This window comes from Diadema setosum, chromosome 4 (assembly GCF_964275005.1).
Source record: "Diadema setosum chromosome 4, eeDiaSeto1, whole genome shotgun sequence".
Classification (NCBI taxonomy): Eukaryota; Metazoa; Echinodermata; class Echinoidea; order Diadematoida; family Diadematidae; genus Diadema; species Diadema setosum.
In genome coordinates, this window is record NC_092688.1 from 19993323 (window position 1) to 20137501 (window position 144179).

The window sequence follows — 144179 nt, forward strand, 5'->3', positions numbered from 1 at the left end:
CAGAGTTATGTACATAAAGCATAGACCCGATATTAAAGGGGCTGCAGATCGTTTTCTAATGTTTTTTTTTTTTTTTTTTTTTTGGGGGGGGGGAGGGAAGGAGGGGGCTGCGGACCGTTGACGGGAGTGTTCAAGGGTCAGTGATCTCCCCCTCCCCTTACCATTAGAAAACGTTCTAAGCCCCTTTTATAAAGTAACTGAACTGGGAATGGGACCTACACCACAATGTGACAACTCAACAGCATTTTCTCTTCATAAATCGGTAATTAATTCACAACTTCCATGTTTCAAATGCTTTGTTGATCATGGAATTCAAGATAGGGTTCATGTTTTCCAGTTCCATGAAAATGAAAAAAGTACCACAAATGTGAACCTCGTTTTCGTTACTTTACTCTCTCAGATACATAAAAACGGTGTTATTTCCCTGACATGAAATGTTCGTGACTTGGAGCCGACGACCTTTTTTCGCAGCATGAAACTTCCGCAAATTGCCACTGTCATCAAATGCATTGTTTAGAATCGCACGCATTTTGATGTTGCGATATTAGCTCCTCTCGAAATTTACGAAAGTTTCATTCCCGCGAAATTTTCTGCAAAATGAAATTCAGCATTTATACCATGAAAATAAAAATTTTACAGAGGGCTCCTACTCAAATATCAATGAGTAGGTCCTGAGGGGTCATCTCTCCAAATTTGGTGCTTTTATCCGCCGTGTAACGGTAATTTCACTAAGCGACCTGACTATATGCCATTCTCCTGATGTTGCTGCCAGTGATTGACAGCAGTTGCGCCTGGCGCGGCCCCCTTAATTTCCAAAGCGAAAAAGTATAGCGACAAACGGCAGTTTTTAGACTGTAGAATGTCAAAATTTTCAAGCTCGCTCGCATTTAATCGCTATCAAATAGCGGCCATTCTCCTGATGTTGCTGCCAGTGATTGACAGCAGTTGCACCCGGTGTGCCCCCTTAATTTCCAAAGCGAAAATATAGCTACAAACGGCAGTTTTTGGACTGTAAAATGTCAAAATTTTCAATACAAAAAGATTTATACCCCCCCCCCCCCGTTTGCTTCGCTCCCTCACATAACCGCTCCTCCTATAGGTCAAATCCTGTCTACGCCGGTGATAGGCCCCATGTGGTAGGCCTTCACAGTGATGTCGCACAGGCGGAGCAAGAGCTGAAATACCACGATTTAGTCTTTCAATAATGTATTGTGAATATTTCATTTTCTTATTTTTCTTTTAAGAAAAGAAAAGAAAATTTTCACCAAAAGTGTGCACCAGATCGCTGAATTTCAGGTCTGAAAATGCAAAATCTTCCTCGTGTGATGGGAGAGGGATACCCCCCCCCCCCTACACACCCTCCCCCCGTTCGGTCGCTCCGCTCCCTCTCACAGATATTTAAAAAACAAAAAAATGTCTTCATACTTTTAAGGTCTGATTTTCCGCCGAAAGTCATCTGACAAGCAAAAAAAAAAGCAACAAGAACAAAAAGTCTTCATATTTTTGCTGCCACTTCATGCAAAAGAGTGGGACATCCGGTCCCTGTAAAGTGTGTGTGTGTGTGTGGGGGGGGGGGGGGGCACCAAGCTTCTACCCCCCCCCCCCCGGTCCGGTATTATGGGCTTGTAATCGTGGTGATGGTGACCATCCCCCCCCCCACTCCTCAATACGGATTTACGCCGTTGATAAAAACAAAACAAAACAAAACAAAACAAAAACAAAACTTTATGAAAATGTCGTATAAGGCCTAATGAAAAATGATATGCAATCCTGACATCAGGGAAGGGGAAGAGAAGACTGTAAAAAGTGGTGAAGAACTACGCGTTGGTGATGAAGAAGGGGTGTGACAGTAGAACGGAGTGAGGGGGGGGGGGGGGGGGGAATGGAGTTCCGGGGAGGGGAGGTTTCCATTTTGTTGCAGCTTGCTGCTCAATGCCATATGGAAGGAAGTTTACGCGTACGCTGTACCATACCGTGGTAGCGCGCGCCGACAGCTAGCCAGGCCTCAGATCTCGTCTCAAATGAACGAAGAGATGAGTCGGTCAGAAATGCTGCTGTATATTACACAGTGTATCAGAGAGCTAAATCAAGATGAATTTCGGGACTTGTGCCGTCCTTTCTGGCTCGTCTTGTAGATTGTCAAGGTGCATTCATCCGAGATTTAAGAGTTCTGCAGCACGTTCCGTGGTGCATGATGCACCTGACAGAAAAACGCGAGATCGAGAGCGAGCGGAAGAAACAGTAATTCTCCACCGTCGCGGTCGGGGCGCTGACGGCCAATCACACCCTACGTTCCGCAGGGCTCAGCGTGGCAGTTTCTTTCAGAGTAAACCCCAAATAGGAAACGTCTTTTCACAGGACTTGCCACTTCGATCATATCTGCGACGTCTACTTCCAGCTGAGGTATTTCACATTTGATTTTCAATGTTATTTATGTAATATATTTTCAAAGAAAGCAAAGCTGTTTGTAATTTATTTGAGTTATATGACATACAACCACGACAACACGTCAAATTCTTGTAAAATTTCAAACCACCAAGTGCTAACTAGGTAGGAAACAGTAGGTAGCCTCTAGACTCTAGTCTATGCTATAGTATAATATGATTAGTAGGTCCAGCGAGAACTCGATATTTGTATGAGATATTATTTAGCAAGGCATTTGTTGTTGTTTTTTTGTACATGTGCCATTATAAAACATACAAATGAATGGACCAAGCAACCATCATCCATCATCATGTAAAATATTGTCCTCCTTTTACATATAAGCCCAGAGAACTTGCTTTCAGGATGTATATCCATGCTATGTATTTTTTATTAATAAATGGGGAAGCAACTAGATACAAAATGGATTGATTGGAATCGAGTCTACTCTTTTGTCTTAATGTTTATTGCTATATGAAAAATAGCAAAATATGGCTGTTTTCATCAAAGATTCTATTTTGAAGAACGATATGTTTTGAGGCTGGCAAGTTCTTAGATTAAGCCCTATAATGTCAGAAGCTGCATACTCACTGATAACAACACAACAAAGCAACAGAGAAACAAAAAAGCCAGTGACAAGGTGAATTATTACACAAAGCAAGACTTGATAAACATAAAATGATTAAAAACAAGGCAGTTGTAACCTAGAATATGACATATGAAACTAAATGACTCTCTCCCTTCACAGGTTCTTGATGCTATAACACCAGATCTCCATAGGTTCGGCCAGCGTGTTGCGGATGAAATCACTGATCTAGCTCGCCAGTGTGAGGAGAACCCACCACATGTCAAACACTTTGATGCCTGGGGCAATCGAGTGGATGACCTGGTCACCAGCGATGCTTGGAAAAAGCAAAAAGTTTTGTCTGCGGAAGAAGGAATGGTGGCCATCCCTTATGAGAATAAATTTCATGAATGGAGGTACAATATGCAATGATTTACTTGGTTGAAAGTGCTGAGTAAAATTGTTTCTGTTCTTTTTTTTTTTCCAGTGGCTCATTCTTCAGTCGCTGCATTCCAATGTAAGACTTAAATAATGAGGCTGATTTGATAGACCACCATATTTAAACCATGTGAATAGTGAGAAAAGAAATAATCATAGCAAAATAGAGCATGGAAAGTATTGTTTTGAGCATGGTACATCAGTTCAGATAGCTTCTCCTCTGTCATAAGTAAATTATGCTGTGCAGTGGATTGTGAGCTTTGAAAACCACAGGATTTCCTATCTCAAGTTGTTATACATGTTCTTTTCATTTGCATTGTTTTATCCATAATGAATGATTGAACTCTCATGAAACAGAAAGTCAATACTTGGCAGTCTAATGTAATGAATTCTCAGACACCCAAAACAGTTAAAGGTACTAGCCCACATTTGCAAACCCACGAAAATCAAAACTGCATAAAACAGGTCCAATATGACTTCAAGTACAAGTTATAACAGTAACATACCTCACCTGTCGCTCTTTGTCTATACCATTCGATAAAAGAGAGAAAATCATCATTTTAAAATCAATTTTCAAACCGGGTCAACCCGACCCAAAATTGAATTACGAGCGCGGGCTATAGCTACGTACATTGTACATGTAACATGTACGTGGACCGGAGCTAGCGAGCGTTATACGCATGCATACGGATTACGGTGCATTTTCATTTATTTTTATGAAAGTAATGGACTAATTGGAACGAAATTTTGCACAGGTGTTACCAATACTGCAATCATACCCAATCTCCATGCTAACTATGAGACCAATTGCTGCAGGTTTACAAATGTGGGCTAATACCTTTAAGAAAATTCCTGTTGGTGCAATGATATGCACCTTGGCAAATTATTCATGTTTTTTATTACAACACCTGGAGTGATGATGTCCTCCAGTGATAAGCTACAGAGGTTGGTCAAGAATAAATGCAACCCTTGGAACATGGGTAATGATAAAAGGTCAATGTGATTATGCAATACCAAAACATGAGCAGATAACGAATATTCATGGTATTCATACGAAAGTTGGATAACGAGACTCATACCATGAGAAATTGATTTTGTCACCTAAAGTTGAAATAAGAGGAGCTGCTTTGACAAAAATTCTCTCTATCTCTTTGATGTACCTTGTCCATTGAATTTGTAGCTTTAGTTTCAACCACTTATTCAGAAATGGTACTGAATTTTTACTTTAATCCAGTCGACTGTACCAGGCGGCCAAGCTGTTGATGTACTACCCATCCTCAGGCCTCTACTACTGTCCACTAGCCATGACTGATGGAGCTGCTAAACTTCTTATGGTCAGTGTGACGTTATGTATGCTACGAAGCAACCTCTGCAGATCGGCACACGAAAAAACAAGTCCTCAGTCCATAGTTTGAAACGGTGGTTAATGTGCTGTGGTGTGCACGTGTTATTCTCTGTCCTTGCTTGTACAGTTACATCTCAGAATGTACACCTTGCAAATCTTCACTGTGTCGGTACCCTTTAGCTACTCCTTGGTTACATTGTACTCGACCAGTTGCACCTTACAGTTGCACTTTGCACTTGCACCTTACACGTTCAATCTGCAAAATCAAATTAGATATAACAAAAAAAAAATAATAAGCATTTGCACTCCGTCACATATATCATGGATTTGCATGAATGTATGAACAAGTGCTACAGCTGTATAGCACTGTACACCTACCCTGACACTTTGGGTTCATAATCACATCTTACTCCTTACTCTTTGCTTTATAATGATCTCAAATCATTATCAAATTCACCTGACTTTACAACTCTTTCCCTATTTCAGACCTAAATCAACTTCACACTGCCCTGAATTAAAACAATATAAACTATTATCTGACCTATCCTATGCTGTATCAGCATCACAACCAATTAATGCCCTAGGCTTACATCGTGCCTTTCAACTGCACTCAATAGTGTTCTTACACCATATAATCCTGTTAACTTTACAGCCTCACGGTAACGATTCTATACACCAAACTTGTTTAATCAATCAATTTCACTTATTATAATTCCGATACACCCTGTTGTATCTTACATACACTACAATACTAACATTATTCTTCCCTTTACTTTCATTTGCCATATAACAAAACCTTCATTTTCATACTTTGTACGCAATGAACGCAACCTATTGTACACTGTATATTCACACGCTACGTATTGACTGGCACGTAACTAACATACATGCTATAACGTACATATACATGTAAATCGTTCACACTTTTCTACCCAAATTTTCACATTATGCAATTATACTTTTTATCATCTTTACATTCATACATCATTTCAACATTCCTCAACGGAAATCTTGACTTTGTAATACTCACAACATTGGACTTAAGCCGATTAGCGTGAATTTACTTGCAGAAATCACTGTCCACAAACACCCTGGTCTGTGATTTTTGAGGCTGGCAACCAACGCCCCCTATCGACCGAATAAGTCAATCCAGGCAAATCACCGCTTCTGACGTCACTAAAACCAACACATACTTAGAACTTACAGTCAGATTGCATGTTTGTTTTAAATGGTTAACAAGTCACTTATAATACATTCAAGATATTTTTTCTTTTAATTCAGAGCTACACAACCAGCAGCTTCAGTGTACTGATAAAATAACAAGTTGGGTCACAGGTATTATCCCCTTATAATCCTTCCCCTCCTCCTCTTCCTCTTCCTCCTCCTCCTCTTCAATTTATCCATCTCCTCCATCCTTACCCATTCTCCTCTTCCAGAACGAAGCATGGTGTCTTTCAGACTGTTCCAAAGTGTAGATAATTCCTGGAAACCATCTTGACAATGTCCATTATTATTGTAGGATACTAGTACTTGTAAAACATTCATTGTAAAATGTGTTTCGTGAACATATCGTCGCTGGGGTGACAAGACCTCGTATCTCAAAAATGTCAAAAAATCTTTTTTTAGCTTAATGGTCAAATAATGGGTCAAGTGATGTCTTGGCCAAATCCTAACTGTCTTACTCCAAAAATGAAGCCACCATGACATGTCAAAGAGAAGGCTTTCCCATTCACTATAGGGCTTTGGCCGCCATGTTTTTTCGCTCTCCTGAACATTTGATGATTTTGAGATAGGGGGTTTTGTCACCCCAGCGACGATATGTCTTTTTGCTAGTGTCACAATATGACATTATTTGAGCCAGACATTTCAGTTTTAACTGAACTTTTCAGAATTGATTCTTACCCTTCACAGGAAAGGACCGACTCTGAACTCCTCTCTCATGCCTACAGTAATCTGACATCTCGTGATCCTGCCAAGTTTTGGACCTCTGGCCAGTGGATGACAGAGATGAAAGGTGGCTCAGATGTAGGTAAGTGTGTATGCACATCTGATAGATTTGAGACCGCTTGATAAAGGGCTTGATCGATAGATGTATTAGAGAAAGGGGTGGAAGAATAAAAAGAAAATCCATTAAAAAAGAAATATATGTGGGATGACAGAAGATGTCTTTTAACATACAGTTGAACCTCTCGTATCCGGACAAATCGGGACCGGGGCTCATCCGGATAAGGGATTTGGCCGGATACGGGAGACTCAATGCTTTACATATACATACACATGTACTGATGTAGCCCATTATAGTACCACATGTAGTAATGTGTATACTGCAACCTTTTCATTTTTACATTTGGGGATGTTTGGAGATGTTAAAATGTCTGAGGGTAAGCAATATGGAAGGAAATTTGATGTAATGTATGTTGATCATGTTGGAAGTAATATGTAATTCATGTGTGTTTGTGTAGGAGTTTTCAAGGAGTTGGGAATCCCCCTTTCCTCCCGTAATTAAAAAAAAAAAAAAAAAAAAAAAAAAAAAAAAAAAAAATCACGGCGAGATTGCGTCCGTATAATAGAGAGATCCGGATAAAGGGAGGCCGGATGATAGAGGTTCAACTGTATTTGGGTTGTAGGTCAGCTAGGTATATACCCTATATCATAAGATATGATGTTTATGTTCATGCATGCGAGTATGTACAAAAGGGATATGTTTTCAGAGGAATATACTTTATGAACATGTAGACGATTTTTTGTTGGTTGGTTTGTTTGTTTAGCCTGCAGATATGAAAAGTACTTGGAGTCATCTTTTATTGTGGGCTTGCTGTGGGAAGGTAGTCATTACATAGACGGATCTCCCAACCATTCTGAATTTTAAGAAAAGAATCTGAATTTTGACCATTCTCAGCTCTTGTTTCAGTAAGAGTTTCATAGTTTTCTTGATAATTTTACTACACACACCTATGGAAACTACTCTTTCTTTCTTCCTTTTGAGCCAAATCGACCCTACATATCAGTCAGAAAGGTGGGAAGGTCTGCAAAGACTACACTGTCAGAGACATTCTTGGTCTGAACTCCTCTGCCTGAGCAACTAGATGTATATTGTGAAGGTTGATCACATGTTTTGTATACCCCTAATGACATGCCAGCTGGAGGCACTGAGACGCTGGCATATCCACAGCTTGATGGCTCATATCGTCTCCATGGTTACAAGTGGTTCTCCTCAGCTACTGACAGTGACATGGCGATCGCCCTGGCAAGAGTGGTAGATGAGCAAGGCTCCATTACTGAGGTAATTTGCCATGATTGGAAAAGGATTCTTGAACTTTCATAACATGCCATCATTTCTTGTGTAGCTCTACTTTACATTTAATAAGGCACACACAAGCACACACACACAAAAAAAAAACAACAACAAAAAACCTATTTCCTTTGTACATGCATTGATGTGACAGAAAGATGTGTAGGAATCTATGATATGTCATCTTATTTCTTTTCATGCTGTTCCTTTCCAACCTATCTTTCTGACAGGGAACAAAAGGAGTATCGTTATTCTATCTGGAGACCAAGAATGCCAATGGTAAGCTAAATGGAATTGAGATTCAGCAGCTGAAGAACAAACTGGGCACCAGACAACTCCCCACAGCAGAATTACTTCTGGATGGGACCAAAGCATATCGTGTAAATATTTCCCACCATAGTTGTGATATATAATGTGCAGTATGGGTATAACCTTGTACTGCAGGAGTATGACTATAATACAAGTTTCTGTCATATGATCCGAGGTATGTGTATAAAGTCACAAAGGTATACGAAATTGTAGTAGTCTCCTGCCTGTGAAATCACTGCCCCCCCCCCCCTTCTGATTCCAACTTGCAACAACTGACTGTTTTCCTATTACCTGGTACCCCATTATGTTTTCACCCTTTTCTGGTATTTCAGATGAGATCTTGCCAAATTGCCTTTTAATGTGTGTTTGTCCTGTAAGACTCATATCTTGCAGCATTGAACTCTACATTTATCTAACAAATCAATCACCAAACCTCCATGTTGCTTTTATGTGTTACAGACATGATACTGCATGAAAGAAACATTTAAATTGCTGGTTTCAAATAAAAATTTTTAAAAATGTCGTTTCTTTCCTTTGTAAGTAATTTTCAAAAGAGGAACATCATAAGCTCATTGTAAAGTGTAGATAATAACAGGTGGATTTCTCTCATTGTTTGTTGTTGGTGGTGTTGTCTCAGCTCTCAGAGGAAGGACAAGGTATCAAATCCATCGTACCCATGCTGACACTCTCACGCTACCACACAGGGGCCTTTGCTGCCAGCTTGATGAGGAGGTATTTATAGCTGGCCTGTGATTTCATCATGGTGCAGTGTTCATACCCATCCTTGTCAAAAACGTCAATGTCTTTTAGCAGCAAGATAGCTTACAATGGTGATGTATTTGTTTCTAGAAAACCTGTAAAGGGTACCCAGGGCTGCACATTATCCCATTTTTTCTTCTGGTCCAACTCATCTGTCGGACCAGTAGGCACCCAGTATTTCCATTTTGTACTGGTCCATTTCTAAAAATGTTACTGGTCTGACAGTGATTTTTACTGGTCAGGGATTGTCGGACCAGTGCCAGTGTGCAGCGCTGCACACAAATAGCAGAAACTGATGTTGGTGAGAATAGATGAAAGAGGCTGCTACACTTATGCATGCCCTTGAAGAATAGATATGCTTGCCTGATGCCTCCAGAAAAATGAAGATGCTGAAAACAGTCTCAAGAAACAAAAGAAATGGCAAGAGATAGCTCTTTGTCACATTCACAGCTTGGGAGAGAATTCTCTGCCACAAATGTGAATGAAACAGAATCTCTTTATAGGGCCAAGAGGGGTTGCAAAATAGATCCTTTAGCCGTTACATAACCACTGCACTTTATAGTGCACTTTTTATGTGACAGAGAGAAATAGTTTGGATATGGTAGCTTATTAGTGCTATTTGGGTTCATGTGATTCTCATTTAGGATAGTGCACTATGCCAGGGACTATTCCCAGAGAAGAAGGGCCTTTGGAAGGCTGATAGTGGACTGGCCACTTCACATGCAGACTTTGAGCCGGATGGAGGTAGGCGTGGTCTTTGATGAGTGCTCTCAAGTCTCTCCTCTTTTCAATCCTCCTCCTCCTCTCTCTCTCACTTTTGCTCTTTTCCGTGCTTATTTGACGAAAAGTTTTCTGTCAAGCAATTTTGGAAGTCTTATATATTACAGTGTTGTTCTACCTTCTTAAAAAAAAGCAACATTTGCAGTAGCTTAGTTATTTTTGTCTTTTTTTTAATCTTTATTGTGTTTTCAAGTCAAGTAGATCATGTTCTGTAATTGAGCCCTACAAGCCAAGCAATAGCCTATAAAGTTTTTTTTATGCCTCCGCCACGAAGTGGTGCCGGAGGCTTTATGTTTTCGGGTTGTCAGTCCGTCCGTACGTCCGTACGTCCGTATGTACGTCCGTCCGCTTTCGTTTACGCGATAACTTGAGTAATATTTACTGGAATTTTACCAAACTTGGTCCAAGTATGAAGTATGATGGGGCAATTATTTGATTAGATTTTGGGTGAAATCGGCTGAAGGTCAAAGGTCAAAGGTCAAGGTCAAATCATGAAATTGTATCCGTTTACGCGATAACTCAAGACTGGATGGAGCAAATTTCACCAAACTTTGTTGGAGGATGATGTATGATGGGACAATTAGTTGAGTAGATTTTAGTGACATTGGCAAGAGGTCAAAGGTCAAAAGGTCAAGGTCAAATGCTACAAATGTTGCAATTTCCCCCATATCTATGCAATGCCCGAAGGTATTTTCTTGTGGACATGTACTACTGCGTAAAGATTCTCCAGAGAGAGTTTCATGTCATAAGGTCAAAGGTCAAAATGTCAAAGGTTAGGTGAAAATGTTGCAATATTACTTTTCTCTCAAATGCTTCAATGTATCTTCGTGGAACTTGGTACATATGCATGTACTGTCTGGCAGGGATTATCTAGGGAATTTAGGGGTCATGGGTCAATAGTCAGGGGTCAAAGGTCAAGGTCAACTCCTCAAAATTTTACTATTTCCCTCATATACTAGTATATGCAATGCTTGCATTATTAGTTTCAAAACTTAATACATGCATTACCTAATGGAGATTCTCCGGGAAATGTCCAGCCAGAAGGTCAAAGGTTAAGGGGGTCAAAGGCCAGGTTTCAATGCCCCACCCCCCCCCCCCAAAAATAAAAAAAAATCTATTTTGTACCGTCATCACACTCTTTCTTCGTACCTTGGAAATTACTCATTGCATAAACTTTCCCAAAATTCCCCAAATATGTGTACCTGCACTCTTAGAAAATTATAGCAAACCCAGTTCAAGACATTTCTGACAAACCTGTCATTTCAATATTTTGCCAGTTATGTGAAACTGGTATGGATCACACATTGTGAAGACATTGTACTATACGCCTATTGGGAGAATCATGCATTATGGCGGAGGCATCAGTCGCCATAGCGACATTTCTAGTTTTGTTTTTTTTCATCTTGCTATGGTTATTATGTGGGACATTCAGCACTCGTTACATAGCGACAAAGCAAAACCAAAGACATATCCCATTTTTTTATTGTTTGTGATTAGATTGCAAATTTTAAGTTTGTCCAAAATTAGACTGCAATTAGAAAGAGTCTAACTTGATCTCCTTCAAAGGTTGAGTCAAGAGGAGCCCTGGCACTTCTCATGGAGTCTGCTCGCCTCTTGGGAAGGCAGGAGAATGGCCTTGCAACGGAAGAGGATACCAACCTGCTCAGGCTTGCCACACCCATCTTCAAACTGTACACAGGGAAACAGGTGAGGGGGTATGATGCTTTCCTATCTGTTGCCATTGGTGAATTCTGGATGGATGTTGATCTTACAGTGGAAGGCAGAGGTTGCTGTCTGCTAGTCTCTGCCAAGATGCTTACAAAGATCCATTTATTGCCTAGCAACATAAATACTACCTCCAAAGTTTTTGTATGTTTGTGAATAAACAAATTAACATTACCTACCTCCACAAAGATCAATCTTATTTTAAAAGATGTCCCAGATAAAAAAAAAAAAAAAAACAGGTTTGAACATCTTTTATGTTAGATATGGACTAACCTAAGCCTTAATAGATATATGCAAAATTCCACACTTCTCTGGGTATTTGTAGTTCAGACAAGTGAGCTGGGTGTGAAATCACAGAATTTGCAGAAAATCATTGGTACTACGAATTTGTAGACAAATATGTTGATGGGTCTGTTGTCTTAGCTTTGGTCATCATGTGTAAAAATCTTGGAAGTCATTTTTTTTTTTCTACCAGTATTTTTCTTTACTTTAAATAGGTAAATGTAATGTCTCAACTTTATGCTCTACCTAGTTGTCTTCAATAGATTTTCAGAAACTCTATTTTGGCTGATAGATGGGTCCAGTCAACCATTGGGTATATTTTAACTGTATCATAAACTTTGGAATGCTGTTCTCCTTCCATGTCCAATCCGCACTCAAGGCTGTTAGTGTGTGTTCTGAAGGACTAGAGAGCTTTGGGGGCCAGGGCTACATCGAGGATACAGGCTTGCCTGTCTTCCTCCGAGATGCTCAGGTAAGTTGGATACCATTTTATAGTTATCTTCAAACTTCTCCCTATGGTTTTAGATGTATGATATCTGCTCTCATACAGCTGTACTTTGAATCAAATGGGAATATCAAATTGCATTATAAATATGGATCTTGATAAAGTAATCAGATACAGATCAACAGATCAGTGATGGTTAGTAGCAAAGAAAATATGAGAACTATGAAACTTAACAGTTTAACATGTTTTCTGCCTCACATGCATGTCATAATTAAATTTGAAAACAAAGCAGGGTTTTTCTTTAAACTTTCAAGAAACAATGAGAAGTTCCCAAGTAATCATGTTGAACCTTTCTACTGCTTTGAAGCTGAAATACTGGAAATGCCAGAGAGATAGTTTTTATGAATAACTATAATTTGCTGGTGTGAGTTGCTGTTTGTGGCTGCAAGTACCATGAAGTTTCTTCTCTCTGTACATACTGTCATTTAGGTGCTACCAATCTGGGAAGGAACCACAAATATCCTATCCCTGGATGTCTTGAGGTCAATTCTCAAGAGCAAAGGTCAAACCATGGAGACATTTGTCAGTCAGGTCCAGACACGCATCGCCCCATATATGGATGCTGCCAATCAGGACCTCCGTGCAACGGTTGATGCCATTGGACAAGCCTGTCATGCCCTCCAGGGATTTTTGTCAGAATCGGCCACTCAGGATGAAGCTTACATGAATGTTGCTGCCAGAGACTTTGCCTTCAGTATCAGCAGAATTTACATTGGTCTGTTACTGCTGGAGCAAGCTGGATGGGAACATGCCACAGAAGAGGATGTTGCTGTCGCAAGGAGGTAAATTTGGCTTATCAGCAGCAATGCATCATGGCACACCAATGGCAGCCAATATGGCCATTTCTGTCTCTATCAAAGTATCCTGTAACAATGTATATCAATGCACAGTTATTGTAATTGTTAACCTCATTTTTGCATTACCTTGTTGCACCCAGTCATAAATCAAAGTAGAAGCTTGGTAAGAGTACTCTGCTATTCGTTACTTTTTTATCTTTGGTTTTTGTTATTGCATGGGTATAAGCAATGATGGTAGTGTTGATAATTTCAGTGTTACAGTCAGTGGAGGTATGAATGAATATACCTGGTATTTTTTTAAAGCAAAAGTCCGATGGTTGGGCACCTAGTGTTACCTAGAGACTGATCGCTGTAGTGTTTTACTGAATTCACTGAATGAAAGGTTTCAGCGTTCTTCACACTGAACTCCAAGGCCTATCGGAGAGGTCTGTATGGTTGAAATTAAGGACTGTCAAATAGCTTTTTTAATGTTTGCTCTTTCATGGAGTGGAAATGGTTCCTAACCTTTCGAGATCGTGTTGTCCGTAAGGTCTCATTTTCCACCCCAGCACCCTCACCCCTCCAGAAAACACTCCTTGCCATTTCCCATGTTTTGTACCCCTAGTACTTTTTTTTTTTCCAGAGATTCTAAACTAATGTAAGCAGCATTGTGGTATTCTGAGGACAGAAAAGGCATACACTTGGTGAAAGAGCCCCCAGTATTTTCATCTTTCCTACAATAGATATGTGTTGTAATATCATCTAGGAAAAAGCAGTATTGGAGTATTTTCAACGAAACCTGCACAGTGCAGTCCTTTTTTAAGAAAACAAACAAACAAACAAAATATTACCAGAGATTTTACTGCTAAGAAGTAACAGTTGGCATATCTGTCTTTTGCAATACTAATTTTCTTGTTCATTACCAATGAGATGATTTATTCTGAGTAACCCACAACACCCTCAACAAACCCAGGAAGAAGTTGCCCAGAACCTTCTTTGATGGAACTGATGTGATTGTTATTCTCTTTTTGTATCCACAGGTGGTGTCTCCAGGACCTGTGTCCAGTGTCCACTCATCATGAGAGAGGAATCTACTCCAGGGACTCCTGTCTCCTGGACTACAGGACTGTCATGGCGGGATTCCCTGAACAGTGAAATTTCCTGGACAGTGAAGAGTATGATACTCTACGCAGAGATGCCAACCTCTCAGACCTCAAATCAGTAATGCTAAAGCTAAAAAGCAGTAATTTGAAGTCAAAATCAGTAATGCTGTGCACAATGCCATTTACAAAAATGACAAGCATCTCTCACACACATGCGCAGTAGCAAAGTTAACAATTGCATTACCTTTGTTCATTACTGTGCCATGAAAAAGTTTTCTTCATGTTAATTGTAATGGAAGTATTTTTGCATACATTCCATCAGATTTATGAGCATATTCAAATATATTTACATAGAAATGTTATTCCAATGCTAAAGGGAACATTCTCAGTACACTTTAACGCTTCTGCTGTAGCAGGCCCAAATATGGTCCACCGGGTAGTAACACGCTGAGACGACAAGCACATATATGGCCCACAAAACAAACATATATCGTAAAGCCGTGAAAAAAAGGTAGTGTTTTCATCTTCAAATTATGTGCCTCGATTTTTCACAAATCTCTTCCATATTACATCAAATGACAGATGAAATATTACTGTGTATGTATTGTGTTAAAACATTTTCATGATTTTCACAATGAAAAAAAAAAATGAAATCATTACCAACACTGGATCACTTCAAACAAAACTTGAAGACCTACTTATTTTGATGTCCCTATATGAGCACTGGACTTGCACTGTCGCTGCCTTGTAATTTGTATATTTTATCTCCTATGGTGACCAGGGATGACACCTCATAGCGCTTTGTATCCAGTGAAAAAGGCTCTAAAAATGTCTATTATTATTATTATTAGTAGTAGTAGTAGTAGTATTAAGAGAGATACAAAACCTTTAAAGGTAAGTGAGAGTAGTTAGAGTGAAAATTCCTGTGTCATTAAAATGAGTTGTATGTACCTTGATTTGTTCATCAATTGTATTGAACGAGATTGCAGTCTGAATTTGCACCATAGCATGTTATTTAGCGTAGTTATATAGCAAAAATAAAAACAAAGAAATACATAGGAGGAAACTGTCATTACTAATGACACTTTCCTCAAAATCGCCAATAAACTCCAATACCTTGAATTTTCAAGCCAACTCACTCTTACTAGGTCACTCAGGTGATCAGATGCAGCCATTGGAATATTGTGTTCGATAAGAAAATTAGCCATTAGAGTCTCGGCTCTAATTACAGAGTAATCAGTTCTGTGTTGAAAATACTGCCCAATGTCACGGCTACTCCCAGTACGTTCGGCCATTTCAACGTTTTTCTTTCTATGGGCTTGGATATCGTATGCTCCCCTGTGGGAAATGCTGAAGTCGCATGAACACACTTGACACCTCGCGGTAAAATCATCCTTTCGTGATCGAATGATGCATTGCCATTTCGCAGAGTATTCTGAACGGAAATGTTGCCTTATTTTGGCAGATTTTCCACTCGAAGTCGATGCCATTTACTTTTCAACGATGTCCTTTCCAACATTGAAGTCTTTGTATCCGTGGTACTGCAGATCGAAATGGTCCTGAAATGATGGATGTGCTGTTATGTTGCACACATGTACACTACCTAGGAGCTGCCGCATAAAAACACAACGTCACATACACATTACACATTGGTCGGGTATCACAGTGGCAGCATGGAGCTGCAAGAGCACTGTGCTATGAAGGACAGTATGCACATCGTGCGAGCCTACTGTACTGGGCCATGCTGTTGTTCGTGCCCGCACATTTGGTCACATGACTGTGTGGGTCGCATTGCTGGGTACAAAATGATATCCACTGTTTTATTTCGGATCCTAAGTCGAGAGGTGGCTTAACAACAATCGATGATTGTTATGCACGATAGTACATAATGCACACCAAACACACACAACATGTTGTAAGCTACACACACTATGGAAAAAAAAAACAAACCCCATAATAATTACGGAAAAATTGTAATGGTTGGCATCTCTGTCTACGTAAATCCAATCTCACAGTTGCTCATCTTTGTACTGGTCTTAATTGCAACCAAGGAGCTGTGTTTGAATCTCCTTGTTGCAACAAGTGCTCGTGTGTAATCACTGATGACTGTACGCTCTGGGAACAATGAAATCAGGTATTCCGTATACAATGTATGACGTCAGGAGATCTGCAGCAGAGTACTCCAGTAGCTGATTAACAATGTTGAGAAGATTTAACAAAATTCTTGTTTTTCTGTCTTTTGCGGAAGAGAAGAATAACTCATCTGGCTGCACTGTGTTTGTCGATACAATTAGATGAAAAAATGAAATGTTGAAATTTAATGAACGTTTCATAAGTGAGGGAGGTTAGAGAAATGCTTAAGCAAAAAAAAAAAAAAAAAAGTTTCATTCTAATTGACTTTGATATTACTTTAGTTATCCATGGATTCCTTGCCCCTTTCTGCTTTACAAAACATTTGAAAATAGGAGCATGCTCATTACTAGTGGTTCCAAAACTTTGTAGAAAGGTATCATGAACATTATTTACATTGGTTCCGTTTTCAATATTGTGCCAGTCTTGAGCAGAAAGCTCCTCACAAAAGGTGACTTTATTACAATATCTATAATTTCTTTTAAATATCTTCTGTTTGTAACTTTGCTTTTTCCATTCATCCTCAAATATAGCATAGATTGGAAAGTGATCTGAAATATCAGTATCTATTTTACCAGAATGAACACATTTTGAACAAAAGTTTGTGTATACATGAGCAATCAAAGAACTTGATAAGTCACTAGCCCTTGTCGGAGCCTCAATAAGTTGTTAAAATTGCATACACTGTAAAGCTGTAATAAAATCATCTTTACTGCAGCAGGGACCCCTGCGTAAGTGCAACAAAACTTGATAAAACAATTTTTCCCTGTGTTGTTTCCACCGCTTGATCGGAACCATAAGCCACTTTATCGGGACAAATTCTGGCTGAAACAACAGGAGGTTGCTGATTCAGTGATCTGTCGGGGCTCGATTCTAAGAGGTCTTGGCTTTTCCCACTTGCTAACTAGGGTTTGTAATCACTGAGTACAGTGAAGCTTTGCGCACCTTGAACATACATGTCAATGTGTTCACATGCTCATACGACGTCAGGGTTTCTCTTTCTGTTTGGCTTTACCAAGTCTCCAAACTCCTAAGAGTCTGGCTTGCATAAGCCACAGCCCTGGTATTCTGGGCAAGAATGGCACCCAGACTGACTGGGCTAGTATCAGTCAAGATTTCAGTTGCATACTTCATCGATGGATCTTCCAAGCACCATTCGAGGCTTTCCTGTCTTCTTTAATACCAGTTTCTTGCACGGTACAGAGTGGGCCACTTGCTCATAGAAATTCTTAACCAAGTCAACAGTTTCTTGTGACACATGCTTTCTTCCTGTCTTTTTCTTTGAGCCTTTGGTTATGGCTTTCCTATATATACCCAATTGCTTGCTTGCATAACGTTGCAGGCGTGTCTTCTTCAAGTCTTCTAAAGCTGCTGTCATGAATTTCTTTCTTCCTTTTATTTTAGCTTCTTTGGTGACAATGTTTGTGATTTCCATTTCCATATACTGCTGCTTCCCGTCATTGATCACACCGGCATTCTTTAGAGCAACTTGTTTCCGTGGGGATGTCTTAGAAATCATGTCCACAACAACTTCTGCGTACTTTGTACTATCTGATGGCAAAAGCTGCTTCACTCGAGATAGACGTTTCCTTCTTGCTGAAGAATGCAATTTGGTCAACTCCAAATTCACACTTTCTCCCGTTAACTGTGAGTCTTGGAGTCAAGTTACTACACTTATTGCACATTCTCCTGGTGGTAAAACACATAACAGACTGACGGGCCTTTCCTCCAGGACCCCTTTCTCTTACGATAGCACGAGAAGATGGATTTGGGGGGGGGGGGGGATTTCGACCCCCACCTCTTTGGTTAGTGTGCACATCTTCGTTGATCATCACATCTTCGGCCTCCTCTCCCTCTCCACCCACGGGAAGGCTGGTAATCTGCAGGTTCTCCCTCCGCATGTGTTGGTTGAGGCCATCCTGCTTGTACTGATTTTTAAGGAGAGTTGGAGTTAACTCTCCTCACATCGCCTGAATGAAGGCATCCTTGATGGCTGCCACTATGGATGATATGGCAGCTTTCACAGTAGCCTCCACGGCCCCAGCGATGGCCTGTGATATATCACTGCTGTTCTCTCCCTCATGCACACCAAAATTCTAAAGGTTGATGAAAAATTCCACTTAGGAGGGTTTGGATATGACTCGCCCATCCATGCTGTTCTTTTATTACCTTGTCAACCTCTGCATTTCTCGCTCGCTGTTGCTTCGAGTTTGCCAAGAATTTACCAGGTGATGATGCCTTCCTCTTTTTAAGCATTGTGCAAGTGTGTAGAAAAGCACTGACAAGAAATAATTTCTGAAATCCAGAACTGGATTAAGTTTGGACAATCATAAGTTATGAAAATTAGCTCACCGGTCAGCACCTCATGGATTGAAGTAAATGGGACAACACATTCACCATTTCCCCTGACTCCTGAAGGTAAGGTTTTTCTGTGCGAAAATATAAAAAATGTTTTCTCCTGGAATCCAAAATGAAGCTGGGTCAGTGATAAAGTGAGGCATCTCAACAATTACAAAAATCCAAAATAGTGACACAAAGCTCACTGATCGAAGTAGATTTTTGTAGATGTTGCCCTGCTGTGGACGCATTAATTGTCATTTTCTCCAGTGACCATCACATCGTCCATGATCGCATAAACACCGTCCAATCCAGCCAGCACTTGCCTGATGAAATGCTGCCATATTGCATGACTGGATGAAATCCAAATGGAAGTCTGGTGTAGGTGAAAAAAAACCCAACACAATGTGTATTGATGGTGACCCGACATCATGACTTGTCATTCAGCAAGATCTGCTGATAGGCACACTTCAGGTCTATCTTGGAAAATTTCTTCCCTCCTACCAGCTTGCTGAACATTTCCGTTGGCATTGGAATTGGATACTGATCACAATGAATGTTTTTGTTCACAGTCATTTTGTAATCTCCACACAGTCTTGACTCGTCCATCAGCCTCATGACTGCACACAGGTGGGGTTGCCCATTTACTGAAATCAACTGGAACAATCCCTCCTAAACATTGCATGCGATCCAATTTCTTCTCCTCAGCAGGGCGTAGTGTGTAAGGCACATTGTGGGCCTTGTGGAACACTGGCACCCCCCCCCCCCCTTGACATATGTACTCCAAGGGTTTGCAAAGGGCACAAGGGAAACCTGATTCTATGTCCCATTAGTCAATCTGCTCCTCGATAGCTTGCTTATTTTGTCTGTAGCAGCATGCCATGGAATTCTCCTTTTTACCACTTGTGTTATTGGGGTCGCCAGAGGCATTATGTTTTTGGGTTACCCATCCGTCTGTCCTTCCGTCCGTAATCAATTTTGTGGAGAGCGTAACTAAAAAAAAACTGATTGAGGTATCCCAATGAAACTTGGCATGTATGAGTGGGTGAAGTATCAGGGGACTGCTCAAGGTCAAAAGGTCAAGGTCAAATGCTGAAAATTTCACTATTTCCCCCATATCTATGCAATGCCTTGAGGTATTTTCTTGAAACTTAGTGTATACATATGTACTACCAAATAAACATTCTCCAGAGAGAGTTTCGGGTCATGAAGTCAAAGGTTGAAGGTCAAGTGAAAATGTTAACATTTCATTTTTTTTTCTCAATATCGCGAAAATGGTTCAGGGTATCTTTATGGAACTTAGTATGTATGCATGTACAGACTGGCAATGATTATCTAGGGAATTTGGGGTCAAAGGTCAAGCTTAACTCCTCAAAATTTTACTTTTTGCGTGATACTTATGCAATGCCTGCTGGATTTTTCTTGAAATTTAGTGTATACCTATATTACACAATAGAGATTCTCTGGGAAGTCTTTTGTCAAAAAGGTCAAAGATCAAGTGGTCAAAGGTCAAGCTAAATGCTAAATCTCATTTCTTAGACATTCATCCAATTCAACCTGCATTGTAGTTCAAGGAAAGTGAACAGTCACTACATTTGTGACAAACATATGTCATCATAATATTTCTTCCAATTATGTGAAACTGTTGTCACACATTGTCCCCCATTCTCCATTTGTGGTGCCACATAATTATATCCTCAGACCAAACTCTTGCTTCCATCCATAGCAGTGCCTGATAACAGTGACTGTATGGGCAACACAGAAAAGTTGTTCCTGCCAGGACTTGGGGATAACTGCTGAGATATCTTTGTCACCTCTCCTAATGGCGGGCTTATTTCTTTCTTTTTTTCTTTGCCACTGTCAGAACACTACTTCTGAAGATTGGTATTTGCCAAATTAACGGGAGATGATCTCTTTTTTGCGTTGACTTTGTACAGGAAGTCTGCCAACTTGTCCTGCTGTTCAGCAACCGCCACTGTATGCTAAACACAAACAAACAAGCAAACAAACAAACGATCGTGTAGTATGAATGATGTACATTGCTTCTCACAAGCAAAACAATCATTCTACCATGACACCTTACAGTGATCCTTACCATCAAAGCAAATGTACTGACTACTTCAGGATGGAAAGTCAACAACATTGTGACTACATTGAATGATCCTCCCAGCTTTGGTCCATACATCTTGCAATTTGTACTGAGAAAAACCGTGATTCCACTCTCTCTAGGGGCAATTGACAGTGACTTTGCAGTACGTATCTTCTGTTGCACACGGATAGACGCTCTGTAGAACTTCCTTTTTCTCCTCTGGTTTTGTGAGCCCATTCCGATGGTGTTCTCTGAAGATGATCATTGACAGGTCTCCTCTCACCTAAGCCTTATATTATCGACATTTCTCGTTCTGTGTTCTTAGACTTCAGACTTCCCAAGTCCTTTAAGGCTGTCAACGAGGTCATTCCACTACTTCTTTCCTCCAATCCACTCAGATATTCTTGAATTCAAGCTATCCGAGTCATTGGTAGTGAATTGGCGCAGAGGATCATTTAACACTGTCTGTTGCCATACTTGCTTCACAATAAGCATGCACTCTTTCACCTCTTTTGACTTGTACTGCTTGAATCAACTGGCAAGTTGAGGTTGTTTGCCTGTTCTTTATCTCTCTAGGCAGCTCCACTTTGTAGAACAATTCAGCTTTCTCATCCTATTCATTGCTCTCACAATCCACAAGTCCCTCATAGCTTGTTCATTGACTTGCTCCCCATAGATTGATTTTGGTAGTTTTGTAGTGTCTTTGCACACTCCTAGCTTCATTAGCTTGCTCCCAACTAACTGTGACCAGCCCGAACGCGAGTCTACACAAGGAGCGCTCCGGGGTTAGCTCCCAATATACATATGAGGAAAAAAGAAGTGCTAAATTTCACTTCTTCCTCCATATCTCAAAAGTGACTCGAGGTATTATCATCATGAAACTTAAGTACATATCTATGCATGTTCTAACTGACAGTGATTCTCTTTGGAATCTTAGGGTCAAAGGCCAGGTTAAAATGCTAAAATTTTACAGTTTAATACTAAAATTACACTTTTTCTCTTTACCATGAAGAATACTCGATGCATAAACTTATTAAATGGTCAAAAGTCAGGTAACAATCCTCAAATCCCCAAATATCTGCACTCTGAGACAATAGATGTATAGCCATTCATCTGATTAAACATAGTCCAGGGAAAGTAAACATTCGACACATTTCTGACAAACCTGTCATTTTAGTATTTTCCCAGTTATGTGAAACTGTTATCACACATTGTCAAGACAGTGTACTATAGACCTATTAGGAGAACCATGCATTATGGCGGAGCCATACCAGTCGCAATAGCGACATTTCTAGTTGTTGTTGTTGTTTTTTTTCTCATTTAATCGCACAAGAATAGCAGGTTATGTACTCATCTGTTTTGTAAGTTTCAGCTTGGCAGTCTCTTCCAGAATGTTTTCTTCTAATTGATGAGTCAGCATGTACGTGACCGATTGTGCGACATTGTCATCAACAGCCTCACGAACCTCACTTGGGTGTGCAAATTTTGCTGCAAGAGAGGGCACACTTGCATCAGGATCCATCTCATGTTCCCCTGTGGGGATAGACATAGTACTACCCTCTTCATCTTACTGATCATCATAGTCACTGTCATGCTCTCTTTCAGTCATAAGCACCTCCTTGATAGGCAGAGCAGTGGGCATCATGGCCCACAGAGGCTGACTGACGTGGGCTTGAAGCCAATCTGCTGCTAGGCGAGGGAGTAGACGGGTGATGGTCAATCACTTTTGCTAGCAAACCTTCCAAGTTCTGAAGTCTTTTCTCCATACTAGGAATGTCCGAAGAAGCTGCTGTAGCTGTAGAGACGCTCTTCCCTTTGCCAAATTTCTCTTTCCCCTTACTTCCACCAGCTTTTGCTGTGGGCACTAACGAGTGCGTCGCACTCGATTTGCTCTTTGTGCTGTCCACGCCCACACCTGGCTTTGCCGGCGTCTGGGCCAAAGTTCCGGGCGTAGAGCATGGCTGTGCCGGCCTCACCTCTGCTGCTGCATTCCCTTCCATGCAAGCTGAAAAGTCCGAACAAACTGTCGAAAATTTTCCTCTATACGGCAGGAAAATATTCAAAATCAGCCTTGCACATAAACTACTAGCATCCAAACAAAACCGCAGAAGCTTTAAAAAGCGTCGATGTCAAGGGAATACAGCGATTGATCATGATTTTGAAAACTAGTTGGCGAGAGACATATCAATACTGCGCCATATTGTGAGCGAATTGTTGGCGCATGTGCGAGCGGGATCTCATTATATGCCGTATGGAGAATTATGAATTAAAATAGCAGGTTATGTACTCATCTGTTTTGTAAGTTTCAGTTGTGGTTTCATGTACAGTGTATAAATCAAATACATCTAAGATTCATAATATTTCATGTGATTCAATGTCTTGACTCGGGGATAAGATGTGGAATACCACAATATTGACAAAGCATGAAAACATGTAATAAATTCTGATTATTTAAAGATATGAGAAATACTGTGATAAAGTGATAATTTGATTTGAGTGCATGCAGAGAGTGTAAATGGGCAAGGTCAGAGTAGAGAGAGAGAAAAATAGAAAATTTCTTTTCATCACAGCTTTGCATATTTCAGTCAAAAGTGAACAATTGATGCTGTTAGTGTATACCATGTGAAAACAATCACTTAATGAACTTCGAGTTACAAAAGTTGAAAGAGGTAGAGTTCGAGTGAGAGGGAAGAAGAGAGGGAGAGAGAGAGAAAAAAAAAATGGTGTGTGTTGTTCTATTAGTTTTGATAATTCAAGGCATGCATTCCAAGCTCTATGAAACATCAATCCAATATAAAACAGTAGATAATTATGATTGTTTTGAAACTTTTGAATAGAATTGATATGTACGAGCTAGAACCTAAATTTTGAGCAACTCTGTTCAACATGTGTACACTGTACCTCTATGTGCTTAATTTACTCACACTTCAAAACATGTACTCACTTATCTCTACAATCATGTGTTACTGGCATTTCTATAAAATGGATAATGATTATGTAAGCCTTAGTGTTCTCTTTGATATGGAAAAAAAAAAAAAATGAAATGAAATTTGATTTCAAAGAGGACATCAAGGTTTACATCCTGATATAACCATTCCACAGAAATCCCAGTTTGTTTTGTTTCTGTTTTTGTTGTTTTATTTCCTGAATGAATAAGAATGTAGTAACAATGTCTAGTAGTCAGCACTCATAGCTGCGTATGTACTGTGCAAGTCATACTCATGAGAAATGATTACAGGGATGGTACAGTTTTAGTTGAGATGGGGTTCAGGTTTCCAACGTTATTTGGTGGTGATTTTTTTTTTGGTAATCAATGAGAAACCTCTTATGAAATATGAAAGAACATATAATTCTAAGAGGAATTAAAAGTTTATGTGATGAGAGTTGGATTTGAAATAACTGAGATATCCAAAATGAAGCAATCCTGATAAAAGGTGGCATCCACCTTTTAATAGGATTGCTTTGTTTTACTTTGTTTTTGGATATCTCAGCAAGTTCAAACCGATTTTCATCAAATAAACTTTAAAATCCTCTCAGAACTGCATGCTCTTTAACATTTCATAAAGTGATTTCCAAGTACAGTGAACTCTCGTTTTAAAGAAATGCTCGGTACCGGCGGTACTCTTTCGTTATAACGAAATTTCGTTATAACCGAACAAATACAATATATAACGAAAACAAGGAAACCACGTATATATATCATATTCTGTTTGCTGAATACTCATCATACACTGGAAAGCTTTGTGAAATGTGATGGGATAACTGTATTACAATAATAAACGCAAGTTCCCCTCAGAAACAGTGCGTGACACAAGGAGCGAACACACAGTGTTGTGAAGCGTTCACCTATGCAGAGACGCTATAAAATGCTTGTTCCGCTACGTATTTTCGAAAGCAATTCGCGTTTCGTTATAACGGAGCACATTTCTTTTGTTTTTCTTTGTCTGTGGCGCTCGGAAAAGACTTCGTTATAACGGAAATTTCGCTATAACCGTGTTCGTTATAAGCGAATTTTGCACCATAGACTTTAATGGTGATAATTTTGGGACCACAAGATTTACTTCGTTATAACGAAATTTCGTTATAACCTTGTTCGTTGTAACGGGAGTGCACTGTATCTTGCAAAAGTTAAAGAATGAATCCTCACCTCAAACAATACTATACCATCCCTTTGAATAATTATTCAACATACACATATGCACAAAATACTCAGCAACTTCAAGTGTCATAATTCTTCTAGCATAACACCTCTTTTATTTACAGAATACACACATTGACATTTTAATGGCACATGTCTACACACCTTGGCATGATAGCATTGTCACATAATCTGCAAAATAATGCATCAAGTTGAGCAGGGTTCAGCACCAAAATCTACCGGCTTTCTTTCAAGCCCCGAACACTAAGGCCTCCTCTCAGCAGAGATATGCCCAATGCATAGTTGCATCCAAACACTAAACTCTCAGTCCCTCTCAGTCTATGAGAAATCCATGGCAAGTGGAATGCAAGTCTTAAGATGCCTCTACTCCTTCAAAAGAAAAACAAAATAAATTAATTAAATAAAAAAAAACCCAACAAAGCAGAAAAAATTAAGGAAATGAAATGAGATATATTTATTTTCTTTTTAAGATCAACACTTGATAATGATATCACCTTCTGTATTACATTAATGCACATCTATCCCTCTTTTGAATAATACTAAGGAGTTTTGAATGGTTGATCCTGTGAGCACTACACTTGTCTATCCAACTTTCTTCCAGCACTTCTGCTAACTTCAAGATTACCATTCCCCAATCCCTTGGACAAAAGTTGAGCCACGCTTTCAAGAGATGTCACTATCTTGGGGGCTGCTACCATGACATCACTGCATAGATTTACAGACTGCACTTAAGTAGGATATTTGGCCAATTTTATGCCATAAGGGACAGTTTTAAATGTTGACATTTTATACAGCATAGAGTCACTTATGGCATAATATTGGTGACGTATGGACAAAAAAAAGAAATAAAGTCCGAGGCATAGACTGCACAGCAGCTACAGGAGATGACAAAATATGAATATAGTATACCAACACAAAAACTATCATATTACATTATCAAAAGAATTGTGAAGTCTGCCCTGCGTTTGGTCAGAGGTAGGTAATATTTAACTCTCTATGCACCACATTAACTTCTTGTCCATAGGTATGTGTGTGAAATTTGTGCAAAGTTAACTCACTAGCACTGAAAGGGCTAAACATCAGCATAGCTATACATGTTACTCATCCTCCATGCATATTAGAGCAAATCTTATGACCATTAGAGGGATGTGGAGAGAGATATATTTCTTTATTCCTAGCTCAGCCTCACATGTAGTATTGATAGCATTGATTCATTAGGAAGTGAAATGCAACCTGTCTGTCAACTGGAAAAAAAAATAAAAAAAAAACCCTTCTTTTTCCTCCTATAACTCTTGGGACTGGAAGCATAACTTGATGACATGAAGACTGAGATGACATCAAAAGAGAAATTTGCCTAGGACCCGACCTTGGTTCTTTATATGAATATCGCACAAGATTTGTCTTTAACTCTTTATGTGCCATGGTGGAAACGCCCTGTGTGCCACGTTATTCTGAGACAGCAGAGTAGTCATGTGTTGGGAAAACATTCTGTTTTCAAATCTATGTTCTTTAATAGATTTTTGATACAATGGATAGGTAATGAACAATGTTGTTAAGAAAATGCGAAGCTTTGTTTTGATGTAATTTTGTATGACAAATCTCTGATTGTTTTTTCTTTCAAATGACCAGCAACTACATTATTGTAGAGGCATAACTTTTGCACATAAAACAGTGACAGAAACTTACAAATTGCTGGAAAATCCAGAAGGGAACACCGTTTAAAAGTCAATCACCACATAAAATGCAAGCTACAAGTGGCAAGAATTGACTCGCAAAAAACGCTTTCATTGTACTGTGGCATTTGGCGATTTATCGACCGGTTTGGCCAGGTTTGTGTGTTTGAGCAGAATATGCGAACTTGGCATGCTGTCGACTGACTCGGGTGTGCTAACGTGGCACATAAAGAGTTGAGGGGACAACAAGAAAGGTGCAAGGTCACAAGCCTGATGCAGACATGGTTCATATTACATAACAGACTGAGGTAAATTAATCACGGCAGCAACTACCATAGCATTACAGTTCACAAGATTTCTGCTTCAACGATATGTTGACATTGTCGGTTTATATCATAACAAGTTTATCATACTGCAGTACTCATGGAATTTCCCTGTTTAGAATGCCAATTATAACCTTGTGAGGAACATACAGCCAGTTCATATCTAACACAACTGTTTAATATACTCTATAAAGATTTGCTGCTTGTTCATGCAGAAGAATATGGCTATGCTGATATCTTTGACTTTTGACAATTAAAAAGCATCAATGATGTAGGTAGTTTTGATCTCAAATTTCACTTTATGATTACAAAATTTACCCCAGATGACACTTCATTCTTCCGGACCTAATATTCCAAAAATCTTAACATGCCATCCAGGCACAATTCAATCATTACACCGCAGACAAATTTTATTTTTTTATTTTTTTATTTTTTTTTGCTGCAACGTGTTGTTGTTATAAGCAGTTGATGGTAAGCCAGATAATGCCTGGGGGTTCCAATTGCTATTGTTTACAGAGCTTGGAATCCAATTCGAAAAGCTTGTATTGTGTGATACAAAGGTACACAGATATTTTGTAAAATTCAATGTTACTTCATGATTGTAACTATTGCAGTACTGCCTGGAGAGATTAATGTCTCCTGCACACAGGAAGTATACCATGTGTAGCACAGAATGGATTACATAAATTGTGATACACAGTTGTACAACATCATGGGGCAAAGTATTCTGAACATAACTGTAAAGTTTAAACGAGTCTTGGTCTTACATTATCAAATATTTCCCACAGTACGCCTACATTAAAGATATGTATAGCGTAGGGATTCTTGGGTGGCCCTGATTCATTCATAGCCCACCAGGGTACATTTGAAAACCACAAGTAACACCGGTTGGTGAATATGTGCATCGAAGCATACACTCATCGGTAACAGTCGACTCCAGTTGAGATTCTTTGACTGGGTGCATATGCTGTACTTGCACACATACTGGCCTATCATTGATAAAGCTGAACACAATTTGTTGCGGGGGTTCCCTAATATTTCCAAGCCAGGCCAGCCTTCCCACTACATGGTATCCCCACTCTACCAGGGCTCCGTTTCAAGAAAGTCTAATGCAAGACTTTTCGCTCATAAGACACACGTAAGAGAGACTTAGTGAAATAGATTTGAAAGTCTCATATACCTACACAATTTTATTATGAGCGACTTTGGCCACTCTGAGATTTATGTAAAGACTTTTACGTCCTGACTTCATGAGTGGACTCCTGGGGCCTGTTTTATAAAGAGTTGCAATTGATCTTGCACTCAAAGCATAACTTGGTGAATCAAACGTAAGTTCAAAATTGAGCATAAGTCCTGTCTCATAAAGACACTTACTCTTGATTCCAAGAAAAATCAAGCATAACTTTCAATAGATTGAGCTTAACTTGTGCTCAATCGCAGAGTTGTTTATGAAAAGTAATTTGCGATTGATCGCAACTCACGCTCAATCTTTATGAAACAGGCCCCTGGTCTTTAAGGGTCTGTCGGCTCCGGGACTTGAAGAGAGTGGTCATTTGCCCTTCTTCCTGCCCCTCCTGGATGGCCGGCCCTCTGGGGACGGGGAGGCTCCAATGGTGATCTGCCCCTCCTGAATCTCTTGTCTCGTCCTCTCGGGAGTCTTGTTCAGTGTCTCCTGGGCCTCTATGAAGAACATGACGTCACGCAGCTGGTCTTTCAGATCACTGATCTCCTGCAGGGCACACCACACACACAGACAGGTTGACAGACAGACAGACCGACAGACATAGGTAGGAAGGCAGATACAGTGTATATAGGCAGCCAGACAGACAGGCAGACACAGAGGCAGACAGGCAGACAGACATAGGCAGGAAAGTAGATATACATGCAGACAGACAGACATGCAGACAGGCACACACATAGACATATGACAGAGACAGAAAAAAGACAAGCCAAACAAACAGACAGAAACAGAGTTATGCGTAATGACTGCAAAAGCTATACACACAAACATGTGACAGACCTAATGTTGCTGGAGACTGCTATTGAGGGCAAACTGCTTGGGTGCCTCAATAGCACTTGCTCCTGTACTGCATCCAAAATATTAAATTTTGTATAACTTACAATAAAGTACACGATACCTTACAATAAGCTCTCTCCTGGCAATACTGAGCACATTTACACAGTACAAAATGTGTGTAAACTCTGATGATGATGCCCCCCCTTTTTTTTACATTCATGGATCTGTTTGATATTCTTATCCTTGATACATAATGATCGCCATTCCCATCCCTGACAGACACATAATGTTTACAGCATTTACACTACTACAGAACATATTCCACAAAAAAGACTCGAGTAGCAATGAAGTCCATTGAATCAATGGTACAAAGTGTTATGCTATACTAGTAGTATAAAGAACACACAATATTTGTTGATATGCTTTACTTGGGTTCAAGCCAAAGATGGCTGATGCAGAAAAAAACACACACACTCTTAACCCTAACTAGGCCGGGCTATTTAGGTAGATCATAGAGGGGGGGGGGCCTCCCAGGCCCCCCTCCAGATCTCGGCCATCGACCGCACGATTGCGACGAAAATTGGCACACACATTGCCTATGACGTAATCTAAAGTACCACGAAGTTAAATTTAAAAAAAATGATCATTTATGCAAAATTATGCTAATTTATGCATAATGATGCATGGAATCAGACAATTTGGTATAAATCACTAAATAAAGCTCAAAATGGGCACATTTTTTGTGTTAACATTCTTTTTAGTGTCCTGAGCAAATATAAGAGAAAAAAATTGTGCCATCACAAAAAATTTCTCAAGTATTTTATTGTTTTTTGAATTTTTTATGTATTTCATTGTTTTTTTTCTTTATGTTTTTCATTGTTTTTTCGATGAAACTTGTCCGCGACATTGTTCCGAACAAGAAAATATGTTATCAATTGATTTTAATCAATAAAACCCCAAAATAATTATGCTTTTATGAAATTTGCCTGTGAGCACAGTTTGCATTGAAATTGTACACGAATTCACGTTTTTGAGCAATTTTGGTCTGACAGGCATGTACATATTTATGCGCAACTTCAGAACCGCGCGCCCGGGCATCGCAAATCGCAAAAGAAAAAAGTCATATAACGTCGCGGCGATAGCTTTTCGCGTTAGCGATACATCGTGCGGAACGTCGAGGGGGGGGGCCTCGGAGGCCCCCCCCCCCCGGCCTAGTTAGGGTTAAATGCATAATATCTTATTTTCGTACACGATAGTGCCATCCCGCTATTTACTATCGGGCAATGCCATAATAAACACCAAAGTTTCCAGCAGTATATTTTCTAAGTTTGTCCCAGCCATTGAGAAAAAAAGGTCTTTGTGATACTTACCGCTGACTTCTGCTTGCTCTCTTCCTCCAGCTTTGTTTCTAGGCTCATCACTTTCTCCTGCCAAACCGACTGGTTGGCTCGCAGACACTTGTTCATCTATTCAAACACACAGTGGGATAGACAATAAAAATCATTACAATAGTGTTTTCTAACATTCAAATGGCAGCAAGAAAGTAGAGCTTCAAACTTGGTTTGTACAGAAGACTGGCAGTGTATTTTTGCACATATGGATGGGGGTTCTGGACACAACTAGCATCATTTGAGTTGAAAATGAAGGTCTGTTATGTTAACATGCACATATGGCGAATTGATGGTGATTACATAACATCTTCATTACTGGTAACTTCTTTCCACTTGAGGTGGTAAATACTGATTCAATACAGACAAAATCCTGGTGTAAAAGGCCTATGATTGCATCACATAACCAGTGCCACATAAGAGAGTCTGGCCAACTCGGTGCAATTGGTCCATAGCTGGTCTCGTGACCTATGTGGAGCCATGTCGTTGGCGAAGAGAGCACATACTCATCAGTGCCCATTCTGAACGAAGCTCTACTTTATTAGCTCACTTTGATTATGACGTCTGAGCATACACACTAACCCTCTAATGCGTAATACCCCAAGCAACAACATGGCATCCAATTCAGCAGTTGGCTAGAGTCTCTTTACATGATATGACAAAGCACATAACATCAACACACTGGCCTGGCCGCAACTTACCTCCAGCTCTTCAGACAGCTGCCCCAGCACCTTGCCAAGCTTTTCCGACAGGAAGGCCGCCTTCTTCTCGGCCACTTGCTTCTCCTTGTTTGTCTTCTGGAGCTCTCTCTCCATCCGGTCTCTCTCTTCCATCATCTTCCTAGACCGCACCTCCACGTCGGATACCTATGGGCAGAGAGTGCCACAAGTCATTGGGTTGCATCATGGATGTTCATGATAAGATCCCAGAGTGATAGTCATACACCTATCTATCAGTACTTCTGCATTGCAAAACAGATTTACACATTATGGTGCCAATCAAACAGGCACTGGGCAGAGATGCCAACATTGTAAAAAGCAGTGTATTTTTAGTGGAAAAACAGTATTTTCACCTTTCATGCAAAAGATGTGTATAGTACATGTACTATTTTGGAAAATGTCACCAGGGTATTTCCAATGAACACTACAGTATTTTAGGCAAAAAAAATAAAAAATAAAAAATACTGGAAAAAAATTGCAGGTTGAGAATGACAGTGTGGGGCCACCAGAGGGACAAGGGCATTATAAATTATAAAAACTGTTGTAAACTTGACAGACAGCATGGAAGAGAGGGCATGATCACTGTATAGTATGCTGGCATCTGGTCTTGGGGTCAAGGTAATGAAGAATTACAAAGTAAGTTGTGAGGGGAGGCTATCAATTACCAGAGGAGTCCTCTGAGGGTATGTGAAGTACCACATGATGTCATAAAGTTTCAATGTTCCTTCAAAACTCTGCAGCTTAACAAGGCCAGATATGCAAGAGCACAAACAAACTGCGGTCTCAAGAGTGTGGTTACAGTCCTATTCAGTTGCACTGTGCAATATACTCGTCTATTACAAACTTACAAATTTTTTAGCACTGCATGATGTGAATATAGCAAGCACTATGCCTTGGGTAAGATTTTACCTGAGCAAGTGCATCGGTCTCTATCCTGGTCATCTTCTCCTCATAATACAATCTCTGCGACTCCAGCTGACTGTTCAGGAGGTATGTGTACTGGACAGAAAGAAGGAACAACAGTGAAGGAAATGGTTGTTCATGATATCCACTTGTACAGATATCTCTTCGCAGGGTTTCAATTCGGCTTTGACAGAAGTATGTGAATGAAGTTCTTTCTTTATAGTGAAATCTATATGTATCAAATATCATACAACAAATGTTTTTAGATGTGATTTTATCAAGTGTGCATCTCAGCCATGTGTATGGAACAAAATAGTTATTTTTTATATATCAAAATCATCAGCATTTTCTTATTACATAAATCGAAGCTATTACGACAATTTAAGTGGCTCAGAAATATTCACCAATAATGCTAGAAATTAGGATGAATTAGTATTTTAATCACCTGGACAAGGCTATTCTACGCCAAGAGATAGGCCTGTTCATATAGACATGGCGGGATCTCATGTTACGATGTTATTCTAATGGACCAAATCAGAGTGGGAAAAGAATGACTGAACATTCTTCTGGATAATATTCAATTAGTGGATAAATCATATCACACTCAGATTTGAAGTTAGTTCCCATGTTATTTTTGCGACCATGGATTCCTCCATTCTAGTAAAAGCTGATTACCAGGTGGTACCTCTCCCATTTTCAAATCAAATGAGCACATTGCTAAAGGATGATTTTGATGCCTCAAAAAACAATCCCCCCCCCAAAAAAAAAAAAAAAAAAAAATGACAATGCCTTTGATTCTAGTAAAAGCTGATTACCAGGTGGTACCTCTCCCATTTTCAAATCAAATGAGCACATTGCTAAAGGATGATTTTGATGCCTCAAAAAACAATCCCCCCCCCCTCAAAAAAAAAGAAAAGAAAAAGACAATGCCTTTGATATTGTATTGAGTGAGAAGATTCCAATTTTGAATTTGTAATCTTATTGAACTGCTTTCTAGTTTTGCAAGTTCAATGGGAGTGTTGAAATGTCGCCCTGTGGAGGAAAAGGTGCTAAGAACATGAACAAGAATCCAGGGTCACTAACATTTTGACCCCCCCCCCCCTTTTTTTTTATAAATTCATATACACTTTTTTTTTTTGATGTCCTCGTTCCTTTTGTTGGAATATTTGTTTTATGATGAATAGTGCTTTATCATGCATATATAATGGTTCAAATGATAGCTATTGATATATGCTTTACACACTGAAGACTACTGCTAAGTGAAGCATGTATCTGTGGGGGTAAATGGAATTTTCATACTTAATCAAAGTTTGTAATTGTATTTTGTACTGCTGATAATTTCAGATTATTTTTGCAGTCATTATCTTGTTAGTTGAAGTCTTTGGGCAAAAATCATTCAAAAATACACAATGTATTTGCTTTTCCATTCTTTGCATTCTTTTTTAGTTGCGTTTTTTTTTTTTTGTCCATTTTGCAACAGGTTCTATTACACCATGTACTTATGTATTGATTCCTAATACATTTCATAAAACAAGACATTTAACATTCATTCCAAATGGATGAACAAATTAACAGAATGTTCATAACTTCACACTGTACCATTATGTGCATTTCCTTTAAAACAGTACAACTAAATTTCTGCTAACTGTTCAATTCTGGGACAAGCAGGCAGTGCAAAAAGTTTAGAAGTGCATTTCATATTAAAAAACAAAACTTTCTTATTCCTAGATATGGTATCGCTATGACTTAAAATATGAGAGGATTGTTTGCTTGATTGTTTGTTTGTTTGTTTGATTTAGGTTACTTTCACATTAGATAATGTTGTGTCTTGGAGTTTGCATTTTAATTAGTATTTTGGGCTTTTATGATCTATCATTAAAATCTGTATATCTGTGCTTCATTCTATTTTTCATTTTTCTGAATTTTGCAGAATGACTCAAGTTGCAATATTTTGTTTGCTTTTGTTTCTAGTGGAAATAACGGAAATGATGGTAAAATTCAAACTCTGTCCCATAATTAAACAATCTACCATGTCTCCACAACATTTTGGCATAGGACCTTACCTCCAGGGTAAGAGCATCAAACTTTTCTTCACACACTTCGTCTCCGTTGGCTCGCTCCCACTCCACTGGTTTGCCATCACTTTTGCTCTGCACCAACCTGTGCACGTAGTTGTCTGCAATCCAACAACATTACGACAGCATTAAAGCTCTTTATAGTCAATTCATACCAGGTCATATCAATTGAACCTGACAAAATGATTGAAGATCGACAGCTGAGAAAGAGAAGATTGTTAACTCCAATAGCTTCTTAACTGGTAGTGCCTAATAGGTGACTTGTGCATTACCTTTTGATGTCACGTTTGCACAGAAAGAAAAAGAAAACAAGTTTTTGTGGATAGACATCAAAGTCATTTACAGCACTAGCCGAGGTTTAGATTCACAAACTGGTTAAGATTCTACAGACGAATTTGATTCAAAATATTTACACGAACACCACTATCACAATATTCACTGTGAAGAATAGCAAGTTTACAGGAAAATGAAGGAAATCAGGTGCAAGTTTCTTCACTTTGTCTCCCTCTACAAATTAAATTTGTGAAGATCGCAACTGCTGATCTGTAAATTAACAAACATGTCGGAAAAAAGGAACCAGTGGGAATATCTTTCTTTCAAATGAAGGAAATCTTGCCATGATGAAGAACCGTATCAGGGCAATTACCCCCGCGGACAATTACCTCATGGCTAAATACTGGTTAGTGATGCCCCATGAAGAAACTCACCTCCAGCATAATCCCACACTCTCTGTTTGCCCAGCTGCATGGCGTAAGTATGCTGGGTATCTTCAAAGTGGCGATAGGCATGTGCCTCTACGTACCGACCACACCCTATGTGACCACACACTAGACATATCCATAGACTCTAAAAAGTGAATACAAAACAGGGGCCAAAATTTTAATGACACAAACTGGAAAATGATTATTCATTCATTCATTCATTCATTTTATTGTCCATAAAATGGAAAATCTTCATGAATTACGTGGCAAACATAATTACACATAAAAACAGCACACATGCCAAACTGAGACACAAAAGATAACAAAACAACACATATAACATTAATTCATTGTATAAATAACACAGACATCTTTACAGGGCAAGTCCAAGATAATGTCCCCTCAGATGCTCAAAATTCATCTTGATTTTATCAAAAAGTTATTGATATCATCTTGTAGCCAAAGAGTTAAATCATATGTTTCCAGCAAAGAAAATATTGAATTATGCAAATTTATGCAAGAAATATGGCCTTGATTTGCATAAATCAAAAACAAACCTTACGTATGGGACAAATTATAAATATTCATCTAAAATCAGTTGAATTTGTCCTTGACCTAGTTCCTTTATGGACATGACCCCTGTATGAGTTAGTATAATCTGCAATTGGTAAGACAAGGTCAGCACATTAATTATGCAAATTATGCACTTTCCCAGAACATAGTGTCCCATACGTAAGGATTTGAGTATGTTTTTTTAAGTTTTTTCTGAAGATTTGTAACATTGACCAATCATACTTTAGGAAGTTCTAATTTATTCATTTCAACTCCAGATTAGCAAAACTAAATGAGGAAATTTAATTAGTCCTTCATCTTATAACTAATTAAAGTTTGCTTACGTATGGGACAAATGCCTTACGTATGGGACATTACATGCAAAGTGAATGGGAAAACCGCCTTTTGACATGGATGCTATATGTCCTTACATTTGTTTGGTTAATGGTTATCTTTGCACCTACTCTGAAGAATATGTCTATATATCTGCCTCTCCTACTCAGATGACCTCAGGGAGAGTGTAAGAACAGCATTATTGAGTCATTCTATGATTAAGAAAGGAAAATAAAGAATATTCATTTATACTTGTAATTTCTTATTTTCATTACAGGCTGTGCAGCTGGTCTTGAATTAACATTCCCCGTTAACATTTTGATATTGGACATTTTCTTAATTCAGTTATCATTTTCAACTTTACCTCTCTACAAAATGACTTTGTCCAAGAATGGGATTCTCTGAGTGTCATTTTAGGTGCAGTACACTGTTCAGCATGTACCACAGGTTGTACAGCCTCAAAAGCGAAATCAAAACAATTGTGCTTATGGCGCGCATCAATGACAACATTATAGGTCTTACTGAAAAGAAAAATCACTTAAGGTGTGAGCAGGTAACTTTGTCATTACTTGAGTTGATAGCAAAGGAAAAACCCTATGAGAGTACACTTGTACTTTTTATTTTGATATGATTGTTAATATTTCAACTGTTCACCCTCAGAATATGTCATGACTTATCAAGGTCATGAACATGATTTCTGAAAATCCTGTAAAATGAAGACTATAGTTTACATTTGCTATAAACCACAATATCAATACTGGTTCTGTGGTTGGAGTGCTAAAAACACAAATTACACAAACAAATAGGAAATTCAATTTTCTTTTCTATTTTGTGTTTGAAGAGACAGATGTGCTCTGAGACACCTTCATCAACTCATACTTACTTTGTACCCCACATCTACACAATTATCAACATACACTGCAATCTGGTAGTGTATGATCAAATGAGGTTATTAGAATTTATTCAAAATTGTAATTTGCAGATCAGTGAGTTACTTAAGTGTTTCAAATCTAGATTTGAATGTGCAAATGATAATCTTTCCTGTATCACTACACAAGCATGTATGTATGTACAAAGTAGCACAAATTTTGTCGTCTTTGGTTTCATAGACACGAAGCCAAGCAATTTGAAAAAAAAAAACAGAAACAGCATTGGTACATACATTCTTCTATCTCCTTAAAATCTAAAACTTTCATTAAAATTTGATTGATATTGCAGTTCAGCTAAAATTCACATGGCAAAACATGATGATTACAGAGCAAAATGAAGTACTCTTGTTGTTGTGTTTTGTGCTGCATTTCAAACAATTATAAAGCTTTATAAAAACTTAGACAACTTGCAAGGTAAGCCTAGAGCTACTGAAAGTACCCACTTCAAACTGTATCTGCAAATACATTGTACATGACATTTGATTCTAAAGTTGAAATTATCAAGACTACAAATTAGTTATTGTACATGTACATGTATGCTATATCAAGGTCACAAGCTAGAATTTGCTCATTTTTTTTTTCATTTGATGAAAAAATATTGACTAGAGTAATTACAAATGGGCTAGAAATAGAGTGTCAGTATACTATATCTGCATGTGTAGACATCATGAGGACAGTGTTAATGCATGACGGAATCCAAACTAAGACATTTAATTGTAAATTGATAATTACTTTTATTTGTTTTATTTTAGCTTTTGCTGGGTACCTGAACCGGGAAAGTACCCACTTAGAAGTCTATTTCATTTGTTACATGTTGTAGCATGATTTGTGGAACTAAATATGACACTATGGGGAAATTTAAAGTCATTCCCATGAATGCATTTGTGCACTAAAGACAAATGTCCCATACGTAAGTTGAGCCATGTCCCATACGTAAGGTGTACTTTCGTTAATTAAACCAACTTCATGAAAATATGCTTTATTCTTTTGCAGTGAAACTTTGCTGAAAGATACTTCAGTATTGTACCTTTCTTCACTTCCAAACAGAACTTGATCAGTAAGGTACTTTCAGAGAATTTTCAGTTCAAACTTTATTTTGAAAAATCCAGTTTTTCTCTGGTCCCATACGTAAGTTGGCATATTTTTCTTAATAAAATAATCAACCCAAGGTCAAATGACACCAAACTTAAACACAATATTCTTCTCAAGGATACCAGTCCTCCTGATGATAAACAATAAAATCCAAGTGCTCCTTCATTACTTTTCAGAGGTTTGAAATCTCTGAATGTCCCATACGTAAGGTGCGCGATATCTTGGACTTGCCCTACACCAGAATAATATCTCTTCACAGTCATAATTTGCAACAAAAAATGCCAAGAATTTGCTACAACACAAAAGGTAAATAACAAATACACACACAAAACATAAAAAATGAAACAATGAATTATAAGATATCAATAACATCAATATGTAGATGGTAAAAAATACCAAACTTGGGACACAGTCAGAATATGTGTAAAATAGGATTGTCTCTGATTTTTTTCTTTTCTTTTTGGGGTGGGGTGGGCTATTGACAGGATATGTGTGAAATAGGATTGTCTCTGATTCTTTTTTTTTTTTGGGGGGGGGGGGATGGGGTGAGCTAATGACAGGATATGTGTGACATAAGAATAAGCTAATGACAGGAAGGGTTGGTGTAGGACAAGACTAGGTTGTATGCTTGCTTTATCTCACTAACCTCTTGGGCACCACACTGAAAACACTTGTTGTCAACTGAAGGCTCTGGGGTTTGGTTATATCTACAGACTGGGCAGCTGCAACAAAGAAAGTCCAGGAATTGAGATGCAAATAGGAAGAGAAATAAAAACAAATTGACTAATAGACATTCATATGAATTTGGACAATGAAGCAGTCACAGGAGTGTGACATCGAAGTAATGACAACTACAAAATGTAAATTTGCATATATAACGACATGCAAAAAGATACATCGACACATGTACCAAACTGCCTGCTTAAAGTACCATCACATTATAGAATAAAAACATACAAACTTTAACTTTGTTTTTTCTCATGGGCATGTTCTAGCCTCTTTTCTATTTCTTTGTTTCAGAAATGTTGTTGGGCCACACATACACTTTCACACATCTTGCTCAGGAATTGTGACTTTTTTTTTGTTTTTGTATTATTTGTCTATTTTCTGTTTTGTTGTGGTTGTTGCTGTTATTGTTATTGTTGTTGGATTTTGTTTTTGCTTTGTTTTGTTCAATCCTGACCCAGCCCTCCAATGTTAGCCCACTATCATGTTGTGTAGTCTTCCCATGACACCCATCCCTCACCTTGTGTCTCCCCATTTGGTCAGGCAGCTGCCATGGAAAGTATGATTGCACAGAATGGTCAGGATGCCCTCCACAGAGTCCTCCATGCGCTCCAGACAGATATTACACGTTGGCAGCTCGGTGAGGCCTGGTGTGGCAAGACTAGCACCCTGTAGTGTGGGGAGCAAAACGCCACACACAATCGATCCTTCTGGTTAGTACCAGTGATGCACAAATTAATAAAAATGACACTAATATCTTACTTTCACATTGTTGCCTTATCGATGTAACTAAATTTTTCTTTTTTCAATTTTCATCTTTTTACATTTTCAAAGTGACTAGTTCTATACAATAGTCAATAGGACATGTAAATCTCATATACACTGCCTGAATTACAATATTTACATAAAGACTGTTCAAAAAGATATACAGTTTGCTATGATTTTGGCAGTTAATCACCATCAAAACTACACACAAATAGTTCAACCATTTTCCCTTCAGTTTGAATGCCCTATTTTTTCAAGGGTAGCTAGGAATTTACATTTTGCATGTGCATAGAAACAGGCAAGCATTCTCGTTTGTGCACAATGGCCTGAATTCTCAAAGGTGGAATAACTTTATTACACTGCTTATTCCGCCGATTTAACCCTATTAAGCCCAAGCTATTTTGACCCCTCGCAGGCCCAAGGGGGGGCACATTGTGCCCCCCCCCCATATAACTTTTTTATTATTTGATGTATCATCGTCATATTTGGCACGTGGATAGAGTAACTCATACTCTACATGATCGTACATTTGAATTTTCACAAGGTCACCCATGGAGGGTGCTATTTACAAAAACAAGTAGGAAATATGCTAAAAACATGATTTTTCGGTATAATTTCTTTATCCCCATTATATATGTCTTATCATAGACCAATTATTTTCATATTTGTCACAAATGATAAGCACGTGGAATTTTGTTATTTGTTATGTTTGAAATTTCCCAAGGTCACCACATGGGGGCGCTATTCATATCAACATAGTGATACATTATGAGACCTGAGATGAAATGTTTGGGATGGGTACATGTATAGTTATGACATTTCATATTTGCATAATAGTGGAATTTTGAGATTGCAAATTGAAATATGATAAACTAATGATATTAGAGGCATAACTTGGGTGAAGGAATCAAAATAAATCCAAATATAAGGGCAATCTGTAGAAAATAGTATTGTTTTCAATTATCTCTAGATTATATATATTGTTTTATGCATTTATCACATAAAAACAAAGGAAATAATAAGAAAAACTTTCCAGGACCATGATTACTTCAAATTTTGCTTCTTCAACAAATTTCAGCCAAGAAACACCCATTTCATACACTGTAATGCTGTTAAATGAAATGGGAACAGAAAAAATATGCAAAATCTGACTGACATGGTTGTCAGTTTATGGTTGCCATGGCAACCAGCAACATCAAATACACCTAAATTATATATCAAAATGTTCGCAATAAGATTTTAGGAAAAGTCACCAAATTTGGTTGAAATCGGATTAAGGACAAAGGAGTGGCAAATGAAAATCTGGTAGGGGGGCACAATGTGCCCCCCTTGGGCTTTATAGGGTTAATACGCCTCTTATGCAAATCAGGCCCTAGTGACGTAAAATGACGCGATTCATTCCCCGGAATCTATTCTCAAAGGTGGAATAACTTATTCCGCGGAATAGTTATTCCAGCTTTGAGAATTCGGGCCAATGAGTGCACTGGGATTCATACAAATGACAGAGTTCAGAGAAAGGGGTAGAAGCAGTACTCACTTCACATGACTTCATGCATTCTACTCTAGAGACATACACCAAGTAGCAGATGAAGTCATCAAATGAGTTGTAAGGTTTGCCATTGTATTCCTTGTAGAATTCATCTGCATGGCTCTGGAAATGAAAAGAAAATATATTGATCATGCATTACACATACAATGTAAATTAATTTTGTATTTCAGTTTGTGTTTATTTTTCCCCGGTTAGTGCTTATAAGTACTTAAAAGACAAAATCATTTTAAGGACATCAAATACTCTACATCTTTTCAGTTCTTTTTCAATTCATTTTCATTTCTCTTAAAGGACAAGTTCACCTTCATAAACATAAGGATTGAGAGAATGTAGCAATATTAGCAGAACACATCATTGAAAGTTTGAGGAAAATCGGACAATCCGTTCAAAAGTTATGAATTTTTGAAGTTTTAATGCAGTAACCACTGGATGAGAAGACTACTGCATTGTATGAATAACTTAGATGTCACATGCGTACAACAATATAAGGAAAATACAAAGAGAATTTCACAAAATTTCATCTTTTGAAAAAAAGTACACATTCCCTTGACTCGTTACCGACATATGTTAGGGGTAATATCATTCCCCCTGCCTTTAGAAAGAGGCAAGTCAAGTGCTCTTTTATTATGCGAAAAAAGTGAAAATATGTTGGATTTTCTTTACATTTTCTTTATACTGTTGTACGCATATGACTCACAAGCTGTAGTAGTCTCCTCATCCAGCGGTTCCAACACAAAAATTTTAAAAATTCATAACTTTTGCATCGATTGTCCAATTTTCCTCAAACTTTCACTGATGTGTTCTACTAATATTGCTGCATTCTCTCAATCCTTATGTTTATGAAGGTGAACTTGTCCTTTAAAGTAAACAATACTGTAAAAGAGGATATTTTTGTATGACTAATTTTTCGTGATCAGCTGGGTAAGAAGGGTTTCGCATGTTTTCAATTCCGCGGAATAAAGACATCATCTACTGGAACATCATGGCAAGCAAAAGTATTCGCCTGCTTTTATTTTCGCGCTAGTTTCTGGTTGCGCAGAATACGCGAAAATTTCAACATCGCGAAAATGTCCACTTTTACAGTATAATAATCGTATGGCAACACAATCTACATAAGGGTATTTAATAGTGAGTGGTACGGTACAATCACTGCTTACAAAAGAAAGTCTCATAATTTGCTTTATGATTTGCCTCGAGAATCCCCTAAACGGAACAGAAACTCACTTGATTTCTGAACTTGATGAGGGTCATGTACTGGTTTGGGTTGGAGTCCCGAATGATGCGGACATGCTCAATGCCCTCGGCCAGGGGAGCAAAGAACTGAAGAAGGTCATGGCAGATGAGGGACGCGGGGACAGCCAGAGCACAGATCATGTCACTCCGATGGATGCCCTCATCCAGAGAGGTCATTTGACTGCAAATAAAGACTTTTAGTGATAATCATCCACATACACCTACATAGTTTACCGCGCATAATGCAAGCAGTTTGTGCTTAAAGGGATGATATAGTATTGGTTCAGATGAGGATTGAGCTTTTGACTTTTTGCAAGATACTTATATGAAATGTTACGGAGCATACAATTCTAAGAGGAATTCATAATTTTTGAGGAAAATCAGTTTTGAAATTGCCGAGATATATATATAAAAAAAAGTAAAACAAAGCAATCCTAATAAAAGATGGGTCCCACTGTTTATTAGGATCCCTGATAGTTGTTTTGGATATCTCAGCCATTTCAAAACCGATTTTCATCAAATAAACTTTGAATTACTCTTAGAATTACATGCTTCTTCATATTTCAAAAGAGGTTTCTCATTTTCTCTCTCAAAAAAGTTGGATACCTGAAGCCCCATCTCAACCACAACTATACTATCCCTTTAACAAGAGTATATAGTAGCAGAGTAAAAAAAAAATAAATAAATAAAAAATCTTCTGTGAAGTGAACACAGAAGTACAAAAATCATATCACATCAAGTGCAAAAATTGCATTGTACTCAATGAATCAATTCATTGGCACAATGAAATATCAGATGCTTGTGGCCCCTGCCCTGCAATGAGCTCATTTTACCTGCTTATTTTCGTACAATGCACATTGCATATTACAAAGATATTATCATATTAGGCAAGTCTCATAAAAACAGCAGACAATTTTGGTAATTTCCTTGATAATACTTTTCAGGAACAAAAAGCATGGAAGTACAATGTGTTATTTCTGGTAAATACTGAACTGATAAAAAACAACACTTCACGTCAAAATCCTGGAAGTTTCCATTTGAAATGAGTTGCGTGTCTAACATCCACATGTAAACATTTCCATAAACATCACTTTGCTGCAAAGTATTCATATACACTTTTGATTAAAGGACAAGTTCATCTTCATAAACATAAGGATTGAGAGAATGCAGCAATATTAGTAGAACACATCAGTGAAAGTTTGAGGAAAATTGGACAATCGATGCAAAAGTTATGAATTTTAAAAATTTTTATGTTGGAACTGCTGGATGAGGAGACTACTACAGCTTGTGATATCATATGCATACAACAGTACAAAGAGAATGTAAAGAAAATTCAACTATTTTCACTTTTTTCGAATAATAAAAGAGCACTTGACTTGCCTTTCTAAAGGCATGAGCAGGGGAATAATATTACCCATAACATATGTCGGTAACGAGTCAAGGGAATGTGTATTTTTTTCAAAAGATGAAATTTTGTGAAATTCTCTTTATACACTGTATTTTCCTATATTGTTGTATGCATGTCACATCATGCACTGCAGTACATAGTCTTCTCATCCAGCGGTCACAGCACAAAAACTTCAAAAATTCATAACTTTTGAACGGATTGTCCGATTTTCCTCAAACTTTCAATGATGTGTTCTACTAATATTGCTACATTCTCTCAATCCTTATGTTTATGAAGGTGAACCTGTCCTTTAATTGGAAGTGACTCCTGTAATTGATGATGAAATCTTGCCTATATCTGTTTTTGTGCAACAAAAATTTAACCAAGACGTATGTTTGGTACATTATCAAGCTACATAGTTAACTATGACATACACAAGCATGTATAGGTTTTATCCCACTATTTGTTTAAAAAACTAACAATAACTAAAAGCACTTTCAAAGTACACTATCTTCACTTGTGGGTGTACAGATCATGAAGTGTTACATTAAACAAATTATCATTTAGCATTACAGTGAACAAATATCATTCACCATTACAGTGAATGAATAATCGTGTTAACAAAAAAAAAAAAAAAAAATCACGCTGAGTGAACAGATCATATTTTCTGGTGGGAAAATGTCTGAAATGGCACAAACGTTGCAAAAGAGTCAACATGAAACAAACTATTTTCCTCCAAAAGTACTCACTTTTCCTTGAAGAGATGTACGATGCCTTTTGTGATATCCACCACAGGATTTCCAGAAAAGAATGGGATTCTTCTCCTAAATGAAGCAAGCGGACTCTTACTTGACCTGCCTCCCTCGCTTGTATCCGATGACACTGTAGGAGGACTAGCACCAGAGGAGCCCCGCCTCTCTCTGCCCACACTCGAAGACGCCAAACTCCTCTGCTCCTTCAGGGAAGAGCTGCGCCTCACTTCAGCTTTCTTCCCCTTGTGGAATTTGCCCTCCGCCTGCTCGCCCCTGCTCTTGTCCGAGGTCAACGAATCTTCGTCCGTCAAGTCCGGGGAGGTGATTTCGCTGATGGAGTCACTATTTGTGTCCTTACTGACGTCCCCTGCAGGGGGCGTAACGCTCACCCCAGCAGACTGGTGGCTGGACTTCTCAGATCCCGTGGGTCTGTCCTTCGGCTTGGTGTTCGAGACAACACTGGCATAGTTGGCTTTCGCCTCTGTGCTCTGACTTGTAACCTCATCCTCATACCGCTCTGGGGGGAAAAAAAGGCCACAGGAAGATAACTTTTCTGCAGAAAGTGTGAAAGGTGAGTTTGTCCAACACTGCGTAGTAATGATTAATTGAGACAAATCTTCTTTTCCAGGAAGTTATATGTTATTGATTTTTGTAACCTTGATTTGAACATAATTTGTTCCTTTCTCAAAGTTTGACTGGGTTTCACATAAATTAACCATACCTGTAAGGTTTTGTATCACTTTACCCGGAGAATTTTTCCCAGGTGCATAACTTTTCTCTTTAACAGCCTTGACTGTAAAATACAGAAAAGATAATGGTTGCAATGTCATCACAATCAATGGCCCTATTTTCTAGCAATCCATCCAGATTAACAATTGGACAGCTTAATGAATTATTTAAGCTATTTTCTAACTTTGAATCATTACAACTTGAAAAGAGCTAGCGGCATCTTTAGAAAAAATACAATGTGGTACCCTACTAAGTTAAAGAAAACAATAAACAAAACTGACACAAGATATTTACTATATCTTCATTTGAAGATATTAATTGGGAGATTTGAATACAAGTGAATTATCTTTCATAGGTATTTACCTTCCACAGAATATGTCTCTATCCTGATGCCCTTTTCTTCCCTATTTCCAACACACTTCTCCACTACCGTCTCCAAGCTATCCTCTCTGGCTCCAACTGGGTGGCTGCGCCCGTCCTCCACCCGTTCCCAGGCAACCTGCGGCATGTGCTTGAGGGCATCCTGGCGTGGCTTGGCCATCAGGGCCGGAGGGGGACTGGATGTTAGGAGTGGGGGGCTCTCTGCCATGTTGGGTGATCTGGCTGCAGTGGGGCACAAATTATAAGCAAATTTTCATGGATGTTGTATAATGCACAAAGACTATCACTTCTGACATTATCAATACAATTGCATTTAGTCACAGCTAAACTTTGTGTAGTACAATGTAAAATGACATACGACATGTAGAAGACATTTATATCACAAGTATGACACAACATCAACATTTTCAAAGCAAAAAACAAAAAACAAGAACTCTCACCATGGTTCGACATCTTGTGCCAAAATTCAATTCCGCGGAAAAGCATAGATTTCTAACTGTTAGAAGTCTAGGTTTCTACATGTACAGTAGCTGGCAGTCAGATTTTGGGCAGGGTTATAATCAAATTATGGGCTTGCTTTAATTACTTTTAATACAGCATCTCTGGATATCATTACTGAATGCATGCTCTCCACTCTCTGCCAGTCCTTCGTTTATAATGGGACTGCACTGTATTTACTTGTAACTTTGTACTTTGCTTACAATGAATCACAAAGATGTTGTTTTTGTGCCCCGGCGATAGACCATACACTGTACATCAACTAGCTGTAGCTGTATTCAGTATCCACAGCACCCCCCCCCCCCCCCCCCCCATGGCCATGAAATGCATTTGCACCCCAATCAGAGACTCCAACTCTCCCGCTTTCGACAGGAGATCTCCCGCCGAAAGTCCATTTTTGCAAAATCTCCCATTCTCCCGCTTGAGATTTAATTTCTCCCGCCCTGGCTCTGTGTCTCCCGCTTGACATGATATCTTACTAATTAGTAATTGCCATCATATGTTGAAAAATAAGCCTTAGATAGCACGAGAGAGCATCTAGAACCCTGGAGCTTCCAGGGCCCGCCTGCGCCTAAGGGCCCTGGACCCCGGCCGCTGCAAGGAACTTTGCACTCGTGATGTGCGCTTCGCGCAAAAAGTCTCCCGTTTGCTTGGGGTTTCAGGCGGGAGAATCTCCAGATCAGAAGGTGCTTGCTGGGGTTGGATTCTCTGCCCAATCCAGCCTCCCCGCATGCTGCAAATACACACAGTCATCTGATAATAACGATGTCTCTCAGTCTCATTCATACTTTGACCGAAAGTCTGTCTAATTCCGCGAAAAACTTCTCATTTATAATGATGACATTTGCTGGGTCAGTTTTTAAGCGAAAAACTGACCCAGCAAATGTCATCATTAATAATTTAAATGAGAAGTTTTTCGCGGAATTAGACAGACTTGTCGGTCATATTCATACTGAATAATATCACAGTGCAGAATTCTCTGCAACGATCTTCACTCGACTATCGGATTGAAGAAAACAGATTCGATTTATAGAATGCGGATTGCAAATGAAAAATGAAAATGAACAAGTGGAGGGAAAGAAAAGGACGACGAAAATTTCTTGGTAAACATGGATGGTAAAAGAATTACAATGAATATTCAACAAGAATTTCGAGATGGGATCGAAGCTCACTCACATCTTGAATACAACAACGATGTCGGCAATTCAGATTCGTTGTTGATAGACAGACGAATCACACACAAAGAAACAGACATTAGGACGCTAAGCTGACGGCAATTGCCAATGCTACGTCTTAAGTTCCAACGAAGTCGTTTCTGAAAGTAATGGGGATTGCTGATAGCGGGGCGAAAGATCTTGAAGTTTAAAGATGTAATACTTCGACGTCCAACATCATCGCATTGTCACCTTCCTCCACAGGATCCCTCAGCTTGCGCTTGTTGTTTTGATTGTGAGAGCTCGCTGCTGCTACACCCGTCACGTACGTACAGACGCTTCATTGATCCCTGCATAATAAAAGCACAGTCGTGAATTGCGTAGTAATACTTCCGGGTTATGGCGCAAGAGCGTACGCGTACGCGTATGGGTCGTCGACACCAGCCATGCGGACTCCATACGAGAAAACAGAACAAGTATAAAAACCTTATTTACACCATTTTGCGGCATTCTCTTTCATGTATATTCCGTATTAGGTAAATTCAAGTATAATCCTCTTCATCAACGTAATTACTCCCGGAAAGCAAGTCAAACTGTTTGCCATATGACTGGAGGAAGGTGATACTCCTGAATGGTAGCAGACGACGTGAGACAGTATGAGGAATGTATAAACCACATGGATCCAAGCCAGGGTCGGGCGCAGGATAGTTTGCAGGCACAAACCCTTGTTGGTCGTTAGGAGTCTGCATGCGCCAAGACTAATACACGCACCACTACACTGCAGCCTCTCCCAACAAGTTGGGAGAAGCTTCAACACAGGGCCTATGGGACAGTGCCAAAGTGGTGCATGTAGTAGTCTTGGCGCAGACTCCTTTACGACCAACAAGGGTTTGTGCCTGCAAACTAGGCTGTGATGTGCAGTCGTGCATGCGGCGTGTGATGCAACCAGTGGATGCAACCCATGTACACAATCTCAGTTTGGTTGTGTACGGGTCATCGGAAGCCGCATGAACCGCATCGGCACCTGGCTTCCCACGCCACGGGCACGGCATCTGACTGGGAGCTTGAACGAGATCTTCGCGGTTTCAACGACATTCTGACTAATATTGTTGTCTAGAACCACGATGGCAGCAGGGCAAACTCTGGAGTGTCTGCTATCGCCAGCAGCGATCTCGGATCTTGTTCAATCATGGCTTCGAGAGGACATTCCGAGTTTTGATTACGGGGGATATGTGGTCGGCGAGAAGGAAGAGACAGCGGTTCTCCTCTGCAAGTCTCCCGGGGTTCTGGCGGGCGTGCCGTTCTTCAACGCCGTATTTCGCGAATTGGGCTGCGAGGTTGAATGGTGCAAAGCAGAAGGCACCTTCTTAAATCCAGTATGTGAAGTGGCTACAGTTAAAGGTAGAGCCCGAACTATTCTCATGGGCGAAAGATCTGCCCTGAACTGCCTGGCACGGGCAAGCGGAGTGGCAACTGCAGCTTCGAGGCTCACAGGTATAGCCAAGGAATCGGCATGGACTGGACAAGTCGCGGGAACGAGGAAGACAACACCGGGCTTTAGGATTGTGGAGAAGTACTCCCTGTTGGTGGGCGGGGCTGCCACCCATAGATACGACCTGTCATCCATGATAATGCTGAAAGATAATCACATTTGGTCTGCAGGAAGCATTACACAGGTGAGATGCTGTGGGAGCTGATTTATACACTCCAAGTTCAAGGAGATGAGTTTTTGATGGGATCATCATAAAAAAGGTGTATTTTAGTGATGTGTTTATCATTTAGATATAATCCCTTATCAAATTCAGTTCTTCCTCCTCTGTCATTCTCTGCTCTAACACGTTAATAGTACCACTGATGTTTGTGTTTATGATTTCTTTATTAATTTTCATCTCTTTCTTTCTCCTCAGCAGTCAGGTTCCATACCCCAAGACACTGCCAAGGAGAAATACTATGCTTATTTATTGCACTTAAGTCTTAACAATCTATTTTAGATTTAATTGTGTCTAATTTACCCTGAAAAAAGACAAATTAATGTAAAGCCATATTTCATGAAAATTCATAGAGAATTTAACTATACACCAAAATGTTTTCCTTATTAAATGTCTTGTTCTAATGTTTCAATACTTATTAGAATTTTGTTCGCTCACCCTACCCATCCAATTCCCAGGCTTTCAAGTGTTCCTACTTTTCCTACTTTTTCCTACTTTTTTACTGCTGTTCCTACTTTTCCTACTTTTTTGCTCAAAATCCTACTTTTTCCTACTTTTTCCTACTTTTTGGGTGAAAAGCCCCGCAAAAAAAAAAAAAAAAAAAAAAAAACGTGCAAGGCTACTTGAATAGTTTACATTCAGAAATGATGAGTAGACTCTAGTTGCAGATGCTTACTGGTGGCAAGAGCCTCAGTCTGTCTTCAACATGAAAGAGGGATAACACAAACCAATCAACCACAAGACTGCTGCCAGCCTCAGCTTTTGCTCCTGTGTAGATGTGATTGATCCCACTGATATTGCAACCTAGGACTTGGAGCAGTGCTCAACCAGCTCTCATCATCGTTCAAAATTACCAGGTAAGCTTCCCATATACTTAAAAGTAGAATTTGACATGTGACTTCCAAAGAATACAACTGAGAGAAAATGCCACCTACAGCCAGTTTTAATGGATGTAGAGTTCAAGCATATCATGTCTCATGCATGTGCTGGCATGCAAATCCTCAGAAACCAGAAATTTTCTTTGCTAAAATATGATTTACCACATCAGTCGTAAAGGTCATGTTAAAACAAGAAAATACACCTCCAGATCCCCTTTGCGTGAAATCCTTCAATAATATACTTGTATGTTTTGATAATAATTAACAATGATTGCAATATGACAAACTTAATAGGAAAGTAAGTTTTTCACCACAGAAACTAGATCTGGTTGATGTGAGGATGAGTAATGCCCAAGAAAGCATAGATCGGTAGGGACCCATTTGAATGAAACTTGCATATTACTGAAGCTAAATCAAAAGCACTCCGGTTACATCAGTTTGATCTTTTGGTAAGAGTTCAAGAAAAGAAAATATAAGTTGCCAAATCTGTCAAAAGAAAAAACTTTGAAGACTTATGAGGTTTAACATGAGACATATGACTTGTGATATCCATTTGAATCATGGGCATGTGGTAGATACGACTACTAGAAATCTTCCTTAATTCATCTGAAGTTAAACAGCTGAGGAAGGTTAGTCGCTGAGAAATCAGATGAACAAGAAGAAATGTTTAATTAACAGATCCCACATATTGTTAACAAGGAGTGAGAACAACAGTGATTACTTAGCGATCTTGAAAGATAAAGACTAATAGGAGAGCAGAAACCTCTTTATGAACAATCTTAAAAGTTGATGGCTTGTTACATCTTACAAGGATTGTTTAAGATGTTGAATTGTATCGTAGGTGAGACATACATTACCTCGAAGAACTTAAAGAAGAAAGTAGGAAATGGAGGAACTTCATGGAAAACAAACACAAAAACAATATTTCAGTATTGTTTAAAGATTGATTGAAGTTGAAACCATGGGACGTTGAGGTCCACTTCCTGGAGACACTTAGACAGAACTATCAGAAATATATATAGAGAAAAGCCATCTAAAGCATACAGGTGTACCTGAAAGAACCCAAACAATCAGGAAAGATAATGAATGTATATTCCACAAATAAGATCAAGTGTGTGAATGTTTTAAATTGAACTGCCAAGATCAGTTTGTTAAGTTTGGAGGAACCAACTTGCAGAAAAATTAGAAGCCATGATGTCTTTTTATTCCACAGATCTTGCAAATTTTAGTTAAGGCTGAACATCTTTTTACTACCCAGCTAGTTTGAACAAGATGCGAAAAAATGGTAGAACAGAAATCCCCTATAAGTGGTTAAAATGTGATGGATCATTTGAAGTGACATACCCAAAATATTGAACCATTTGAAAGAGTCTTGGTAAAATGTTAGACAGGAAAACTTCTTAAAGAAGACAAAAATGGATGGATGTGTATGCCAATTTTTTTGTGTCAACTTACAAAACTGTAAGTTGAAGGTGAAAAGCAAAAGAATAGTGGAGAGTATCAAAATTGAAAGGGCACAAATACACTGTATTTAAGGGGGGGGGGAGGTGAGAAATGCATGTAAATTTACAGATCATCTAACAGTGTATTTGCTATCAAATGGCCAAAAAAGTTTGTTAATTGGAATTTGCTGAGAAATCAGAGAAGCTAGCAAGGACTTACATGATAATGACAGTCACTGTTTATTCCCCAGATTTTGCAAAGAGTAGTTTATAAAATTGACAAGCTGAAATACTGAGCCACCAAAATATCTGGAGAATGAAAAGCAGAATCTAAACCTTGTAAAATTTCAAAGGATATAATATTCTCAAAATTTTATGAAGAAGTTTGATTTCAAGAATATTGAATGAGCTTAAAAGTGTCTGGAATGATATTGCAAAATGGAGAAACTTCCTGAAAAGATCAAATAGCTGTATGTGTATTCCACAAAAAGGGTCATGATGAGCTGAAAAGAAGTTGAATGTAAAGAATTATTAACTATCTGCAGTGAATTTGGCAAAGATTGCAAACAGTAGACAGTCATTGCAAAGTACAGAATGATAAGTTTCTACCATTCTTTCTAAATTAACAAATGTAAGTTCATTCAAGAATAAATAAAATGTAGCATCTACAGAACACCAAAGAAATGAAATCTGATTTATTTGTTATCCACAGAAAAAAAAAATAGAGTCATTTTTGCTACCTATAAATTCGGTAAGACTACAGACAATAAGAAACAAAAAGCAGATGTACATACATGCTCCTCACATATTGTAAAGTGGAGTCATTTGGTTATATTAGTCTTCTGTTACTCTACATGTGACAATACTACAAGTTTGTACATTGCCCTGATTGATACTGAAATGTAAAGTATTTGCTTTTCTCTCTCTCTCTCTCTTTGGATGTTTTGTGTTCTATTTGTTAAAGTGTTTCAAATTGAGCTTGCCTTATGTTTCCATCTATATCATATGATTATACCAAGATAATCTATATTATTGGAAATTCAGTGGTGGACAATGTGCCATAAAGTCACAGTATTTGAGTGTGTAGATTTGTAGTGGGCCAGGATTTGCAAAATAAAGATGTTAATATAATGCATTGTTAGATATAACTTCACTTCGTAAGGCCTCACTGTCATGGGGAAAACCCATTCCTCATGCATGTCTTGCCAGAAATGTAATATGATAACACATGCTCTCAGAGACTAATACTGACAGCTACTTATAAGAAGTTAAAATTATCCTGTTATTTTAAAATGTTTGAACACATGTTATTTGCTTACATGTATTTGAAATTGAAGGTCTCTTGAAAAGTTAGTATTTTGCTTATCTCATGGTCATTTAGCTGGAACTTGAAAGCATACTAATCTTGTCTTAAGCATCATTTGAATAGCTTTGTCAAACATCCTTATTTCCAGTCTTCTTCACACTTTGAAGTGAGACATATCTTCACAACTTCAAATGAGTGTAGATAAAAGTATCATCTTTTTTAATTGCTTTTGTCAAATATCCTTATTTCCAATCTTTTTTCACATTTTGAAGTGAAACACATATCTTCACAACTTCAAAACATTCAAATGAATGTAGATAAAAGATGTCATCTTTTAAGTATGGAAGTGTATAACATACCTTTGGCATTAATGTATAACTTACACATCATGGAATGTTAAATGACATATTTTGTGGGATGATATGTGACCGTGCTTCACAAAATCAACAATAAGTCGCACACACTGATTTTGTGTTAGGACTAAAAATAGGTGATATGGGCCAACCCAACCAATCTTGAGTTTTTCATAGTTTCTGGAAGAGCAAGTCTTCTATATTATACTGAAGTTTGGGATCATAAAAAGAAAGGGAAATTGTGTTTTTAGCAATTTTTTTCTGGAACACTTTTGGGTAGAATAGTGTGATTAGGTGTTTCTCATAGAGTCCTCTTTTCATTTCTTAAAAACTCTGTCCATACTCTTAACTTTCAACTCCAACAACTTTAGAAAGGATGATGATACTGCTTTGAAAATTGGCATTGATCATCTACAGAATATATTAATAAAGCATGCACAGCTTAATCAGATAATCTCTTCATTGTTGTTGCTCCAGTGGTTAACATCCTGTTATTTGTTCCATTCATTGCAGAGCTAGCACGGCTTGATAAAGATTAAGCACTTGAAAAAACGCCATACTTCAGAGCCCCTTTTCTCAGTTCACATTTTCCAGAGTGTGTGCTTTCATTCCGATATTAGGAGAGGTTAGGAGAATCCATTTGAATCGAGTTATACATCATTTTAAAGCTTAAAGTTTGCTCCTTCAGAATCTGCTCTTAACTAAAAATCCATGTCTGGCGACTTTTTGTCGGTGTTGTGATGCAGGGTCACATACTATTGTATATGGAAGGTGTTCATGTCAATCACAGAATGATGTCTTTCCTATGCAAGTATTGCAGTAAGTTATCAAGATTTATATCGCCTGTTCTGTTGAACATGCATTTGTGTTTGTTTCCTGACATTGTTCTAATGAATGTCTGCCTTTGTTGTATTTTTCAGGCTCTCCCAGGAGCAAAAGTGAGGCTGAGGCAGCAGGGTTGTGAGTACAAATTAAGATGTATTTGTAACATCAAGAGTTCTGGTGAGTATCGACAAAAACTACTCCAAAAAGCCTGCACATATCCTGATTTATTCCTACTTTTTTTTCTAATGTCCTACTTTTCCCCTCTCATGTCCTACTTTTTCCTACTTTTTCAGAGATTCTGTTCCTACTTTATTCCTACTTTTTTACATTATCCCGCTTGAAAGCCTGTCATACCCTTCTTTGAATATGAAATTCAAGTAAAATACCTCTGATCAGGATCGAGATCAAATCTTCAAGTTCATTTATTTTGTTAATGGCCACAAAGGCATTTATTTGCATCATAGAAAGAATCATTCCTTTGGAAATTTTTAACACTTTATCATTTTGCAGTACCATGGGTAATAAATTTGCAAGTCAAATTATAACTTATCATGAGAAACTTAGCATGATGGGCCAATTGAGGTCAGATTTTGTCATGACAGTGTATAATGCAGGCATACTCATAATTCTTAACCCGTTGGGGATGGGCTAATTTTGCTACAACACGCATTTCCCATAGACCCCTGCCCAAGTATACTCGGGACTCATCCTCAATGGGTTAAAGGTCCTGTTTACCTTTGGGAGCAGTGAATAAAATTTTGTTCAAGATATCGCATTTGATGTATGTGTAGGTCTGTTGTATCACACAACATCCTACCATATAAAATTTTCGCAATAAAGCCTAAAATATAGGAGACATCAGTATTTTTCTCAATAAACCATAACTGTAGATGGTTTAGTCTGGAAATATTTTTTATCTTTAAACTATTGTTCACATGTTATGTATTTAACAACACTTGACATCGATTACACTGTATATGGATTCAAATCTTAATTTACAGTGGTTGTTTCTATCCCTAACACAATTTTAGAACTGTTTAATAAGGGGTTTTTTGTTTCATCTGCAAATGGTAAAGTATGCCTTTAATAAACCAATATTGCTTTCTGTAAAGTCACATTAACTGGAGGAATTTTTTATTGAAAGAAACCTGTCGATAAGTTTGAGATGTTATTTGTTATCTAGTTTCGTGCCATGTGGCCTACCAAAAATTAAGCACTCTGATCTCACAGCAAAAGATTTAACCCTAACCAGGCCGGGCTTTTTTGGGTGTTCTGTGGCCGGGGAGGGGTTGATTCAACCCCCCCCCCGAGATCTCGGCTGTCGATCGTGCAATCGCCATGAAATTTGGCACGTGCATTACCTGTGCCGTAATCTACCAAGCTATACAAAAAGAAATGGAAATTTTCGTCATAATGATTAATTATGCTAATATATGCATAAAATCATACATTTTGCTCTAAATCAGAAATTAAAGCTCCTAGAATCCTAATTTTTGATGAAAAAATTCTTTGTAGCATTCCTAACAATGTACATAAAAAAAAATTTGGTATCAAAATCAATTTCTTATGTATTTTATTGTTTTATGAATTTCTTATGTATTTCACTGTTTTTTCGACCTTTTGTTTTATCATTTTTTTTTCGCAAAATTTATGACAGAACCTATATCAAGCATAATTATGCTAAAATTAAATAGTTTCAGCCTATAAAAGTGAAAATAATCATATCTTTATGAATAAGAAGAGAAAACTCCATTTGCATAGACTTTATACACAAAATCACGTTTTTGAGCCATTTTCGGTCTGACAGGCATGTATAAAACGTTATGCAGCGTCGTAACGGTATGCACGATTTTCGCGAAAATGGTGTCAAAAGATGTGCGAGACTTGAAAGTAAAAAGTCAGCGAACGGCGCGGAGTAGTGGTGAAAAATGTCGAGGGGGGGGTTGATTCAACCCCCCCCCCCCCCCGGCCTTTTTAGGGTTAATGTATACCAAGGATGAAAGTTTGTGCATGGATGGTGGGAGAAGCTATAATATTGCATTATTTGTGTGACCAACTCTCTGCCTACCAGGCAGTGAAGAATGCCAGACAGACCGGAGGATTCTCAATCAAGATTGAGGTGGAATGCCGGAGTCTGGAGGAGGCCCGCAAGGCGGCATCGGCCGGAGCAGAGATCATCATGTTGGACAATTTTACACCAGAGGTAAGATTTCCTCCAATCAGTGATGACTGGTAACATAATGTGCAACTTGAGCAGGATTTGACACAAGTCTATTTAGATAGCAGTCAACCCGCAGAATATGTGAGGGAAAATGTAGTTGCAGGCATGAGTTTTGAGAAAATATTGAACCACAGAATGTCACCACCCCCCCCCCCCCCCATCAACACTACCACCAAAATGATGATAATAATAATGATAATGATACAAGCAAAATGCATCACAAATCAAGCTGAGATTTCCTAACAATACATAAAAAAAATGTACAATTACACCAGAGAATTTAGAGCATCATGTATCATGGTACAATATGAAATTGATGGACGATTAGTCATGGAATTAGGAAGACGTTATTGTTCATGATCATTATGGCCAATTATGGTAAGTGCATGAGTTCTGTCGTCTGTTTTTTGTTTTGTTTTTTGTTTTTGTTTTCATGAACAGGGCTAACAAACTTGTGAGGTAAGTAAGAATGTGAAACTCAATTACAAATTTGGTGATGTCCCCATTGTTTCTCTCCTTAATGTGATATCTGGCCCAGGCTGCCACTTCTGCTGCTGCCCAGCTAAAGGGCGAATTTCCTCACATCACTGTGGAAGCCAGTGGAGGGATAACGGAAGAGACGATACGTGACTTCATGAAACCAAACATTGATGTCATCTCCACGAGCCGACTGACTCAGGGCTATTCTGTAGTTGATTTCTCTCTCAAGATTAAAAAGGAGGGTCATGACCCCAGCAATCCTGTTGTTCGAAGTTGATGAGAATTCTTAAAGGGGAAATCCAGGACAAACAAAAGTTAGTCCATAAAGACAGAGTCAGATCTTACAAGCACAACAGTGAAAGTTTGATCAAAATGGGATGAAAATTATAAAGGAAGTTGTGAAATTGTGAAGTTTTGCTAATTTTCACAAAACAGTCCTTGAACAGTCAGTATGGATATGCAAATAGTGAATTTGTGATGTCATCCCCTCACAATTTGTCATAAATTATGTGCACTTAAAACCTTGGAATTTCACATTTTTATCAAATTAGCAAATCTTGGAAATTTCATGACTTCCTAAATTGTGATCTGATTTTGATAAAATTTCTACTGTTGATGTGCTTATGAGATTTTACTCTTTCTTATCAGACTATTAAACTAAAAAACTGGCCTGGACTTCTCCTTTAACAGTGATGATCAATGTCAACATCATTATAGCTTTGTATATGAAATCAGGTATGGTTGAAGGTATTGTGTTGGATATGGGTGAAACCATTGTAGGCAACCACTGTTCGTTTCAAGTAATGCTTGAAGTAACTGCTTATCAATATGCTTAGTCTATCAAAGCACAATTATAGTTTTATGGTCATTTTTCTATGAAGTATGTCATAATGTTGAATCATGCACTATAAAGTTCGTATTTACCCTGTAAACCTATAGTCTCACAAATGTTTGAACAAAATGGTTGTCAGTTGATTGTCTCGTGCAGTACTTGCCATATTACTATAATGACTATTTTCAGAACCACATTTCATTCCTAACCACATTTCATTCCTTAGCACAATATATTGGTACCTTTGTACTCCATGATGATATATATGTGATGGAATAACATACTGTATAAGCTGTTATTTTTGTGTATAGATATTTTCACGAATTAGATGGTGACAGACATTTTCGCGAGATGTTGATTTCGCGAATTGACACCAACGCTATCTTGCATGTATTGCTACTCTAGTGTATGGCGACATTTTCGCATGTTGTTAAATTCGCGATCCAACTGTGATTCACGAAATTAAACCCTCGCAAAAATAACCACTTATACAGTAGTTGGAAACTTGCCTTTATTGTACATGCTGGTCGTGTTTTATAGAGGTATAATCAACCACAGTTTTCTTCATGTTTTCAGAAGTCTAACCCTTGAACATATTTGATGGGCAAAGAACCTCATCCGTATGTGTTTGCAATGGCTGATTAAAGATGAATTCATATTCATGCAGTCCAATTTGTTCATATATGTATAATGTGGATTTATCAACTAGTTTCATGTCACTTGAACTGGAAAAAAAAAAAGAAAAAAAAGCTTATGGTGTATAATTGAAGGGATTGGTTTCATAGCACAATTTCCCAACAAGAACTGATATGTTCTTCCAGAAGTGATTCTGATTCTAGGGATTCAAGTCAAATTTCCATTGTTGCTTGTGTGATGCTTTGTCAGTTCTTGTTTGATGTGCAGTGACAGTCATTTGATCTACATCACAGGCTTTGCTGCACCAAAAGTGTAAATTCTATATGAAAATATGTCACATGATTTTAAAATGTTTAATGTGGTCATTCGATGATCAGAGTTCCCGCAGGTTGTATAATATTCACACACTTGATAAATTTCTGTGATGTGATGTCCATTAAGTTGGTGAATGTGATCATGAATAACTAACTTTTCATGAAGATACATGAAGGTATCCCTTTCCAGAACAAGGTTTTGACCAAGCCTTGTCAGGTTTTTTTCAAAGTGCAGTCTTCAGCACCAATGTCAACATTAATTCAGCAATAATACTTCAGGATTTTGATATTAACAAATGGCATTCAATTTTGATATGATCTACATACTACACTGAATTATGACAAGGCTCTTTATATTCTTTTTTTAGAGCCACTAAAATATATAAATGGTATAGAAATAGAGAGATTGATAGAGAGATTGATTTAAAAAAAAGAATACAAAACTAAGTGAAAGTACAGAAGAAGAAGAAGCTCTTTCTATTATGAATATTATCTTGCTAAAGTAAGCAGTTTAAGCTTAAATTTATTTGGATCCCCATAGAGAATTGATATATATTTGCAAATGTATAGAATTGGACAGTCAGTTCTTATAGGATTAGATGCAATGTACATGTTTGGTTGTAACCAGACCAAAGAAGTTATTGACCAGACATGAAATTACTTTGTTAATCACAGTTCAGTTCTTTGTAATGCAAATGATGAACGAACATTCAGTGGGCATGATATAAACAACCATTTTTATCAAAGGCATCAAAAAGCACAGTGGACAATTTTATATTTACTCTACAATTTCATTTTGAATTCAGAAGTTACTGAGAAACATACATGAAAGAAAGGAAAATAAACATAATTGATTTGCTTCCTTTACTCATATGATCATTAGTTTATTCATCTCACTTTTTTTTAGTCTATTGGGCTGGTCTAAATCTGGGATGATTTAAGTTATTTTCTTTGTTGATGGCACTGAGTGAGTGACACTCAAAAAATACTTTGTTTCCTTTAATTATTGTTGTTGTTGTTTTTTTGTCAAATTAGTGAGGTAGAATGAGATAACAAAGGATGAATTTAGGTGTTAATTTGAGTATTGTTTATATTGCATTTTATTCTATTAATGACACAACCCAGAGGCAGATCCAGGAATTCCATAAAGGGGAGGCCCTTTACAAAATTAAAGGGGGCGCACACGCCCCCCCCCCCCATTTTTTTCTTTCTATTTCTTTTGTTTTAACAAAAGAAGAGGTGCCCGCTCCCAATGTGCCCCCCTCTGGATACGCCACTGCAACCTGATACCACCATTTTCCTGAGGTGACCATGCACATTTCCCTTCAGTCCGGTGTGGAGGGTTTCTTGAGGTTGTGCACAGGGTTTATCATGTGTAATGCTGGTGGTGACTTTAACACACAGTATGCTAGTCATGCCTGTTTTCTTGTTTCATTTAATGATAATCTAATGCCTCTATTTTTCATTGTCAATTATTGTGTTTTTAGTTATGGCAGCTCAAAGTAATGATATTTTCAAAGCAGTACTGATGCTATGTTATAATTGACACATTATAATTCAGTTTTACTTGCAATGCTCTAGACTTTTTTTTTGGAATGAATATCCAGTTTTTCATGGCAGTCATTATTTTACTGTTCTGAAAACCATGTAGATTAATTGGATGTTGCATAATGTAACAGTTTAAGTATTGATATGGATGTACATGTATATTAAAGCTTTGCTATGTAGTACAGTAAAATTCGATTCACTCTGAATGAATGAAATGTCTGTGCTACATTTACAGAAAGTAGGAATAATCAGTGAAAAAAAAAAGTACCCTGCATGCTAGTAAAAATGCTAGAGTGCATCATGAAGTGAGTTTGATAGGGGTGCCAGCTAATGTATGTGTGTTTTAAAGTACTTTTGCATATTTTAGATACTTGTTAAAGCAACTCAAGAGGTTCCTTTTGATATAGTAGTTAAGGATTTATGTTGTCAAAGTTGTTTAACTTCAGTACTTCACTTCCATGTTGATCTGGACTTAACCAGGTGAAAATTATTTTTGACTAGGTTTTAAAGGGATGGTTTAGTATTGGTGGAGATGAGGATTGTGCTTTTAACTTTTTGCGAGACACCAAGAAACCACTTATGAAATAGTACAGAGCATACCACTCTAAGAGGAATTCAGTTTATTTGATGAGAATCAGTTTTGGAATGGCCAAGACATCCAAATACAAAGGAAAACAATGCTATCGTAATAAAAGGTGGGTCCCACCTTTAATCAGGATTGCTCTGTTTTGGATATCTCAGCCATTTCAAAACAAGTTTTCATCAAATAAACGTTGAATTCCTCTTGAAGTTACATGCACATTCACATTTCATAAGAGGTTTCTCATTATCTCAACAAAAATGTTAGAAACCTGAAGTTAGATCTCAACCAAAACCATATATTCCCTGTAAGAAGACAAAATGCTATGATAAGACACAACAATCAGCATATCAAGATTGTGATGCAAATCTAAATGCCTTATGTATCCAGCATTATATATACTAGCACGCATAATGCACACAACATAATGTCATGTAAGGGTAAACTGGCTAAGCTAGCAATGATGGTGGAGAAGATTGCGCATCTTCATTAGTTATGCCACCATCCCTGTGATTGAGAGACACCCTATCCTCCTAGATTGCTTCATCCATCATCTTCCAATATTCTCTTCCCTTCTCTTTTATCACCTCACTCTTTCTCTCCCTCTCTCTCTCACAAACACACACACACACACACACACACACACACACACACACACACACACACACACACACACACACACACACACTTTCTCTCTCTCCCCCTCACTCCTAACACAAAAACACAAACCCACACAAATACTGTGTGTGACTCTTCTTTCATCATTTAGAAATTGACACCAAAGGAAATGCCTGAAGGATTTCTGACTGATCGAGTGATGTAATGTGGTGGTGTCTGTGTCGATGGCATAATCTTATCACACAAAGAGTCCCGTGTGATTATCCTTGTGAAATTTTATCTCATTCTTTTCTTCCTCACTGCTCTACCTGTTTGTCTCCATTACGTACACTACTTACACAACACACACACACACACACACACACACACACACACACACACACACACACACACGCACACGGACATACACACACAAACACACACAGACCACAGACATATTTACAGTACATACATACAATACACCCACACATGGATGCATTGTTCATTCATACAACCACATACATACAATCATATATGTGTATACATAATCCTATACATTTTGTCATTTGTATAATGCCTTTTCCAAAGGGCACAAAGTGCTTTATAAATTAATAAACAACATATTAAACAAAATAAACTTACATGTACATTATACAAATAAACATCACAACAGTATGATATATTATACAGCATTAAAGGGAAGGTAAACCCAAAGAGCAATGTGGATTGAGTGAAAGCAGCAACATTAGTAGAACACATCAGTGAAAAATTGAGAAAAATTGGACAATCGATGCAAAAGTTATGAATTTTTAAAGTTTTGGTGTTGGAACCGCTGGATGAGGAGACTACTAGAGGATATGACATATGAGTGGACAACAATACAAAGAAAATATAAAGGATATTTAACAAAAATTCACTTTTCTAGAATTATGAAAGAGCAGTGGACCAACCGCTTTCAGAAAGCAGGGGGAATAATTGCTACCCTTAACATATGTCAATATCAAGTTGATGGAATTTGTAATTTTCATGAAAAATGGATTTTTGTAGTATTTTCTTTATATTTTCTTGATATTGCAGTCCACTCATACGTCATAACCTCTAGTAGTCTCCTCATCCAGAGGTTCCAACACCAAAACTTTAAAAATTCATAACTTTTGCATCGATTGTCCGATTTTCTTCAAACTTTCACTGATGTGTTCTACTAATGTTGCTGCTTTCACTCAATCCACATTGTTCTTGGGGTTTATCTTCCCTTTAACACTGCACACACACACACACAAAAGACATGCACACACATGCAAACACACACACATACACTAAGTGCATTTTACTGAATTGTAAATAAACCATAGAGGCAAGATGTATTGCCTGAAGAGCATATTTCATATTTAATATCTTTTATATCTCCACATAAGTCTCATTTGGTTTCATGAATGAGGCCACAGAAAATAATTTCAAATATAATTAAATCAGTTCATTTGCACCACAAAAATAAACGAAAACAGTCCACAACTTCCATACACATGAATTGAAATTTTCACAAATTACACAGAAATACAACGAAATACTACTAAAGTTCCCTCTGAAATCCTGCCATACTCCTGGAAAATAAAGAGGAAAATTGTGCCTTTATAAATGAGAAAATAGACAGCAATGACCATGTCAAGAACAAGATGTTATTACAGTTTATAACGTGTCACATCTCCCACTGCTAATTTGAGTGTAAAACCAGCGGCACATTAAAAGTTTGACTCTTTCCAACATTCCTCATCATATTGTTCCCCACTACCATGGTTAACTGCTGGTGCCTTGCTAGGTGTAGAACAACATACTGTCCAAGCCATGTAGCACATGAACGATTCTGTGACCTATATCCTGCTTTAACTACAGCAAACTGCAAACATGGAGTATTTTGCACTGCGAATATTTTTGCTAACTTTGCACTCCACCATAACTAGCACAAATACAATCATATTATGTCATCATTCTTTAAGTTACTAGAATATGAGCAGAAATATTCTTGTCTGTATAAAAATTATAATAATATATGAGGCAAAACTTTAATTACGCCACAGCTTGTGCTTTCACAGTATGCATATCTAAATCTTTTGTGAGGATGAAGTATGACCCTTTCACCCCTTACTGTCAGACTACCAGAGCACTATTGGAGACTTAATATTGGGTTGCAGTCATGGCAACCAGGGACAGTACTCTGATGCCATGCTACATTCAGCAAGCTGTGTTCTTCTTGCTCCTACTCGAGTTATAATACCAAGGAGCTCTCATACCTCCTTGGTAATACCATGTTCTAACCTAAAGGCAGTGTTACCTGAAGGCAAACTTTCCTCCCAGACAGAGCTGTTACCTTTGAAATTTCTGAAATCAACACAAAATATGAAAGGGAAACTTACTTGTACTTGGACCAGGTATTATTAACAAAGAAAATTAATTCACAGTATGTGCTCTATCATGTAATATTTCAGGGACCTCAAAATTAGTCATGGATGGCCTGATGAATGTGACATTACTCATTTGATGCGTATACTCCATAAATCAAGTTGTTTCTTATGAACTCTTTCTTTTTTGAGGGAAGTGCAAGTTAAATATTACCCTTGATGAGTCTGAGCAAAATTATGATTAAAATGTGTATTTTTTTTTATATACAGCATACATAACATTCAAAACCAAAAACATAATTTCAAAGACATAAAGCAAAATTGTTGACTTTCCTCCACTGTGGTGTCTACTGAAAGTCACCTTGTTTGGCTGTTTGACCTTTGACCTGTCACTTCTCTTACAATATGAGTCAGATATTTGTAGTCATAGATCTTTTCCACTGGCTTTGATTCAGTCTTGGAATGCAACTTTCTTCTCAGGGAACAATTATGTCCTTCGGTGACCTCCGTCAAATATCATATCGCACCATGTACAGATGTCAAAGCTGATGGTGTATTCTCGTTTCTTGCTTTGTAGGTAATTCAACATGAATCACGTCATACATTACAAAGTAAGCATCATTTAACATACAAACAAGTTCTGTATTTTAATGAGTTGACAATGTACGCATTTTGAATGCAAGGATACAAGTGATACAAATTATGTAATGTGCACGCTGATATCATCTCGAGAAAACCCTATCCACGCACAGAAAGATGTCACTCTTCTAAAAACACAAAACAAACAACAACATTTTATTATGCAAGCAAGACTTTGGGCAAGACTTTACCATTCTGATCCTCCTTGAATTTAGAGTTCGGCACAAATTTTGGTATCAGGTTGGCTGGTAGATATCAGCCCAGTTTTGTTTTTGTTTTTTGTTTTTTATCAAAAGGCCCAAAATCACAAAGAGATGTTTTTATGTCGACAGTTGTACATGACACATCAACTGGGTTTAACCATCTTGTGCATTACTAGGACACAAACATAATAGTGGAAACTCCTGTAAAATATCTCCACTAAAACTGATTTAAATACTACTAATAACAGTTATAACAATGACATTAAAGGGCACCAATTCTGGACCGGATAAAAGTTAGTCTGGACAGAAGGAGTACAATCTTCTCAGCACAACAGTGACAATTTGATCAAAATCGGATAAGAATTAGGAAAATTATGACATTGTGAAAGTTTGCTAATTTTTGCCATACAGTTTTTGAAATGGTTGACATGAGTACCACTTATGTAAATGAGTGTACTGATGATGCCCATTTTTTGTCCATTTTTCCATTGACTGTGTAAAAAAAAAAAAAAAAAAAAAAACTGGCAAAAATCAAAATTTTCTCTTATAAAAGTGTAAAACATTACATTATTTCTGGCTGAAAAACCTCAAAATAATGATCACTCACTCTATGGTTCAGCTTCCTTCAGAGTACGCCAGTTCGTTACATTGTCAAACGATGTTGTTTCCTGCAGGTCTACTCAGTCTACACAGATTGCATGAATATCACGTACACTTCTGAAAACACTGTGCAGCTTCACCGGTTTAACAGGTTCTATACAAATGAACACAAAATATTCCTACACTAATAGAAGACGAAAAATTAGGAATGATAAAAGTGGCCTCAGCTGTTATATTACAAAAAGGGAACTTGCACATCGAGACAATGAGAATATGAACAATCTTTTATCAAATGGTTTGTTTACTTTTTTTTTTTCAATCAACCCATTACTTGCAAATGAGATGGCGGAAATGTCCCCAGGTTTGAGAAAACAACTACTCCAAGCTTGTGAGCTTGATTTCTGATTTCTCACAAGAATATGTACTTGTACCTGGCTTGAGGTGTAATAATTGTCAAGATATGCTTACAGTAACGATAATCTATGATAAATCTTTCCTCCAAATATCAGGTACCATTGACAAATTTATATGTACTTGTATATATGTATATGTATATATATATATATATATATATATATATATATATATATATATATATATATATATATATATATATATGTACATACACATACATACATAATCCCACAAATGTGATACGATGTGCTCACTATGCATTTAAAAATTTTTTCACAAAACTCTGTTGATTCAGCACTGAAAATATACAAATGCAAACTTGTACTCAAAAGCTAAAACAATAACTCCATATTCTGCATAAATACAACGCTGCTACATGTACCAGCAAAGAATATTGCACATTTTTTTTTCCTTCATAATATCAAAGATCTCCACATACATGGATGAATAAAACTATTTTTATAAATACATGCATGTTACTGCCATCACTATGACATGAAATCAGTACCTTGTGGTAGACTTTCAAAATTTTGTGATCATTTCTGGAACAAAGAGTCAAGAGAGTTGAGACTAAATGTAACTTTTTGCGCCAATAAAGGGATGGTATATAGTTTTGACTGAGGTTGATGGGATTCAGATTTTAACTTTCTGTTAAAGTGTATCTGTATATTGAGAAGATTAGAAACCACTTATGAAATATTAAAGAGTGTACAATTCTGAGAGATATTCAAAGTCTATTTGGTGAAAATTGGTTTTGAAAGAGCTGAGATATCCAAAACAAAGTAAAACAAAGTGGTCCTGTAATCAATGGTGGGTCCCACCTTTTATCAGGATCTCTCTGCTTTGGATATCTCAGCCATTTCAAAACCAATTTTAATCAAATAAACTCTGAATAAACTCTTAGAATTGTATGCTCTTCTATATTTCCCCAAGAGGTTTCTCATTACTTCACAAAAAAGTTGGAAACCTGAAGCCCCATCTCAACCAAACCTATACCATCCCTTTAAACTTGCTGGCCTGGTCAAAGCCAGAAGTGACCTACCCAGTATAGATAAGAATAAAAAGAATAGCACATTTGGGGGCCCGTTTCATAAAACTTGTCATCATTGACAAGTTGTCATAGATGTGACAAGCTACTGAAATCCTTGCAGCTGATTGGATGAGAGCAAATTTGTCATAGAAATGTGGCAGTTGTCACTGATAACAAGTCTTATGAAACGGGTCCCAGGACACCATTAACTTGTCTTATGACCAATCAGGAACAAGATAATATCTCCCCCCCCCCCCCACTAGTGCAGTATAATAATTGTGAATTTGTGATTGTGATCGATAGGGTCAGCTACTGCTCATACAAAGCTGCGCACAAAATGATAATTTTGCTCTGTCTCCTTCCCATGATATGTAATAGAGCCTCGGAGAGTGACAGGGAATAGGAAGCTTATAGGGAGCTTTAGATCTGCAAAGCAGACATTAAGAGTGAAAAAAAAAACCCCAAACTGCTCTGCGCATGCGCAAGACCGCTTATCAAAATCAATCTGGCATCGTCTAAATTTTCACAACAGTTCCAGGCCATTTCAGCATCCACTCAAATTCACAACACAGAGAGCTACTTGATGCCATCATGACAAATGACATATGGGGGTGCTATTTTACTTTGTATTGGCTGCATCTTTGCAAAAACTAAAGCTACTTTGCAACACAACACAGAGTGAGAGAGGAGAACAGTCAACATAACCCGAGCCAGCATCTTTTACCCCTTTCAGTAGCACTCTGGTGAGAGCCAGGCCCGGGCTAAGTCGTTAAATTATGAGTTGCATGCATTGGATAATTACTGCATGGCTTGAATTGTCTAATTATCGATATCAAACTACAATCTTGTCGGTATAGCTAATACTTCACATTTTTGCCCTTACCCAAGTGAAATCATGTTGTCACAGCATTATTTCATACATTTTTTATGCATACTGTATATGTCCATTTTAGAGTGAAAATCAACTGTTTTTGCCTTCAACATGAACAGAGAGCTGATCACAAGAGGTATTCAAAATCAATTCCATTATTCCACAGCATACATTATTCACAGGCCTTACAAAGTCTTGATCAATTCTATGCCACTTCCTACGTCCCCTTTATGCCTTAAAATACTGTATACGCCATATATTTAGCGAGTCTAATATTTCACAAAATTGGGATTTCTCAACAATTTCATGAGTGGTTGAATTCGCGATTGCGGAGTACAGTCCTGAACTGAACAGAGAATTGTATACGTTACAATCATGTCAGGAACAGACTTAATAATTTCGCATTTTGTACTTTCGCAAGTAGCACCCAACTCATGAAATCTGCAAAAATAAAATCTCGCAAAATATTTGGCATTTACAGTACTTGTTCTCGTCATGTGACTGTAATCATCATTACATTATATTATTCATCACATCAAATCCAGGTCTAATCAATTCCCATATATGGGTATTTTTAAGATATTGGACTTTGACGTTTACATCGCTTGGCTGCATTTAATGGACAATGGCACAACATAGAAAAACAAATTAGCCACCATATGAAATACATAATTTCTGAGTCACCTATACATACACAAAAAATAAATATCAAAGATACACTATAACCAATAAAATTCTGATCAAGAGTAAACCTTATATGTAATTCATAGAACCATTAGATACTTGTAACTCAGCCCCTGTTGCAAGCAGCTTCATATGTTACAACAACAAAAGCAGAAAAAAAGAGAGAGTGAAATGCAATTCATCAACTTTGGGTATATAAAGATTGGTTTGGTGAAAAGCCTTTGAAAGGAATGAGGATTATTTGGGGATTAACAAAGCCTTGAGATTGATATTCATTCCTCTACGAAAAAAGATTTCTCTCTGTTCTTCTTCTTATTTATTATTATTATTATTTCTTTTTTTTTTGGGGGGGGGGGGAGTGTTTTCTTTTTTTCTTCCAAGAATCTTTACTAATCTAAGAGATTATAAATCATGAAATATAAAACTTTCTCTAGCCACAAACAAAACATGACTAACTTTCCAGGGGCAAAATTTATGACTAGACCTTTATACAAAGTATCAGGACCATAATTAATTTATCTGCAGTTAGATTTATTGTGCAGCTGTAGAGAGTCAATGACACAGAAACTTTAGAAAAAAAAACATCAACAACCCAAAATAATATAAAGTAGTCTGTCATAAGTGGACCTGACAGTAAAATGACAGTTTATTTTTGCCAAAATGCCTTAACGAGCATTTCTCACTGTGGAATGGGGTAAACGGTCTTCTACTCTTGCTGAACAAGATGGTATACCGACTTAAACACTTAATAATCTTACGGTAGCCACTGAAATTTCACACCATGTCACATTTTCATAAAACCTCACACGTTACACAGGGTTCTGGGTTTAACGAGCAAAACTCCCTGGCAAGAATGTGGCACCGTTTGGAGGTTTTTGCACTAAATTAGTAATTCTGGTTTCAGTAGCAGCAGGTTAAGCGACCATGCTGTACGTTTGGAACATTTATTATGCAGACATCTTATGTAATCATAATAAATCAACAACAAAAAATTGGAAAGTAAAAAAAGATGATTATGCTGCAGACTCTTCTGAAGGAATGGAATATTAACAAAATAGACCAAATTTCTATCACTCTGAAAAAAAAAAAAAACCACCCTTATGAGTTTAATATTTTCATAATTTAGACAAATTTACATATGTCCTCGCATGAAATTATACAATGTATACATTTTTTCTGCACGTACATCCATATGATTTAGAATAACATCTTGGCTGAAACCACAAAATATACAAACACTTCCTAGATGTTCAGACACACACAAATAATTCTTTGTTGAATTATACTCTTCACTATTTTGCTGTATATTCAGTTTTATCTACACGCTGTATGGAGGCAGGCATGATGAAACATGGGGTAAACTACTGTCCTCACTCGTTGGCTACTTTTTGGTTTATGCTATTTTCCTAAGCAAGACTCTTGCTCTAAAGTGAGGTCCAACACATTAATCTTTCCACTCTACACCGTGTGTCACTTGTATGATTAACAATAGGTGATATAATCTCACTAAGACATACGACAATTTCAGTTTTAATTAATTAATCACATTCACATGAAAACCGAGACAGGGTACCAAGTATCACTTACCCAGTTTGAGGAGAAGTGTAAGTATCCAGAGATGAGCTTTACCACAGATGGCTTTGCATCACTTGACATCAATGTCAAATAACATAAACATTGCAGTTGAGTTCTATTTCACTGAAGCCAAGAATTTCCTGGCCTGCCCTATTCCTATAAACACAACAATGCCTTGGGGTACACTCTGCAAATTAGAGAACTGATCTTATCCTTTAAAGAGCTGTTGCGCAACACATCTATTTTTTGTTTCTTCTTTCTGTGAGATTTTGAACGAAGCTGCAGCAGGAACAAGACTGGTGGAGACGCTATCCAGCGAAGCCAAGAAAAGTATTCCGCACACGGTGTGGACGTAGTTTTGAAGCACTGGTTCTTGGTCGGTGTTCATGAGTCCGTTTCCATCTCCGCACAAATGGGGCGTGGCACCCCCAGGAGCCGACTCCCACTCTGCATGGTCTGGGGAGAAGCCACCCTGTCATTTCTCCGTCAGGGAGAGCTGGATGATCCTCTGCAGCTCCTCCTCCTCTTCCTTCCTCCTCCGCTCCGCCTCCAGGCGCTCCCTCTCGGACAGCTCCAGGGCCAGCTGGAGGTCGTCGTCCCTGGCAACGGCTGGGATGCCCTCCGTGGGGGGTCGAGCCGGTAGCGGTGAGGTAGTGATGGGTGGTGGCAATGGGGCATTGTCCGCGGCTGACACGTGATTGGCGGTTGGCGGTGACTGGGGGCGGTCTGTGGATGGATTGTTACTTTCGTCTGTCTGTGACAGGAGCAAACTCTCCTGGATTGCTCTGGGAAAAATAACGAAAGAAAACTAGAAATGTCACTATGGCAACTGGTATGCCTCCGCTATAATGCATGATTCTCCTAATAGGCCTATAGTACATGTGGACAATGTGTGATGACAGTTTCACGTAATTGACAAAATATTAAAATGATATGTTTGTCACAAATGTGTTGAATGTTTACCTTCCTTGACTAATAGGTTTAATTGGATGAATGAGAGAGCATATTTGGGGATGTGAGGACTCTTACTTGACTTCATCCCTTTTATATGTTTATACATAGAGTAATTTTCAGGGTATGGAATAAAAGTGCAATTTCTTTATTGAATACTTAATTGTTACTATTTTCACCTGGCCTTTGACCTTTGACCCTATGATACTAAAATTCATAAGAGAATCACTGTCAGGCAGAACATGCATAAATTTCAAGATAACTTGAGCCACTTCCAAGATATGAAGGAAGAAGTAAAGTTTTGCACTTTCACTTGATCTTTGATCTTTTGACCTTTTACTTTTTGGCAAAAAAAAAAAAAAAAAAAACCTTCTCAGAGAATCTTTATTGGGTAATACATGTATACACCAAGTTCAAAAAAAATCCTGCAGGCACTGCATAAATATGATGGAAAAAATAAAATTGTGAAGAGTTGACCTTGACCTCTGACCCTGACCTTTGACCCCATGAACCCAAAATTCCCCAGATAATCACTGCCAGTCAGTACATGCATATATACTATATTCCATGCAGATGGCTTGAACCATTCCCAAGATATGGAGAAAAAAGTAAAATGTTAACATTTTTACTTGACCTTTTGACCTTTGACCTCATGACCCAAAACTCTCACCAAAGAATCTTCATTGGGTAGTACATGAAAATGCTAAGTTTCAAGAAAATATCTTTTGGCATTGCATAGATATGGGGAAATTAGTGAAATTTTGAACATTTGACCTTGACTGTTTAACCTTTGACCATGAGCATGTCAACCAAAAAAAAAAAATGATTACAGACAGACGGACAGACAGACGGACGGACGGACAACCCGAAAACATAATGCCTCTGGTACCACTTCATGGTGGAGGCATAATAAAAAGTAGAACAGTTTCAAGACAGTAAAACTCATATTGCTGGTCACAATGGATCCACCTAAATCTACATAATTGTGCATTATGTACTCTCACCCATCTCCCCAGGTACAAAATCTCCTGAAAGGCTCTGGGAAAAATCAGGAAAGACAAAAGTAGCAAAGTTTCAAGACAGTAAAACTTGTAATGCTAGTCACAATCCATCCACCGCAATCTAGATAATTGTGCATTGTGTACTCTCACCCATCTCCCATATTTCATAGACATGTCTACAGCTTGGGCTTGCAACACAGAACAACAAAGATTTGGTTTTATTGTATACTGTATAAGCTATATAAACTCCTCAAAAAAAGTTCTGCAAGTCCAATTTGACATATCATATTTCTCTCAAAACTATATCATTTCATTCAAATGTGACATCATAAGAAAGCCTGATTACTGATCTTTAAAATGACACCTCACTTGCTATAATTGGGTATTCATGGAATGTGCAGTATGACTGAGTATGAGGAAAGGCCAAATGTGAAATGTTGCAAAATAGAGCAAACATGTTATGTCAAACAGTGTAATTCCCATTTGCTTTGTCATTTCAGGGAAGGAATGTGCTTGAAAAAATGCATTGTGAGATTATCATTAGATTCCAGGCTTCATCCATGAATTAAAAAATGCAGTAGTATCTGCAGATTAAAATTAAACATAAAGGTGGACCATAACAGTCATGTAATGTCTAGGAAATGGGAGTTTTTGAAAGTTCTGTCATTTCAACATTGCTTATTCCAGTGGTCTTTTTCATCAAAACTGTACATTATCAATAGCAGAATTGTTGCGACTTTTCACTTTTGATTTGTCCCCATACTCGGCTGTTATGCACATTCCAAGAACACCCAATCATAGCAAGTGAGGTGTAATTTTAAAGATAAGTAATCAGGCTTTCTTATGATGTCACATTTGAATGAAATGATATAGTTTTGAGAGAAATATGATACTTCAAATTGGACTTGCAGAACTTTTTTTGAGGAGTTCATTTCACAAGCATAACATTTTGTGAATTGGAGCACTCATGAAGACCATTTCACGAGTGCTTGAATTCGTGATAAAAACCATGGTATTGAGGAAAAAACTGAAAGTTATCCCTTTTCATAAGAAAGTATGCAATTTTCCACATTATGCATGATATACATAGCATTGTGTCAAGAGCGGCAATATTTTTATGAGATGTCACTTCATAAATACTGCAATTTGTAGGTGACTCTCAAAATTCGAGATATAAATGGCATATACATAATAGTGTTAGGATTACTAAAAAAAAAAAAGAAGAAATGTGAGACATGGAATGTGAAACAACCCCTCAAAAATCTGCTTCAATATATTTTTCTTCACACTGCAAATTTATTCAACTCAATTCTAGTAGTCACATACCCATGATGCTCATCACAGGGTGACGAAATAGTCAATTCAATTATCAAACAAATTTGACTAAAGCATACCTGCCAACATTTCAAGATGAAATATCTTACTCATGGATTGCAAAAATCTTACTTTCATGCAAACTGAAGTTAAAAATCTTACTTTCGGTCAAATCTTAAGAAAACACACATGAAAGGTATATCTAAATATTTTTTTAAAATCTGATTTCTCTGACAGAAAATCTGATTTTGCTATTTTTAATGTAAAAAATCTTACTGAATCTGATAAAATCTTACTAGTTGGCAAGTATGCTAAAGAGATCCTACAATTGGCCTCATTTCTACCTTTCCAAGAGTCTGTCTTCAATGGACTGGGGCTGCTCTCTTTCTCCCAGTGCATCCAAAAAGGCAACCTGAGGAAATAAATCACACGACAATGATAAAGCTTACTGCTATTTTATGGCTACATTTTGCTGGAGCTTTACCAAAAATCGTATAGATCGATTCGGGTTCGTTGAGGGCAGCAGACAATTTGTGGAACTGGGCGCAGCCATAAGCTCATTTTGAGGTGTCTTAGCCGACCCCCCCTCCTCTCCCCCACCCCACGGGCAACATGTTTATCGCGCACTTGTATCAAAGGTTCGCGCACTAAGCAAGCATTCGCGCACTCAGAACGAGACGCCCATTGGCTAAAACATCCATGCATCATTTTTTCATTCTGCGCGCGGAAGGGGGTGGGGGAGAGGGGAGGGGGGGTCGGCTGAGACACCGCAGTAATGGCGCTACCCATGCCAAAAATACACATAGCGCGTCACAGAATCGGTCTATAGCTTTGCATGTTCAAAGTAAAGTAAACATAACATCTGTACATCTTTCATTCTAGACGGTTGCAAATCATGCGATATTTATATGCACACAAATGTCCATACCATGATATATTTTGCAGTAAGAAGTCCATGTATCGAATGTTCAAGTAAAGTAAACAAAATATCTGTATATCTTTCTTTCTGGACGGTCTCAAATCATGACATGTCCATATCATGATACATTCTGCATTAAGAAGTCCACATATCTACAATCTGGGGCGGAAATATATCAATGTGAGATAGGTGGGGCAAACTGACCTCATCCTGGCCGTGGGATTGTTGTTCCAGTAGACTCTGTTGGATGGCTAGCTGAAGGAGTTCATCCTCTCCATACCTCACCTGACTCTCACCAGCCCTGTACCTTGAATAGTCTGACCAAAACAAGGGGGAAAAACAAGTTTGAAACTTCAAAAGAACATCTATTCTGCAACTCTCTCATTTCCCCACATAAGCTGTGCAACTGACTTACTTCTACAAGAAGCCACTGAAAGCTGAGCAACATTTTCATGCTCTCCTTATAAAAGAATAACCATCCTTTGTTAGAAAGTAGCAAAAGACATCTTCAGGCCTATTATCTAACTCTGTTTTGGAACAATTTCTTGATTATTAAAAAAAAAAACAGAAGTCTGTGTTAGTTTTCATTCTTTAAAACTTCCATCATTCAGCCATAGAAAACTACCATATGAGTCATATTATTGTACATACAACATTCAAATGCATATCATTGTACATACAGCATTCTGATCCATATTTTTGTGATTCAGCAAAGAGTCTACATAGGCTCTTTTTCCTTCAGGATTAAATGTAAGGGCAAGAGATGCACATACCAGTAAACAATACTGCAAAACACACCCTTACCATGACACACCTCAATTGAAACCCCTTAATTAAATGCACGCACAATGCTTTGATTCCTACTTGACTGAAAGCAGTATAAATATGCTTTCCCCACTAAACTCTTCCAGATCTTAGTTAGTAAGCCTGCTTTCATTTTAGGATTATTTCCGTATTCAAAGGAAAGATGGCCATACACATACTTGGTGGTATGTCAAAGACTTGAGGGTCCACAACGCAGATGGTGGCTGGTGGGAGGGGCTTGGCACTCGCTGACTCCGCCTCCCCATCCTCACCAGGGGAAGGGGGCGGTTCAGTGGACAGACTCTCTATGACCTCATTGGAAACACCCGTGACTGGCTGCTTCTTGGCGTAGAGGTTGCCAAATGTGATGCAGGCATTGATCACATGGAAGATAGGGATTTCTGGAAGGCAAAACATTTAAACGGCTTCAGGAAAGGAGAGAAATGCACTTCAGAAAACCTCTTCCCATTTTCAGTTGAAACCAGCCCTCTCGTTAAACTGCCACTCATGAAACACTCAATCTCTCAAAGACAGGTTCAACTGAAAGTATCAGTGGCAGTTCACTCACACAAAGCACGCTCTAACGGTCCTTACATCAGGCTCTACTGTATTATGCCTGCAGTGATCAACAATGGCATGCAAGCAACTGACAGAACAGAAAATTTTAAACTGTAGCTTTAATGAAATGCAAATGAATGATAGTATGCATCCATGAGCATACATATGCATATATGAAGATGAAATACATATATCATTTTTTTTTTTTGTATGATGAGATCTCATCTAAATTAGGTGATTCCTACAGGATTGTTGTGATAAACTGAATGAAATTGCTTTTGAAATAGCATTGTGTAACATTTCTTTCTTTCTTTTTTCATTCTGTCAGTGTATGGTAGATTAAAAGTGCAAGGTCACAAAACCCTCCTCATCATGAAGAGGGTGGAGTCAAACCAGTGCAGCCACTCACCAATTTTGACGGGGAACCCAGCAGGCAGCTGCAGAGTGATGAAGTCCCGCAGCTTGGCAAAGTGGGCGTTGCTGATGGCCATGAGGTCTATGATGGGCAGGACCTGCTCCTGGAGGGAGAGAGGGTGATCCTCCGACAGCCAGAGGGTGGCCCGGAACTTCTGCACCTTGGTGGTGGTCTCCTTGGGCCGACCGATGTCCCTCCCCTCCAGGGAGACCATGGCGTTGAAGTAGGACTCTGGTGGGATGGCACAGGGGTTGGTGGCACACCCCGTCTGGGACACCTCCGGCTGTACGAGGTGATGAGCATTCCGTAAGTCACTGGTAGCCGTGGATATGGCATGATGCCCAAATTTCCATAATCCATTCTAACCACATCTTATGTATAGTCAGGCCCCAGGATACCTGTCTTCCCTAGTTGAGCGGCATCAGCCTCGCCTGGGCCTTTTGTTCATATGGCCTTTTTATACTCTCCAGATGCCCATTGCACATCACAAGGGATATGGAGACCGAGTATTTTCCTTTATCGCTCCTCGCCTATGGAACTCCCTCCCATCTTTTCTCCATGAAATTGACAAACTGGATCACTTCAAAGCTTCACTCAAGACTCACACTTTTCACCAGGCATTCAATTGCTAACTCTAAAGGAGGAGTCTGCGACTTTGAATGTTTCTACAACAGATATATGGCACTATACAAATGCTGTGGATCGTCATCATCATCATAATCATCATCATGGCAAATTTGGAATTCCTGATGTATTTTTTCCTAATTCAATGAATAAGTCCTTTCTCCAGTGTGAGATGTGACAAATTCTTTTCAATAAAATACATAAAAAGACAACAACATTACATGTATCAGTGATTTAATGTTCATGATATCGCATATTTGGCATAAACCTAAATAGAAGAATAGGTCCCTACAGCTGAATGTTTCACATGTCAATTTGTTCCACAACCTATCAAGAGAGTGCCACAGGGACGCAATGACCCGACATCTGTGCATGAAAAGTGAACTGATTATTTGCAGTAGGCCTTTTGATGCACTTTGATTGGGTTGCTAGGCAACCTACCCCATTAGCACCAGCCTCTTGCTCCTGCTGCTCTACCACGCCCAGTATGGACTGGAGAGGTGATGAAAACGATGGTCCATCAGCTGAATGAGAGATAGAAACAAGACATGTACTTCATGATTTCAGTATAAAAGATTTCAGTATAAATGTCAGATGAAATTAACTTGTGTGGATGCATACAAACAGCTTCAGAAAACATTTCAGTATATATGTCAGATGAAATTTATAGCTTGTGTGGATGCATATATTATCATACAAAAAGCTTCAGAAAACATTGCAGCATAAATGTCAAATGAAATGAACTTGTGTGGATGCATGTCGCACAAACATCAAATGGCTCATTTTGTGTGTCTGTGCGTGTGTGATCAAGAAATGAAGACATCATGCATACATGGAAAATTGAAACCTGAAACTTGCTGGTAGGGCAGCATTTTAACAATGTAATGGCAAAACTTGTGAACAAGTAATAATTACTTTTGTTTCACATATCCAGACGCATGTAGATTGTATTCAGCATGCCAAATATTTAGAAAGTTGTGGGGAAATACATTTTTCGGGGGGGGGGGGGGGTGGGGGATCTGATTTTGTGCTACCCTACACTCAAGGTGGAAATTCGAACAGATTTTTTTTTTTTTTTTAAAATCAAAGTACAGTTGAACCTCTCGTATCCGGACAAGTCGGGACCGGGGCTCGTCCGGATAAGGGATTTGGCCGGATACGGGAGACTCAATGCTTTATACATGTAGAGTCTACATATACATGTACATACACATGTACTGATGTAGCCCATTGTAGTACCACATGTAGTAATGTGTATACTGCAACCTTTTCATTGTTACACTCAGTACCGGTGCAGACCCCAAAATAGAGGTTCGTGTTTGCAAGAATGAAATCATTTTCTTTTATAAATTCTTGGGATGATTTACCTAAATAATTATTGAGAAATGTATCCGTTGGGAATCCCCCTTTCCTCTCGTAATTATTAAAAAAAAGATAAAAAAATCACGGCGAGATTGCGTCCGGATAATAGAGAGATCCGGTTAAAGGGAGGCCGGATAATAGAGGTTCAACTGTACACCATATTTCATGCTACATGTATTTTATTCACTTGGGAAACTACAAGAGTACAATAGATTTTGTATGCTGAGTGGTGCTTGCTTACATGACAACACACACAAATACAAAAACACACATAGACAAATCATATAAAAAAATGACACCAAGTACATACAGACAGAGACATTGCCGGACTCTGACCTTTGACCTTGTCCTTGTCTTCCTTGGTGAGATGCTCCGTCCTGCTCTTGGTGACCAGCTGAACGTTGTTGGCAGTGAAGACTTTGCACTCGTATTCATTGATGGCTTCCACCTTATCATGTCTCCATCCCCAGATCCCAGCCTTTGTTCTGTGGTGGCCAAACAGTGAAACCCTCAACTATCTTTTACTTTGATAGTCAATCAAGTAAAACCTCTCTGCAACGCTTATGAGGTACTGAAATCTTCATCAGTGATAAATAAATCATTGAAACCATCCACAGTCATAGAAATCACAAACGTTACCCAAGCAGGCATGTTCGACGTATCCTGTGTCCTGCAGCGGCCAAGTGGCATTATGCATGAAACTTCTTGAAGAAAGTTAAGATGGCTTACACCCCTTTCAGTAACTCCTCTAGCTCAGGCCAGGCCAAAGCTAAGTTGTAAAATTTTGAGTTTGTGAATGGGTCAGGACAAAGTGGCCGCTCCAGGCTCGGGCTATTTTGGCCCTGCTATAAGCTAGCGCCAGGCATGCGCCAGGCGATAGCAATGCCAGGCTTGGGCCAAAATTCCTTGCAAAGGTCACAATTACCTGGTCGTGCCTCCGCTGGGGCATTTATTTACTATAGTAGTTATCCCTTACGGGGTCACGTTCGTGAATGAGTCATTGTAAAAATAGCATGGCTCTGCTATAGTTACTGAAAACAATTTTTACTGCTTGGAGCAGGCCAATTTAGCTCGGGCCAGGAAAATGCACAAGTTACTGAAATGGGTATTAGTTTGAGCCCATTCAAGTCCTTCTATGATGGGATTTTTTTTTCTTTTTTTCCTTTTATGTTTTTGCACTAAGCACCAAATACATTGTATGTATGAAGGAGGGTATGGCAAAGAATAACTTTTCAGAATTTTGCTCTCCTTATTTGATAACACAAATGAGATGCAGGATGACACATACAGTATATACAAGCACCTTTCAGCGAAAGATATCACTACAAGACTACAATGCTGATATTTCACTTTTTACTCCTAATAATTCATAAAAAATAATCTTACTAGTCTGTAAAACCAATATAAGTTTAACTTTTGAAATGTATCAAAACATTTAGCAATGCTTTTTTTTTTTCCTGTTTTGCTTTTCATTTCACCAGTCCTCAATACCAAAACTATCTGAGAAATGAAAATATGAGCCATGGAAGCATATTCAACCAGTTCCTTTTCAAAAAAAAAAAAAAAAAAAAGGTGTTCCTTTTCCAAATATATTTTAGGGCTGCTACAGTCACCTCCTTCTCTCACAGGATGGCAATATTGGATCCCACTGCTAGCAACATTTGTATACTGTAATACCAGAAATTTTGGGGTGCATTTTAATTTTGCAAATTTTGTGACCAATACTTGCTAAATTAAAATGCATGCAAAAGTTCTTGTCTACACTATATGCATTGAATGACAGTGTCAATTCGCAAAAACTTCATGCTGTGAAAAAGGCCACATGCTCTAAAATTGCGAAATTTAAATGCCTAAAAATTTCCTGCTTTACAGCAACGTTTCTACACGTGACACAAATCATGCTCTTCACCCCCACTGAGAGCTCGAGGTTGTACATAATCTTCCGTGTGTACGGATAGTGACCTGTCTCTCGTTTAGAGAGTGGTCATCATTGTGCTGACCTGGTGAATTCGATCTTGTCCGTGTCGATGAAGGTGTTGACCAGCGGTGAGGTCAGTCTCTGGGCCACGGCAGCCTCCGAGGGCTGCATGCGGGAGATATCGTGGTGCGCCTGCAGCTCCAGGGTCTCGGAGTACACGGCCTGGGCATCGTGGTCGATCTCCATGAAGTCAAACCGGTTTCGATCTGGCGGGTGGAAAAAATGTTTGATCGAGAGTTTGGGTTTCTACATAAAAACTGGCACCACTCTGGTTGGCAAAAATTACATTCTCTCTATCGGTAAGATGAAGTTTGAGTGTTTTTAATTCTGTAGAATCAAAACATAATATTGTATCACATATAACAAGCAAAAATTTGCATGCTTTTATTTTCGCGCAAATTTCATATTGCCCAAAATGAGCAGAACTTCCACTTTTACAACAGCCTAAACAATTGCCAAGACAAAAAAGAAGGTGATTGAAGTTCATTGAGGATGAGTGCTGCTTTACCTTCATTTTTGAAGATGTAGCTACGACTTCCCCGCACCCAGTTCATATTCTCGAATCCTATGAGAGTTGTGTCAATCCTGACGTTGGGGCCACTCTTCCACACTCGGTACGTGTCACTCGGGCACATCCTAGACACAAGGGGCACTGCGATGTGAAAACATAAAAGAATGTACGCAACTCTTGATAGCCAATGGCAGATTTGGTCTTGATGTTTGCAATGTGGCTGACATACGTGAGACACAGCTGTCATCTCTTGTGTGTTGATGCTATGAACAACAGCTTTGTAGAGTCTTTGAAATGTGACACACATCAGAACATACACTTTTCTTGGGATAATAGCATTGGATATTAGATGCACATTTCCTTTGATAACCAAAACAATAAATGTTTTGTATCTTTACATCTTTTCCTGTCATAGACAGTGACTTTCATGTAAGGTACAATGCACATACCTTGCTAGCAAATAAAGGAGATATACTATCAGATATTTTTTTTTCTCCTGCAATGTGGAAATAATGCCAAAAATGTACACATTTTTCCCTTCCAAGAGGTAACAGACAGCATAGAGCATGTTTCTGGCGTGGGGGGCATTTCATGAAGCGCTTTGTCAGTAGTTTTGTGGGTTTTTTTTTTTTTTTCTGACAAACTGTTATAAGCTCCTGAAATCCTTGCATGTGATTGGCTGAGAACAAACTTGTCTGACAAATTTGTTGGACAAAACGTTTCATAAAATCCCCCCCCCCCCCCTTGGTTGAATGCATCTAGAGTAATCAACCCTGTTTGTGACAGGATGCCTATTTATGGCAGGGACAGTTTCATTCACCAATAAAACAGCTATTAAGAACATCATGTGTGCTTAGTCCCACTTTAGAACACCAGCAGGAGTTACTCGCAAGTGTTATGGCAAGTGACACCTGATTGGGCCTTTTCATCAATGAATGAAACGGCTTCTGCCGCAAATAGGCACCCTGTCCAAGGCCTGTTGCAAACAGGATTGAAATACTCTATACACGACAGCATGACCCTCTCCTTACCCCAGCTGGTAAACTCCCACTTCATCTCCACGTAGAAGTCAGGCGCCTGACGCAGCTTCTCCAGTAGCTCGGGGATGCCCCCGATCCTGGCCGTCGCTCGCTGGTGGTCCCGGTGCTGCAGGATGAGGTATACCAACTCCGGGTCCCCCGTACTCACTGCCTCTTGGATCACTGCCAGTCAAAAGTAAGTGCAAAGTTCACAGTTTGAGTTTCACAATTCACATGTCAGCCAGAGATCAAATCAAATGATTTATCCCACGGATATTGATCTACTGATTTAATGCATTGTAATCACATAAAAATATATATATATTTTTTTAAATCATAAACTACTGAATTATTTGACTGTTGATCATGGAATGGAATAAGGACACAAAATGTATTCCCTATCATGCTATATCTCTATGCAGTTTAAAACCGCACAATGTTTTTCTTCATCGCTGAGCTAATCAAATGAAGTTCAATGTGCATGCCATGACGTACCATTCTCAATAACAGCTGGCAAAAGTCATTCTTTGTTGTACTTACCAGGGGCGGATCCAGGAATTCTGTAAGGGGGGGGGGGGGGGGGGGGCAACTAATATGTCTGGTGCCACTATCGGGTTTGATTTCTTTTTTTTTTCTTTTTAAATTTTTTGTTCTTAACGAAAAATAAAGGTGGGGGGGGGGGCGTGCGCTGGTTGTGCCCCCCCCCCCTTTGTATCTGCCACTGCTTACATTTGTGTTGAGCGTTTTGTTTGTGTTTTTTAATATATTTGACATTGACGAACACTACAGGCTCTTTGTGATACTGTTTGTTAGTGTCCCCCTACCTGTCCATCCTCCCAAGTTCTCTATGGTCACATCAGCGTCGTAGCCCAGGAGAACTCGGACACACTCGATGTGACCAAGGGTAACGGCCAGGTGAAGAGGGGTCCTGCCCCTGGGGTCTTTCTTCTCTATGTCATTCTGTATCAAGGGTCAAGAAATGAAAAGATGGTGGAGGTCAAAATCATACTATCCGGAAAGAAAATATACCAGTACAGAAAATGAGGTGTTCTTGTTGCTGTTGTTGCTGCTGTTGTTGTTGTCATTGTTGTTGGTGGTGGTGTTGTTGTTGTTGTTGCTGTTGCTTGTTTTTATTTTTTTGAATGAAAAGTAGTAAAGTAAAAGCAAACATAATCCTTTGATGAAAATACAAATTGTATTATATGAGAATTCAGAAAGTAATGGTTGATTAATCCTAACATTGTAAGGCAAATACATTGACTTGCCAAGCATTTCAATCGGCACTCAGTAATCCAGTTGTAAAGTTAGGGAGTCCACTCAGGTGTAAACAATGTGCCTCAGTCTAACAGGATGACCGTGGTGACACAAAAGGGATGGGGGAGTTATGAAATCTGCATTCATTGACAATTGTTTCCACTTTCATATTCTTTTGAGCACTTTTTCACTTTCTCCATATTCTTCATTTTACATTGTTTGTAATTTATCATCGAGGACACATTCTTTATTAGTTATCTCAGACACATGTCAAATCTCCTTACCCATTGAGGGATGAGGATGGACTGATTTTCCTACAACACACATTTCCCATGACACCTGCCCGAGTATACTTAATTGGAAATCATCCTCAACGGGTTAAAGATTGTAAAAAAAATGTAATTCAGATCACATAGGGTCTACTCTCATGTGAAGCATCCAATGTGATGATGATATCTATACAAAACCTTGTCAAAAATTTAGTCATTTGCAATGATGTACAAACTGTTCAATACACTATTAGCAAGATGTAAACAGAAATATATACGACATCGTAGAATGTATAACTCATTCTTTAATGCTGCTAATTAACCAAATACAAGTTTTTTTCAGGATCATCCATGCAGGCATCTGATATCAAATGCAGTTCAAAAAAGTATTCAAATCAAATTTTCAAGTTACAACATAGAAACTAATCATTGTGATTCTGGATATTCTAGACAACAAGTCAAAATAAAAACTGATCTGCAGGTTGCCTAAAAAATAAAAAGTTTACATCACAAGACACGATATATTATGGTCTACAAGAGCTTGTGTCAAATTTGTTTCTCCCTAATTCTGCAAAACTTGATAGGTTTGATATAGACTCTCTTAAGGTTGTAGTATGCAGTGTTTAATTGACAATCACAAGATGTTAATTGTTCCTACATGTATGTCAGCACCAGGGCAACATCCAGTTGTTGGTACCTTCAAAACATTCAGAAGAATTAGTTGTTTCATACAATTTGCTGTGTTACTTTAAACTCACATTAGCCAAAGATTGGTACTAAATGATCACTAACATCACTTTCCACTTTTCATGAAGCGAAAATGAAAACTACTTGTAGACGGTACGTGTATTGTCGAGCTGACAATTGCAAAATATAAGTAGGACAGTCTTTAATCTAGTAGGGTTGGACCTACTACTAATCGACCGCCTAATGTTTATTTGCTTGATAAGAATATTTAACACTGAAATTCACGTAAAAAACTTGACCTACGTGATTGAGAAAATCCAGCTCTATCAAATGCCGTTGTTCCCTTTTCGATTTGAAGTTTCAGTGCAAAAATATCGCCGACGAACTTGCGTGGCCTCGTTTCAGCTCCCCGCGGTAAATCGCGTTTTTAGGATCGACCGCTGATTTTGCATTGACAATGCACGTAAACCGAGTTGTATTGAACACCGTGTTGTACGAAGCTTTTTAGAAGCCTTTTAGAAACTTCCATAGACATTACATTGTGCTGTCATTACGATTCGGTGAAAATATTCATTCGAAATTTTGTCCTTGATTAAAACCATTAATGAAGAGTGAATTATCGCGTTTTCCCACACCATCCTAATCTACATTCAAAGCCAATCCATTTTTATGTGCTTTGCGCGCAGAGAAGTGCGTATTAAGTGTTCAGTGCGCGAATTATACGCGGTCGGTTTCAATAAGGGTGGTCGATATGTAGTAGGGCTACCATACCCGGTAATGTAAATACACCAACAAAGAAAAAAATGACTGTTCTAAAATGTCAATGATCTAGAAATCTTGAATTTCACACATTTTCCAAGAATGGTGACATACATTCTCAAAGACAGGTAAAGACAAAGTGCAAGTGTATCAACAAAAAAGGCCTCTTGTCCAAAGCCAACAACACTCTCTCCCTGTGCACCCACTAGCTCCATCACCTGTCCCAACAGAAATCTTCACTGACACTGTAACACTAACAATTAGATTTATTTCTTTAACTAACGGTTAGGGCCTAAACATAATTTTACTAGATCTAGGCCTATTACCTGGTACTAATCAATGAATTTGAAACTTTCTCGTAACATGTTAGCTACAACATGATTTCATTCAAATGTTTATAATTAAATCAAATGTCTCTTCTACTTTTTTTTTTTAATATCAGCCAGACGACAATGAATTTTATTACTAATAATAGTTAAATACTGACCCTCATGGTCTCAATGCCACAGCACATGCAGTTCTAACGTTAGAGTCTTATCAGCTGTGCATCTACCCAGCCTTGACTTGAGGTTGGTATAAATGCCTGGTAGGCCTAGACATATGTAGGACTGGCAATAATGGTGATACCCTCGACATCGGGAGATATCCTCCACTCAATTCTCAGCAGTAATTTCTTACCTCTTTTTGTTGTAAGGCCTTATTCAGATCTTCCAGATGATTATGCCATATGGCCCAATGAATAGGAAATTCCCTCGCAAAACTTGGAATTTGAGACATCACGCAAGCTGAGATAAGTGACACAGTTCCAAACGTGTTCTGGGATCTCGAATCTATCTACTCTACATAACACACTGGCACTGCGCGTACTAGGCACCACCAACACCCATCCCTCTGGATGCTGGAGACCATAATAAACTCCGAACGGTGCCGAAGATCGACCGTATTTGATGGTTGGCCGTACTGCCCCCTCGTCAGTCAATACGTTATTTGCTTCCTGGTTCAAGCTCATGCAAGTTGTACCGCAAGGACATTTTTGCGTAATACAGATGTGAACTACATGACGCATTGAATGGCCAGATAACTAGACGCCTTATTAAGACCCACTTAAATGTTGCGACCACCTTACATAGCGATCAGTGAGCTGTGACATAGTCATGATATTCATTTTATTTATCTATTTTGTGTGTGTGTGTGTGTGTGCAAAAGTAGACTAGGTGTGACCTACATCTACTTCCGTGCAGGTCTTCAATCACAGGGGCCGCGGAACGTTTTTCAGTGGGGGGGGGGGGGGGGGGGGGGCTGCAAATTTCATTTGTAAGATATAAAAATGTCATTAATATTATCATTATTATTATTATTAGAGGGAGACAGATTGAAGAAACTCACATCACCTCCACCTGTGCACCCCTTTGACTAATATCATCTTGCTTTCAATGTTTCTTGATATATGAAACTGGATGATATAGACCTACATCATCAGTTTACATTTGTCTTTTGCTCTTACTACATTTTCGTGAGTGTGATGAGGTCATCACAGTGATCTGCATTAGTAAGACACAAGTATCTAAATGATCGCTTCTTTTTTTTTCAAACATTTTCCTGGGGGTCCTGATCGTGTGACAATTGGTTTTGTTGCTTTAAAATCCATCAAATCCAGGAAATCACAATTATAGGTCCTGTATCTGGCGACATCATATTTTTTTATTTCGTTGTTTTTATTTCACAATCTCTGTTGAATCAACTCAATATAGGCTCTATATATATTTGTTTTCTTTTGGAAGTAAAATAATGAAATGCAATATTTATTTTTGAGTTTCTTAGTTCATGTATATTATTTCTTTCTGACGCAGAATTTTCCAAAGCCTCTTATTGCTAAAATTATAACATTCTTGTTAGGCACCACATTTTAGAAGATATAGTTTCCTGTTTCTCTCTCAACACACTTGATCAAATTGTCAAATATTGTACATTTCATCCTGAATTTGTGTAATACGGATTAAATGATTTATAACCTGTTCTATCAGTATCTACTTTTTTCTCCACAATGAGATAGGCAATGAATGTTTTAGATGAAGGTGACGATAAAGTCTGCACCAAACTTCATCTACAGGACCTGATGGGTTAATAACATCAGAGGTCAAATTTAAACACGAGAAATCGTGTCGTTTGTGTATATCATATTCAATTCAATTCGACTCATTTGTTTTCATTCTCGTTTTTCTTCCAACAAAACATAACACAGAGTAAATCAGGAATCATATCAAAATACGTGTGAAAGATAAAAGAAAGTTAACAATTAAAAATAGAGATATCAAACACACATATACCTTTGTATAAGCATCGATCTATTTATGTATATGCAGGCAGCTATCATGTGTTACCTTTGAGTATGAATTTTAAACACAGAAACACAGAAATCAATATGAAAAATGCTTATTGCAATGATGCGGTATACACTGCAAGTTGTTGCTGATCACTGTTTATTAAGAGAGAAGGAATATAAATGTATACCCAATCTTCTGTGTCAAACTCCTTCCCCCATCTACTCGCTCCCTAATATTATACAGATTATCATCGCACCATAATGAAAAGTATCTGTTCATAAATGGAAACAAATACACCCATACAAATACTTATAAAAGAATATAAAGAAATACATAAACATTCAACAAGACAGAGTGATATGTAGGGTCCACAGTACTAAAAACTTGACTACAAATATTGCAAAATATTTTTACTTATAATGCCCCATATTCCCTGAATATACTGTACCGAAATGCAACGAACACCAGGATGTTATGCATTCAAACAAAAGCTTACAAAAAAAAGTTTCTTCTTTTCAGTGCTCTGAATGAACAATAGATCATGATTTTCAGTACGCAATATTGATTTAGACTCCTCGACATGGTTTTTGAACAGGTTGATCCAGATGGTCTCATTTCCAATTTCTTATTTTTTCAATACTTTCTTTTCTCCAGCAACTGCAGGCGTCCACATTAGCCGTCCATATGACGGTTTTGTTGGTGTTTTTTTTTTCTTTTTTTCTCTTTGTTGTTGCTGTTTTGTTGCTCTGTACTTGTGTGTATATGTGTGTATACGCATGCTTATCGAGGTGCACTTGCGTGTGTGCAGTGTGTGTATGAGTGTGAGTGATTGTGCCTGACTTTTTTCTGTGGCCCGTTGCATAAAACTTACCGTTGAAATTCAATGGTAACTACCGTCAAAGTTAGGCGTCACAGCCAATCAGCATCAAGGATTATAAGCTTTACCGCTAATTTGAAGACTTACCGCTAGAAAGGAGCGGTAAGTCCAGCGATAAGGGTTTTATGCAACAGGGCACTGGAGACCTATACCCCACAAGCATCTGCTTTTCTGTAGGTTCGCCTATACAACACATTATTATCTTAAAGAGGAAATCCACCACAAAAATGAATAAACTTCAAAAGAAAAAGATAAAAAAATATTCCCTTGTATATAACCTTATATAGAATGATACAAAATGACAACAATCGTATGAAAAATAAGAAAGATATGATATTTTGAAGTCTCATTTTTTTTTTCGGAAAACATTTTTTTGAAAAGCAGTCCTTACGAATTTATATTCCAATGACCGAGTTGATGATTTCATAATCATATCCTCACAAGTTTTTATGTATATGTCATGTATGTTAATTATGGAAATTTGAGAAAATTGTCATTGTCGGCTCATACAAATAAAAATATATTCCCATACCAAGATATATCACAGTTAACATTTTGTTCTTTTTTATTTTGGGTGGTATTAAGGCAAGTTGGTCGGCCGATGCTTATCTCTCAGCTTATCTCTCTTTGTGCTGCTTACATTCAATGTTCTCTCTCATGTTTTGCACACAAATATCTAAGTAGATACATGTACCATCAGGTAGTTTGATGTTTCTTATGTTTTGGACATGTTTTCAAGATGTTTTAATACATGCTATTTTGAGCTTGTTGCAAATTCTTGAGAATGTTGCATCGCATGTTGCTGGCTTTTGAAGATGTTGCACAAGAATTTGCAGTTGCAGCGACATGCTGAAAATTTACAATATTTCGCAGCTTATCTCTCTTTGTGTTGCTTACATTCAATGTTCTCTCTCAGGCTTTGCACACAAATATCTAAGTAGATACCAGGTAGTTTGATGTTTCTTATGTTTTGGACATATTTTTAAGATGTTTTCATTCTATTTTGAGCTTGTTGCAAATTCTTGAGGATGTGTGCATAGCATGTTGCTTGCTTTTGGGGAAGTTGTACAAGAATTTGCAGTTGCAGTGACATGCTGAAAGTTCGCAATATTTCGCAGCTTATCTCTCTTTGTGCTGCTTACATTGATTGTTCTCTCTCATGTTTTGCACACAAGTATATAAGTAGATACCAGGTAGTTTGATGTTTCTTATGTTTTGGACATATTTTTAAGATGTTTTAATACATTCTATTTTGAGCAAATTCTTGAGAATGTGTCCATAGCATGATGCTGGCTTTTGAGGATGTTGCACAAGAATTTGCAGTTGCAGCGACATGGTGAAACCCATGAAACTGGTGGACCACCCTGTTTTTTATGTGACTGAAATATGAGATTATTTTTTTAATTCCTGTATACGAAATGAATAAGAAATTGCGAGCGCATGAAATCGTCAACTTGCTGATTTGAATGTTCATATACTGGTCAAGAAATGTTTCGACGAATTTTAAGATGTCACATCTTCCTTATTTCTTATCCTATTTTGTAATTTTTGTATCATTCTTAAGGGAATATTTTTCTCTTCTTTTGAAGTTAATTTATTTTCAGAGTGGATTTCCTCTTCAGTTATCCAATATGAATGTGAAGTACTCTATACTGATTTAAATTCATTCTGTATCTAGAAACTAATGTAATTTGTGTAGAAACTTAATAAATGAAATGAAATCTTTGAACTTAATTTTTTTTTTTCAGGAGCAACCAGGGAGTCAAAATTGTCATAGTTATTTACATCGCTGACGTGGTGGAGAATTATTTTTCAAGATATACAACAGAACATGATAATAACTAAAACTTCACTCTTTACTCTTATTGATACTGTGATGCACACCCATAAGTTACAGGGCCGGTGGAACGTTTTTCAAAGTGAGGGGCCTAATGGGCCTACTAATAAAGGGGAACAGAGACGTCGATCCGTTTTCAAATGAAAATCAGCAATCTGGTAAACACTTTCGAGGGAAATATTCTTGGAAAACTGTTAATCAAAAAGTACGAAAATGAATATTAAAGTCAATGTTATGGCTAATTGTGGTATCTGCCACCTCTTTTTCCACGTGTGTGTCTTCACTGTGTACTAAGTTGGATAGAGATTGTCCAAAGTGGGAGGGGAAAGTTTAATATGTTCCTTTATGATCCAATGATAACAGTAGATAACTTGTGTATATATACAATATATACACTCTTTTTCCACGTGTGTGTCTTCACTGTGTACTAAGTTGGATAGAGATTGTCCAAAGTGGGAGGGGAAAGTTTAATATGTTCCTTTATGATCCAATGATAACAGTAGATAACTTGTGTATATATACAGGGAGGTGAGACTCTTCTCTCACTTCCCTGCATGGTATATAATTGTCTTTGTTTATCGCATTATGAAACAATGATGGGGCTCTACTGACTGATTGATATTTTGTGAGGATCTAAATCCAATGTCACCTGATATCATTCTAAAGAAGAACAGGTATTCATAAGATACAATTATTGATCCGTGAACATTTTGAATGAAAGCACGCTGTCAGAAGGAGACAGTTTTAACTTCATCAAGAGTATGTAAAATAAATATAGTGAAGATTTCTGTTGGGACATAAGCGGGAGCTAGTGCCGAGGGGAAAGTGTTGGCTTCAATTTGTCTGTAAGCCTATAATTCTCATTCCATTCAATGAAATGAAAATGAAATGTGTGTCTCAATCATTCCCTTTGTTAATTTCTATTTCCAATGGCGCGGAACTGTTACACATTAAAAGAACTATTCTTGGTTACGTTGTAAAGTACATGTAATAACAAATTCAGTTGTTGTTTTTGGTATCATCATATCGGGAGTGAATGAATATCATTGAGAAAAAGTGTGCATTTTGTTATTTAAAAGTACAGTAACAATGTTGACCTCTATTACACTCTTAAGTGGTCCTCGTATCATGAGGTACATATATTTTTTGTTGTTGTTTTGAAATTATTGATGATTGTAATAAAATTTTTATTTTTACACATTTTAAAAGCAAATACTTATGATTCATGCAGTGATTCTGTAGGTATCTTGAATGAAATCAGATAAAGATTACTAAATAAATTATCATTTTTTAAAGATTTCTGTTTGAATTTATGTATATTTGTATGTATACCGGTATGTGTTGAAGGATATTTGAGGGTTTGTATGTGCACGTGGATGATGCGTTGTGTTTGGAGTGAACGCCTGCTGTATATCATGTTGTTTGGTTGTTGTTTTTTTTAAGCCAATGATGATTTTTGTCACGTTGTACAATAAAACCAAGTTTAATAGCTGTCTCTATGCCCGTATCATGATGAATGAAATGAATTAAATTGCAAAGGAAAAAAAAATGGTCTGGGAATATAAGACTATATTTGGCAAATCTATGATACGTTATAAAGTGACCCGAAGTTCTAGCAAGTAACACTATTCAATGTTCAAGATTAAACATGTTTTTTTTTAATTCAATAATGATTGTGAGTGGTCTTCAATTAATGTTATTATATTCTATAATTTATATTTGCTTATCTTATGCTGGCTCTTATGAAAAACAAAATAGCTTTCTATATTCCATGCAAGCACGTATATTGAACCTTGACCTTTCGCCGGTACCAGTCGGTGTAGCAGATTTCTACAACACGTACGTACATGTGTACGTACAGTATGCATTATCTCTACGCACGATCCAACCGGCGGTTGATACTGCAGTCACAGAGTAAATCTGTCGCCAAATTTCGTGTTTCCTCCGTCTCGTTTGAGTGAGGGATTTCATCGAAGTCACCATGTCTTTGTCAAAAACAATATACAACAACCTGTTCAGAAGATCATCGACATTTGCTCTCTCAATATTGGTAGGAGCATTTTTCTTTGAGAGGATCTTTGACAGACTTGGCGACGGAGTGTTCGACAGCATGAACCCAGGCGTGAGTGACCTTCTTCATGACATTGCATGCAATTATAAGATAAAGCACCAGACAGTGAAAATGATGTTGGACAAACGTCGCTCCGCAGCTTTTTAGCTTTACGATGGCAAAGGGTCAAGAGCACATCATAATTTACAAAGCCTAGTAAATTATATGAATCATATGAATGTCTCGTCTTCCTCTGAGAGAAATGTGGATCGTTGTAAACTAGTATTAGGCCTACGCCTAGTAAATGTTAGGGGGGGGGGGTCGGCCTCTTTCAAATCCAAACAAACTCCTATCACTTTTCAGTATTACTTAGCACTAACGAAACGTTAAGAGTTAGTCTTGGGAATGCACTTGGGGATGCTCTTGGGAGCGGCATATTAATGAGTGAACACTGGACAGAACGTGGAAGGAAGGAATTCCTGACATGCTCTAGAGTAACTGCGTCAGTAAGCGGCCGTGCAGCCGTTCGCGGCAGGTACAACATACACGGTAAATTTTTAATATACAGCAAAACACAGCATTGCACTTACACATGCACACTACACATATACTAACACACTAGCAATCAACAAAAACCAACCGACAAAAGTGGGCACGATCTCTGACGAAAGTGAAATTTTCTCACCTAAATGACGACATATATATCGCATCCAAAATGAAATTTTCGGTACTTCTTAACATAACAGTTAAGAAACAATGGTCCAAGAAACTGGATTTTTTTTTCGTTTTCTCGATGTTCATGGATTTTGAAAACATATCCTCACGTAAAATAGAATTTTCGCTAGCCGATGTGGGCCGCCATTTTTTTCAGAAAGTGGATGTTTAGTACCATCGAAAAAAATGAGAAAAACACGAGAAAGACATCAACAACACCGCCAGAAGTGCGATCTTGTTTGCGGCCAATGCATGTGCGCACGCTATTTTCACGTGCTTTCGCAATGGGAATTGGCGCTTACGCAATGTTCGCGAGACATGTGAAGGCGTTCAGCTAAAGATCGCGGAGCACGCGCGTATTGCATAGGGATTGTACATCGTGCCGCAAGCAGAAATACTACGTCGCATATCGCCCTTATCGGCGAAAATTGTGCCGGGTTTTGCCCTGGTGAATCATGAAAACTGCGTTGGTCAATGGTAAATTTCTTTCATGAAAACAATTGCGTTAATGAATAGTCTTGTCTATGATATATGAAATGGTTGAAAATAATTTGCCTGATTTGTTTACAAGTTGAAAAAACACTTAACAATGCTTAAATTGCCGCAAACGGGATATTTTACTCTAACCATTTTAAACAATTTATTCTCTTCGACCACTGAAGCATATCACTCAGCTCAGATTGGTTTTCTGTAAGATGTGGGTAAATTAAGACACTTGTAGTAGCTAGTAGACTCTATACCGTGAATAGTGAAATTGTATTTGGATTGATTCACGATAAATCCATTTAAAGTTATCGTTGCGGAGGTCCTGTTGTAATTTTTTTTTTTTTTGGGGGGGGGGGACATACAGTATGCAGGTGTTCTACTTGAACAGTTTGAAGCATGTTCGAGAATAATGTTGTGCAAGTTGAATGCAGTTGTCTTACTCGCTTCTTCATTCTTATTTTCAGAAACAATGGAAGGACATCCGTGGCCCCATCCTCCAGAGGTTGGAAGGTGGTGATGAAGAAGAGGATGATGATTAACCCCATTCATCCCTGCCTATGCTGTTCAGCAAGGGAACAGTGAGAGAAAAGTCTGTGTCAGTTGTCCTTCAGCCATCCCAAATATTGCCACAACCGTGTGATTCCCAGAGGTGCTGCATCCATCGAGAGAACTGTCCAGCTTTTGACGTTGCTGATGAAAACTCAACAGAAATGGTTGGAACAGTTTGCGGTATGTGCCACACTTTGTATATTGCCTGTCTGTGTTGGAATTCACTGAGCCCCATCCTGTGCTGCTCTCCAACTCAACGAGAAGAAGCTCCCCCTCAAAACGATTACCTCTATTTCCACAACCTGGCTCTCAGCTGTGCCATCATGTTCCAGTCATCATCAGTCTTCATACAGCAGCAGTAGTCACATGTCTGTTGTTAAGGGATCCTTTCTGCTTTATGATCGGAGAAGTGTCGGGCAAGATTCTGTAGCTATGAACATCGACTCGGCAGGAGTAACAACTAAGCCATTTATTTTCATTCAAGTTCCAGTAATTTCAGAACATAGAATTGATAAAAGCACAAAATGTTTGTATAGTAACATCCACCATTGTCCTCAGTGAATGTTGCATAGTCATCAAAACAAAGGATGTTATTGTGTTCTGAAAATCGTTCTGAAACTTTTTAATATTCTTGATATATGATCAGTTTGATTAATCTTGAATGTCTCTACATGTACTTCTTTATGCACATTTGGTAAATCAAAGCTCCAATACTACCCTGTATACAGCTACTCTCTTACAGCAAAATAGGGTGATGGTCATCTTATAAACAAAATGCATACCTTGTACTGTGGCAGACAACAACAGCAGAAGGAAAAATGATGTGTGCGAAGTTAACTGTTTTTGTTTGAAAAATCTTTATGCTGTGTTCAAAATTTGAAATGTCTGTTCACATGCAATATATGTATTTATATGTACAGACATGTAAACAAAGAGAACCTGGCATTCAAATTAAATTGTTTACAGAGTTTGAATTATACTTTGTGGTCTCATGGCATTCTATTATAATCAAATATTTTAGTCTACTGTGTGTGTACTCATACAACTGTATAATTTACCCAAGTAAATATGTGGATTGAGTGAAAGCAGCAATACAAGTATTAGTAGAACCCATCAGTAAAAGTTTGAGGTGAATCAAGACAATCGATTAAAAATTTATACCATAAATTGTTCAAGTTTCAGTGCCGTCATTGCTGAATAAGTAAATTGTGAACATATTTTTGATATTTGTAGCAAAATAGAAGTGTGCTTTACTTACCTCTTTCAGAAAGCGGGGGGAACAATATGTATGTTACCCTTTATATGTGTCGGTTACAAGTCAAGTAATGTGTATACATTTCATTAAAAAAATCAAACTTCATGGAGTTCTCTTTATATTTTCTTTATATCGTACATACATGTACACTGTATATGACATCACAAACTAGTGGTCTTGTCATCCAGCAGTGGCTGCACAAATTCTCAAAAACTTTTGAAGGGATTGTGCAATTGTCCTCAAACTTTCATTGATCAGTTTTACAAATACACTATTGCTGCATTCACTCGATCCTCACATATATTTGGGTAAACTTGGCTATAAAGCTGTTCTTCTCAAGCTCCTACATTAAAAAAAAAAAAATAATAATAATTATAATAAAAAAATGTTTTGAGGCCCAGTCAGATCACATACTGTAATACGCGGAATGTTTGCGTACATTTTAATTTCGCGAATTTTGCGAGCGCCATGATTTGTAAAATTAAAATGCATGCGAAAATTCTTGTCTACACTACACATATGCATTGAATGCCAGTGGAAATTCACGAAAATTTCACGTCATGAAAAGGTCGTCGGCTCCAATTCGCGAAAATTTCATGCAGCGAATATATCATGTTTTACAGTATCGGTAATTTTTATTTTATTTTTGGCCAACATTGCAGCCCACCTGCGAGAGTTTTGCAGCCCACTGGTTTAGAAGCGCTGCTTTAATGTATTGGCTCTTTGCTCAGTCAGTGTCCGTTTTGGCAATTTAATGGCCAAGTTGGCAAAGTATTTGTAGTGATTTTCTTCTCTAAAAGAGGAGCAAAACGAGTAAGTATCGGTGGCTAGATCTAAGTAAAGCACAGCAAATCATGAAATACTCCTACCTGGGACATGTACACAGAAAAAGTTGTGTACCGGTACACTGAAATGCTGTTTAGGGTCTAGGGCAATTACCCCCTGGGCAATTACCCCGGACCCTTCCCCTGTCCCTAATCCTAATCCTAATCCTAAAACTAATCCTAACCATAACCCAAACTCCTAACACTAAACCCAAACCCAACCCTAACCCTAATCCTGACTCTAACCTTACCACCTTACCACTAACCAGTATTTAGCTGGGGGGGGGGGGGGGGGGGTAATTGCCCTCTGGGGGTAATTGCCCCTCTGGGGGTAATTGCCCGGATATGTGCTGTTTAATCCTGTAAAAAAGAAAGGGGGGGGGGAGGTGCCCTGTGGGCTTAAAACCATGAATGCACTGAAGGTACACGTATTTCACAGAACAAAAGATACTTGTTCATCTTCCAAGACCAAAGTTTTCAGTGCTGTCACAAGAATGTTAAGAACAGAGATTGCAACACATACATGTAGACATGAAGGAGTTGAATGGTCACACACAACATACATATATTCACAGAAATGGCCCATTTTCCACCCCCCCCCCCCACTCCATGATGGAGTTTCATGCAGTGTTTATCAACATACATCCATTGTTCATACATCTTAATAATGACCATAGTGTTTATTAATGTAATGTGTATTGGTGCTGGTGCTGTGTATTTCTGTCTCTTGTGTGTGTGTGTGTGTGTGTGTGTATGGCACACAAAGCTGCAATGTGCACAAAGTAGCAACACATACCTCTACATATACCGTCAGCCTCTATGGTGAAGCATGCATAATGTATCGATGTCCCACTCACCAAGTCAAATAAAACAACATCACAGCTCAATCCACTTCAAATTATAAGTGGTGCTCAGACAGCATAATGATTACACTCAAACAACGCCTGATTTATGCCGAGGTCAAATGCATGAATTCAATTTCTTTCTCTCTCTTTTTTTTTTAATACGAATTTAGTACAAACACAGCACAACCTAAACACAGGGATCTTGGCATACATTGCACAACTGTCTGTATTCCATAAACACATACACCCACACAACTCCACCTATGTGCTTGCACATTACAATACTGTTTACCGGTAAGCTGTTACTACCGCGAGGGTTTAATTTTTGTGAATTTCGCAACTTGCTGTTGCCGTTTCATGAAAATGTTGCCATGTGCTAGGGCAATATGTAGTGCGCGTATGATAGCCGCGGTGCCAATCTGCAAAAACAACATCTCATGAAAATGTCTGTGATCTCCTCATTCCCTAAAATATTTACGCGAATATAACAGCTCATACAGTATACACTGTACTGGATTCATATGACTCTAGGAAGGCTCAATAGGTAGGGACTTGAGAATGTACACATACATGCTTCAATTTATGCAATGTCTGACATTTATTCAACAGACACTCTTCATAAGAATTTATTAAGAGTTAGGTAAAATTTGACATGTGCATGTGATTGCGATTTGTAAAGAGTTGATGGCATACATTATTTTTCCCAGGGGCTATATATTATTGTATAAAAGTGTTTCATATTATTGTAAGTCACAATGATTGCAAACATATAACTTTAATGAGAATTGAGAAACCAGCTTATAAGCTTCTGTCATTTTGACATAATGTAGTTGCCAGAAATGGCAATAAGGCCTGTGCAAAAAGTGTTCATAAAAATGGGCCCTGACTATGAAACAGTGTGAGACACAACTGGCTGGATGCCTAATGTGTAAAAAAAGAAAGGAAAAAAAGAATGTCTTCCAAGCAAGCCTGTGGTAGATTTATCTTGTTTTATTGTCAAATCATCATTCATATTACAAACAAATATAGCATGTGCACTACAGTTTGTGAAATATCATACATTCAAATCCAATTCTGCTTCAGTGATATATTGCACTCCTGTCAATAACCAACATGACTGTAATGAAATTATGTCATGGCAAAGGAAAAGTTCAGGTCCCAAAATTATTTTCACATTATCTTGATGTACTTGGGAGATCGGTTATCAATATGACAAAATTTTGATCTAACAAAGAAAACTGCCAGTCCCAGTCTTTGTTATAACGAAAGTCACCTTGTCTAATGCCTCTGAAATGTCAAATAGAAAATCTTAATACTTGGTATACATGTACCTGAGTTGTGAGGTATTCAAAGGTAAGAAATACTGTATACACCACCATGTGAAATAAATAGAAAAACGTATTGCACGATTCACATTCACGGTTATATCATATACAATGTAAACCTACAAGATCTCTCACCAACATTATTAAGAGATGTTAAAAAAAAAATTACAGAGTCAAACCGCCAAATGACACAATGAACAGATTCACCAGGTCTACAGGACACTGGTCAAGAAACTGGTCAAGACAGTGGTCAACACACAGCGACTGCTGCTGGACTCGCGTCCTAGAGTCTGAACACACAAAAAAAGATGTGGAGCAACATTTGCTCCATGCTACTGCCACAAAATTCACTGCCAGTCACACTGCAGGTAAGGTAGAGAATATTTGTGACCCTGCATCACAAAACCAGCAAAAAGTTGCCAGACATGGGTTTTTAGAAAAGGACAGATTCTGAAAGAGCAGACTCTAAGCTTTAAAATGATGTATAACTCAATTCAAATGGACTCTCCTAACCTATCCAAATGTTGGAAAGAATGCACACACTCTGGAAAAGTGTGAACTGAGAAAAGAGACTCTGAAGTACAGAGCCTATTCAAGCACTTAAATCTTTACCAAACCAAACTATAACTGTGCGATGAATGGGACAAAAAACAACAACCAAACAAACAAAAATGGGATGTAAATCACTGGAGCAACAACAATAAAGGGATCATCAGATTGCGCTGAAATTAAGTATACTCTATTAACACTTTCTGTCCATGATTAATGCAAACTTTCAAAGTAGTAGCATTATTCTTTCAAAAGTTATTATAGTTGAAAGTGAAGAGTGTGCAAAGGATTTCAAGAAATGAAAAAGGGCCTCCAAGACATACCTGATCTCACTACTTTACGTAAAAAAGGGTTGTAGAAAAATTGCTAAAAATATACTTTCCAATTCATTTTATGATCCCAAACTTAGCATTAATGTAGAAAACGAATAACTCTTTCACAAAATATGAAAAACTTGAGATTGACTTGGTTGACCCGTTTAACCATTTTTGAGTCCTCACATAAAACCAAGGGGTGTGACTTTTTGTTGGTTTTGTGATGCATGGTCACAATTGACCCGGCACCATGCTACCCTGATCCAATTGCAGAACTTAAATCCAAGAACATTGCAAATAAGGTGATTTGGCTGAAGAATACATACAGTTTTCTCTTAGAAAATAATATTTTGACTACTTCATGTCAACATTTCAAAGTGAATATAATACTTCAAATTCAATGAAGCATACTTTTCTGCAGTGTTTGATTTAAATTGACCCATTGCATTTGGATACCAAATTTCCAGCTTGCTTTCCAATTACTGTATCTAAACCTCAAAGCCTATTTCCTCAAAATGTATATAATTATTTGTCATTGCAGTCTTTGTTATTTCCATGATAGGCTTCTTGAAGAAAAGAAGGAGATATCCATGTACATGTACTGTATATCATTGGAAAGCTTGGATTATGGAGAATTCATTGTTACTGAAATCAGAAAAATCAATGCATGGTGACTTTATCGGGTTTTCATAGTGACAGGCCACATCTATTACATGATAATTAATTGTATAAACCATATATATTTGTCAGTAACTTTCTGTTTTTGTAAATTTTGCTATTTAACCAATACATTGTATTTGTTAAATCAATATGCCAAAATGTAAGTGCTGCGGAGTGGATAAGCTTAGGACACATGCACAATCCTTTGTGGTATGAGCATAATTTTCTTTGCTGTCTAACATTTGTATTTTCAGCGAAAGACAACCCTTCATCTTGCCTTTCGATAGGATGGAGAGGAATTTAAACAAAAACAGAGCTGTAACTACTACAGCGCCCCCTTGTGTTCCAATACGGATATGATCTTAAGCCAGACAGATCCTCCACACGGTGAATTGTGAATGGTAGCTTGGGATTTTGCCATCCCCAATCAGGTATCGCTTGCTAACTTTGTGTCCATTTTCAGTGCGATCCTAGCTGGATGGTTGAGAAATGCAGATTTCAGCATAAACATCCGGCTGCATTCATCCCCAGACAGTCACTTCACTTGAGCCTTGGCTGGATTCTGGTAAAAGTGCATTGCACTCAATGGTCAGTCTCTCAAGCCGTCTGCCCAGTGTCCAGCTTCATCTTCTTCAGATATCTAAGGGAATGATAATGGAAAAGACAACATGAAGCATAACTGTGCTCGGGATAATAGTATATCAAATACAAGCTGCACCTGAAGCACAGCGAGAAGTTTCTTACGAAAATCTGGAGTGAATCATTTTGTGTGCCAGCTACCTAAATTGTTGGTAATACAGGAAACTCCCGCTTTTAACAAAGTCTTTGGGACCAGCAGTTATCTTTCATTATATCTAAAATTTCCTTACAGCCAAACAAATAAAGTATATACAAGTAGATACATAAATAATAAATTTGGGGCCTAGGGTGAATTTCATCAATATTCTGTCTGATATTCTTACTGACAAATTTGTTCCCAGTGAATCAGATGCAAGGATTTTGGTAGTTTACAAGTTTGTCAGTAAATGTATCTGACAAAATGCCTGATGAAATGCGCCCCCCCATTTTTACTTCATTGTAAACAGATTTAACCTTACTAGTTGTAACTGGAGTTCTCTGTACAATGTACCTGACTCTTACAGGGAATTTACCTGAATCATGTGCATACAGAAGTACACATCAATAAAGTTTGCGGAGAACAGGACAATCCTTTCAAAAGTCACGAGTTCTAAAGTGTTGGTTAAATTAATCTACTGTCAACGCTTAATGACAAGGCTGCAGTCTGTGATGTCATGGCAAGGAAATGGTACAGTCAAAATATAAAGAGAATTCCACAAAATTTGATTTGTCACTAAAAGTGCACATTCCCTTAACTTGTGACTGACATATGTTAAAGGCATAATTTAACATTTGTAGATGAAACAAAAACCCAGCACTAGTGCTTTAAAATAGTTCCAAAATGTGAGTTTGGGGTAGAAACAACCAATTTAAAAATGTGAATTCATATGTGACCCGCTACAACAAAAGGATCCGAAAGTCGGGGGAGGACAACTTTCTGAAAATGGCATGACATAATTCCCTTACTCTTCTACTGTAATTTCATTTATAACACAACTCATAAAAGTACTTGGTTGCGGAGATATCGATGATTTTATTAGCGCATGTCAAGTGGTTGAGGAAATCAGAGTTTCGAGAAAAACGCCTTCAAAGTTTTCCTTCCAATGCTATCATGATCAAGGGGAGGCGAGACAGTTTTCACTGCATGACATTAGAAGGTATGCTCCTAGCGACCTCTGCGATGTTCATTCAAGCATAGCGCCAGGGATCACGACCAATCAGTAATCAGGATGCCACGCACTGACCAATAAGATCACTCCCTCATTGCTAGGGGCGGAGTCTAGCTGCGGCGCTAAATCCAAATCTTCAGACATGTTTCTGTTACGTTCAAAGTCGGAAAATCAAGACCCAGAAAAACGCTAATTTCTTGCCTTTCCTTTAATCAGTTAGCTTTGAAATTTCGGCAGATGGTAGACACAACATTAGACTACAAAATTATGCAAAAAACAGAAATCTGATTGATTTGACCAGTTTTGATGATGTGACTTCAAACTCGTTTTTCTCAGCTCAGCCGCCAGCGACTTTAGGATCCTTTTGTTGTAGCAGGTCACATATAATCAATGTTAAGTACTGTTAAAAAGACAAAATGTGAACAATAGTTATAATAAAAATGTTGCCAGACTAAACCGTCTACAGTTATGGTTTAATGAGAAAAATACTGATATCTCCTTATATTTTAGGCTTTAGTGCACAAATATTATACGGTACATTGTAGGTTGTCTTGTGATACAACAGACCTACACATATGCATCAAATGTGATACCTTGGACATTTTGTAAATCACTGTTCCCAAATGTAAACATGACCTTTAAGGGTAATATCATTTCCCCATCTGCTGAAAGAGATAAGTCTTTGGCTCTTTTGTTATCCTAGAAAACTGAATTTTCTCTATATCATTCCTGTATTGTGACATCACATATTCTTGTAGTTGTCTTATCCGGCAATGACGGCACATGATTTAAAACCAACACTTCAAAAAAATCAGTAACTTCTAAACGGATTGCCCAATATCCCTTGCACTTCATTGATGCGTTATAGTAAAAATTCTGCATTCACTGAACCCTCATGTATTTGGGGTGAAATTCCCATTCAAACAAGGAAATGAGTGCAAAACAATATCATGAATCTATAAGGGAGTTCATGGTTAGCGCATGTCTCATTTGACCTCTACACCACAGACTTTCAAATAACATGGAAAGGACCTGTGACAGAGCATTTTTTTTGTTGAAGCATGCCACCTTTGTAATCAATGTCAATGAAATGCGTGTGCAGCTTTTGTTAAACATTATTGATGAATCACTTTCACCTGTGCATTCTAACAAGGTGAAACACACAACTTAACATTCCAAATCCTCATTTGCCTGAGGATTCTTTTCGTTTGAAAGTCAATGGCAAATACACAAACATTCTCATTTGACCTTTATTTTGCACATGCGCAAATCGCAACCATGAACTCCCTTATTGTAATTTTTACACTTTCATGTCATGTGACTTTTGAAGTGCTTTGATTTTCGACTTCATACATGGACACCTGGGACCATACGCCAGAAATTTTTTTCTCAGGAGAGAAGGAGAGAAGAATATGTTCAATATTTGGGGGAATATGGAAGTGAGGAAGTGCAGTGATAATTTTCTGATAACTAAAATTCATCCACCTGGTGCTCACTTTAGGTGAAATACTTTTCAATTTTTCAATCAAAAAAAAAAAAAAAGAAAAGAAATAAAGAACACACAAAATATACAATGGTCATGATCAGTATGTTGGTAATTTATTCAATTTGCACTAAAAAGAATCATTAGGCAAAATAAATTTTTTATTGTCACATGAAAATCTAATATTGGAGTCTCTAGACAAAGGGCATTTGAAAATTTTACACTGAACATCTAATATCTGAGTCTAAAGAACAAAGGGGGTTTGAAATTTCTATTTCTAATAATTATGCCCTATCTAATATGGAGTCTAAGAATAGTCATGTGTACACTGGCCATTGAATAGCATGGAGGCATAAAGGAAGCAGCTGACACAAATTTACAGGTAGATACTGGTTAGGAAATTGCCCCCCCCCCAAAAAAAAAAGGGACTGTCACAGGAGTTACCTGAGAGAGCTGTGCAAAACAGCCCTGTTTCTTGCGTATGAGATTGCCCCACAGAACATCTTCTTTGCATTGTGGACAGGCACCCTCTACAGGCAGAAGCTGGTCTGGTGTTCTTCTCAGGAAGCGCTGCGAGAGGCACAACGTGTGATATTCTGCTTGGCATCGTGGGTACAGGCATGTCAGTGTGGAATCATCTGCCTGCCAGAGATAAAGATATTACATAAGGCTTGTGAATGACAAACAGCAACATGCAATTCAAAGCTTGTTCACTGACATACTTGCCAACATTTAGAAATCCTGAAGAGGTAGATTTTGGGAGGGAGCGAAGCGACTGAGCCCGAGCGTGCTTGCACGCGAGGGGGGGGGGGGGGAGGGTGTGGGAGGGGGGTGTCCCCCCCTCCCACATTGTGGACTTTTTTGTTTTTCAATATCAAAATATGAGATTTGGTGCATGTTTTTTAACCTTTTTAAAGTGCTCTTGGTATTAATAAAAAAAACATATAATCCATGTAAATATATGAACTATTTTGTAGACTATGCATATAAAAATGAAATCAGACATATTGGTAAATAATTTTTGTAGGCTAAGCATATGTGAAAAAGTAATCAAACATATTGGCAAATAATTTATCCCCTTATAGTGTACTTTCTATTGTGGAGCTAGTTTGATGAATAAGACATAATGTTGCCCTCACCAAATCTAAATTAATTAGCAGATGACCTGGCTGTGAGATTCCTGTACGTGGCAGATTTTGCTCTCTTCTGCAGTGTTTGGGAGGGTTTCCATTCGTAGCATTCACTCTTGCAGAACGTGAGCTATCAAAACATTACTATTACGCGTGGTTCTAGCTACAAGTACACGTGTACAGTAAGTCTTGCACGCACGTAGATGTGATAGAGACTAGTGCGCCACTGCAGTGTGCATACATGTGTGCATATTAGAAGGCTGAATACGGCGTTTTTGAGGAACGAGTTCCTTGAAATTATTATTAGTATGCTAATTACTAGCTTATTTTAGGGAATCAACGCACAAAGAAGGGAAAACATGACTTCCATTTCATTTTATGGTAGGTTTGCTACAAAATCGGTAGATCAGAAGAGAATATCGGTAGCTGGTCAAAACCTCTAAAAAGCGGTAGTCTACCACCCAAAGCGGTAGAGTTGGCAAGTATGCATTGAGTGAAAATTATTGACATAAGCATTACAATCTTGTCCCTGTGATTTTTGCAGTCCAGCACATACTGATTTTAAGATGATTTCTACTCCTTGTAGCTCTATAAATGCTTCATTCTGTCATTTTCTCTCTTTGGAAGATTATGACCTATCACAACTCTTTGCACTGCAGGACCAAGTGTCCTGCAATCAGATTATAGGACATTCAGCAGTGAGAGGTCACAAGTAACACTAGATAGACAAAAACGTCTAACTTCACTTTCAGAATTCCAGATAAACTTTTACATAAGTGTCAGACACTTTACATTAAAAAAAAAAAAAAACTAGAAATGTCGCTATGGCGACTGGTATGCCTCCGCCATAATGCATGATTCTCCTAATAGGTCTAGATAGTACATGTGGACAATGTGTGATTACACTTTCACAAAATTGGCAAAATATTAAAATGACAATTTTGTCACAAATGTGTTGAATGTTCACCTTCCTTGACCTAGGTTTAATTGGATGAATAGGAGAGCATGTATTTGGGGATTTAAGGACTTTAACTTGACTTTGACCCATTCATACATTTATGCATTGAGTAACTATCAAGGTATCGGTATGGAGAAAAAGTGCAATTTCTGTATTGAATAGTAAATTGTTACCATTTTTATCTGGCCTTTGACCCTAAAATTCATAAGATAATCACTTTGAAATCACCTCCATAGACTACTGTGCTAGAATTATTCTCGGACCGAGAATAAATGCAATTATCATAGATATCTTCATAGCTAATGTGTTACTTTCATTATTTTTGCAATCTTGTTTGTTTTGTCATCCATCTGAACATAATTAGACTGGTCAGGCAGCTCAGTTTTAGAATCTTTTAAATCGATCAAACACAATGTTTATCAGTGGCTTTAAACTGAAGTTTATGGGTCTAACATCTGTATTATTATAAAAACATTTTATTTTTGTTATATCATAAGGACCTATGTGACCTTTGACCCCAAAATACCAGTGAATATTCTCACACCAAGTTAAACGTTCATGTCTCATAGTATGTAAAATACTGTACCAAAGTTTTTTTTTTTTCACAAAATAACCTGTGACCTTTGACCTTTGACCCAGTGACCCTAAAATCCAAACAAAGTATTATCCCCCCAGGATATACCCTCATACCAAGTTTGATGTAAAACCACCACACGGTTCTTGAGATATCGACAAAAACAAAACGGGACAGACGTACGGACGGACGGACGGACGACCTGAAAACATAATGCCTCCGGCCACTTCGTTGGCGGAGGCATAAAAAAAATCACATTCATGTAATCAATATGCAATGCTGCACACTGGTGCTGGGCTGCTGATCCCTGACCAGTAAAAATCACCGTTGGACCAGTTACTTTTCCAGGAATGGACCATTCAAAAATGGAACTAGAAATGTCGCTATGGCGACTGGTATGCCTCCGCCATAATGCATGATTCTCCTAATAGGTCTAGATAGCACATGTGGACAATGTGTGATTACATTTTCACAAAATTGGCAAAATACTAAAATGACAAGTTTGTCACAAATGTGTTGAATGTTCACCTTCCTTGACCTAGGTTTAATTGGATGAATAGGAGAGCATGTATTTGGGATTTAAGGACTTTAACTTGACTTTGACCCATTCAAACATTTATAGATGCATTGAGTAATTTTAAAGGTATGGAGATAAAGTGCCATTTCTGTATTGAATAGTAAATTGTTACCATTTTCATCAGGCCTTTGACCATAAAATTCATAAGATAATCACTGTCAGGCAGAACATGCATAATTATGTAGTACGTTTCAAGATAACCTGAGCCACTTCCGAGATATGGAGGAAAACTTAGTTCAGCACTTTCCCTTGATCTTTGACCTTTTGACCTTTGAGGCAAAAACAAAAGAAAAAAAAAAACTTTCCAGAGAATCTCTATTAGGTTATACATGCATACACCAAGTGTAAAAAAAATAATAATAATAATCCTGCTGGCATTGCATAAACATGAGGGAAATAGTAAAATTTTGAAGTGTTGCCCTTGACCTTTGACCCCTGACCTTTGATCCCACGAACCCTAAATTCTCTAGATAATCACTGCCAGTCAGTAAATGTATATATACTATGTTCCATGAAGATACCTTGAACAATTTCCAAGGTACAGAGAAAAAAGGTGAAGTTTTAATATTTTTACTTGACCTTTGACCTTTGACCTCATGACCCCAAACTTTCACCAGAGAATCTTAATTGGGTAATACATGTATGCACTAAGTTTCAAGAAAATATCTTCAGGCACTGCATAGATATGGTAGAAATAGTGAAATTTTACATATTTGACCTTGACCTTGTGACCTTTGACCTTGAGCATGTGCACCCAAAAATTGATAGGCACAACTTCACCCCCTTATACACATACATGCCAAGTTTCATTAGGATACTTCAAAAGGTTTTGGTAGTTACCCTGTCCACAAAATTCATTACGGACGGACAACCCGAAAACATAATGCCTCCGTCACCACTTCGTGGCGGAGGCATAAAAACAAAACTTTCTAGAGAATCACTATCAGGTTAAAAATGCATACACCAAGTTTAAAAAAAAAAAAAAATCCTGCTGGCATTGCACAAATATGAGGGAAATAGTATATTTTGAAGTGTTGCCCTTGACCTTTGACCTTTGACCCCATGAACCCCAAATTCCCTAGCTAATCACTGCCAGTCAGTACATGCATATATACTATGTTCCATGAAGATACCTTGAACTATTTCCAAGATACGGAGAAAAAAGTTAAATTTCACATATTTACTTGACCTTTTGACCTTTGACCTTTGACCGCATGATCCCAAACTTTCACTAGAGAATCTTGATTGAGTAATACATGTATACACTAAGTTTCAAGAAAATATCTTCGGGCATGGCATAGATATGGGGGAAATAGTAAAATTTTAAGCATTTGACCTTGACCTTTTGACCTTTGACCTTTGACCTTGAGCATGTGCACCCAAAAGTTGATAGGCACAACTTCACTCCCTAATACACATATATGCCAAGTTTCATTAGGATACCTCAAAAGGTTTTGGTAGTTACCCTGTCCACAAAATTCATTACGGACGGACGGAAGGACGGACGGACGGACAGAAGGACGGACGGACGGACAACCCGAAAACATAATGCATCCGGCACCACTTCGTGGCGGAGGCATAAAAACTGGCTACCTACTGGTCTGATGGACAGGTCGGGTCAGTAGAAAAAATGGGTTAGTGTGCAGCCCTGCAATATGTATCCTTTCTGTTTGAGATTTTTCAAGCCAGTAAAAAGAAAATCTGCTGCTGCTCACAAAGAATATTCAGAAGACTGTCATACATTTAATGTAACTCCTAAGAAATCTGTCATCTCATAATATATTACTGAAATCAAATATGTTACAACCATACACATGTTTGTGTGTATAAAAAGGGGGAGGGCTGTTTGCTGTTTCCCTAAATAATTTGATCATCAGTTCTGAATATATCTCTCGGCATGACTCTTCTCTTCTTTTCTAATCTCTTGAGAGATGAGAAAAATTTTAAATACCATGACTATAAAACATAATCACTGCCACAATTGGTGTATTGCACTCACTGTATACATGTACATTGCAGAGAGCAACCTAAAATGTCCACAAGACCAAATGTACAAATGATATCCAATTTCCATGTGTATGCACAAGGACATCAGAAGCTGGTTTACATGGATATCTCACCGTGAACCTCGTGGCACAGATGCAGCACCGTTTGCCAGCTGTCTGGCTCGCTGGGATTGCTACAGGTTCATCATCAGACATCTCTGTTGTACTCTCACTGGTCTCTGACTCCACCTTCCCTTTCTTTCTTTTCTTCTTTCTCTTTGGGTTCCCAAAGTCACCAACCTTTATTTAGAATTACCAGAAAACAGAAATGTTATATGTCAGTGCATGCCATCTAAATCTAAATCTTTTGATTAATATAGGACAGAAAAAGTTCAACTGAATTAATCTTCAATAATCCTGCACCTTTGTACATGTGAAAACATGCTGGAAACATAGCAATCAATATGGTAATTACTAAAATAGTTATGGCTGCTCTACCATGAGACCAAATTTCAAAGCAACAAAATTACATGCCTCAAAAAATCCAAATTAAGTTTTTTAGGAACTTAGAGGCATTATGCACACCATATGCAACAGGGTTTACATAAATAGCAAGTCTGCAAGTTGTTGTTTTTTTTTTAATATGATATTCCATCAAATATGAATCGTCAGTCTGAGATGGGTATAGTAAAGCTGTCTGAGTATTGTGTTAGCCCCTACTAAATGTACAAGTATGATACAATGAAAATGTAATTACATATGCCTAGGAAATTGTTCAAAATCTAATCTATGTTTCTAATGGAAGACATTCCATGCACATTTCACAGCCATTGATGTCTGTAATAGAAAAAAGAAATCTATTGAAAGTCCACATGTGACAATACCTATAAAGATGGTAAATCTGCATGAATCTGTTGAAGACTAGTCCCGAATATACTCGGGCAGCTATCTATGGAATACATGTGTTATAGCAAAATCAATCACTGACCTTTGTGCTGGTCACCTGACCATAGGAGATCGGCATGTGCTCAGGAGGCTGGAGACTTACATCAAATTCCTGCTGGTATTCCTGCAGGAGCCACTGAATGGTGAGGGGCAGGCGACACCACGGACCTGTCCGCAGCATGTTGGAGACAACGCGGAACCGGTACTGGAAACTGTTCTCTCTGCTCTTCTTGGCAGGCACATGTCTCAAGCGCCGGGATTTCTTGGGATGTTGCCACGCCCACTCAAACTAGACAGGAATGATTTAAGCACAATCATTGTCTCGGACATGCTGTTTGAAACTGTGTACAATTGTTTGACTACATTTCCCCTTGAAAAATGCTGTTACAATAACAATTATGACATAATATGATAAAAATGTGTCATGATTACAGCAATAATAATAAAAGTATTATTTCATTTACTATGAATTATAATCACTATTATTACTATTTGTATTATATTTATTATTGCTATTATTATTATCATAATTATTATATTATCATATCATTATTACCATTGTGACACATGGACTTGTGGGTTAGTTATTGGTATATTGATGGAGATGATAGGCTGCAAGGCATTTTAAATCAGTATTGTAATCTAAATTCTTACCCTCAGAGCTGATATTTCATTTGGAAAGCCATATATGATCAGCACCATGTCCCTGCAATAGGAAAAAAAAATAATCAGCAGATCATCAAAATAAAATAAAACAAAGAAAAAAAAAAGAGTCAAACACAACAAAAACAAAAATAATATGCACACATCCCAGATTACGAATCTTTGTAATATTTTCCACAAGTTTTTAAAAACAAACCTAGTCAGAATGATATTACATCCTGAATTATGAAATCACTATCCATGTAGACTTAATTGGTGAGAATTAGACTAATGTCTTTAAAACTGTTTATATGTTTATATATGTATAAATTTTTATGGATGTAGGAAACTGTTATTGAATAAACATATTCATACAAGGCAAAAGTAACATGATGGAATCTGGTGGTCAGCTCCTTGGTTGTCAATCAAAAACTAGATCACTTGCTCAATCTCAATCAATCTCCATCACTTATCATCCACTTATAAATTATTCTCCAGACATTAATTCACTCTTTCAAGTCTCCTTTGTATCTAACCAGCTAAGAGGAGTATGATATTCAATTAGGATATGGGACTATAAAAATTATAGGTTCCCGACACAGCAGTCCATGCAGAGCTCGGAGCCAGAGCAGAGGCTACATCAAGACCAAGCTTACTAGACAGAAAAATCCACCTGTCTGGAGGAGTTGTAAAACATTTTTTTTTTTTAACTTTAAATGGTCTAGGAGGAGATCCTGTGAAGCCAGACATAGTCTCCATGGAACATTTCCCCGACGATAAAGCACAGCTCAGACTGATCTTTTGATCAAGCATTTAACCAGCTGAGCTGCAATTGTCAGGATGCAACCTCTTTCATCGCTATCCCTTCTTATAAAAGGTAGGTGGTACAGACATGAGGATGCATGAATAGAAATTGAGCAAAAAATGCTGAAATGAAGATGAAAATTACTCGACTGGGCATATGCGGGCACTAACCTAATTCAATATATCTATCAATAAAGAATTATACTTGAAGATTATTCCATATTAGTTTCATTTGTGGAAAGTAAGCGGAAAAGTGATAAAACCAGCTTTCCAGGATGGTACAGTTTTAAACATTTTCACATGATACAGCTCAGATTTACACTTTTGCGCAAATTTCTGGACGGAAATGTCTTTTGTTTTACATGCTTTATCATTAATTGAAATTTCATTTCATTTAATAAATAGGGCCTAGATAAGCAAAATATGGCCAAAATTATGATAACGTTCAAAATTAATCTTCAGAATGCTGAGCAAGACAGCGGCAAGGAACATCGATCATCAAAGGCACAAGTGCACCTGTAGAATTCCTTTGTACATCAATAGAAATCTGACAACTGTTTGAATAATCCAGCCAGTTGGAACTCCAAACCCAATGCAATGTATAAACTATAATTGACTATAAAACCTCCTTGCTTATCTACGCACGGGGGGGGGGGGGGGGGGGGGGGGCACTAGCCTAGATTTACGTCTAGGACTAGACACAGATTTCACTGTAGGCCCTACATTGATTACTTACATAGTTGCCACATCACAGAGTGCAGTGCTGAAGAGATTTTTCTGTCAAGTAAAAGAATAAAAAAATAAACCTGATCAAAACACTATCTAATTTGGGTTGCCGGTTGGATCCGAATGGAGACTGTGAACATACCTACCACTACATGTACCAGAATACATGGGACTACGCATTACTTACCAGGGCCCCTTTCCGCTGGTCCTCCGTGCACCTCCAAATTTGCAGCCTTGGTTATGCTGATTAATTCTTCTCTTAGGATCTACTGTATATCCTATATACGTCCAACCTTTGTAGCGTGTGTTTTTACTAACTAAAAGGTAACATCCGTGAAAATTCTCGACTTCCTTGACCATTTTGATTTGTCAATTTTGAAAAGATGTTCGGTAGGGTTTCACTGTCATGTGATTTGTCACCTGACCACCCGCACTCGATCGCAGCGATCAATCAGAATATTGTGATTAACATTTCTCATCATCTGTGAACGCAGTGGGTGCCGAAGGATGTGGCTGTCGACACGTACCGGATTAACGCAGAGAAAGAAGATAAATGTCGCTCTAAATCCTGCACGATTTGGCATGATGTAACCTATCGAAGTACAGCAGAGGGAATCGCGTATATAGATATGGCTGCGGAGTACACGAAAAGGTAAGATTCAAAGGCTAAACTAACCTGCCCTTTCGTAAACGTTCGTTCAATCTTCCGTCGCTAGATCTGAAATCCACGGCCCAAGGGGATCTACACCACACAAGGAGTGAGAGAACCGCAGCACAGTTGCAACGAAACCAGACGGTCATTGCACTATGAAGATTTCACTCTGTTAAGCTGTTCTATGTAGCACTGCACTCTTGACTGGCTTTTTGTGATGCACTGGGCGGCCACTGCATGCCATATTGTGGCACTTTTTGCCAAAACATAATTAAATGTCTGATTTCTTTATCAGTCCTTACACTGTGATGCTGAAGCGAGTGAAGGAAAGATGGTCGATGGTCATGATGGTGGTGGTCAGACCTAGGGTAGTAGTAGGATGATGTCTCTCAATTGTATGTAGAATCTATACCTTGTGCATTTGTGAATGAGATCCAGGAGACTAGACAGAGCCCACTTCATAAAAAGATCACACAGGTCTACAGTTATTGTAAGATGTATTAGGATGACAGTTGCCTTGGCAACAGTTTAAATGCTCACATTTCACTGATTGTTTTCATTTGTTGATTTAGCCTGACCATGACCAGACGCCGTGCGCCAGCCGTGCGCCAGGCAGGGACACTTGTGTACAGCGACAGGGCTGTGTGTATAGTTTAGGATTGCTGATTGTGCTGAAGATTGAAGTGATTTACAATTGATTAGATCTATTCAAGTTTTGCAAAATTAAAAAAAAGTAATTGCAAATCTTGGAATGGTAAATTTTAAAATGGGTTGAGAGAGTTGGGTGTATAGATATCGCGTAGTGTTGCAACTCTCATTAATCATGCCACTCACTCTTACCTTTTCACTTTTTTTTCTATTGATTATATATTTATTCATTCTTCCATTCATTCATTTGTTGTGTTTGCTACCCTTGTCCTATGAAATGTTTACAACATTTACATATCATTACAAACTCCACAAATTCTGTATGTAATATAACAATTTCAGCAACATGAATGCCACTGGCATATTGATTAAAAATTTTAAATAAAATTGGAAAAATCTGAGAAGGCATGTGACTGGCACTGCCTGTGATTGTGAATATTCAGTAGACTGATCTATTGACACGTATCTCTGATTTATGTGAAGAAAAGCATGGTTCGTTGGATGAAAATGAGAAGGGCATTAAGTTTTCTTGAACTTTATGAGCGTAATGGCAACTTGCCCCTCATTCTCACCCGACAAGTTGGTCATTTATTAATGGCCAGAAATTGGCATTACCAGCCCTAACCAGCAAATCCTTTTATGATATTACAATTCAAAGGCATTACAGCTATCTACCATTTGCACATGAAACAGAAATCCAGCTTAAGTGCTTCAAATAAATGTAAAATGTGAATTTGGGATAGAAACGTCCCATAAAAAAAATCTTAATCAGTATAATCAATGTTAAGTATTGTTAAATAATGCAAATAATAATTATAATAAGATTGTTTCTAGACTAAACCATCTACAGTAATGGTTTAGTGAGAAAAACAGTGATATCTCCTTATATTTTAGGCTTTAATGCAAAATTTTTATATGGTAGGATGTTTTGTGATACAATTGACCTAACATATGCATCAGATGTGATATCTCAAACATTGTTTAAATCACTGCTCCCAACGGTAAATAATACCTTTAATGAAGGATTTCAGACAATGCAACTGATTTAAACCAGTGAAGTTTTCTTTCTCATCTGGTCATTTTCCACTAATAATGTCCTTGATACACTTTATGATGTGTGTTGTCAAAAGGAGAGAGTTGCATATTAGTGCTCAAGAAAGCAAACTGCCCTGATATAAAGGAGAACTCTGGATGATTTTCAGACTCTTACATTTGAGCAATTATTGGATAAATAGTGGGTACTGAGTTTCAGAATTTATAGTGATTAGAATGCTCTAAAGAAATAAGAATGTTTTCAAAATTTATGACAAATCTCATTAAACAAGGATGATGACATGACAGCCTCACCATACAAAAGCATTCAATGAGTGAGGCCTCAAGGAAGCAATATGAGCCTCCTATGTCATCATCCCTATTCAGTGTAATTTGTTTTGGGTTTTTTCAAAGTATTGGTTTCTCTGCCCCAGGACCACAATAAATTCCACAAATCTGTACATACATGTAGAACTGTTGATTTATTGATGTGAAATTAAGAAAATTGTATGGATTTCCCCTTTGAAGAATGGGAATCTCCATTTTATAAACCTCCATACATGAAGGCCTAAATGGCTACTGTTTACAAATTCTCGGTTTCGCCAATACCTTGGTGCTGTGCGCAGAGCAGCGTTTTAGATGCATTATTGGATAGCTCACAGGACAAACAGTTTTTTTGAAGATTTCTTCGCTTTCCATTATGTGACCAGCACATTGAAGCCTTGCAGAAGTGAACCATGACTCTAGTGACCACAAATCAGTAAAAGTTGAAACCTTCAACTCTTTTAAAGCTGAATTATAGCCAAGAAAAAAAAAAGGGGGGTAACAATGGAAAAGCAGACAAATAACTCCATTGGATCGTATGGGAACTGCGACCCATGTAAGACAACCGGAAGCGAACAAGGGCACCGAGGAATCCCACAGTGCATCTGTGACAGAGCTCTTCAGCGTGCGCAGAAGTTTTCTGTGCACTGGCGATACCGAGAATTGTCTAGAGTATTAGTTCTTAGACCCCGTTTACAGTGCGAGGCTCGGCCGCGGCCGAGCCCAGCCCCGCTTCAGTGTAAATGCGCAAAAGGCAAAATGCGAGGCCAAAATTGGCCTCGCATTTGGCCTCGCTCTGGAGGTGGTCTCGGCCGCGGCCAAACCGCGGCCGAGCCCGGCCTCTTCTTGGTGTAAACGCAAACTGGGCCAAATGTGCGGCCAATTGCGCGGCCAATTTTAGTCTGGCTTCCAAACCCTCTGCCTGTATCTTTCGCTATTCAGGATATTAACCCCCTCAACGTCGAAAACTACTATAGTTTAAGGTGGTTTTGTCCTGCAAAGGATTTTTTTCCTTCGGCAAAGGCCTTTGCCCGAACGGCGACTTCATCACCACGGAATTCATTTGGCAAAGGGTCTGAAAACCAGACAATACCAAATTGCGTTTGTTTACAAGCAGAGCGCCACTACGACAAAATGTTGAAAGGTTTGAATCAAAAGCGCGGCCGAGCCCAGCAGTGTAAACGGACAAAATTGCGAGGCTCGGCCGCGCAATTGAGGTCGAAAGAAAGAGTGTTGCAAGGTTTATACATCCATCCATACATTGTATCATGGTTGTTGTTGTTTTTATGTATGTGTACCAATAAGGAAGAGAGTCTGCTCAGTGTTTGCTTGTATTCTATGTACATGTAAACTCATTCCACGTGAGAGCTATTAAATAACTCATTCCACTTGAGAGCTATTAGATACCATAGCAAGGACATTGCACTTTGGGAGTGGCTTTAGGTTTTCCGTTTGTGGTTACAGCCATTTGATACGCTTTTCACACACTCTTTTCCAGATTTTACTTTTTTTCCCATGTGTGTTCATTAAAGTCATTGTTCATGGCACTGGATCGTGTCTTGTTCCTTTTTTTAAGTTTAATAGAGTAAAATGCCACACCATGATCAAGTTGTTGTTGTTGTTGTTGTTGTTGTTGTTTTTTTTTGGGGGGGGGGGGTTTCAGTAGATAAAATCAGAAAAAGTTTACTTGAAGTTGTACATAAAAGGAACTGTGTATGTATTCATGCAATGGTGTATTGAACCAATGCTATTGTTTGTCACAAATATCTTACAAATTGCTTATTATTTTTGTTAATGCCCTAGACTCTGAGTGTCATAAAAATAAACTTTTGGGATCAGTATTGAAACAGCTACAGTTGTATACCCCCCCCCCCCCCTAAAATCATCTGGTAGATAAGCAGCTTTAATACACTGAGGATAATATGAGGCAGGAGATTCACATTATTCCTTGCAATGCATGCCAAAAAGGAGTATCGAATTCATGAAGATTTGTGCACGCTTTTGCACAGTACATGTGTAAGTCAGTGGGTGGCACTGGTCATGTGAGGTGATGACATCATTACTTCCTGTGTCGCAGTGATGGGCGCTGTACCACTTTCTTGCTAAAATATGTGAAATTGAAAATCACATGACTTCTTTTCTTTTCGTTGAAGGTCGATGAAATTTTTGACTTGCGTGACGCCTTCACATTTATTCTATTTTAATACTTTATTCTTATGTCAACATGATTATAGACCTCTGGCATTTCACTGTCAAAAAGGGTGTCTTTAAACTGCCACAAAAGTAGACTACAATCACTATTGGTCAGAATGGCTACATTTAGCAGGATGTCAGCTTTAAAGGAAATTGTGAATGGTTACAAGAGTCAAGGCCATTCATAGTGCACAGTCAGGAGACTACTGTTAGCTGTGTGACTGGCATGGTACAACAGCTCACATGATTCTACATCAATCTATCATTACAAAAAAAAAAAAAAAAAGATGTGGTAGTCAGGACCATTCTGTAAAATTCTGTGAAATTTATGTATTATTGAGTATGATCACTGATACAAATGTAGTGAAATTTGTCAGATAAACTCAATAAAAACTGGATGAGAGACTGCCAATTCTACTGTGTGATGCTTTGAACCACAAAACAAAACGTAACTGTCTGCAAATGTAGTATGTCATGTCCATTATGCTCGAATTGACAGTTATAATTAATGAGTTGCACACTACGTAGTTCCACTCTCAATGTAAGCTAGTGCTAACTCTTAGTTTGGATACTTATGAATGCATTCAAGCACTCACTTGTCATATTAGGCTATTGAACATTCAAAGGAATTAGAAGGCTTTTATTAAAGAGATTATGCTTGCTCCAGTCTGTACATCACTGAGAAGTAATGACATTGTGCTGTGCTTGGTAAATACTCTAATTATATTCTGAAGTACATACATGGATAACCACTTGTCTACAAGGCCATTAAATTCTCTGCGTGACAGTTCACAGGTATGTGTGTAAACTTTGTGCACATCTTACTCACTGGCAGGGAAAGGGTTAATGACCATGTATTCAGTTCCTTTAATAATGTAATATGGTGCTCAACTTTTATGTGAAAGGTGACTTGAGGATTCCAAAGAAAGTTAAAGGCTTTATGCTGCTGCCAAACAGGAAAGTATGACATTAAATGACAAAAACCCGTTCCAAAAGTCCCTTAATAATTGACATTGCATTTTGTTTCGATGCCCTAGAGAGTGCATTAGTGAGAATGCTTTGTCTTCCAGAGGCCTTGTTCTGTAATCTATACTTCCTGCAGTCAGACTCAGGTTCACAGATTACTCAATGAAGTTCTTTTGTACCTTGAAAATGGCTCTGGCAGTGAAAGATGCATTGATGTGGACATCACCCATTTCATTCCTTTCTGCAGGTTGGTTGCTCTGGGGCAGATGTTTTTTGTATACGACCACTCTGTAGTGGTCAAGGAAGAGGATGACCCGAAGGATGCTATTGCCTACTTCTACCCACCCAGAGTGAGTAAAGGCATTTCATATTATGCAAATTCATGCAAGATCTGATTATTTTTTCTTCTTCTTGACTTGCAAAAGCGTCAATTTGTGCTGAAGTGTCCAAACAAGTTATTTGGGAGTCACACTGGATGTAATTATGTGATATGCTCTTGTTTGTATGTAAGATTGCAAGATCTCCGAACTCCTTGTTTTTTATGGTGATCAGTATACTACTAACAATACATTACACAAAAGTTGTGACTGTCAGATAAAGAAACAAATGCTATTGAGGGTATCGTGAGTTTTGTTATATTTCTTTATTATCATTCAGTCAGTTTCATTTTTTCCTTCTCCTTTGATTTTTACATTCAACAAGAAAAGTTTATTGAATCCTTGATTACTGAGCTGTTTAAATGTAAATATAAGTGTAAACATGAAACAAGACATTCTTCTTGGTTTCCTGTACTGATGTCTTGTTGACAGTTTGACAGTAACTTATTGAGCACTACGTCACTTTACACTCTTAAATAAAATCACACATTTCATGCATGATAAGACAGCAGTGTATAATGTGGTCGCCTGATACACATAGTAATTGCTGCCCTACTGTACAAGGAGGACAAGTACCTAAAAATTTCAAAAGTGAGATTATTAAGTTAATTTTGTTCTGCTTTAACATGCATGTACATGTGTATGTGTCCCACATCTCATGAAAATGCATGATCCATTGTATATGTTTTTGTTTTGTTTTGTTTTATTTTGTTTTGTTTTGTGTTTTTGCAAGTGTAAGTTGCTCATATAAGGGAAAGCCAAGCAATATGAGATGAGATATACAGTAGTAAAGTCATCTGTAACATAACCTTCATTCAGTAACTGGAAATAAGCGTGTGGTCACATGGTTTTGATGTATACTGCCAAGAATTCTTCAGTTGTTTCCGACATCAAACCTCATTTTATACTTTGAATCTATTTCTCTATTGCCAGCAGTTTTGCATTTTCTGGAAAGACAACTGTTCTTGTTGTGACTGCACAAGATACTGTATGATGTTGGGGAAATTGTTCAAAATTGCTAGGTGAATAATAGCATATTTCACTTTTATTTCAGGAGCAGTAAATCAGTTTCCATTGTCGTTTGAGATAAGAAAAGACATTGAGTGTTGAAAGCTCCTTTCCTACCTTATGCAGTGTATCATGATTATACCCGTTGGTATGAATTATTCACCTTAAAGGTAGGGAATCCCATTTGCATGCCTTAAATGAAGAGTTGTATAAATACAGTGGTATGTTGAAGAGAGTATCATTTTAGAAACTCCCATAAAGTATTGAAAGGGGAAGGTAACATTTAGTACATTTGTATTGACCGTTAGATTTTGAATTGAAATTTTTTCGGGGCTCACCGTAAATTCCAGTACATTACTAGGCTACCTTTGCAGACCCATGCACTGCATGTGTGTCCATCATATATATTTTGTGAAGAAAGTTCATCAAAACTTACAAACATTTCCATATATCTTGCCACACACTCTATATGTTATTACATCAGCTCTTATACTTTTAGATTTGAGTTTATATAGATAAAAAATACAGAAGACTGCAACAAAAAGGCTTAAGTGTGGCTGACACACAGAACTACTGAGTAGTTGAGTTTTGTGCATTATTCAAATTGTAGATAACTGTTGACTTCCAAATTTCTCAGCAGTGGCCTAAACAATTCCCCTGAGGTTCATATTTAATGTTTTGCTGCATTTTGGGAGGTCTGTAAAAGGTATTCCCTACCTTTAAGTACGGAGTTACAAGTGTTTATATGATCCTTACCTAACTCTCAATATCTACATACAAAGTGTGTACAAATGTATGTCTCACATTATGATGAAACAACCACCTAACGCAAGTTGCTAAATGTCCATGCATAGAACTAATGTATTGGGGTTTTCAACATCAAAATGAGCTCAAAGTCCTGGATTTAGGTTAGGGGTACCGTTAACTTTCATGTGTTTTGATTGTTGTCTCTTCGTTTTTTGGGTTTTTTTTTTTCTATTAAGGTAACATGTCTTGTTACATTGCTTGTTCAAAACTGTAGAAAATCTCACTGCTTTGTTCGCGCTCACTTCTTTCAGTTTTAAGCAAGGGAATGATGTCTCCTCTGTTCCAATCCAATACATTGGTATTCAGTATTATGCATGAAAGATGCAAGTAATGGCTGTCGATTGGAAACCATGACTATAAATGAAGTCATTAGTGAAGTAGGCCCCTAGAAGAGGAAGCTCTTCACAGCTAGTAATGCACTGGTATTTTCCCCTGCATGTTAATGGTGAAAATTCCCTTGAGGGGTAGACTGTCTTCTTTTATCATCATGGGCAAGAAAGAGAGAAAAAAAATGTAGCGGGAGAACAAGGATGTAGGGACAGTTAGACAAGCCTGATAACGCACTTGTGTGTGTGTGTGTGTCTGTCTGTCTGTCTGTCTGTCTGTTTGTCTGCAGCTTCAGTCTTACTGCTACAACGTAGCACTCGGAAGGGCTGAAAATTAGTATTCCACCAATTGGAGTTTGCTTGCAGTTGCACTTTATCAAAAAGCTCTCCCAAGTAATTTGTCTGACTAATGTACAATTTGCGGGGATAAAGTTGAGTTGTTTTGTAGTATTTTGAGATCAAAAGTGTGATGTGATAAAAGTTGGTATCAGAGATTTTCATACATGGAGCACCCTTCCCATTCATTATTGGGTATACATGTGTGCAGATTGCTGCTAATACATGATAATTGAGTTGTGTCCAAGCAGTAGCATCGAATGGCATGCAGAACAAGCTGAAGGCAATTAACTCTCACGCGCAGTAGATAGCGGTATAGCCCTTTGATTTAAATATTTATATTATATTGGATGGCTTTGAATGGGATACCAGGGAGTATTGCACAAGTTAGGGCCAATATTGCATGAATCGAAGATGAGTGCAATATTGACCCTAACGAGTGCAATATTCCCTGGTATTCCGTGAATTAATGCCATCCAATATAATTATTACCTACAATCACATAGAGAAAACATAAACTGCACAAAAATACCAGGCTTCTACCCGTCTTTGAAGTTGACTCGGCAGTCCCATCCCAGCGCTGAAAAGGGGAAGCCCCTAAAACTGCGTATGAAATAAGCAACTAGTTGCAAGACGTTCGTGCTCGTGAATTGTAACAAAACGACGTGCACTAGTAGCAAGCGTTTGCGCACTCGAAGCGCTCACGCAACAGACTAGACAGAATACTATTAGTTATCCCCTGCTTGTTCACGAAATACGGGCAAATGTCTACGGTCTGGTGCCATTATCACCAGACCGTAGATATTTCCCGTATTTCGTAAGAACAAGCAGGGGGTAACGATTTTATCTTTTAGTGTAAGTGCTAACCTTCTTCTCGCTGATTTCCCCTCGTGAATGATGTTGAAATCGCCGGCTGTCAGCCATGACCATGTTGACTTAGGCCTATTGTATGTTTCGCGAGCTGATTACTGCATGCGATGCGCGCATACAAATACGTACACGTACACGCCATAAGATACTGCAGTGCAGTAGCCAGATAGATATAAGTTGCTGTTGTTTATCAAGTGTCTAGTGGTCTCAGGTTATGTGCGCAATACGCTTGAGGACCGCGCGCTGTCCATTTGTTTTGTACAGGATTATCGCGCACTTTCCGATAAGCGTCTTTGGTACACGCGCAGCTGGCTGTGTAATACAGTATCATGACGTCATATCACGTAATACGGGATATATTAAGTGGTTGATTGACCAATGAGATTACAGAATTCACGATCACTAAAAGATAAAGTGTATTCTTAAACGGCCAGTAACAACGGTAGCCTACTGGGAATAAATATACAATGTAGATGCATTTTGTTCAATATGCTGTCATATTGAACGGTAAAAATTGAGCGGAAAACAATACACATTTTTAATGCGCCCCTAAAACTTCCTATAAGTATAAAGATGATATGATTGTATTGTATTGTATTACATTGTAATGTATTGTATTGTATTACATTGTAATGTATTGTATTGCATTGCATTGTATTGTATTGTATTGTATTATATTGAATATTGAGTATTTGTGTTCATTTTTTTGCAAATATTGACAATTTTGCATCCAAACAAGAACAATGTTTTCACTTTTAACAAGACCTGGTAGCACGGGATTCATAGGTGGCGCGATTCATTTGCTGCCCACCAGGGTACATTAAAAAACCACAAGTATAGCACCAATCAACATACATGTATGTGCATTCAACTCATTGGTAACACTAACAACCGACTCCAGTAAAAATTCTTTGGCTGGTGTGTATACTTACACAAAGATCAGTGATAAAGCTATCATCTATTGGGGGGATTCATGTACATATGGGCCATTCTCCGATAAAGCGTGCAATTACCGTTGTAGAAATGACAAAAATCAACATCAGAGATTTCATTTATTTTTCATAATCTTAGAAACTTTAATCCCTTAGGAATACAAAACAATCAATGGGTGATTTTTGAGAGCCCATACTTTTCCTAGAAACATTTCCAAACGTAGAGTCCTTTTTTTGCATAATCACTATTATTAAAACCAAATATCAGATACGTTACCAGAGGTAGCATCACAAAACTGTTGATTGTCTGCTTATTTCTTGCTTTAAAATGGCAATGATAATGTAAAACTAAAAGCTTAAACATCTACAAGCATTGTGGAAACATTTTGGAGTCAGCTTTGATCTAATCTGTAATAAGAATGATCGTAATCTATAAAATGAAGGCTAAATAAAAATCAAGAACATTTACATATTTTGGCTTGAAATATGTTTCCCTAATCTAACTTTTTACCTGCATTTGAATTACAACAATAATCTCATTGATTATGTATGCAACTTTATGAACAAGTATTATACCTCTCATAAGTAGCAAATGCCAGGTAACATCTCTGTCAGATTAAATACATTTCGGATCGAAAGAAGAACGGTGTGTGGTAACGTATCTGACGCATCAGACGTTACGTTAGTATACAATTTTAAACCCAACACCAATCATGCCAATATATTCATTTTAACTTGTAAGAACATCACAATATAATTATTTTCGTTAAAACACCGCATTTCTAAACGTAAAAAAAATGTTCTCGTCATCGATAGAAGATTAGATCATTCTTCAATAAAACTTTGAGATGTACGTAAAATACGAGTCAAGCAGGCACAATTCCACAATGCTTCTTTTCTGATATAGTTCCGAAATTTCGTTATTATGATACACGGAAGACGGTAAGAATGAAATTGGAAAAGATATAAGCAAGTGATAAATATAAATTCAAATTCCATTGTTCCTGTCTGTAATAAATTAGGTCTGAAGAACCAATAAGCGATGGTAACGTATCTGACAAAGTATTTATGTTTATTGACATAATAAACTACCAATTTACATCAAATCCTGATCACTCAAACATATGATTCAAAAACCTGATGCAAAACGTTAGAAATTGTTAGACATCAAATCCTATCGATATTTTCAGAACATAAACCAGCAACGAAGGGAGTGATCTTGACTTTAACCATAATACTAACCCCATTTTATGTAAATAAGATGCAACATTATGATGAAAGGTAATAATGAAAGGTAGACCGTTCATGTAGTTGCGTTTGCTGTGAAGTTGAAAAAAAAAGGTGGGTACCAAAACTCAGCCTCTAAAGTCTTTCTATATGTTATTGTTGAACATAACACGCACATATGCACACACACAAACACAACAAAGCAGAAAGAAAATGAACTTGTAACATGTCTGATGGCACTTTTTGTAAATGCCACAATAAGTGATAGTACATTTCTGGTTTAGATGAGTATAGGTTTTAACCTTTTGCAAGATAATCCAAATCCACTTACACGAAATGCTTTACAGCATATAACTCTATGAAGAATTAAGTATTTACTTCATGAAAACGGCCCCGAAGTGACTGAGATGTCCAAAATAAAGTACAAGAAAGATGTCCAAATAAAAGGCGATGAGCCACCACATTTTGTTTGAAACTTATTCTTTTACTTTATATTGGACATATCGGCCACTTTAAAACCGATTTTCTTCAAATAAACTCCTAATTCCTCTTAGAACTATCCTTTCAGCAAGTCATAACAAGAGAGCCCGTTGTAAACCGGTTAAATCCGCGCGCAAAAGCGCGGCGCGGATAACCTTTTATTTTGTTGGTAACGTATCTGACACTTTTGGTGGTAACGTATCTGACGTGCCGTTACCGTTCTCATACTATTATCTACTAAAATATTCATTTTCTCAAAAAAATTTTGTTGTGTGATTAATCATTGCCTTAAGTATTCATAAGTATCTGAGCTTCATTTTTATTTACAGCATACTTTTTTCTAAATGAATCAAAGTTTAAGTAACGTATCTGATGTCAGCTTATCGTAACATGAGGCTTCCGCATCTTCGGATCAGTATATTTATTTTGTAACAAGAGATTCAATGAATAAATCATGGTTCCATGTATGCATTAGGTTGACTTTGTTTAACACATGAAATTACACTGCCATGCGGCATTTCTTTGATCTTCTCTCAAGAGTCTGAAAAAAGGGTAACGTATCTGACTGCGATTTGGCGACATGATATGAATTATCTCTTAGAAAAATATCGAAACATCATATTGTTATGTAATATTATTTTTCATTCAGGCACTCGAGGGGCAATGTAATGAGGTACAAAAGATTTGATCTGAATGATATGTTAACAAGTAACAACTTGTTATATGAACACTTCCTGTCCTGGCGACATGGGGTTTTTAGGGATACATCAAACTTCGGATCGTATTTCTAATATTATCCCGGACATCCCAATAGCTTTATTGGTATTTATTTTACAGGTCTGACCTCTCAGATGAATTTAAGCAAAAAAATTGATTTCTGAGGGACAAAATATCAATTTCAGCTGTATAAACATGCTGGCGACACGAAAATCGCAGTTTTGCACGCTTTATTGGAGAATGGCCCATATGTGACCCTGCATCACAAAGCAAACAAAAAGTCGCCAGACGTAGATTCTGAAAAAGCAGACTCTAAGCTTTAAAATGATGTATAACTGAATTCAAATGGACTCTCCTAACCTACCTAAATATGGGAAAGAACGCGCACACTCTGGAAAAGTGTGAACCAAGAAAAGAGGCTCTCAAGTACAGGGTCTATCTGTCTATTCAAGCACTTAAAGGTAGGGGATACCTTTTACAGAACTCCCAAAATGCAGCAAAACATTAAAATATGAACCTCAGGGGACTTGTTTAGGCCACTGCTTAGAAATTTGGAAGTCAACAGTTATCTACAATTTGAATAATGCACAAAACTCAACTACTCAGTAGTTCTGTGTGTCAGCCACACTTAAGCCTTTTTGTTGCAGTCTTCTGTATTTTTTATCTATCAACACAAATCTAAAAGTATAAGAGCTGATGTAATAACATATAGAGTGTGTGGCAAGAATGTATATAGAAATGTTTGTAAGTTTTGATGAACTTTATTCACAAAATATACATGATGGGCACACATGCAGTGCATGGGTCTGCAAAGGTAGCCTAGTAATGTACTGGAATTTACGGTGAGCCCCGAAAAAAATTCAATTCAAAATCTAACGGTCAATAAAAATGTACTAAATGTTACCTTCCACTTTCAATACTTTATGGGAGTTTCTAAAATGATACTCTCTTCAACATACCACTGTGTTTACTCTTCATTTAAGGCATGCAAATGGGATTCCCTACCTTTAATCTTTCCCAAACTGTGCTAGCTGTGTGATGAATGGGACAAAAAACAGGATGTAGACCACTTGAGTAACAACAATGAAGAGATTATCAAATTAAGTTGAAATTGAGAGTGCTCTATTAACGCATTTTGCCCATGATTAATGCCAACTTTCAAAGCAGTAGCGTTATCCCTTTAAAAGTTATCAGACTTGAAAGTGAAGAGTACTTGCAAAGGGCTATCAAGAAATGAAAAGGGGCCTGCTTTTGCCTCCAAGACATCCCTGATCTCACTTCTCTACAAAAAAAAAGAGTTGTAAAAAATTGCTGAAAATACACTTTCCCATTCATTTTATGATCCCACACTTAAGAATAATTACAAAGGTTTTTAATACCTGGTAATTAGATATTTACATTATGTGCAAAACATGAGAGTTCAAAACATTGAATGTAAGCAGCAAAAAAGAGGTAAGCTGCAAAATATTGGGTACTATGTGCTTGTGATGTGCACTCTGTGCACATACAATTTCTGCAATATTCTCTGATTCTGAGCTTGCAACATGCTCAAATTTCCAGTTGTGGACCACCCTGCTGGGGTGTATAATTTCTCATGTGATATGACATACTTCTCATCTTCTCCTCATAGGAGATATGGGTCTGCGCAGTGCTTACCCTGGAGAGGTGTAACGTTCAGGCCAGAAATACCACACAGTAATTTGTGAATGAGAACAATACCAACTGAAATGCTGCAGTATCTATTACTGATCGGATAGTATTTTGGCAAAGAGAACAGTGCCAACAAATTACAAAGGTTTTTAATGCCACAGTAATTCCAGTTTGAATACACCTTGAACTAGCCTGGTTCAGTTACGGTAATTTTGGGGACGTTCAGTCACTTCTAGCTACTTCTCAAGGCACACTCTGAAAAATTGAGACTGAATACAGTGCATGTACATGTATGTACATCTGTGTCAGCGTACAGTGTACATATTGTATTTGTGCAAAGCTCTGCGTGTTTGTGTTTGTGTGTATTGTGTGTGTTCATATATGTGTTGATTAAGTTATATAAAAAAAAATTATTCTTTTTTATGATAAAAAAATGAAAAAGAAAGTGTAGGGAGGGGTACTTTTGAAGGATCTAATGTTTTCCAAGTGTACAAACTGTATGTAATGCACTTTGTGAAACAGGGTTCACAGTGAAGTTAATTTCCCCTGAAACAGGCCTAGAGAACAAGACACCTTCCCACTGAATCTATTAGGGCCTGAAGACACGGAGCCAAGAAATTTAGAGGCTGACACTGGAGTCACATTTGATGAAAATATCACAAGGCTGGAAGTGTATGTTGAAGGTTACTGAAGATGATTGAAATGGTGAGGTGATAGAGTGTATGATTGCCTCCTCCTCTTGCTGAAGGCAATATTCAAGTATAGGAAAGGGGAGGGGTGGAGGAGGGGGAGAGAGGGAAGGAGAGGCAGGATTCAATGAGAAGGAGGAGGAGGAGAGGAGGTAGAAATTACATTTTTGAGAAGTTATAGGGATGATATAGTTTTGGTTGAGATGGGGCTTCGGGCTTCCAGATTTTTTAAATATTTTTTTTGTGAGTGTGTGTGTTTGTATGAGATAATATGAAACCTCTTGTGATATATGAAAGAGCATACAATTCTGAGAGAAATTCAAAGTTTATTGATGAAAATCGAAATGGTTGAGACATCCAAAACAAAGTGATTGAAATAAAAGGTACGTGGGACCACTTGGATTGCTTTAAATTGGATATCTCAGCCACTTCAAAACCAATTTTCATCAAATAAACTTTGAGTTCCTCTCAGAATTGTATGCTCTTGAATATCTTGTAAGTGGATATTTAATTATCTCACAAAAATTTTAAAGCTAAATCCCCATCTCGACCAAAAATATACCATCCCATTAAATGCATGCATCATGTACAGAGCTGTGGAATAAAGGATTGACAAAAATTAAAGCCCGGAGCAGACTTAAATCAAGATGAGAGAAGAAGGAAACAGGGAATGGAAAAAAACAAAAGACTCTTAAATTTACATTTTTAGAGGACTTTTTTGCTTGAAGACCCTGTAGCATGGGGATACAATGGAGTGGGGAGGCTGGCCTCATTCAGATACTACATTGTATGTAAAGGTCTCCAGGTATGAAGGTAGCACATCATCTGTTATGTAGTGAAGTATAATGGGGAGCTCATTATACTCAGCAAGAGCTAGAGCTCGTGAATTTGCAAGACTGAGGGATTTAGCATACATGAGATGTAGCATTCTTGGGTATGGAGTTAAAGTTGTGTGTGTTTTAAAACTGACAATATATAAAATTGATGAAAATTAGTATGTGTTTTACATGTTCCTGAACTGTGGCTTTAAAAAATGCAGCAGCTTGTCATAATTCTGGGAGAATCATGTTTTGAATGTTAAAATCAACGATATTCTTTTGCTTTTCACAATCTACTTGACTAGTTTGTCCAATGTCAAATGTCAAGCACTCTTGTGCACATGTGATATAGGCTGGACTTTATACTGGGAGAGGTAAATTTCTGCTGAAAGTCAATGTTTGTTGAAAACATTTTTGATAATCATGATCTCTGTAGGATGTCAGAGTTCAGATGTAAAAGAGACAAAAGACAATAAGATGTCGTTTTCAAAGTTCACCTGTATATTGTGGTCCGCAAAATTATATTTGACTGTAGTGTGTGTGATTATTCCAATCTTTGTCCCTTGTGAACATGTTTGTGTGTGCATTGTCTCACAAAAACTTTTAGAAAACCCATGGCATTGTGAACATCTTTTTTTTTTTTTTTTTTTTTTTTTTGAGAAACGCAAAAATATCACATGAGGCAAATCAAATAGAATTACTGACCTTTAACAATACACAACTGTCTATATTTGCTGATGGATCATCTATTAATCCAAACTATGTGGAACACACACAATATCTATAACCAATTTCCGCAAAAAAATCTTGGGTGAAAACCCAATACAGTATTGACTTTGTCCCATCAACACACTGCCTGAGTTTGAGTAGGTCAGTGTGCAAGTGGCATTCTGCCAAGAACATCGAAACATTAGATTGCCAAATAACATTAACAGGGCTGCCATCTCTCACTCATTGAGAGTGAGACTCATTTTGGTCCCTTCTCACTCTAAAACTTTATTTCAATTGCATGCATTTCTATTGATCTCACTCATTTTGACTCCGAAATTATAGCATTGGCCTATGGGAGTCTCACTCTCAAGTAGTTTCCAATGTTGGCAGCCCTGCATTAAACATTAAATGCTGCATGCATTACATGGATGTTGAAGTGTAGTTTTATAATCGTGCAGATTTCTTTGTAATGCATATTATTCTTCAACTCCAATTATGAGTGGTATTATACTTCAACACCCGTGAGGTCAAGAGCTAGAGGTGGTCACTCAGTATGCACTAACTAAATACTTCCTCCTGTGATTGACCGACAGGTTCCTGTGGAGACCCAGTGTATGGTCAGCGGTCAGCTCATGGGCATGGTCAACTTCCTCAAGATCCTATGTGGAAGTGAACCCAAGGTCTACAAACTGCGGAAGATGAAGGTCACCACGAAGCACGAGGGCGCTTTCACTCTGGTAGGACAGGATGTCATAAAAAAAAAACATTGCGGGGTCAGGTCAAGGAAAAATAGTACTCCCTGTCAGAAAACACAAAAAACAAACAAGAACTTTGTTATTATATGGAAAAGACTAAAGTCCTCATCAAAACACTTATATTTTTGTATTCAAATCTTTTCCTGGAAGAAAGAAAGAAAGAAAAAAAAAAATATCTGTAGAGAGTTGGTACTGATTGGTACAGGCTGTGCTGATATGGCCATGGGGTAGCGTAGTCATGAATTTTGCCTTTTATGCTATACAATGTCACCTTGAAATCTCTCCTTGTGCACAGAGATTTTACCTGTTATAAGCATTTATACCTGCCCAATACGTAAAGGAATAGTCATGTAGTTTGCATCAAAGATTGTCAGTATTCAGCAGTATCAATTTTGTTTGTAATACCAAGCATTCAGGAAAACGCAAAATGATTGTTCAGGATATTTTTGAGCATTGCTTTGCTAATTGTGTGTAGAATCAGAATACAGAACCATTTGTTGTTACCAGCGGGAAAACTCACACGTGATTGCCAATTAGTGTGTTTTTTTTTTCCCCATATGAACTTAAAAAGCATCTTTTTAGATCAAAGAATGATAGTCCCTGCTGTGTGTCATCAAGTGCATATGATATAATATGTCTCACTGATGGAAATACAAATGCAGCAAATTAATCAGCAATTTAACACAAGGTAATTTGTGTGCAAAGTGTGGGAACATCTCAACAGATTGCATTTGATGTTGAAAAATATAACGATGTCCCCAAAAAATCATGCCTGACACCAATGTGCAGGAGTGCGCATTTGCACCCTCAGTTTTGTGCTAATCAAGGGTGCAAACATGCACCATAAAAATTAATACATTATTGTCAATTAAACATTTGGACCACGAGTACCAAGGTTTTATTCGTAAGATCAAACTTACACTCTAATGGATATGTCCGCTTCTTTGTAGACCACAAATATAGATATTAAGAGATTTAATTTTCTGCTTGCATAATAAAAGGTACAAATGTGCACCCCAGGGTGCTGGTATAGGGGCAAATGTATAGGGTGCAAATTTGAACCTTTATTTTTTAGTGTGTAGTGAATGTAGACATTTTCGCGTGTTGTTAAGTTTGCGATCCAACTGTGATTCGCGAAATTCGTGGAAATCAAACCCTCGCGAAAATAACAGCTTATACAGTATATTGTAGACATACGTATTAATTCAGACCTTTCCTGAGAATGAATGAACCAGAGACTTCTTTATGATGGAGGGAGAATACATAAAAGATGTCCAGTGAATTCATTTGGAAAAAAAAATATACACACACACACACAAAAAAAAAATTTTTACAAAATATCCAACTGTTATTCTCGGTACAAAGTGAGAGCAAAGTCTCAAGTGACATGGGATTTGTTTTTAATTTCTGTTTCAAAAACTGAGGTGTATTGCTGTATTAAAGATTTCAGATACAATGTTGGGAGATATCATTCTTCAACCATGCACAATTTTGTGATGTTTGCTAAAGGGATATACTACGTGACCACCCAGCATATATGACCTTTATATCACAATCTCTCTATCACAATCTCCCTCTCTGTCCCTCTAGGCACTGGCTCATGACTGGAGGACGCCTGACACCATAGCAACAGAAAAGATGGAGAGTCTCTACAGGATATTTGCCCTCTATCATGGTTCTCTGTCCAGGCTATTGGAGGTGAAATATATATCATGAAATAATTATTGCTCATTATGTCTCTCTTCTCTTTAGAGAGAGAAATTGTACATGTATTGTATGTGTTCAACAACTTGTCAAGTGATTCCCATACATGGTGAATTAAAACCAAATCCATGTGACCATATCGTCGCTGGGGCGACAAGACCTCGGATCAAAAATTTTGGTGAAAATGACTTTTTAGAATTAATGGTCAGATAATCTGTTAAGTGATGTCCTGTCCAAATCCTAGCTATCTTACCCAAAAAATAAAGCCACCACGGCATGTCAAAGGAAAGGCTCTCCCATTTGATGCAGTGCTTTGGCTGCAATGCTTTTTCGCTCTCCTGAACATTTTACATTTTGTAACCACGAGGTCTTGTCGCCTTAGCGACAATATGTAAAATGAGCAAAACTTTGACCTATGAAATTTGCAGATACTCTGATTATTGATTATTAGATTTTTTCTTTGATTTTTCTTTGTAACATTTTAAACACATGAGTTATGTAGATATTTATTAATACTGATCTTTCACTATATATGGCAGATATATTTCAGAGACTCTCTTACATCTTGACATGTGTACTGTGTGTATGTGTGTGTGTGTCATGTGAATAGATGTATAGAATACATATATTTTTAATTTGTATTCATGCAAGAAATATATGCGCAAATATGTGCTATAATGAGGGTTTCAGAGGTAGAGATCATTACTTATGTCATGTTTTCAATGTTGTAACCTGTTATTTTTCTGTGCCTGTTCTTGCAGCATTGCAATGGAGATAGGGCAAGGTTCTCCTCTCAGATGTCATCCATCTGGAATTGCTACCTTCCCTACGTCCGTTGCTATGGTAACGACCTGAAAGCCATCTTCCATGCGGTACCAACAGTTGACATACCAAAGGTACAGTGACTGCAATACAATGTAAACACCTGCATCGCAAAATGTTGTGTGTGTGACATGATTTCTGACAGTCAGTCATACAGTAGCAAGGATGAAGTGAAAACCTAGATAGAATTTTCAGTTACTGAGCAAAAAAGCAAGCAAAAGCCTTCATCTTCAAGAAACTGTAAACATTTTGCTCTCAATGGGTGGATTGTTTATGAACAATATCCAATGCAAAACTTTTGATTTCCTAACTTTTTGATATCCTAAACTTTTGATATCCTAACAGAAAATGAGTCAAAGCGTTTTTCAAACAATTGATGCAATACTAAATGCTTTGTGTTATTTCAGCTAATTGATGTAACAGGCATAAGTGATGTATTTCTGATTCTTATTGTACTCTCACTCTCTTTAGAGCCTTTTCAAGGACTTTCTACATGGACATGCTGCACACAATGCAAACAATGTTTATTATTTATTGATGAATCACATTATTTGTAGAATTCATTATTCGAAACACCCAGATGCTATGAAACACGTTGCTGTCTTGATGTGAATACAGTACATTCCCATTATGATGAAGACCTCGGGACCTGCAATTTTTTGTTTTTGTATCAAAATTACATTATTGCCAAACAATAAATTACATTAAAAATAATTATATAGGTGATAATTTTGGGACCTGAATTTTTTTCTACGCTGTAACGAGAATTTATGATGGGAAGGCACTGTACCACAATTTAAGTACTGTAATGCAAAAAAGCACAAAAATTTGCCGCATGAAAGTTTTTGCAAATTGAAGCCGACGGCCTGTTTTGCGGCTGTGGACTGATAATGATGAAAAGATGAATCTTGACTTCTGTTTTTGACTGTTTTCCATCCCTTCCAGAGCCATGGCTTCATCTTTCTCAAGTGTTCACATCTCCTTCAGTGGCTGAAGCGGAAACCATGGTTGCTGGCTGGCTGCCTCTTCTACAAGGGCAAGTGAGTTCAGGGTTCAAACTCTGCTTGTAAGCTGGTCCTGACAAGCACTTTGTTTCAGATGTGTTATCCTCGACATATAGAGTTAGGCTTTTAAAGTGTACCAGTATTATGAAAATCAAATTTGTGTACAGCTAGAATACACAAAACAGCTATAATTCACCTGTGATTGCCCTGAAAGTATACATATTTTGTTAAATCAGATCATATCTCTACAACAGTTTGGCACCTGTGCTTTGTGCGTTTAAGTTCTGTTCTGTTAGTGCTGGTACCCGCTGTGTGCGTGTTCTAGCTAATATGTTTTTCGAATATTGAGAGTCCATGTCAGTCAGTTGGCTGATTGCGTGCACTCATTGCATAGCACTATCGTTCAAGACGTATTTGGGGGAAAAAAATCCATAGTGCGATTGTTCGATTGAAAGAATCGGATGATCAACTAGTCTATTTCAAGACATTCTTGTTTTTGAATACTCTTTAAAATGTACATTTAATCTCCCATAGACAAAAATGGGAGTGACAAAAAATTATGATATTTTTTCTGAGGGCATCTTCAGTATATTTTACATTTAATATCGTCGGTTGGGAATGAGAAGGGCGTTAAGTGACCACAAAACCCATAGTGTTCGAGAAGACTTAAAGCCCTTCTCATTCTCAACAGACGATATAGCAAACATTATACTCAGGTATTGGTATACATTAAGAGAGTTTGTGACATGAAAGAATTACTGTTTATGACAGATCGAGTGACACTATTTGACAAGAGCCTCAGGATGGATTACACAACATGTGTCTGTAGCAGACAGATGTGGCTCTTTATAGACCTTTGTGAGGTTGAAATTGCTCCAAGAAAAAGTGATGGATAGATGAAAGCTGGCCCTTGAGAATTCTGCTACCCTTCTTCTGTGACTGCTGTCTCAAATCCAGCATAGCTTGATATGAAACTGCACGTCTATACCATTGAGCAGAGCTTACTCATTACCATCAATGCCATTTTCATTTGCTTCTTTCATTATGCATAAAGATAGAGGGAAAAACATTGTTCAAACAACAACAATCTATGTATAATTATGGAGCACTTAAAAGTATGCACATCTGTATATTCCATATGTTTTTAGAGTGGTCTGTACACAGTTGACCTCTGACCTCACCGGAAGACTCCTCCTGACGAGACCGTCTCAGAGTCACGTAAGTCTTGCCTTAGCGTCCACGATTTGCTATTATGCCATTTGATATCGTGGTCTGAGAGTTTTGTACCTGGACATGGCTCATTACTATCAGAAAATTGGAGATTGAAACTTGAAGGAAGTGGTGAAAGAACGCTTTTGAAGTGAGTCTGTGTTTATTTTTTTATGATTCCACATTGGAATAAAGTCTGCATCACCCAAGGAGTTCTGATAGATACTATGCATGCTGATGGAAGGAATAATGATTTTATTTGAAACAAAAAGTACAACAGCATGGAAGCTACGATAAGTGTACTCAAATGCAAGTCATCAAGTGCAAAGTTGATTAGGATGAGAGTGGTCATCATTTGCGATAAAAGTAATAAGGTGCGATGGTGTGTAGTAAGCCAAATATTGACTCCTTATCTCAATGTCTAATGTAGAAATCCGAATGACTGTCATAATGTGCTAATTTCTTGCTCTACAGTTCAGAGGGGAGAAGATTACGACCAGCTTCAAGCTGCAGTTTGGCGTGAAGCTTCTCTCTGTTTACCTCCGCGAGGACGAATATCGGCTCTTCGCCAAGCAGGACCACAGCGCCAGTGCGTCCGGACCGGATCCGGGAACCCCAGCTGGAGGGACCACCTCACCAGGCGGAAGATGCTCCGAGCGGGGCGAGCGAAAGTCATCTCGACTCGGCACGATAGAAGACGTGGATGCGGGTGGCCATCCTCGCGACAGCAGGGACTGGACCGACATCGATACCAGTCCGGGCAGCTCGAGTGAGAACAGTGAGGAGAGCAATGGAGAGAGTGGCGGTGAGGTGGACAAGATGCCCAGTGTGTGTGAGGACCATAGAGAAGAAGACAGTGGTCTCAATTGGACAGAATCTGAAAAGAGAACTATGAAAGGAAGCCCATCAGATGGTGCTATGGCAAGTAAAAGCGATACGATTGCAAATTTACCGTGTGAAAGGAATGGCATAACCTCTGATAATAATATTGATGGTGGCACAAGTTATAAATCGGACATAATTCAACATAAGGATGGCAACGCTGGACAGCAAATAACGTTTGGTGTTACAGATCATCGAGATTTACATTGTCAAAGTGAAATTAAGTTGGAGAAGGCTTCTGTTTGTGAACCTGTTCCTCGCTTGAATTCGCTAGATGCGAACTCAGGGGAGCATGCTAATGGAACTGAAAGTGGGAGTACAGGAAGCAAACTGGAAGCTAGCAGCGGTGGGTGTGGTCACGCAACCGCAGACTATAAAACAAGTCAAGAACATGCTAGTGATGTCAGAAATGGTAACGTTACCGATGAGGATATCAAAGGTGACCCTGAGGGCGCTGTTGAGGAGGAAACCTCGTTGGGTTCCCATTACAAAGGCAACTCGGGTCTGGCAGATCCGCAGGATCCTGTAGGAGTGTCCCACAAGGAGTCTTGTGAAGAACCACTCCCATTGATTGAGGTGAATGGTAATAGGGTAATCCAGAAGGACAAAGTGATTCATGCCGTAGGGGGAACAAACGGCGTGGTTGTGGTTGCTTCCGAGCCTGAAAGAGGTGAGTTGAGGACTGGAAGTCTCCCGCCAAAGGTTGTGGTCAACGAGGATTCAGGTGTTCTTGATGATGAACCGTTTGAGATCCACATCAACCCGCTAGATAGCGAGTCGTCTCCAGAGCACTCGGACTCGTCAGGCCATGCCAAGCTGGCGACAGTTAACCGACGGTTGAAGACAGTCCAGGATGATGATGAAAGCTTTTATGAGGAGGAGGATGCAACAGGTGTTTCCGCGGAAACCAGGGGAAGAGTGAATGGCATGGTAACCATAAGACTGGATGACACAGCAGCAGGTCCTTGCAGTTCAAATGCGAATCACTCTGTCAGCAGTGTTTCCCAAGTCTGTGACTGTGATGGAAGCGGCAATCCATCCAGATTGCGCGGTGCTGATTCCAGTATTGCAACAGAACATACGGCTGATTCCGGGTATCACTCCATTAGTCCCAAAGAACCGGACAGGACACTTGGTGATTTCACCAGCAAAGAACTGCCCCAACCAAGGAAGGCATCAGTTAATCTGCAAGACAGCGATTCAAGGCATGTGGGAACAGAAGATGGACATCCTGGCCAAACACATTCTGATACTCTTCTAGGCATCAATGGTCAACTCGACAATGCCCTGTCTTCTCTTCCTGTTGTCATGGAAACAGATGATACTGGGAGACATTTGCAGGGAGGAGATTCATCGGAGGAAGGAGCAAGCAGAAAATCGGTACTACAACCTCCATCTCAGCTTGGCCTGCCTTCCCCAAAGAGTCCAAAGGTGGTGGAAAAGGATAAGGAAAAGGTTTGTATCCTATGTGTATGTTTCCTACTTATGGTCGTGCTAATACTGTCATTTCTGTCTCGTTACACACCATTTCATTTTAATTCATGGTTTCCTTTGGAACAGAAACAGCATGACACCATTACAAAATATTCTTTTGTATATTTCCTCATATAATGTACAGAATGATATGAATTTAATTCCTTCCTCAGTGTTCAATATTTAAATTATCCCATTGCAATGGGGAGGGGATGATCACTCATATTCAACTGATCTAAGTTTTAATAATGAAAGAGTCATGTCAATATATAGATTTTACACAGACATTTACTATCTGCATGGTCAATCTCCACTAGTGTTGCAATGAAACTTTAATTATGTTGAGAATGTAATGGGGAAAAAAATTGCTGAAAATGACCCATAATATTTCGATAGGTTCAGTCTTTATTCGGATCTTTCACTTATGTTTTATATTTTATATGCTTCTTCTGTCAAACAGAAATTAATGACGAACCAGCAAGTAGGCACATTGACATTGCATTCAGAAAAGTGATGCTCCTACTCGAGTTGTTACTTGCCTCCCCCAAAATTAACTACCATGTTACTTGTTTTAATACAAAGTAGTGAATGTGTTATTGTATTATGATTTTAATTCTGACTGGTCCATTACAGTCATAGTGTTTGTTGCAATGGATTTATGATATAAAGTGAAACCACAATTCCCTTTAACTACCATTTGTGCCTGAATGTTATTTTGATTTCTTTCTGTGACAGGTGGAAGGGATGGTGAATGTCGCCCTCTACATTCAAGCTCATTCTGACATGGTTCTAGTTGTCTTGGCAGAAAAACAACTTACAGAAGACATGAACATCTTGTTAAATATGGTGAGTGCTGTTTTTCTCGAAAGAGATAGGAGTGCTAAAAGGGGAGTTTGTCTTTAGTCATGTAACAGCAAAAAGCCTGTAAGGGGTAAGGAATTTTTCTTCGGGTAATGCTTCAAAGCTCATTAGTGTGTCATATGTAAATGTTGTCCGAACTCTTTATGTGCCAAGTCCGCATTCCCAACTCAGTTGATGGCTTGTAAACCTTGCATATTTCGCTAAACCGCACAACCACACACAAACCAATTTGTTTTGAAAACTGGCTGTTTACAGAAAAAATAGTAGTACCTTTGTCATAAAAATTATATCACACCAAAGCCTGCTATTTTTTTTTCCTACAATTTTGATGTACTATATTTCTAGCATTAATGCTTGTATAAAAAGTAAAATGGTTTTTATGTGTTGCAGTCTTAGAATAATGTGGCACACCATTGCACACCAAGAGTTATATGCTTCACATGCCCAGATATTTCCCTTTTGGCCGGCAGTATAAAAACAGTTGCCTATTTTAAATGATATTATTTCTGGCCTTACATCAAAACTGCTGTACATAAATCTAAAGATGAAAATTGTTTTCATTTGGAAAAAGAATTAAAAGAAAAATATTTTCAAAATGACTGACCTTGAAGTGATTTAAGATAATTGCTCTGAGGTAAGACTGTACTAGCAAATATAGACCATGCACATGGGTAAAGTTCAGTATTAACATATCTGTAAGAGCGTGATGTATTGTTGCATTTCAGAGTGTGTGTCTTTCTTTCTTAGATCATGCTGTTATCCTTTGAACTGCACTTTTTATTTCATTTTCTTGCATAGTGGCAGTCGTGTGTCATCAAGTTGGCTGAGTTAGAGCTGGAGTTGCAGCCTGTCTTGGGTGACAAGTCAATTAAACAGGTTTGTCGGATTAAACTCAGAACTTTGATTTGTCCATAGCATTAACCATTTGTCTTAACCCACTGAATACGAGTCCCCAGAATACTCGGGGTGGGTGTCTATGGGAAATGTGTGTTATAGCAAAATCAGTCTGTCCTCAATGGGTTAAATGTGTCATATGACTGAATCATCTCTGCAGTGGTGCTCAGTCTAGGTAGTGCAAAGTGGCCTTTACTACTACAGAGTGAGACACTGAAAAAAAAAAGTACAACTATCAAAGGGCATATCCATGTGACTGTTGTATTATAGGATATATAGGCCTACAATTTTTTTTTTTTTTGTGGGGGGGGGGGGAGTGAGGGAGGTGTAGTCATGCAGTCTTTCAGACAAACAACCCTTTCAGCCCTGAATAATTCAAAACATTTGACTGATTGATATGCAATTTACACAATTTACTTCATCTCAGTGCTCTACATTGATTTTTTTTTTCCCATTATTACTTTGTGTTGCAATAGACCTTATAAAATTCACACATTATTTTGGGCACAGGTATTTCCTGCTCACAGTAAAGTGTTTTGGAATTGCATGTTTCCAGTTGATATTCATGACAGTCTACACTTGCATATGCCTTGAGTCAGCAAATGTAATACTTTTGATTTGAAATGTAAAGGTGAAAGCTTTTGTCTACAAAGGGACACCATCTTGTGATGACCGTCAAAATTGATTCTGCAGACTAGAGTTTATCACACCCAGGTAGTTTTTCCATCTGACAGTGAGAGCCAATTTTAGTCAGATTCTGTCTTGAAGATGTGACAGTTTGAAGGCCAACTCCAATTGGACGATTCTGACCCAATATTTGATTCCATTTCCTTCTAGGAGCAAGATCAGTCCTACAATTTCCTCCAGTTCAGCCCATTTGAGAAGACTGTGAAAAGTAAGTGTTTCATTATTTCCCCCTTTACCATCTTCAGTATGTATATAAAGAGCAGCTGTGGTTCTGTGGTTGAGACCACAGACTATCAATCACAAGGTTCCTGGCTCAATTAATTCCCCTCACTGCAGCAGTTGTGTCCATAGGCCAGACACTTTATCCATATTGCCTCCCAATCTTGCAGAGGGGACTCGAGTGCCATGGCTGTTTGCTTACAAGCATCCATGGCTTCCTTAGCAGCCACATAAAACATCATAATTCAAGTACTCAATTCAAAACTCTAGACTGATTCCATGTTGTGTCAGGAATTGAAACTCCAACTAACGACCCTTGACATTTACTGTAGATTACTTCTTACAGAAGAAGAGAATGTCAAGCATCCTTTACTTCCTTAGCAGCCACATAAAACATCATAAATCAAGTGCTCAATTCAAAACTCTAGACCGATTCCATGTTGTGTCAGGAATTGAAACTCCAACTAACGACCCTTGACATTTACTGTAGATTACTTCTTACAGAAGAAGAGAATGTCAGAGACCTCAATACGTGCATTGTTTCTCTAAGGTTTATTCAGTGCATTCCTTATGACCATTTTCTACTTTTTATAAGTTCCCAAGTTCTATTAATTTTTCGTGCTAAGCAGCTCAAAAACATATTCGCGGGTTCTTGAATTTGCACTGCATGATTGTTGACCCGTTCAAAATGTGCAGAGAAAATCATGAAGATATTTTCGCAGGTTTTAGAATTTGTGCTAGCCAAAAGTGGCGCGAAATGTGCGAAAATTAATGTACAGCGAAAATGTGTGTGTTTACAGTAGTCTTGCATGTTGTCATAGCAGTAAATATAAATGCATGGTTATCCGAGGTCTAGACTCTTGCACAGCTCAAAGAGTTGCACTGGGAAATTTTCACCCCTAGGGGAAGGGAGACTGAAAAAAATGGTGGAATAGCGCCATCATATGCCAGAGTGCAGTACATGTACATGGAGTTTTGCTGGGTGATCAGTCAAAGTGTTAATTGTCAATACTAACATATGAGTTGAGCAGGCCTGTTTACAGGAGGCCCTTTTCCTTTCCTTTCAAGATATTTGTTCTGTACAGACAAGGGATGTTGGATTAGAAGTGCTTGCAATAATAAAAATGGATTGAGTGTCAAACCTGTAAAGAGATAAAATCAATCAGTTCTACAAGTTGTATCCCAAAGTGTGAACTCTCATGAACATTGTGCAAAGTACACCAATGTTCCAGTCACAACTCAATGGTATTGGTTAGAATAGACTGGTTTTGTAATGAATTCAGATTTTATGCATACTTTGTTCACAAAAGTTGCCCTTAGCAACCATAAAGTTCACTGGAGGCTTGCCCGACCTAGCAACAACTAAGTGCATTCCTGCCTATGGAACTTAATGGGAGGGTGAATGAAAATATTTCATTACCAGGCTGTTGGAAAAGAAACAACCGTAAATTGTAATAAATTACAGAAATGTTCTTTTGCTCAACAAGTTGCTTTTCAAACACTTCTGTTTTGTTTCTCTACATAATTCGTGCATTCCTGCCAGGCAATGTCAATGGCGTTCAGACTCAACAGAATCGGGACTTTGTTAATCTCACAGAGACAATGCATGACGTGTTCAGTACTGATGAAAACATAGACCAGCTGGTAGTGAGGTAAGCAACGAAGAAAGGTGTGTGTGTTGTGTGTGTGTGTGTGTGTGTGTGTGTGTGTGTGTGTGTGTGTGTTTATGTGTCTGTCTGTGCCTCAAGAGTGATGTCCTTCTGTGGCATTCACGTCGAAATGAGTTCACGTTGTCCCATCCTCCTCATTCCTGGGCAGACCTCCCAGCTGAATTTACAGAGAGAGATTCCAAAAGACAGCCCTTTTCAGTCCGTGGCACAGGTGCCAGATTCCTTCTCTGTATTTTCATGAAGAAAATGAAAATGAAATGAGTGTCAGTGCAAGTTGTGATATTCTACTGAATGTCCACTGAAATGTTTCTCAGGTTTCGAGCTCTGTATTTGCATGGACCTACTGCACACATGGACATTCATCGCTCGTTAATTAATTTGTGCACCTGTTTCTGTCAAAAGCGTCACTAAAACATTTTGAACATGCTTTCCTGCTTTGATCCAGTCTTGTCCACAGACAGCCAGGCCTGGATAAAAACAAGACGGCGCTTTGAGAAATCTAAGAACTACATACGCAGAAGATAATAACTCTCTTAAATCAAGAAAAATGCATGTGCAGTTGTAGTGCATATTGCAAAATCATCAATAAAGCAGTTTCATTTGCAAAATACAAGTACTTTACAAGAAAAAGCAAATAATTAGGCAGGTTGACTTTGCTTTGTAATCTGTTTTTTCCCCATTTGTGGCACATTGTTTCAGAGTAAAACATGGACATTCAGGGATGTTACATGCGTGGCCGCAAGTGTCCGCTTCAGTAATTACCAATTTTGTGGCGCAAAATTTGTCCTTGTTTGAGGTTTGCTGCTCCCCATCATTGGTGTTTATTCAAAGGCAGTTGAGTCTGAAAAGGCACCTCAGCTAAATAGGACCGAAATGAGGGAAACGGTTCTTTGCCAGTGGCGATGCACAATTACACAATCGTCATTGTCCAAATGTCTGAATGTACTCATTAAGATGCACATAATCAGGTAGCGGTGGTGATGATGGGATCAAAGAAAGACCTCCGTTCACAGTCCATGTGTGTGGTAGGTCCATGGTATTTGCTACTTGACTTTTTTTTTTGGGGGGGGGGGTGAATTTCCAGTCATGAAGTGCAGGTTTGGTTTGTTTTCTTCAAAAAAAATGTAGCAAAGTCCTTATCAATATTGAGCATCACAATTGTTTTGTCTGCTGCTGTAGACTTATGAATTGATTGCGATTATGCAATTATACCTTGTTTCCATCTAGAGGAAGGTTTTGCATAGTACAGAGTATACACTTGACAGATGATATTATATAACAGTGTGTAAAAAGTGTAGGTCATGAAGTATAATCTCAAGGACAATGTGCAAATGAATATATCAATAGATAATAAGAGGAACAAGGCATACATAGCAATGATGAGTAAATAAAAAGTAAATAAAAAGTAAATATCGCAATGGAAACGAGTGATCTGCTGTTGGCAAACATAAGATTCTCAATTATGATGGCTACTAAATTTCAGAGTTGGAACTGGAATATCTACATGCATCTTTGTAGAGATTTTGAAGAGAATATGAGGATGTTTTGGTAGAAGTTTGCTGTTGATACCATACATGAACAGTTATCATTCTGATTCCGTATGAATACAGAGGGCAGCACAGCACAGTGTTAGGCCTTCAGAACGTGTCCCACCAGACATTCTTCCAGCCACTGAGGGCGTCCCAGTCGGCCGCCTCGTCAGCGCCATCAGCGAACCATTCCTCCGGAGGAAACTATGGGGCCTCCCCCTCCTCCTCCTCCTCCTCCCCCTCCCCCTATCCCAGCAACTTCAGACAGGCCAAGATTGAGTCTCAGGTGGAGAGACTTCTCTTCAGGGACCATGGTATCAGGTTGCTATAGCAACCAATCATAGCAGATACCACCTGGAAATACTGTGTCATCACCATAAAGACACTTTCACCATTCTCATATGTGTTATTGAACATAAGGGCATTGCTGTTTCTGTCCAAGATGTGTTACAATCATAGTAGAGTTGGGGGGGGGGGGGGGGAGTGGTCATTGAGCCACTTTCAGAGGGATTAGGATGATATACTGGTAGATGCTCCCAAGCAGTCTTGTGTATATCATGGATAGGACTCCCAAATCTTCATTTAAATTCATCATCTCTATTATGGATATAATGCTCCATCAACATTGAATTGAATAAGCATGATGTGTGGTTTAGTTTGTCATAAGAAACATTTCTCAAATTTAAAACATTCTCCAAGTAAAATGAAATAATATTAACAGGGAAAAGTCCAGTTTGATACTGGAGCAAATTCAATATGGTATTCTTGCAGAGCCTTCCTGCTCACAAAATTGACAAATTCCTTCAGGAAACTGTTATGAGTAGAATGGATGCTAATGCAAGAGAGATTCAAGTATCAGTAGGCCAAACTCTGCCCTACTCTGATGTCACAAGTATCTTGTCACAGCTGTAAATAAGATGCCAGTTTTCAAGTGACTTCCTACGTTTAGACTGTAGTCTTTGTTCAAGTGGTGTTGTTCATCAGTCTTCTTTCATTCAAAGTCTTGAATTCATATTTATCCAACTCTTTCTCTCCGTGTAGTCACATTGTACATGTCATGATTCACAATAATCTTGACAAATTTCACCGTTACCCCGTAGAGAAGAAATAAATCACTGGAAAAGCATCCGTGGGTATATTCAGTCATTTATTCTGTAAATGGTTCACATCATATGTATCTCTTTTTTGATGTGTGCATTGTAGGGGGAGATAAATACACCAATGACTTCAGTAGTATTGTGCCAAAGGGTGTTTCATGTTTGATATTTTAGATCTTCTCTCGAATGTAGATGGAGACTTATACTATGGTTCAGCCCAGAAATGACTTGAGATGCAGCTGACGATTTATAACATTCACAGGCGGGACTATACTTATGCTCCTCCTATCTAGGTCATACACATTTTTAGCCCCACGTGTACTAGTAGATGTTGGTTGCAAGGGGTCTCGCACTATTTGTACTGCACTGCCAAAGTGGTTCTGCTGTGGACATGTCTCCTTATTCAAAAAAATTATGAGGTGCATGGTGTGAATAGCAGTGAGGGAAGTATTTATGAAATATCTTGTGATGTTGCAACGTTTGTGAGGTGTTGTGATGATGATGACAGTGGTGATTGAAAGTTAATGAAACTAATGATGATGATAGTGATTATGTTGGTGACAGTGGTGATATTATGACAATACTGGCGGTAATGACTGGCAAGTCAATTGATATAAGCGTGATGACTTGAGGTTATGATAGGAATAGTATGTTGACATGTGGTGTTTCTATGCTGTGATATCTGTAGGAGTTGTATTATACTGGATGTCTTGTTGATGAGCGCCAAATATGTTCACTCAGTGTGATCGGATCTTCGGAGCAAATTATTTGGTCAACAATTGCACTGGCAGAGGGCCCAGGTTCACTCATTTTTAAGTTATGGGCTGGTCCATTCATTTTCACTAAGATTTTGGCATCAGCAGCTTAATTAATCAAACTGCCATGCAGCCATTGAAGTGTTCTCTTATTGTAAACACATTTGGCGTTGTAAAAGAGGTTCATAGTTTGAAAACGGGGTTATTTCATGAAGCGTTCCCTGTCTGACAAATATGTCGGACAGAATTGTTCTCGGCCAGTCAGATGCAAGGATTCCCATAGCTTATAACAGTTTGTCAGAAAAGAAGATCTGACAGAACGCTTCATGAAATGCCCCCCAGGAGTTGCAGATTATTTGGTCTGTTGGAAGATTCTGATTCGGTGGTGAATGAATCACTTATAATAATTGATAAAACATGCAGCTATACAATGTAACAATGCAATATCATTCTAATATTTATTCATGTGTGTTAAAAGAACACATACGTTATGCAGTTATGTGACTATATGTCATTGTAATGTCTTGTGAAGTATTGTGTGGATAAAGTCACCTGTGCCGTGATGTGTGTAAGATTTTACTACGATATCCATTGCACTTCAACGTGTGATTTCACTGATGAAATTAATGTGACTAGCTTTATGATGATGCTCTTAATCTGTCTAAATCTGTCTGCTGTAGAACAGGTTGAAGGCCATTGTGATTGGGCCACCCTCTGTCTATTTAAAAGAGTTTTTAGTGAAATCTAATGATTGTTATCGCTGATATATTTAAGAGTTTGTCCAACATAGTGCAACTGCTCGTATTTTTCATTCCTGTGCAATGGAACACAGATTGCTTTGAAGTACTTTGATTTAATTTTTGCAGTTTATTCTTTGTAAAAAAAAAAAAAAATGTCTGCAAATAAATGTCATCATGACTGGATTAAGCCTAACATCCCTATTGACAAACATGCATTTGAGGGAAGTAGTGATGTCCCTTGAGATATTTTCAGATTATTTTTCAACAATTTATTCCCATATTTGACTTTTCTTTTGAGGTTGCATATTGCTTTTCTCCATTTCATTCAGCCAGACAATTTCATGATAATATCAGCTTTCTCTTAAAAGCAATTATTTTCATAACTCTTGGTGATATATCCAGAAAATCCGTTCATATGAAGAGGTTGATCGCAAAACAAGTTTACTCCACTATTGTTAATTTGAGATATTTGCAATTGCAGCTGTTAAAAACAGAGAAAATAAGATAATATGAGATATATTTAATTATGAATTCAAGAATATTCCATGTTATGTAACAAGTGAGGTATCATTGGAAAGGTTTTATTTTGCTCTGATCTAATGCTCACTTTAAAATGTTTTGAAGTGGCACTTACCCCCTTTTTGCAATCAAACTCTTTCATATGTGATTGAGTCAGTTATAGAAGCAAACTTGAGCTTGCTTCTCTTCATATCTATCCTTAACCAACTCCTGACCCCATAAACAAACAAACAAACAAATGAGAAAGTACTTGCCACATGCATCGGAAGTTGAGTTTGCAATATTGTTTGGAATACCAAAGTTATGTTTGCTCTGAGAAGAAACCCTTTCTTGCAATTATGTTTAAAAACTGCCTTGGTAGTAACTATGTAGATCCTATGTGATTTGTGCCATTATACATTCTCAATTGTACTCTTAGAAAAAAAAAATGTTACAAATGATCGTGTTAAATATGTTTATAATGAGTCACTTTCATATTTATTACTTTAATTCTTGCATAAGGCATACTGTATAAAACGAGAAATGTTCGAGTGCATTTTAATTTCGCGAATTTCGCAAGCGCCAAGATTCGCGAAATTAAAATGCACGCAAAATTTCTTATCTACATTATATGCATTGAATGCAAGAGGCAATTCGCGAAAATTTCTTGCCGCGAAAAAGGCCGTCGGCTCCAATTCGCGAAAATTTCGTGCCGCGAATATATCATGTTTTACAGTAATCTGTATATGAGATTGGCAGGTATTGAGTACCATGATGTAGACATCCTATCCTGTGTACATGTTGTATTTGGCACTGTATAATGTAGAAACTAGAGGTTCACATCACTTTTTAACATAGCACTGGCTGGTCTGGGGTAAACAACGTAGAAAAGATGAATTTAACAATATATTTTAAAGAGATTACCCTCAAAGTAGACTCCTAAAC

The 144179-nt window shown here is 38.0% G+C and overlaps 6 protein-coding genes across 6 annotated transcripts; 3 read left to right on the forward strand and 3 right to left on the reverse strand.

Annotated features, from left to right (window-relative positions):
• Window positions 1-2091: 2091 nt before the first annotated feature.
• Window positions 2092-14352, forward strand: LOC140227684 (acyl-CoA dehydrogenase family member 11-like). The gene is made up of 12 exons (XM_072308098.1): window positions 2092-2403; window positions 3170-3402; window positions 4659-4758; window positions 6681-6798; window positions 7910-8052; window positions 8292-8441; window positions 9008-9102; window positions 9774-9873; window positions 11476-11616; window positions 12296-12388; window positions 12851-13203; window positions 14238-14352. Exons 1-12 carry the CDS (start codon window positions 2092-2094, stop codon window positions 14350-14352), a joined length of 1953 nt encoding a protein of 650 aa, XP_072164199.1.
• Window positions 14353-28560: 14208 nt separating this feature from the next.
• Window positions 28561-47149, reverse strand: LOC140226986 (BRCA1-associated protein-like). Its single transcript, XM_072307424.1, has 13 exons — window positions 46917-47149; window positions 45225-45464; window positions 44130-44649; window positions 41985-42174; window positions 40749-40862; window positions 38967-39115; window positions 38367-38442; window positions 34821-34959; window positions 34102-34214; window positions 32045-32134; window positions 31118-31282; window positions 30399-30494; window positions 28561-28740 (listed from the first exon to the last, which is right to left on the reverse strand). Exons 1-13 carry the CDS (start codon window positions 46993-46995, stop codon window positions 28561-28563), a joined length of 2151 nt encoding a protein of 716 aa, XP_072163525.1. The 5' UTR covers window positions 46996-47149.
• An 869-nt stretch (window positions 47150-48018) lies between these two features.
• Window positions 48019-56453, forward strand: LOC140227685 (nicotinate-nucleotide pyrophosphorylase [carboxylating]-like). Its single transcript, XM_072308100.1, has 3 exons — window positions 48019-48570; window positions 55479-55610; window positions 56167-56453. Exons 1-3 carry the CDS (start codon window positions 48019-48021, stop codon window positions 56383-56385), a joined length of 903 nt encoding a protein of 300 aa, XP_072164201.1. The 3' UTR covers window positions 56386-56453.
• Window positions 56454-69171: 12718 nt separating this feature from the next.
• Window positions 69172-84314, reverse strand: LOC140226987 (ankyrin repeat domain-containing protein 13D-like). Its single transcript, XM_072307425.1, has 12 exons — window positions 84131-84314; window positions 81308-81443; window positions 80496-80666; window positions 79462-79605; window positions 78976-79159; window positions 77312-77460; window positions 76055-76137; window positions 74984-75272; window positions 74196-74417; window positions 73417-73529; window positions 72638-72705; window positions 69172-69812 (listed from the first exon to the last, which is right to left on the reverse strand). The coding sequence occupies exons 1-12, from the start codon at window positions 84227-84229 to the stop codon at window positions 69503-69505; spliced, it is 1968 nt and encodes a 655-aa protein (XP_072163526.1). The 5' UTR covers window positions 84230-84314; the 3' UTR covers window positions 69172-69502.
• A 13920-nt stretch (window positions 84315-98234) lies between these two features.
• On the reverse strand, window positions 98235-110047 carry LOC140226988 (structure-specific endonuclease subunit slx1-like). The gene is made up of 6 exons (XM_072307426.1): window positions 109860-110047; window positions 108155-108206; window positions 107544-107789; window positions 106691-106855; window positions 101776-101973; window positions 98235-98701 (listed from the first exon to the last, which is right to left on the reverse strand). The coding sequence occupies exons 1-6, from the start codon at window positions 110030-110032 to the stop codon at window positions 98651-98653; spliced, it is 885 nt and encodes a 294-aa protein (XP_072163527.1). The 5' UTR covers window positions 110033-110047; the 3' UTR covers window positions 98235-98650.
• A 704-nt stretch (window positions 110048-110751) lies between these two features.
• On the forward strand, window positions 110752-140475 carry LOC140227686 (uncharacterized). Its single transcript, XM_072308101.1, has 14 exons — window positions 110752-110775; window positions 115754-115837; window positions 127029-127172; window positions 128781-128888; window positions 129656-129790; window positions 130662-130756; window positions 131869-131938; window positions 132404-132854; window positions 133086-134266; window positions 135020-135130; window positions 135944-136021; window positions 136877-136934; window positions 138489-138597; window positions 140226-140475. The coding sequence occupies exons 1-14, from the start codon at window positions 110752-110754 to the stop codon at window positions 140473-140475; spliced, it is 2898 nt and encodes a 965-aa protein (XP_072164202.1).
• Window positions 140476-144179: the final 3704 nt, after the last annotated feature.

What these genes read in the sequence shown, in the direction of transcription:
- LOC140227686 (XM_072308101.1), top strand. Translation starts at nt 110,752, where the DNA reads ATGAGATCCAGGAGACTAGACAGA. An exon ending in CGAGACCGTCTCAGAGTCAC is followed by an intron (nt 131,939 to 132,403) that starts GTAAGTCTTGCC and finishes CTTGCTCTACAG; the next exon opens with TTCAGAGGGGAGAAGATTAC. An exon ending in ATTTGAGAAGACTGTGAAAA is followed by an intron (nt 136,935 to 138,488) that starts GTAAGTGTTTCA and finishes CATTCCTGCCAG; the next exon opens with GCAATGTCAATGGCGTTCAG.
- LOC140226987 (XM_072307425.1), bottom strand. Translation starts at nt 84,229, where the DNA reads ATGTCTCAAATTCCAAGTTTTGCGAGGGAATTTCCTATTCATTGGGCC. An exon ending in GAACTTGGGAGGATGGACAG is followed by an intron (nt 80,667 to 81,307) that starts GTAGGGGGACAC and finishes TTTGACTGGCAG; the next exon opens with TGATCCAAGAGGCAGTGAGT. An exon ending in GACAAGATCGAATTCACCAG is followed by an intron (nt 77,461 to 78,975) that starts GTCAGCACAATG and finishes TGGCCACCACAG; the next exon opens with AACAAAGGCTGGGATCTGGG.
- LOC140227685 (XM_072308100.1), top strand. Translation starts at nt 48,019, where the DNA reads ATGGCAGCAGGGCAAACTCTGGAGTGTCTGCTATCGCCAGCAGCGATC. An exon ending in CTGCAGGAAGCATTACACAG is followed by an intron (nt 48,571 to 55,478) that starts GTGAGATGCTGT and finishes TCTGCCTACCAG; the next exon opens with GCAGTGAAGAATGCCAGACA. An exon ending in TGGACAATTTTACACCAGAG is followed by an intron (nt 55,611 to 56,166) that starts GTAAGATTTCCT and finishes TATCTGGCCCAG; the next exon opens with GCTGCCACTTCTGCTGCTGC.
- LOC140226986 (XM_072307424.1), bottom strand. Translation starts at nt 46,995, where the DNA reads ATGTCTGTTTCTTTGTGTGTGATTCGTCTGTCTATCAACAACGAATCT. An exon ending in GTACATCTCTTCAAGGAAAA is followed by an intron (nt 42,175 to 44,129) that starts GTGAGTACTTTT and finishes CTTTATTTGCAG; the next exon opens with TCAAATGACCTCTCTGGATG. An exon ending in AGACCGATGCACTTGCTCAG is followed by an intron (nt 31,283 to 32,044) that starts GTAAAATCTTAC and finishes CTCTGCCCATAG; the next exon opens with GTATCCGACGTGGAGGTGCG.
- LOC140227684 (XM_072308098.1), top strand. Translation starts at nt 2,092, where the DNA reads ATGAATTTCGGGACTTGTGCCGTCCTTTCTGGCTCGTCTTGTAGATTG. An exon ending in GCTGCCAGCTTGATGAGGAG is followed by an intron (nt 9,103 to 9,773) that starts GTATTTATAGCT and finishes ATTCTCATTTAG; the next exon opens with GATAGTGCACTATGCCAGGG. An exon ending in AACTGTACACAGGGAAACAG is followed by an intron (nt 11,617 to 12,295) that starts GTGAGGGGGTAT and finishes TCCGCACTCAAG; the next exon opens with GCTGTTAGTGTGTGTTCTGA.
- LOC140226988 (XM_072307426.1), bottom strand. Translation starts at nt 110,032, where the DNA reads ATGGTCAAGGAAGTCGAGAATTTTCACGGATGTTACCTTTTAGTTAGT. An exon ending in ACCAGCGGAAAGGGGCCCTG is followed by an intron (nt 108,207 to 109,859) that starts GTAAGTAATGCG and finishes TTCCTATTGCAG; the next exon opens with GGACATGGTGCTGATCATAT. An exon ending in TCTGTGCCACGAGGTTCACG is followed by an intron (nt 101,974 to 106,690) that starts GTGAGATATCCA and finishes TATCTCTGGCAG; the next exon opens with GCAGATGATTCCACACTGAC.